We start from the raw sequence: 118,960 nt of genomic DNA, 5'->3' as shown, positions 1-118,960 counted from the left end.
TTCTGCCCTCTGGATAAATATTAGCATGTCCTGCTTTGTCAGGGTTTATTGGAACATATTCCTTATAGAAAACAGTCCATTAGAATGTAGCTTATCCTTTTCTGCATTTATGGTGACTGCAGATCCAGGCCAGTGATGCTGACCTTGTAATCTGTTTATGAGCATAATCATTAAGTCATAATCTGTCACCATGATAGCACATATATTCTAATTTAGGAAATTAAGCTCTATGTCATTTATCTTAATTCTTGGATGATATTCAATTAACCTTCTTATATGATTATACTTTTGTAATCTAAATTTATATAAACTTGCCTGATAATTTTTATAAACTGTAAATAATAAAAAGTTTCTCCCAAGTATATCAGTGTCTTCACTTAAGTTAGGAGAAGAAACATTTATATTTAAAATAGTAAACTTAACAAAAATCATATAACTTTACTGTTGACATACACATTTGATTATATATCAATATAATCAAATATATTATTTGATTAAATAATACTGCTATAATATACCCATACAATCAAATACACATACTCTATCTCAAGTTGTAGATTAATTTTCTAAAATATTCATTGGTAATTTTAAGAGTGTTTATAGACAGAGCAACAAGAACGCCAACAGCATTTTGTAATGATAATAGATTTTTTTAAATGTTTATTTATTTTTGAAAGAGAATGAGCAGAGAAGAGTCAGAGAGAGAGGAAGATAGAGGATCCAAAGCAGGCTCTGCACTGACAGCAGAGAGTGTGATGTGGGGCTTGAACTCACAAGTCATGAGATCATGACCTAAGCTGATGTCAGACACTTAACCAACTGAGCCACCCAGGTGCCCCTTTAGTGATAATAGATTTTTTATTTTTTTTTCAATGCTTATTATTTTTGAGAGAGACAGAGCATGAACAGGGGAGGGGCAGAGAGAGACACACACACACAGAAACAAGCATGCTCCAGGCTCTGAGCTGCCAGCACAGAGCCTGACAGAGGGCTCAAATCCACAAACTGAGATCATCACCTGAACTGAAGTCAGACACTTAACCAACTGAGCCACCCAGGTGCCCCAGTGATAACAGATTTTATGATTAGGATAATCTTTCATTCTCCAAACCCTACAAATCAAAGTAATTCCAGGATTTTTGTTTTGTTGTTTCATAGAAATAATGTGAAGTATAGCAAATAAAGGAAACTACCATCAGTTATTTGAAAATTAAGGATGACCATATACCTGGATATTATACACCTTTAAGACTCTTGAGAATCTGAGTTTTCATAATATATACCCAGAAGCCTCATTCATATTCCAACAATGTTTGTAATAAAGAATATTTTGAATTTCTTTGGAAACCTCATAGATCATCTTTCTTGACGTACAATTTAATTTTGTTAATGTTTATTTTTTGAGAAAGAGACAGAGCATGAACGGGGGCGGGGCAGAGAGAGAGGGAGACACAGAATCTGAAGCAGGCTTCGGGCTCTGAGCTGTCAGCACAGAGCCCGACATGGGGCTCGAACTCATGAACTGTGAGATCATGACCGGAGCCAAAGTTGAAGGCTTAACCAACTGAACCACACAGGTGCCCCTCTTGACATGCAATTTAAGTAGTATTGAATATAATCACTGTTTATACAGAGTAGTGTATATGAGAAGGAAAAAAAAGTCTCGTAAATGAACACAAGTCCGAATAGAAAAGACACATGAGAAAGGAATTCCAATAAATTCATATCTTCCATAAAATATACAGCAAAAATCTTACTCAAATAAAGTCTAATCCATTGCCACAAAACAGACATAAGCAATACTTTTTAACATACCCATTTAAACTGCTAGTTGCGGGGCGCCTGGGTGGCGCAGTCGGTTAAGCGTCCGACTTCAGCCAGGTCACGATCTCGCGGTCCGTGAGTTCGAGCCCCGCGTCAGGCTCTGGGCTGATGGCTTGGAGCCTGGAGCCTGTTTCCGATTCTGTGTCTCCCTCTCTCTCTGCCCCTCCCCCGTTCATGCTCTGTATCACTCTGTCCCAAAAATAAATAAAAAACGTTGAAATAAACTGCTAGTTGCTATAGAAAGAGCTACTCTTTGCTTTGAGACAAATAAGGTCAAGTGCTTCGGGCTCTCCATTTAAAACTATTACACCTGGAGGGGCACCTGGGTGGCTCAGTCAGCTAAGCGTCCAACTTCAACTTTGGCTCAGGTAATGATCTCACGGTTTGATTCGTGGGTTTGAGCCCCACGTCAGGCTCTGTGTTGACAGCTCAGAGCCTGGAGCCTGCTTTGGATTCTGTGTCTCCCTCTCTCTCTGCACCTCCCCTGCTAATGCTCTGTCTCAATATCTCTCTCTCTCTCTGTCTGTCTCTCTCTCTCTCAAAGATAAACATTAAAAAAAAATTTTAATATTATACCTGGTTTGATGTCTTTATATAAATATTATCATTAGCTCTGGGATGTGGTAAGCATTGTAACTGGTAAAGTAAATACAGTAGATCACTAATAGCTCGGATTCCCTAGACATTTTTTAGAAAATGTTTAGTTTCAGTGGGATTTGCAAAACTTAACATTACTGTATGTTGAAACTCACTACTCTCAGTACTATAAAAAAGAAAAAAGAAATTCACTACTGTAGTTGACTTTCACTGCTTTCCCTTCTTCTACCATGTGTGCATGATCTAAATCTGATCATGAGAGCACATCAGACAAACCAAAATTGAGAAACTGACCAGGATTCATCAACAGTGTCAAGGTCATGAAAGACAAGGGAAGATTGAGGAACTGTCACAGATTGGAGAGAACTAAAACTGCATAGTAACTAAATGCAATGTGTGATCCTGGACAGAAAAAGGAAACATTAGACATTAGAAGGAAAATGGGTAAAATTTGAATAAGGTCCGTACTTTAGTAAATAGTAGCATAGCATAGTATCCTGGTTTTGATCATTTTATTTATTTTTTTTTTTTTTAAATTTTTTTTTTTTCAACGTTTTTTTATTTATTTTTGGGACAGACAGAGACAGAGCATGAACGGGGGAGGGGCAGAGAGAGAGGGAGACACAGAATCAGAAACAGGCTCCAGGCTCCGAGCCATCAGCCCAGAGCCTGACGCGGGGCTCGAACTCACGGACCGCGAGATCGTGACCTGGCTGAAGTCGGACGCTTAACCGACTGCGCCACCCAGGCGCCCCTGGTTTTGATCATTTTAAATGATTATGTAAGTTAACATGAAGCAAAACTGAGTGAAGGATATGTGTGAGCTCTACTGTTTTTGCAATGATGGATGCTTGTGGTCGAACAAATGGGATTGGAAGTAGGGAACAAGAATTTGTTTGGGGGCATGTTATGTCTGAGATGTTTACTAGACTTGGGATGAAAGAAATAGTTATGAGCAATTAAATCAGAAAAATTTTTATGTCTGGATAATATATAACATGGCTGTGAAGCTTAATGAAAAAATTTTTAAGCTTAATGAAATTTTAAGAAGGATTCTTTGCTTGAAAAAAATTGAAGATAGGGGCACCTGGTTGGCTCAGTCAGTTGAGCATCCGACTCTTGATTTCCCAGGGTCATGGAACCAAGCCCTTCCTTGGGCTCCATGCTGAGCGTGGAGCCTACATAAGACTCTCTCTCTCTCTCTCTCTCTCTCTCTCTCTCCTCTCTCTCTCTCTCTCCCTCCCTCCCTCTCTCTTTCTCTCTTTCTATCTCTCCTCTCCCCAACACATCACCCACACACACATTCAAGCCATCTGTAAATTCTATTGGCTCTACCTTCAAAATATAACCAGAACCCACCAAATCTCATTACATCTACCACTACCATGCAGGTCTAAGCTACCGTCTCATCTCCCCTGGTTATCATCTCTTGACTGATCGCCCTGATTCTACTTTTGTTCCACCTATGGTACAGTCTGAACACAGAATCCAGAGAGATTCTTTTCAGGTGTATGATAGATCATGTCACTCTGAGCTGAAAGCTTTCCAGTGCTCCTCTTCTCAGTAAGAATATAAAACAAATTCCTCTCTATTCCCCTGCACCATGTGGTGCCATTACCTCTGTACTTACCGCCTCCTATTTGCAGTCATTCCACTTCAGCCACAGCTCTTCATTATTTCTTGAAGGTTCCAGACAATTCTGTTTCAAGGACTTTTCACTCACTACTCATGATGTACCTGGAATGCTCTTCCCCCAATAGCTGTATGGATCACCCTCTCACCACCACAGTCTCTACTCACAGTCAAAGGTGACTAAGCACCAGCACCATGAGTGAAAGATCAGCAGAAAAAAAAAAAAAAAAAACAGATTTCAATTTCAGGTAATTAGCAATTCAAAATATAGAACAGCTGTGTATGGAGTATCTGCCAACATAATCGCAAAGAGTAACATTGTGTGTGTTGCACTTCAGTGTAGGAAACAGAAATCATTCCAGATATTTCTTCCAGAAAAGGGTTTCGTTGTTGTTGTTGTTGTTGTTGTTGTTGTTGTTGTTGTTGTTTTAGCAGGGAATTAATTTGGTACTTTATATGTTGGAGGGGCAGGGGCCGAAGAAATGAAGCGAGACACCATCACTAGACTTTTGGCTTTAAGGTTACATTTGGAAACTACAACTGTTGTCACTGCTGTTACTACCACTGCCACTGCCACCGCCTTCCACCCTTACGAACTTGGAGCCAGTCCAGGGAGCATGGGGCTGGCGGCTACAAACACTCTGATGCTGGGAGGTGGTGCATCGGCTTCTACCACCTCTGTCTCCCTTCAACATTTTCTTAATTTTTTAACGTTTATTCATTTTTGAGAGACAAAGCACAAGCAGGGGAGGGGCAGAGAGAGAGGGAGACACAGAATCTGAAGCAGGCTCCAGGCTCTGAGCTGTCAGCACAGAGCCCGATGTGGGGCTTGAACCCACGAACCATGAAATCATGACCTGAGGCAAAGTCACATGCTCAACCAACTGAGCCCCCAGGTACCCCTCCCTTCAACATTTTGTATGAAAATGATCCCCAACCTAGAATTCTAAACCAAGCCAAGCAACGAAACAAATGTGTGGTGGGAAATGTGCTTCACTAAAAGAGAGAGAACAGAATTATGGTATACTACAATACCCCGCACTGGATAATATTTATGTAAAAAATAATGTAAAACCTAACTATCAATTTAACCAAAAAGGTAAATTTTTTTACCAACAGGAAATGATAATATAAGAAAGCTAAATCTTCATCTACCATAATAGCAAACCAATAGATGGTCTAAAATTAATGAATTGAAAGATAGCAATACCTGAATATTATGCAAAGTATAAATGTGGAGATGTACAAATTCTAGAAGAACAACTAAAAAGTGGAAAGAGAGGAAGGGGGATTGAGGGAAGTAATACCTTAATAAATAGGAAAATTAATTTTTAAAAGACCACACATGGAAAACAAAACTATAAAAGTCCTAAAGAGAAAATAAAGAGGGGCACCTGGGTGGCTCAGTTGGTTAAGCATCTGACTTCGGGTCATGATCTCACAGACCACACATGGAAAACAAAACTATAAAAGTCCTAAAAAGAAAATATAAGAGGGGCACCTGGGTGGCTCAGTTGGTTAAGCATCTGACTCAGGTCATGACCTCACAGTTCATGAGTTCAAGACCCACATCGGGCTCTGTGCTGACAGCTCCAAGCCTGGAGTCTGGTTCAAATTCTGTATCTGCCCCTCCCCTGCTCATGCTCTGTCTCTCTCAAAAGTAAATAAACATTTTTAAAAGTTTTTTTAAAAAGGAAAATATAAGAGAATATCTTTATATGATGGTTCTCATGCGCTAATGGTAGGGGCTTAAAAGTATCAATTGCCTTTCTGAAGGGCAGTAAGGAAATATCCATAAACATAGAAAATGGACATACCCCTTAACCCAGCAATTCCAGTTTTAGCAATTTCTTATATCTCTTACATAAGCAAAATTATTATTTCATGGTTGGTAATTGCTGAATTGTTTGTAATAGAAAAAATGGGAAAAAATAGGTTTCTGCAAGTAGATAAGTAGTCAAATAAATAAAAATATGGTGCACTAATACCATGGAATATTAGGCATCTATTTAGGAAGATTGAATTTAACATTCATACACTGACATTGAAAGATCTTCACAATATTATTAAGAGAATAAAGCATGTTGTAGAACACTGTATGGTGTGTGATTACATTTATGTTTTTTAAAAGTATGCAAAATTTGTGTGGAGTGTGTGTGTGTGTGTGTGTGTGTATAAGGATATACTCTAAATGTTAACTAGGGGAACCTCAACATTTTGCTCAATATTCTCTTATTTTTACTCTTTTAAAACCATCTCTTAATAATATCCAAAATACATAAAGAACTTATATAATCCATCACCAAAAAAAACCAAATAATTCAACCAAAATGGGCAGAAGACATGAACAGACATTTTCCAAAGAAGAAATAGACATGGCCAACAGATATGGAAAGATGCTCAACATCACTCATCATCAGGGAAATGCAAATCAAAGCCATAATGAAATATCACTTCATAACTGTCAGAATGGCTGAAATCAAAAACACAAGAAACAACAAGTGTTGGTGAGGATGTGGAGAAAAAGGAAAGCTCATGCATTGTTGGTGGGAATGTACATTGCTACAGCCACTGCAGAAAACAGCATGAAGTTTCTCAAAAAGTTAAAAACAGAATTACCATGTGATCCAGAAATTCCACTACTGGTGGAAAAGTATACAAAAACACAAATACAAAATACAAAACACTAATTCAAACGGCGCCTAGGTGGCTCAGTCAGCTGAGCGTCTGACTCTTGATTTCATCTCAGGTCATGATCCCAGGGTCTAGGGATCAAGTCTCGCATCGGGCTCCAAGATGAGCGTGGAGCCTGCTTAAGATTCTCTCTCTCTCTCCTTCTGCCCCACTCCTCCGCTCACACTATCTGTCTCTAAAATTAAAAAATAAACACTAATTTTAAAAGATATATGCACCCCTATGTTTATTGCAGCATTATTTATAATAGCCAAAATATGGGAGCATCCCAAGTGTCTATCTATAGATGAATGGATAAAGAAGATGTGGTACACACACACACACACACACTGGAATATTGCTCAGCCATAAAAAAAGAATGACTTAAAAAATTAAAAAGAAAAAAGAAAAAGAATGAGATACTGCACTTGCAATGACTTGAATGGATCCAGAGGGTAAACTGCTAATGAAATAACTCAGAGCAAAACAAATACCATATGATTCCTATCATATGTGGAATCAAAGAAGCAAAACAAATGAGCAAAGGAAAAAAGAGACAAATGAAAAACCAGACTCTTAACAGTAGAGAACAAACTGGTGGTTGCCAGAAGGAAGGTTGCAGGGGGGGTGGTGGTGAAATACGTGAAGGGGATTCAGACTGCACTTATCATGATGAGCACTGAGTAAGGTATAGAATTGTTGAATCATTCTATTGTACACCTGAAACTAATATAACCCCGTAGGTTAATTATGCTTGAATTTTTAAAGTAAATAAAGATTTTTTTAAAAACCACCTCTTAATAATTTGTTTCTAGTGTTTTTAAACCATGAATTCTAAACAGAAACAGAAGTCAGGTGTCTCCTCAGATCTACTAATCAGTCTCCAGAGGTGGAGACTGAGCATATGTATTTTTTAAAGCTCAAGAAGTGATTCTGATGCACAACAAAAATTGAGATTGTGGAAAATGGTGTGGCAATTCCTCAAAAAATTAAACATAGAATTACCATATGATCCAGCAGTTTCACTTTTGGGTATATACTCCAAAGAAGTGAAAGCAGGGGACTCCAGCTGATACTTACACACTTATGTTCATAGCAGCATTATTTATGTTAGCCAAAAGGTAGAATAAATGGATAAACAAATGGATAAACAAATGGATAAATGGATAAATGGATAAACAAAATATGGTATATACACGTTATGAAATATTATTCAGCCTTCAAAAGGAATTAAATTCTGACAGATGCCACAACATGGATGCACCTTGAAGACATTTCTGGAATTATGTACCTTACTTCCAGGCCAAAGCTTTCAGCGGATTTCCTCTCCAAATGCTGAGTGCAGGGGGGTGAGACTCCTGTGAGGCCTTAGGGGGTTGCAGAACTACAGACATAAGCACCCTAAATCTGTCAATCACTGTGGAGATGAGCCACCTAAAAACTGGGAACTCCTTCATCAGACAAATGTGTGACAAATGACCTTCTATTTAGGCCTTGACTTTGTATTTTGGAGTCTATTTGTACAGTATTACCCTAACTTACATACTTGCCTAACAGATTTTCAATGGCTGCTTATCTCTTTCAAAATGAAATCTAAATTCCAATAACATGGGGGGCCTGGGTGGCTCAGTCAGTTAAGGTTCCGACTCTTGATCTTAGTTCAGGTCTTGATCTCCGGGTTATTACAGAATAATAGTTTCATTGCCCTAAAAACACCTTGTGGTTCACTTATTCATCTTCCCTCAACCCAGTCCCACTAATCTTCTTATAGCTTCCCTTTTACTGTCTCCAGATTGTCATATAGTTGGAATCATACAGCATGTAGCCATTTCAGATTGTCTTCTTTCGTTTAGTAATATGCATTTAAGTCTTCTCCATGTCTTTTCCTGGCTTGATAGGTCACTTCTTTTTTATTGCTAAATAATATTTCATTGTATGGCTGTATCACATTTTTGTTTAGTTATTCACCTATTAAAGGACATGTTGGTTGCTTCCTAGTTTTGTCAATCATGAATAAAGGAGCTACAAACATTTATGTTCAGATTTTTGTAAGGACACAAGTTTTTAACTCATTTGGGGAAATACCACAGGTTGTAATTGCTAGACAGTGTAGTAAGAGTATGTTTTGTAAGAAACTGATAAGCAATTTTATAAGACACTTGCAATCTCTCTTCCAAAGTGTGTGTAACATTTTGCATTCCCACCAACAATAAATAAGAGTGCCTGTTGCTCACATCCTTACCAGCATTTGGTGTTGTCAGTGTTTTGGATTTTGACCATTCTAATAGGTACGTAATAGTATATCATTGTTGTTTTAATTTGCAATTTCCTAATGATATATGATGTGGAGTATCTTTTCAAATGCTTCTATCCTCTTTGCTGAGGTGTTTGTTCAGATATGTTGCCTATTTTCTAATTGCTTTGTTGTTGTTATTGTTTTAATATTTTTTAATGTTTATTTTTGAGAGAAAGAGAAACAGAGCGTCAGTGGGGGAGAGGCCAAGAGACAGGGAGACACAGAATACAAAACAGGCTCCAGGCCCTGAGTCCAACACCGGGCTCGAACTCACCAACTGCGAGATCATGACCTGAGCCAAAATTGGATGCTTAACTGACTGAGCCACCCAAACACCTCTGTTGTTGTTCTTGAGTTTTAAGAGTTCTTTGTACATCGTAGATACCAATCCTTTAGCTGATATGTATCTGTTTTGCAGGTATTTTCTCCTAGTCTGTGGCTTGTTTTTTCATTCTCTTAATAGTCTTTTGCAAGGCAGAATTTTTTTTTTTAATTTAAAAAAAAAATTTTTTTTAACGTTTTTTTATTTATTTTTGAGACAGAGAGAGACAGAGCATGAACAGGGGAGGGTCAGCGAGAGGGAGACACAGAATCTGAAACAGGCTCCAGGCTCTGAGCTGTCAGCACAGAGCCCGACGCGGGGCTCGAACACACTGACCGCGAGATCATGACCTGAGCTGAAGTCGGCCGCCCAACCGACTGAGCCACCCAGGCGCCCCTAGAATTTTTTTTAATTAAGTCCAACGTACCATTTTTTTTCCTTCTTTTTTTGGGTCGAGCTTTTGGCGTTGTATCTAAGACGTCATCCCCAAACCCAAGGTCTCTTAGATTTTCTTCTATGCTGTCTTCTGGAGTTTCATAGTTTTGCATTTTATGATCCACTATGAGCTTAGGTCTATGATTCACCTTAAGTTAATTTTTGTGTAGTGTATATAGTCTGTTCCATGTGAGTGTGAATTTTGAATGTGAATGTCCAATTGTTCCAGCACCATTTGTTGGAAAGGCTATCTTTTCTCCATTGAATTGCCTTTGCTCCATTGTCAAAGATCAGTTGAGTATATTTATGCAGGTGCACTTCTGGGCTTTCTAGTCTGTTCTGTTGTTCTATGTGTCTGCTCTTTTGCCAATACCACACTGTCTTGACTATAGTAGCTTTACAGTCTTGAGGTCAGGTAACTTCAGTCCTTAGATTATCAGTCCTTCAATACCATGTTGGCTTTTCTGGGTCTTTTGCCTTTCCATATAAAACTTAGAATCAATTTCTCAATATCTAGAAAATAACTAGCTGAGATTTTTATCGGGATTATATTGAATCTATAGATCACATTACAGAGAATTCACATCCTGATAATATTTAATTTTCCTGTCCATGTATATGGAATATTTCTCCATTTATTCAGATTTTCTTTTATGTCTTTCATCAGAGTTTTATAGTTTTCCTCATATAGATCTTGTACATATTTTGTTAGATTTATCTAAGTATGTAATTTTTTTGGTACTAACGTAAATAGTATTTTTTATTTTTGCGTTTTCTTTTTTTAACTTTTTATGTGTATTTTTGAGAGGGAGAGAGACAGAGCGCAAGCAGGGGAGGGACAGAGAGAGAAGGAGATACAGAATCTGAAGCAGTCTCCAGGCTCTGAACTGTCAGCACAGAGCCCAAAGCAGGGCTCAAACCCATGAACTGTGAGATTATGACCTGAGCCAAAGTCAGACATGTGACCAACTGAGCCTCCCAGGTGCCCCAGTAGTATTGTCTTTTTAATTTCAAATTCCAATTGTTCACTTCCGGTAAATAATAAAGCAATTGACTTTTAGATATTAACCTCTACTCAATTATAGAGAACAATCTGATGGTTACCAGAAGGGAGGTGAGCGAAGGGATGGGTTAAATAGGTGATGGGGATTAAGGAGTACACTTGTTGTGATGAACACAGAGTGATGTATGAAACTGTTGAATTACTACATTCTACACCTGAAACTAATATAACACTGTATGTTAACTAACTAGAATGAAAATAAAACTTTAAAAAACAAATAACATAAAGTTTAAATATATATATATTAAGTTTAAATATATATATGTTAAGTTTAAATATATATATTGTATATATATATAAGTGTATATATATACATATCTGCGACCTTGCTATAGTTGCTTCCTATTTCCAGGATTGATTCTTTGGGATTTTCTATATAGACAATAATCATCACTTATGAACAGAGACTTTTATTTTTTACTTCCCGATTTTTATACTTTTTCTCTCCACTTCTTGTCTTATTGCATTAGCTAGGACTCCTAGTATGATGTTGGATAGAAGTGTTGAGAGTAGACATCCTTGCCTTGTTCCTAATCTTTGCAGGAAAGTATGGTTTCTCATCAATAAACTTTTATATCTAATATTGACTAATTTTTCATTTTATCCTTTTATGTTTTTTTAATTAAAAATAAAAAATTAAGGGGCACCTGGTTGGCTCAGTTGGTAAAGCATGCGACTTTTTTTTTATGTTTTTATTTAAAAAACATAAAAAACATTGAGACAGAGAGAGACAGAGCATGAGCGGGGAAGGGGCAGAGAGAGACGGAGACACAGAATCTGAAGCAGGTACCAGGCTCTGAGCTGTCAGCACAGAGCCTGACGTGGGGCTCAAACTCACAGACTGTGAGATCGTGACCTGAGCTGAAGTCGGACACTTAACTGACTGAGCCACCCAGGCGCCCCAAGCATGAGACTTTTAATCTCAGAGTCATGAGTTCAAGCCCCACATTGGACATAAAGCTTACTTTTTTTAAAATTTTTTAAATGTTTATTTATTTTTGAGAGAGAGAGAGCCAGAGCGTGAGTGGGGGTGGAGCAGAGAGAGAGGGACTCACAGGATTGGAAGCAGGTTCCAGGCTCTGAGCTGTCAGCACAGAGCCCAACATGGGGCTCAAACTCACAGACCACAAGATCATGACCTGAGCCAAAGTCCGACGCCCAACCGACTGAGCTACCCAGGCACCCCATCATAGAGCTTACTTTTAAAAAAATCATTGAATATACCTCAACATTTTAAAAGCCATATATGAAAAACCCACAACTAATATCATCCTCAGTAGGGAAAAGCTGAGAGCTTTTCCTCTATAGTCTGGAGCAAGACAGGGATGTCTACTCTCACCATTACTATTTAACATACTACTGGAAGTCTTAGCCTCAGAAATCAGACAACAAAAAGAAATAAAAGGTATCCAAATCAGCAAGAAAGAAGTCAAACGATTTGTAGCCAACATGATACTTTATGTAGAAAACCCAAAAGACTACACCAAAAAATTGGTAGAACTAATACATGAACTCATCAAAGTCACAGGATATAAAATCAACATACAGAAATTCTGTTGCATTTCTATACACCAATAATGAAGCAGCAGAAAAAGAAATCAAGGAATTGATCCCATTTGCAATTGCGCCAAAAACAATTAGATATCTAGGAACAAAACTAATCAAAGAGGTAAACAATCTGTACTCTGAAAACTATAGAACGCTTATGGAAGAAATTGAAGAAGACACAAAGAAATGGAAAAGCATTCCATGCTCATGGATTGGAAGAACAAACATTGTTAAAATGTCTGTATTGGGGCACCTGGGTGGCGCAGTCGGTTAAGCGTCCGACTTCAGCCAGGTCACGATCTCGCGGTCCGTGAGTTCGAGCCCCGCGTCAGGCTCTGGGCTGATGGCTCAGAGCCTGGAGCCTGTTTCCGCTTCTGTGCCTCCCTCTCTCTCTGCCCCTCCCCCGTTCATGCTCTGTCTCTCTCTGTCCCAAAAATAAAAAAAAAAAAAAAAAAAAAAAAAAAGTTGAAAAAAAATAAAATGTCTGTACTACCGAAAGCAATGTACATATTTAATGCAATCCCTATCAAAATACCAATAGCATTTTTCACAGAGTTAGAACAAACAATACTTAAATGTGTACGGAACCACAAAAGACCCCAAATAGCCAAAGCAATCCTGAAAAATAAAAGCAAAACTGGAGACATCACAATTCCTGATGTCAAGCTATATTACAAAGCTGTAGTCATCAAGACAGTATGGTACAGGCACAAAAACAGACACATAGATTAGTGAAACAGAATAGAAAACCCAGAAATGGGCCTGCAGCTATATGGCCAACTAATCTTTGACAAAGTAGGAAAGAATATCCAGTGGAAAAAAGACAGTCTCTTTCACAAATGGTGCTGGGGAAACTGGACAGCAACATGCAGAAGAATTCACTGCACAGAGAAGGAAACAATCAGCAAAACTAAAAGGCAGCCTATGGATGGGAGAAGATATTTGCAAATGACATATCTGATAAAGGGTTAGTATCCAAAATCTATAAAGAATTCATCAAACTCAACACCCAAAATACAAATAATCTAGTTAAAAAAATGGGAAGAATACATGAATAGACATTTTCCCAAAAAAGACATACAGATGGCTAACAGGCACATGAAAAAATGCTCAGGGAAATACAAATCAAAACCAGAATGAAACACCACCTCACACCTGTCAGAATGGCTGAAATGAACAACACAGGAAGCAACAGATGTTGGCAAGGATGCAGAGGGGAACCCTCTTACACTGTTGGTGAGAATGCAAACTGGTGCAGCCACTCTGGAAAACACTATGGAGGGTCCTCAAAAAGTTAAAAATAGAATTACCTTATGACACAGCAATTTGCGTGACTAGGTATTTACCCAAAGAATACAAAAATACAGATTCAAAGGGGTACATGTACCCAGAAGTTTAAAGCAGCCTTGTCAATAATAGCCAAACTATGGGAAAAGCCCAAATGTTCGTCAACTGATGAATGGATAAAGAAGATGTGGCATATATATACCATGAAATATTACTCAGCCATCAAAAAGAATGAAACCCTGCCATTTGTGATGACATGGATGGAGCTAGAGTGTATTATGCTATGTGAAATAAATCAGTCAGAGAAAGACAAATATCATATGACTTAAATACATATATGGAATTTAAGAAACAAAACAGATGAACATACAGGAAGGGTGGAAAAAGGAGAGAGAGAAGAAAGCAAACCATAAGAGACTCTTTTTTTTAAAGATTATGTATTTTGAGAGAGAATGCATGTGTGCACAAGCATAAATAACACTGCTATAAAATATTTGCATATACAGTATTTTATGTATTTAGAATTAATTTATTATGATAAATTTCTGATGTTATTGAATTTAAAAATATGAAAATATCTAAGGTTAATTATATATTAAAAAATTGTTTTGGGGTTGCCTGGGTGGCTCAGTGAGTTAAGCGTCCAACTTTTAGTTTTGGCTTAAGTCATTATCTCATGGTTTCTGGTAAGTTCAAACCCCATGTCAGGCTCCATGCTGACAGTGCAGAGCCTGTTTGGGATTCTCTCTCTCCCTCTCTCTGCCCCTCCCCCACTTGCACTATCTCGGTCTCTCTCAAAATAAATAAATAAACTTAAAAAAAATTGTTTTCCATTTGTATTGTACAAATTCACATTCTAATCAGAAATCTTACAATCTGTAAGACATTGAGTCTTACAATCTCATTAACTTAGTTTTATTTTTGCTAATTTAATAAGAGAAAATATTATGGAGTTCTGTCTTGTTTAAAGATTTTTTTAAAAATTTTTTTAACTTAAAAAAACCCAACTTAACTGACTGAGCCATCCAGGCACCCTAAAGATTTTATTTTACTTTATTTTTTTTTTAATTTTTTTTTTTTTTAACGTTTATTTATTTTTGAGACAGAGAGAGACAGAGCATGAACGGGGGAGGGGCAGAGAGAGAGGGAGACACAGAACTGGAAGCAGGCTCCAGGCTCTGAGCCATCAGCCCAGAGCCCGACGCGGGGCTCAAACTCACGGGACCGCGAGATCGTGACCTGAGCTGAAGTCGGACGCTCAACCGACTGAGCCACCCAGGCGCCCCTTTTTTTTTTTTTTTTTTAATAAATTTTTTTTTTTTACTTTATTTTTTAATGTTTATTTATTTTTGAAAGAGGGGGAGAGAGGGACCTTGGGGGAGGGACAGGGAGGGAGAGACAGGGGTTCCAAGCACTAACCTCGAGGTCATGACCTGAGCTGAAGTCAGATGCTTAACTGACTGAGCCACCCAGGTTCCCCTAAAGATTTTATTTTTAAGTAATCTCTACACCCAACAAGGGGCTTGAACCTATAATCCCGAGATCAAGAGTCTCATGCTCTTCCAACTGAGCCAGCCAGGCTCTCCTGGAGTTACTTTTATATGTGTTTTTAATTACTGGTTATTTAATTTGTTTTCATTAGCTATACAGTTGCATTTCCTCTTTTGCATATTTTTTATTCATGTTGTTTGGCCATTTATCTAATTTAGAGTGTTTTCCTTAATGATTTTGCCTGAATTATTTATATAATAAAAAGTTGGCCATTTGCCTTCTAGGTTTACTCTAATATTTCCAAGTTTGTTATTTGCCTTTCAATTTTTTTCATTTATTTTAATTATAGTTAAATTATTTCTATAAGTTCATATATAAGTATATAAATATCATTATATAAACTATATATTTATGTAATTTAACATTTACTTCCATTTTCTTCTAGATTTCTGTAGCTATATATTTTTTAATCAAATATATTTGTGAGGGTATAAATAACCACGCTTAAAAATTTTATTTTTAGTAATTAGTTCACAATACAGACATAAATCATTATGCTGTACATATTAAACTAATACGATGTTTTATGTCAGTTGTATCTCAATAAATCTGGAAAAAATATTTTAGAAATAGTGAATTGATTCCATCAATTCCATTCATTCCATATACAATGATTAAGCATTTACTTAGATAAGTGATGATAAAAATTTAGATAAGAGATACTCTTACTGTCTGGGAGAGGAGACAAACCATCCCAGGATCATGTGATAAATGCAGTGATAGACATATGCATACTCTACTATAGGCACGTTCATTCAAGTCTAGTGACTAATAGGCCCCAAATATTCTATTGGGACCAAACAGTTATGGTCCTTGTTTTTAAAAAAGAGAGACTGAGAGAGAAATTAAAGTCAAAAAGAGGTTATAGATAAATTTATTGTGTGATAAATGTCATAACAGAGAAAGTATGGATTGCAATGGGAACACGGAACAAAGAGATACATCTATATCAAATCAAACTGTCTTATTTCCTCTCTGGCTGCCTGAGGATCAACCACCATCATGAGCAACATGGTAAACATTCAGACCAGGAAGTTCATGACCAACTGACTACTTTACCTGAGAATGCAACAGTACCTAAGACAGAAATTCACAAAAAACCACCCAAAATGCACAGGACCAGATGACACCAGATATTATATTTGTACTTGGATCCAGAGCCTATTTCGGTGATGGCAAGACAACTGGCTTCAGCATGATTTATGATTTCTTGGATTACACTTCCAAAAATGAACCCAGGCAGACTTGCAAGACATGGCCTCTATGAGAAGAAACAGACGTCAAGGAAACAGTGAAAGGAACACAAGAATAGAATGAAGAAAGTCAGGTGGACTGCAAAGGCCGGTGTTGGTGCTGACAAAAGTGAGCTGGAGATCAGACCCAGGAGTAAAGATTCTGCAGTGACTTTATCTGCAGCGATTGTGCAAGAGGACTTTTTTCACAAGAGGACTAATAAACGGTACATTTTTAAAATTTAAATAAATAAATAAGTCAAAACAAACTGGGAAGCCAGAAAGACTTGCCAGAAAAGGTGCTGCAGTTTTGAAGAACATGTTGACATGAGCTAGATGAAGGGGGAAACACATCCTATGCAGAGAGCATGCGTACCAAGGCACAGGATATGAGGGCTTAATGTGTGTCCAACTTAGTAATATTATTTGTTATGGCTGAAGGGCAGGGTACTACATGTAGTTAACTGAAGAGAAATGAAGTTTAAAATGTGGGCAGGAGCCAGAACATAGTGTCTATTATGCTAAATCTTAGCATCACTTTCTGAATAATCCTTCCTTTTCACAAAGAAATAAGAATAATGTTTATTGAGCACTTACTAAGTGTCAGTGTCTCTTCTAAGTGCTTTACATGTATTAACTCATTTAATTCTCACAATTATCCATGCAGTAGATACTAGTATTGTGCCTTTTCTTACGTAACAAGAAACTGGGGTGCAGAAAGGTTAAATAATTTGTTTCTAGTCACACAGCTATAATTAAACTCAGGCAGTCTGATTCCAGAGGCCAAACTGTTAACCACTCTATCTTTCATTATTATGGGATATCTCAAATATTTAAAAGAATACATTTTTTAAAAAGTTTTATCTGGAGACTATAGATTCTGTACAGTATTTTCTTTCTATTTATTCCTATACCAGATTCATGTTATTTAAGTTATGCTTTTTTTTAAATGTTTTCATATGTAAAGGTAGTCTATGCCTTCGCTATTTTCTTTTTCTTTTCTTTATTTGTAATTATTGCCTATTTATTCTTCAAGCAAACTTTCATATAATTTTGTTGAAGTAAAATTTGGGGTTTAGAGGATATTGGTTGAAAGTACATCTAAATTTATAAATTAAGTTGGAAAGTATTCAGTGTTTCCATCTAGAAAGAGCTATATATTTCTTCATTCGTTTTCTTTCAAATGTATTGATACATTTTTATAATTTTCTTAAAATAGGTAGCACTTGATAAGGTTATTCTTCAATGTGTTATAATTTTGGTAGAAGTGTGATATCTTATTTTATTTTCTAGTTCCGCATTATAAGCTTATAGGAATGCTCCTTATTTGTATTGCTTCTCCTGAAACGCGAAAAAATAAAATTACCACTCAAAAAATATAAAACTAGAAAAGGTATATATTTTTTTCAGTAATGTTCAAAACATTCAGAAAAGATTTGGGTCAATATGAAAGGCTACAAAGAGAATATGGCATTTTTATTCATTGCTTATACATGTTTTCGTTACGCAAACTACGGTCAGTGATGTGTTTTCATATAATCTTTCCCATAGTAAGAGAGAATGAAATGTGTTGGGGAGCGTAGGAGAGCCACCTCCCTCAAATTACGTTGCTCTCCGTGGCCCCTCCTAAGTCGCACAGTTCAAGCTAATCATTGACAGAGGTTTACAATCACAAGCTTTTACTGAAGCGTTGATAAGACAGGCGAGCAGTTAGTGGCAAATGAAGTCCGGCTGTGCGGCTGGATCTCCAGGGAATGAATGGATTTTTTTTTTTTTTTTTTTTTTTTTTTCTTCAGCACCGATGAAAGAAACATACACTATCGGGAAACAATGTGCAACCGGGGACTGCAAAGATCTGCTATCCTGTCAGCATTTATTCTCCTGCGAGCTGTTACTGGATTCTCTGGAGACGGCAGAGCTGTGTGGTCTAAAAATCCTCATTTTAGCCCGGTAAATGAAAGTCAGCTGTTTCTCTATGACACTTTTCCTAAAAACTTTTTTTGGGGTGTTGGGACTGGAGCATTTCAAGTGGAAGGGAATTGGAAGACAGATGGGAAAGGACCCTCTATATGGGATCATTTCATTCAAACACACCTTAAAAATGTCAACGACACGAACAGTTCCAGTGACAGTTACATTTTTCTGGAAAAAGACTTATCAGCCCTGGATTTTATTGGAGTTTCTTTTTATCAATTTTCAATTTCCTGGCCAAGGCTTTTCCCCGATGGAATAGCAGCAGTTGCCAATGCGAAAGGTCTCCAGTATTACAATGCTCTTCTCGATGCTCTAGTACTTAGAAACATTCAACCGATAGTTACTTTGTATCATTGGGATTTGCCTTTGGCCCTACAAGAAAAATATGGGGGGTGGAAAAATGAAACCATAATAGATATTTTCAATGACTATGCCACCTACTGTTTCCAGACGTTTGGGGACCGTGTCAAATATTGGATTACAATTCATAATCCATATCTAGTTGCTTGGCATGGGTATGGGACAGGTCTGCATGCGCCTGGAGAGAAGGGAAACTTAGCAGCTGTCTACTCTGTGGGACACAACCTCATCAAGGTACTGTACGGCTGGCTTCATGTTATAGCTTCAGAATGTTAAGGAGCAGGAGTTAAAGAGAATCACTAAGAAATGTATCTCCTGTTTAATTCTTTTCATTAATATCAATTCAACTAATTTCAGCCTAACTCACAAGTTCTATCCTCAAATTTCATATTTAAGGTCGTGTTTTATTTATTTAGGCTCTTAGTAATGGATTAAGCTGATTATTTTCCCTAAATGTTGCCCTTTAAAAACGTTTTAACTCAAAATCTGCAAGTATACAGTGTGAGAATATGAGTTCACTTTCATTCTATGAAAAACCAGTACTTTTAGAAATCTAAATGCTGAAACCTTTTCTGAAAATATGCAACCATTTCAGGATTCTTTTAAGGCATGACCATTTCCAATAAATATTTGTTGTTAGTATTGCTATTCTTAGTGATACCTAGCAATAATAAGCTAAATACAGGTTAGCTAACTGACACATATTAAATACAGGAATTGAGACAAATGCACTTCACAGTGGTTTTATCTGTGTTACAGAAAAGATGAGGTTAACTGTTCTAAGAGTTAAAATTAAACTAGTAATATAAAAACTGGGAAGACTATGCTCTACTCAGTATGTTTTAAAAGCTACAGTTAACGTTGGGAAATCTGAAAATTACTAAAGCAATGCTGAAAATGTAAGCAAAAAAATAGCAAATATTGGTTGGATGCTTACTCTGTACCACAGACCATATTAAGCATTCTGCATGCATTATCACATTTAATCCTTGTGATAACTTCATGAACAAGGTCCTATTAGTATTCACATTTTAAAGATGAGGAAACTGAGGCTTAGTGGGATTAAATGAATTAATTTATAAATGACAACATAATTAAACACGAAATGTTTTCATTAAGAATGTTTTTAAAAGAGCAATCTTTCGGAGATTTTGAAGAGACTTCACCTCACATTGAGGCTAACATCTAGAATCAGGTTTAACTTTTTGAGTCAAATGGGTTCCTTGGGAAAAATAAATTACTCTGGACACCTGTTACATTTTAAAAATGAAAACAACTTTGTTAATAGTGTTTAATAATGTGCTAGGAGAAGTATTTTGATTTTTAACAATCAAATGTGAAATGTATAGAAGTAGAAAAATATTTAGGAACATAAAATTACTCTGTGTCTAAATTTGCGCTTACAAAAATATCTGCCCACCCTTCTTATCTTTTTGAACTTTCTGGGCTATTATATATGTGTGTCATACTATAGTTCTGTTGCATCTGCCTTGGCAGTAAACTGATTGCATTATGATTTCAAGATCATTTACAGATCTTTGGTTAGGGTTGTATATAGAACATTACTGTGAGGCTATACTGTGATTTGGCAAATAAGACCTTAAAGGGGAGAAGACTTACAGCTATTAACTATGAAGATTATGCATATATAAGTTAGAAAAGTATTCCTTTTATCTAGTTCTTTAAATTATTAAAATTTAAGCATTCATGTATACTATATGCTTGTGAAGATTAAGAAACATCAGATTGTACCAAAGTTTATAAAGTGAAAAAAGTTAAATTCATCTCTCCCTCTCCACCTGGCAATCTAAACCTTGAGGAAGCTACTGTTGATGGTTTCTTATATAGTCTTTTTAAAGTTTTCTACACAAATACATGCACACATATGATTATTTAACTTGTTTATAAAGAAAAATGTTCTCAGTTGTTTAAAAGTTTTCGGTTTGCCTGGAAAATGTTAACAATTGGAATTTTCATGAAAAATCTGTTTGGGTGGTTAATTTAAGGCCTTAAAAACTGGCTATCTGATAAAAAATACACAGGAAGGGGCGCCTGGGTGGCGCAGTCGGTTAAGCGTCCGACTTCAGCCAGGTCACGATCTCGCGGTCCGTGAGTTCGAGCCCCGCGTCAGGCTCTGGGCCGATGGCTCGGAGCCTGGAGCCTGTTTCCCATTCTGTGTCTCCCTCTCTCTCTGCCCCTCCCCCGTTCATGCTCTGTCTCTCTCTGTCCCAAAAAATAAATAAAAAACATTAAAAAAAAAAATACACAGGAAAAGTTGTAACTAACAAACAGGCATTGCTTACAAACTTAGCATATAAAATGCTGTATTTTCAGATGTTTTTCATTTTCCCCTAATTTGAGACAAAGTCTGCCTTAAACACAAAATCAGCACTCTCTGGTAGTGAAATAAATTTCATTGTTTTAAATTGAGGGATTACATTTTTTAATTATTGTGTTTTCCAAATAATTTCTTCTATCTCCTTAAAATTTCTAAATCACTGACTTAAATAAGGAGGGTAAGAGGTCCTTTGAAATCAGTCAGAAAGTGAAATATGCTTCATAACCCAGTGACATATAGCTCCAGAGAGAAATCTTGCAATGGTTTGGTAGCCTGAGGTGAACTCATTTTTTCCACTGTTCCTTCTCTGTTCTTCCTTTAACGTGAAAAAGATTAATTTGATATTTTATGTTGCAATGAAGTATTTCTTCCTTACTCAGCCATCTGTGACCCAGAAGTATTCCTGAGGATTAGTTTTTAGTCCAAGTTAACACATCTCACTGAGTTTTTAAAAAGCCTAATATGAAAGTAAATTCATGGGTGGTTATACATCGTTTTATTTCCTACTCTTCAGACTTTGAAAAGATTTCACTGTGGCCGTTGGGGTTTTCTGGTCCCAGAATAACCTTGGAAACTCCATTTCAGTCTGCATTGTCCTGGTTTAGAGGGAACCTGAATGGCCTAGTCAGTCCTGAGACTGACCTGGAATTTAAATTCCAACTTCATTGCAGATTTGGTGATTACCTTAGAGTGAGCCTAAGCCTTGGGTAAAAATCTGTCATAATCACACCTACTAATGGACGCTCCATTCTGAGTTTTGGACAATATTTGGAAAAGAAAGAGAGTACGTCTTTTGACTGACCATCTCTAAGCATGGTAGTCATGGCTTTAAATATTATGTATAACTTCGGCAGCAACCTTGCCAGATACCTGTTATTATCCCTGTTTTACCACAGAGTGATTATTTCCAACATGCATCATGCTGCACCCCTGCATAAAATCTAGGAAGTGGCTCCCCAAAGCTTTTAGGATTAACGTCCTGATTTTCCACCAAGACATCCAACCCCTGGCCTGCATTCCCGCGTCCTTCCTGGCCACTCTCCCATCTCCATCACTAACGCCAACCCCTCCCACCCCATGCTCCACGATAATACACTAGGAGTGTTTTGATTGTACCTTACTAGTCCTCCCCATTCAGCCTTTACTAGCATTCTATCCAGTGAGAATGCCCTTTGTACTCTCTACTTTACCCATCAAATGTCCTTCAAGACTCAGTTTAGGCAGTCACCACCTCTAAGTTATTCTTGACCTGCTAAGGTTGTTGTCCCTTCTAAGGGCTCCCATAGTAAGATGTGCTTGCTGCTACCGTGGCACTCATACCATGTGGTACTCTTCTGTCTCCCCAAGGAGCCTGAGAGCTCCTTGAAAGGAGAGGCTATTCTTTATTTTCTTTGTGTTTCTAGCACCCAACACAGAATATTAGGATTAGGTACATGCGAGGTAGAAATGTTTTTTGAGTGAGTAGTTTAGGATTTCTTTCTTAAACCTTGTAATCAAAGAGCCAATGTCAAGTTCAAAACTCATATTTTGTTGCATTATTACTAATTCTTGAAATATTGCCTATGTTAATCCACTGGTATATCAGTCAGGACTTTTTGGTTGTGAGTGACAGAAACCTAATTCAAGTTGACTTAAGCAAAAATGAGCAATTTCCTGGCCCAGTAACCAAATCACAGGGATGAATGGATCCAGTAATGAGGACACTGTCAGAAGCCCTTTGTCTCGGATCTCTCACAACCTTCTCTTCTTGGGGTTCGGCATCATTCTCTCCTTTGTAGAGGAAAGATTTCTCTCTTTCAAGTTCAATTTTTAAAGTCCCAGAGACGGATCCCAGCCTGTGTGGCCTATTGCTCTCATCCCTCAGATCAGCAAAGCTTCAAGGTTTCACATTAGTAAAGATGGTTAAGGTGTCTGTTTTCTTTCTACTTTTAAGTCAATAAATATGCATAATAATTTAAATTTGTAAGTCCCTCTCCCCCTTAAAAGGGAACATCTAGAACCTCTGAGTAAACATGCCCAGAGGTTGGGGAAGATGACTTTGCTCATAAGATGGCAAGTCATTCAGTTTACTACTCCACAAAATAGCTTCCATGATAGTTTTGACTTCATTGCCTTAAATTTTTATCTTTCAATTTCTCAACCTCAGTGCTATTGACATTTGGGGCCAAATAATTCTTTTTGTGGTGGGCTTTCGTGTGCTTTGTAGAATGTTTAGCAGTATCCCTGGCCTCTACCCACTAGAGAGATGACAGTAGTACCCTTGTCCTCAGGGTTGTGACACCAAATTTGTCTCCAGACATTTAGTCCCCAACATGTGGGAGGCAAAATTCTCCTTTCCTTCTACCGTAAACCTGTAATAGACAATTGGTTAAAAACATGAAGCAGAAAGAGCAAGGACGTTGAAATATAATTAGTATGAGGGACATAAAATCGCTTCATGATTTTCACCAGAACTGTAAGTTGCACACATACACTCTATATTAATTTATGTCTAGTTTGGCTTTTCACACATTGAGAATAGAGACTATCTCTACTAGCTTTGCATTACTTGCGAAATACTTGTAAAAACTGCCCCAGACCATTTCTCTTACATAGTTATTTACAAACAAAACATTAAATGTACTTTTTGAAAAGCAAAATTCAAGAATTCAAACAAACGTTACGTAAGCAACTTTCATCCACTTTTGATGCCACAACATCTTGTTTCACAAAGTTTGTTTTTTTGTGTATCACTTCATGTTGGCTTTTTTTTTTTTTTGCTTGTTTTTTGTTTGTTTGCATATCCAAGTGCCACATGTACTATTATTTACTAAAATGTTTTTCCTTAAAATGCTTATTTTGAAAGAAAAATTTATTCTTACTATACATGAGATAAGTATTTTCAAATACCCTTCAAATAAATATGTAACATTGAAAACAAAAAACTTTCTTCTTTGTTACACCTAATGTCACCTCCCATACAAAAAGAGGTAGGTGTACCAGACTTGGAAAATACCACTGTAATACATTTGGTCCTAAAACCAAACAGAGTGTGCCATTTAAAAATGTGACATAAAATGCTTTTTCTTATTCAAAATAATTTGAATAATGTATGATTATTAAATGGGAAAATGCCAAAATTTATGTTTATGTACATGAGCATCTTAAATATTTGTAATTTATTTTTGAATATTTTCAATTTATTTAAAATAAACTTTCTTTTTTTATGTTATTGCTTTAAGAAAAAGCTCCAACCAATACAGCTTTTATTGCATCTTTAAAATACTACAAATAAGTCTGAAAAATCATCCGACATCTTGCTATTTCTGTAGCTGGACAACTTAGATCTTATTCATCAGTCTGCTGAACTGTTCCTTTTTCAGAAACATAGATACTATCCCCAGATTTTCTGATATCTTTTTTTTTTAACTGTTGTGGCTTGCTGAATCAAAGCAGCTGAGTTTGATACAAGTTCAATGTAATTTCCTTCAAGAATTAACTCAACTTTGGCCTTGAGATACAGAATTGAGATACTTTCCAACACAATTTTTAATAAAATAGGCTTATATAAAATAAAATGTATGTCAACACTTTTTTGTATATTACACAGAAATGATGAAATTATTTTTTAAAATCCTCAGGGGTTCAAGAGATTGCTTAATACTATGAAAGAGGCTTTCAGGACAAGAAATGTTGGGAAACTCTGCTCGAGGTCAAGGCCTCACCTACTTGTTTCTGAGCCTGGGATAAGATTTGATTTAGTCCCTATTTTTCTACCTCTTTGAGGAACATTGTCTTAGCATTTCTTGGCCATTGTTCCCTCAGAGAAGTTCATACAAGGCTGGGTATGCATTAGGTATCAATAAATAATTCAACTGATTATTTTCTATTTAAGGAAGATCTACCTTGTTCCAGAAAGGATTTTTTTTTCCCAGAAAGGATTTAAAATTGCAGTTGAATAAAAGTTGATTTCAGACACACAAACACACCACACACACACACACACACACACACATACACACACAACAATACGGATTCTGGCATAAATACATAGTCTTTTCAGAATATGCAAATCAATTATCTATGCTTGTTTCTATTAAAAATTTTACATCAAGGGAGCCTGGGTGGCTCAGTTGGTTAAGTCTCTGACTCTTGGTTTGGGCTCAGGTCATGATCTCACAACTCGTGAGTTCGAGCCCCACATCAGGCTCTGTGCTGACAGTGTGGATACTACTTGGGATTCTCTGTCTCCATCTCTCTCCGCCCCTGCCCTGCTCTCTCTGTATCTCTCAAAAATAAATAAATGAACATCAAAAAAATTTTACATTAAAAGCCCACCTTGAAACAAGCTGCAGAATATTGATGACACTTAAAGCTGAGTGATGTGCTCATGAGGGTTCACTATATTCTTCTATTTTTATATGTTATGAAATTTCCACTATTAGTAAAGAGATTATTTTATATTTTAAAAGACAACAATTATCTTTATATAATACACTTCTTAACCAAAATTTAGTGTTAAAACTCAAAAAACAGCTATGAAAGGCCACCATTCACACGATTAATAACTAAGCCTTCTTTCCAACAGAACACGGCAACTACTTTCTTGAACAAGAAAGCTGCAGTGTTTCACAGGCACATTTAAACAGATAAAAATGTCACTTTTAAGCCTCTTCTGCCCAAAACCCCACCAATATCTTGAAGGCTAAGTGTGATATTTTGAAATGGAAATACTAGCAGGAGCCTTCTTTAGCTTATGTTGGTCAGATAGAAACAAAATCTCTAATGATCATCTGAAATGATTTATTTCCATGAGAAAAATAAAGGAATGTTTAAAAACTCCCTTGTTAAAGTTGGGTTACAAGACAACAAAATACCAAAAGTAATTTTGGGGGCGCCTGGGTGGCTCAGTCCATTAAGCATCCAACTTCAGCTCAGGGCATGATCTCATAGCTCATGAGTTCGAGCCCCAACTCTGGCTCTGTGCTGACAGCTCGGAACCTGGAGCCTGCTTCAGATTCTGTGTCTCCCTCTCTCTCTCTGCCCCTCCCCCACTCGCCCTCTATCTCTCTCTCTCTCAAAAGTAAATAAACATTAAAAAAAAATTTTTAATTAATTTTTGCTAAATCTATGGTTAAAAAACCAGCCCAAAGTTTTCTGTCAATGAAGGACAGAAAAAAAGGTTAAAAAGAAAAAAGCCTTGTTACTTGCTACCTTCCACCACTTTCCTGTCCCACACAAAATGAACAAAAAAAGGACACAGGAATGGGGGAAGAGGTTGGTCTTAATTCTTACAGTAAAGTGGAGAATTAAGACAATTATTGCAGATAAGTTTTTGACATTCTATCTTACTATTTTTTTTAAGTTTATTTATTTATTTTGAGAGACAGGGAGAGAGAGAATCCCAAGCAGGCTTCTCACTGTCAGCGCAGAGCCCAACGTGGGGCTCAAATTCACGAACCATGAGATCATGACCTGAGCTGAATTTGGATGTTTGACTGACTGAACCACCCAGGTGCCCCTCTATCATACTATTCTTTTTTTTCTTTTTAAGTTTGTTAATTTATTTTGAGAGAGAGTGGGTGAGGAGCAGAGAGACGGGGGGGGGGGGGGGGGGAGAGGGAGAGAGAAAGAGAGAGGGAGAGAGAGAGAGAGAGAGAGAGAGAGAGAGAATCCCAAGCAGGCTCCATACTGTCAGCACAGAGTCCCATGTAGGGCTCAAACCCATGAACCGTGAGATCACGACCTGAGCCAAAACCAAGAGTCAGGTATTTAACTGACTGAGCCACCCAGGCACTGCTCTATCATACTATTCTTAATCATTATTATAAGAAGAATACCACATACCTACCGTAGTGTCTGAAACTATACTAGGTACTTTTCATACATTGTCTCATTTGATTTGTACGTCAACTCTGCCAGGTAGGTACTCTTATAGTCATTTTACAGTTGATGACGTGGAAGCCCAGAGAAGTTTCTCTGAGGTTGTATGTGATTTTTACTCCGTAATAATTGACAGAACCAAAATTCAAATCTTATCCATCTGAATCCAAGCTAACAAGGTTTAATGACATGGATCAGCTACCTGGCTTCAATGGAAAAGAACAATTTATAGTCTTAAAACCCATGGCAGTCACTTGCGTTGATGCTGACTCACAGATATTTAACTTCACTTTGCCTTTTTAAAGACCAGAACCATCCATCCACATATTTTATTTGTCCACAAAATCTATGAACAATTTATCCCTGATTCATACATTAACCATAAGGTTTTCCATGTGTTTCCATGATTTTAATGTTTTATTTGCTCAAAACTTTAGTGTCCCATTGAAGTAATGTTAAATCACATGTGTGTGCCCTTGGCAAAACCATTTGAAGTTTAATAAAAAATTTTTTTAATGTTTATTCATTTTTGAGAGAGACAGAGAGACAGAGTACGAGCAGGGGAGGGGCAGAGAGGCAGACATACACAGAACCCCAAGCAGGCTCCAGGCTCTGAGCTGTCAGCACAGTCACGGGGCTCGAACTCATGAGCTGTGAGATCATGACCTGGGCCAAAGTTGGACACTTAACCGTCTGAGCCTCCCAGGCACCTCGTACAGTTTAATACATTTTAACACAATTATTCATTTAATTAGCTAATGCATAGTGCCTATATGATAATCCCAATTCATCTCCATTAGCGTCTAAGACACTTCTAACAAAATAGAGGAAATAATGATCAAACAAGTTAAGACTGGCATTCTTACAGGCATTTCTAATCAAATTTGAATACAAACATGAAAACTGCTTGCCAAAGACAGCTTCTATACTCAAAATACCATTGTCAGATAGGAGTCATGTAAAAAAACCTATTTGTAGAAGACAATTGGTATTCTAAAATCTTCAAGAGAGCAATATTTACTTTTTCTTTTAAATGTTTATTTTTATTTTTGAAAGAAAAAGAGAGAGACAGAGTGTGAGCAGAGGAGGGGCACAGAGAGAGGGAGACACAGAATCCGAAGCAGGCTCCAGGCTGTCAACACAGAACCTGACGCGGGGCTCGAACTCACAGACCACAAGATCATGACCTGAGCCGAAGTCGGTCGCTTAACTGACTGAGCCACCCAGGCGCCCCAATATTTACTTTCTCTAATCGTTCAGTAGAAAAAGTTATAGTTCAGTGAATGATTAACAAGAGTTTAAGTAAATGTAATCATAAATGTTCAGAGAATAACATTGTGATCATATTTAAACAGCTTGGTTTGATGTGAACACTCTCATACATGGAAAAGGAAGCCAGAGATCAGAAAATACTGTAAGCGATCGAAACAGTGCTGGATATGATGGAAAAAATGAACCGAGGAAAGCTTTGCATTAGTGTAAAAAATCTTACTGAGAAAACTGACAAGTCATTTAGTCTATGTTAAAAGAAAAGAGGGTCATTAAACAGACATTAGCGATTCCGTCGCTGAAAAGCAGTAGGAATGCTAAGAATAGATCAGAACTCCCAAACGTACTAACCAGTCAAGAGTGAATCACAGAAGTAATTAAAGTGGTTTCTGGGTGATCTGCCTGAAAATGTTTGGGGGAAGTCTTGAGGCTGGGGAAAACCAAATCTTTTAGTATTTTGGAGAGTATATTGATGGGTTCTTCATAGTGTCATATCTTGATTATGTGACTGAGTCTTAAAAAAAAGGGGGCTGAGGTTTACTGCTCTCAGTTCTTCTTTCATGTTAATCACGTATATATTGTATGTCTTCTGCTCTTACCTTTGAATATCAACATTTATTATTATGGAGTAAAAAGGCATTATTTAATAGATAATAAAATCCAGAATAACTGAACTTTTTATAAGTTTCGGTTTTTCCCATGAGAGTTTTGGAACTTTGGAGAAACTAGAGTGATAGCTTAGAGCAATTAAATACACTGACAGAAACCATTTGTTTCAACCAATTCTCTTGACTTTTTAAATGACTTTTAAAGTCTCTTGACTTTAGAAATATAATGCATTTTTACTTCAAAACATTCAAACAATACAGAAAGACAGAAGTCAAAGTCAAAAATGGAAAGTCTCCTCTTATACCCTAAACCCCCACCCCCCAGAAGTAACAACTGCTAGCAGCTCGCTCATTATCCACACACTTTTCTAGGTGTATATAAACACATATGTAAAGTCACATTTTTTTTTACAAAATTGGAATCATATTATTATACTAAGTTTCAGTTATCATTTCTGATTAATTGAAATGCAAAAGTATACTGCTTTCTTTTAATGTTTATTTACTTTTGAGAGAGAGAGAGAGAGAGCAACAGAGCACGAGTAGGGGAGGGATAGTGAGAGAGGGAGACACAGAACCTGAAGCAGGCTCTAGGCTCTGAGTCGTCAGCACAGAGCCGGATTCAGGGCTCAAACCCACTAACCGTGAGATCATGACCTGAGCCTAAGTTGGATGCCCAACCAACTATGCCACCCAGGCACCCCAAAAGTATACTGCTTTTATCTACTTATTTCAGTACTTCTCTTTCCTGTTAGAAGTTATACTTCAGGGCACCTGGGTGGCTCAGTCCGTTGAGCGTCTGACTTCTGCTCAGGTCGTGATCTCATGGTTAGTGAGTTCAAGCCCCACATCAGGCTCACTGCTGTCAGCACAGAGCCCGCTTCTGATCCTCTGTCTTTCTCTCTCTGCCCCTCCCCTGCTTGCACTCTCTCAAAAATAAATAAAACATAAAAAAAAAAGAAGTTATACTTCATCTGAAGGCAGGAGTTATCTTGTTAATGTTTTTTCTAAATGCCCACCAAGGTGCTTTGTATTTGTTAAATAAATATTTGTAGACTTGAATTTAAGCAATTAATCAATGTGAATGAATGGAGAGTGAAGAAAAAGATAAAATAGCCGTAGGTTAAAGGAAAAAGATAAAATGATTTATTGAAATTTGCTTTTGCTAACGTGTATGATTTCTCTAAGGGAAAAAAAAAATAAATAAACAGAAGGTAATGCTAATGAATTCACTGTTTGATTAGGTACTGATATGGTGCCCCGGCTGGTGAGGCTGGATGAGGGTATAATCAAAACCATGACTCCCAGTTTGCCTCTTTCCTTACAGTGTTACTGGCACCCAAAAACTGTCCCATGGGTTTCACAGTGTACTGGTCCTTGTTTTTGTGCCTTGTCTGTTACATACCCCTAGCATTGTCTCAGCCTGTTCAATCACCTTTGGGTCTAAGGCATAAAAGTATGCTTCAAAGGCATATAATTTAATGCATGTAATGTCCTGGAAATGACAGTGATGGAGAAAGCTGAAAGACTCAGTTCCAATCCTAGCTTTGCCACTGAGACATTGGGCAAGTCACTTACATCTTGGGCTTCAGCATCTCATCTATATAGAAGATATTTGCAGATTGGATCAAGTGACCTGTAAGGTCCATCCCCTACCTCTAGTTAGCAGGCAAGAGCCCAGAACTTGGAGAAACACAGTGTGGGCTTGACTTGGTTTCTGAAACTAGACAAGTCATTTAACCTCCCCATCCATTGGTCTCCTCGCCTCTAAAGTGGGAATGCTAATTGTTACCTACCTTAATTCTCCTAAATAAAGATTAAATGAGATAGTACATGGGAAGCACTTAGAACAGTGCTCAGCATATCTGGCCCTGGATACATGTTGGTTCTTATTACTATTTACACTATTAATTTTCTATGGTTCTGTAATTTAATCACTGTTTATTTGATCATGAAAATCACTAATCTTTAATGACCATTTAATTATGATTTGTTTGAAAATGGTGCTGCGCTGAATGCTATACAACCACAGCATCCCTGCCCTCTTGGTCTAACATTCACAATGGTGTAAAGATCTCAATCCTCAATCAAGACGGTCAAGTGTAGAAGTGGTCCCTCAGGATTCATTTAGCTTCTGACACCAATGAGGACAATATCTAATGCCAACTTTGCTGGTTCTAGGAAAGGAGCCCAGGGAATTATACAGACGTGTTCCATGCTGGGCCAGGCACTTGGACAGCTACATGGTTTTCTGAAAACTCCAAATTTTTTCCATGACCTTTCTAGGTGATACTGAATTTCACACACATAGATATTTTCCTCTCAGCATGGAAGAGTGGGATACAATACCTTCATTCTATGACCGTTCAGTTCTTTTAATCAATTATAATCAAGTACAGCAGGAAGAAAATATAATTTTAAAACAGTATGTTGTGGTTCATGTCAGATGGTCCCCAAGTGCTTCAAAATTTAGAACTAGTCGGACATATAGAAAGCAGGATGGTTTAGTAAAGAGACCAGAAAGGCCTGGGTTCAAATCCTAGCTTCACCAATGTCCAGCCTCTGTGAACCTCAGTTTCTTCTCTAAAATGGTAAAAATTAAATCTGCCTTGTAGGGGCTGTACTATCGACAATGTGTGTCAGGTGACCAGCTGACTAGCTGACCCATACTGGGCACTCATTCAGCAAGTATTCTGTGTCAGGCTTTTCTCTGGGCATCTATAGGTACCACTGGAAACAAAATAGGTACAGTCTCTGCATTCAAGATGCTTGGAGGCCAGGCATGGTTCTATACTATATGGGCCTGAAATGTACAATCTGGGGGACCGTCTGTAAGAAAAAAAATTATGGACATGAAAGTTGGTACAAGAGTGAACATTTATTTGGAATGAGAAAAATATGACAACAGGTTACTGTGGGCTTGATTCAGATTCCTTTTTTTCCAAGGTCTCTTCAGGGAATTCATAAGGAATACTTACCTAGAAATGCTTCTAAATACAACCTGGCTTCCAACCCACCTAGCACATTCTATAGGGAGGGACCCATATAACTGAGTGGCCCTAAAACTTCAGCTTCCTTTAGTTCATGGGAAATCTGCCTTTGTTGCAGGGCCCAAAAGGTCTTGTCTTATTTTTGTTATTGTAATAATTGTATTATTTGTAATTTCCAGAGTGTTTTCTATGTTGACTGTCTTTAAGTCTTCATTCCTAAATCCTGAGGAAAGGCCTCAGGTCATCCACTCAGACCATTTTAGCTTCAATTATACTCTGAGATATGGTCCTTTTGCATGAAAAAATTACTAACAAGATCACGATTGTTAATGTAATAATAACAGGAAGCTTAAAATATCATTCCAACCTCTGCAGACTTGGCATGCAAATGTTCTCCTTGGGCAAGGAAATTGAACTTCAGTTAAGCATCAATTTACTAATATTGATTTCTTCTAAGGCCCCTTCTAATATCTGGGGAAACCCACAGATGCTTCGCTTAATTAATTATAAGGTTTATTCTAGACCTTTTTCCTTTTATGTCGCCAGGTTTAGATCCTGACTCAAACATTAGTTGAATTTAGTAATATTATCATTGAAATTAGAATTCTATAACAATATTAAAACCATTTTTTTGAAGGAACAAATATAGTAGAGTTTAGCTTTTACATGATTTCTACGGGGAAATCCTGAAACTATACAAACTGATAACGAACAAAGATTTGTCAGAATCATTTGAAAACATAACAATTGGAAAGAAAATAGGAAAATTCATTAAAACAAATTTTAATATTATCATTACTGAGCTATTCCAACTATAGAAAACATGAATTTGAACCATTAAAAATAGGATAGGTAAAAATTTTCTTTATGAAAGGTGGGAACTTTTGTTAATATTGAAATTCTCACCTAAGATTAATGAGGGATATCATTTCCCAGAGTTTCAAGATTCAAAAAAAAATTAAAGAAGTAGCAGTCACATAATAAACTTTAATGAAATAATAGTTACATATTTTTTTTAGCAATGAACAGTAAAGTTTGCATATCTTAAACACCCAATAAATATTCGTGGAAAATGAATGAATGTTAAATAAGCTGGAAGGACAGTAATTATAATTAGCAGAAAACCGGATGCTAACATAAAGAAGTGTTGAGTAGATGAAACAAATGAATCAATGAATCAAACCGAAATTATTATTATCATCATTATTATTATTATTATTATTATTTTGGTTTCAGGAATAGAATTTAGTGATTCATCACTTAACATACAACACCCAGTGCTCATCCCAACAAGTGCCCTCCTTAGTGCCCATCACCCATTTAGCCCAATCCCCCCTCCCCTCCAGCAACCCTCAGTTTGTTCTCTACAGTTGAGAGTCTCTTCTGGTTTGCCTCCCCCTCTCTTTTTTTTTCTCCTTCCCCTATGTTCATCTGTTTTGTTTCTTAAATTCCACATATGAGTGAAATCGTATGGTATTTGTTATTTCTCTGACTGACTTATTTTGCTGAGCATAATACCTTCTAGCTCCATCCAATCAAGCTGAAATTAATCCCAATCCAAATGGACAATGACTAAAACTCAATCAGCTGCAAAAAAATAAATGAGAACACACATGTCTAGCCATGAAACTCGAGAGGTAAGGGAGAGCTGGCTGCAGAACACTCTTCCTGCCCACGTAGACTTCCTACCATTGTTTTCCACAGCAAGTTAAAGTTATCTTCAGCTTCCTTTTTTAAAGTACAGTACTTCAAATTTACATTTGTGTAGTCTTCACAGTCTTCACATGTTTTACCTCATTCGATCTTCACTACAATTGTCTAGCGTGTTTCTTTTTAGCTTAGGATAACAGAGGGAGAGGGAAAACTGAGGCTATCGGAGGGAATGATTTACCCAAGACGAAAAAGCCAGTTAGCAGTAGGGCCAGTACTAGAGCCTAGGTCTCTTGCTTTCGGAACCTGGGTCCTTTCCCCTATGATACCATGTAGGTAAGTAGCAGTTTCCTGTTGCTCTTGATAACCATGTATCCCCAAATACAGCAATGTTTTGAAGGACATGGTCAAAGAATACTCACACCAATGGACAAAATGTGTGAAGAGTAATTTGGAAATATGTAAAACAATTTTAAAAATAGGTAGCCCATTTGTGGGATTAATAGAAGGAAATAAATCAAGCACATTAAAAGCTATATGCCCAAAGTTAGTTATTGCAACGTTATTTATGACAGGAAAAAAAAAATGAGAGGAAGGAAGGAAGGAAGGAAGGGAAGAAGAAAGGAAGGGGGGGGGGGACCAAGCTAATTCCTATCAAAAGAGAGAGATGACTAAGTAAGCCATATTTCATCAAATTGGTGAATGGTTATGAAGATTAAAAAGATGGAAAGTGTTCAAAGGGATATTAGCTGGGAAATATATTTGGGAAAGCTGGATGGGATCACAGAAATATGAAAACAGTTTGCTATGATTGTAGGGTTTTAAATAAATTTTCTTTAACAGTGTTTACTTAATACTTTATGAAATAGCTTTAACAATAAACAAGTTTATAGTTCACATGAAGATATTTCAACCAAAGTGTGACTAAAATCATGCACATATTTGGAAATTTAGCTTTTGACAAATGATTGCGGGTTCCTGAAATACAGACATGGGTGATATGCTACGTTTGCTCATCTGTCTTCAGCCCGTACCCTCCACAGCCTTCCCTTCCACCAGCGTCCCGCCATGTCTTCCTGATCTCTGACCCCGTCTTCATCTTGTTTCTGAAATTGTGCCGGTATCTTATTTGCTTCCTATCGTTCATAGAACTTATCTGAATCTGCTCTTCTAGGGGCATCAAAGAAAGCTGCTATGTTAGACTAGAGGAGGGAACAGAAGAAGATATTTGGCCCCTGGCTGTCTCTCAGTGACATCAGGCTCTGATAGCTGGCTCAAAAGGAAAAAGCTGCTGACTTCCCCTTTAAGCCACTGAATCTGAAGAACAAAGGTTGAAGCTCCCTTAAATCAATCATTCCAAAGGTAGACGGCCTTGTACAAGATAGAGGGTAACCTTGGGAAATCGCACAAGGAGTGTTGTGCAAGGCTGCAGGGCCAGGCCACACTCCTAAACCCCATTTCGGTTTTCCCAACAGACCTCCTTTATGAGTGCCAGACCAAAGGACATGCATGGATATCCCCATTTCATTAAGATTTATGTCAAACTCACTATGTTGGAGCAATACTTTTTACCTTGTTATTTGCCAAACAGGATCAAGTTATAACCATAAGTACCACACAAAGAACCTCCCCCACATTCTCCACATGAGAATGGAGAGGCTGTCTTCAGTCCTGAGCAAAGATAACCCTGGATACCTTGATAGCCTATGCAAATAGCAGCAAAGGTGAAAGAGACACTGGGGAATACGAAGGTCACCTTGGGGCATGACAATACGTGTGTGTGTGTGTGTGTGTGTGTGTGTGTATCTCCAGAAAACTTGCTTGGAAGGGAGTTGCCAATGTACGTGTCTGTTGTCTTCTAAGCTGTTCTATTTCTCATTAAAATGCTGATACAACCAAGATTTTATCACAGCTTAGGTCATCTTTCATATAATCACTGAAATCTGCAATAGAACATCTCTATCTTAAAGAAATTCCCCTCTCCTTTTTTTGCTCCCATTAGGACTGTTTTAATGAATGTATACTGATTCCATCTCACTCTTCCTCTAGTGTCTGATAACATCATATTTGCAAGGCAGTTAGTTTATGACTTGGAATCTTACATGTTCAGGGCTTTACACATCACAGGTGCACAACAGCCCTGAAGAGATGTACTGATGATCACTGCGGCTTTTGTGAATGAAACTACTGAGGATACCGAGGGATTAAGTGACAGATCAGAATAAAGCAAAGAATGCTTCCTTTCCACTCATGCATGATTGCTTTCATATCGAATCAGAAAAAAACAAAAAACAGTTTTCAAGTCTTTCTGTTGTGATTCCAGCCCCAGAAAATCCCAGAAAGAGTGAATAAGACCACTTCAGGTGAAGTCTGTCCCAGGCTCTCCTGTGATTCTTTCCAGGAACTTTCCAGGTTCCAGGTAGGGGAGAAGGCCACAGCCTGAATATTTCTTTAGGAGGAGAGCATTCTTAAGTATCCTTGGGAATGTCTGGGTGCTAAATGATTCCAGGATCTTCCAGTGAAAACTGATCAAGGACAGGTAGAATGGAGGTAATACTTCAAGGCAAATACTCCTTCAGAAAATCTTTCAAGGAATTATTTAAATTAGCTATTATTGCATAAAGCAAGGAGGCATCAGTTCTAGAATCCTTACCTCTTAGGGTAACACCTATCTTTCCTCACCTTAACACGATTTATGGACCATTTTCAGTGTCCACAGGATCTATTAAGTTCAAACCATTGCTCATATTTGATTGTTTTTGGCTTCTAAAAGGGCATTTCACATAATTCAACCCAATATAAAATACCTCTAATGAGTGAAAGAGAAGCTAAGGAATAAAATGGAAAGCAGATATTGTGGGTTAAAAATAGTAAGGTTTTGTGCACTTGTTTTAGAAACACCCAAACAGAGGAGAAATTGAGACATCTGGGAAGAGACATCAGAAAGCAAGCAAATCAATTGCCCCGGGAAGAGGTGGCTGTCACACAGATAACAGACAATTCTAAGTCTAGCCAGGACACGAAGTGGCCCTTGAGCATTAACTGGCCTGGAGTCCTTAACTGTAGTCCTTGACATTTGCTCCTGCTGATATAGCTCATGACTCTTTACCAAGCTTCTAATTACTTTTCCACTTAATGACCTATTTTATGCCATTTTACATGTTTTCTTTCATAAATTCAGTATTTTTAAAAATTTTATTTATTTATTTATTTATTTTATTTTATTTTTTAAATTTACATCCAAGTTAGCATATAGTGCAACAATGATTTCAGGGGTAGATTCCTTAATGCCCTTTACCCATTTAGCCCATCCCCCCTCCCACTACCCCCCCCCCCAGGAATCCTCTGTCTGTTCTCCATATTTAAGAGTCTCTTATGTTTTGTCCCCCTCCCTGTCTTTATATTATTTTTGCTACCCTTCCCTTATATTCATCTGTTCTGTGTCTTAAAGACCTCATATGAATGAAGTCATATATTTGTCTTTCTCTGACTCCTTTCGCTTAGCATAACACACTCTAGTTCCATCCACTTTGTTGCAAATGGCAAGATTTCATTCTTTTTGATTGCCGAATAATAATCCATTGTATATATACCACATCTTCCTTATCCATTCATCCATCGATGGACATTTGGGCTCTTTCCATACTTTGGCTATTGTTGATAGTGCTGCTATAAACATGGGGGGTGCATGTGTCCCTTTGAAACAGCACACCTGTATCCCTTGGATAAATACCTAGTAGTGCAATTGCTGTGTCGTAGGGTAGTTCTATTTTTAATTTTCATAAATTCAATCTTATTTTCCCAATAATATTATTGGCTCCTGAGGGCACATTCCTGTGCCATACATTTCAGCCTCTCCGGGGGGGACAATCCAGGCATTAAGTAATTGCTAAGTAAGTACCTATTAAACAAGTGGAGGAGCACCTGGGTGCCTCAGTCAGTTGAGCATCTGACTCTTAATTTCTGATCAGGTCATGATCTCACAGTTTGTGAGTTCGAGCCCTGCATTGGGCTCTTGGCTGACTGCATGGAGCCTGCTTGGGATTCTCTCCCCCTCTCTCTCTCTGCCCCTCCACCACCTCCCGACTCTCAAAATGAATAAATAAACTTAAAAAAAAAACAAAACAAGGGGCGCCTGGGTGGCGCAGTCGGTTAAGCGTCCGACTTCAGCCAGGTCACGATCTCGCGGTCCGTGAGTTCGAGCCCCGCGTCAGGCTCTGGGCTGATGGCTCGGAGCCTGGAGCCTGTTTCCGATTCTGTGTCTCCCTCTCTCTGCCCCTCCCCCGTTCATGCTCTGTCTCTCTCTGTCACAAAAATAAATAAAAAACGTTAAAAAAAAAAATTAAAAAAAAAAAAACAAACAAAACAAAACCCAGCCTGGAAACCTATCATGAGGCTCTGTTATAAGAAAGCTCAACTGGAAATGTAAACTGTGGGAGAAACAATAGTAACAACATGCATCTCTGGGCTGTACCTCCCAGATGCTCTATTCAATGCTACATATTTAATATATACATCAGCACAACATCTAACAGCTTTACAAAGGGTATTATTAGTATTAGTATTGTTATTAACTTCATTTTGCAGGTGAGGATACTAAGAGATTTCAGAAAGCTTAAGTGAATTATATAAAGCCACACAGTAAGTACCTAAACTTCAAGCCCAAGATGGCTGAGCCCAAAGCCCACATTCTTTCCACTGGTTTCCTGTTTTGTATAGTACCTATCACTCTTTAACAGTAACAGTAATAATAATAACTGTTATGTTATATTAATAATATTTTATAAAAGAATAGTTATGAAATAAAACTGTTATATTAATAATAATGTTATAAAAATAATAGTAATTATAATAATGGCTTATGTAGGGGTTACTCTGTGCCAGGCACTCTTCTAAAGTCCTTTACATATATTATTTCATTCAATCCCAACAACAAACCTAGGAGATGGGCTCTATTATTATCCATTTACAGAATTTTGAGAGTGCATTATCTTGGACTTATAAGTTAGGGCTAAAAGGAGATCTTGTAGAACGATGAAAGATCACTTGTCTTTGTCTTTTTATGTAGAGGAAGAAACCCTACAATCCACATAATATCTCACGTGCACCCAGCCCCAAGAGGGCCCACGAAAGGAGTCAGGGAGAGGAGGAGAACGATGGAGCTTGGACCAGAGCTCTCTGCCTGCCCTTGGTAATCCTATAGGAGAGGCTGTAGGTTGGAAGCACAGGAGAAGCAGAGAATAGACTTTGAGATCATCAGGGTTTCCTGACAGCTTTCCCCTACATCACCCTGTGCTGCACTAATTTGTCAATGAAAAGACCTTCTACCAGCCAAGTTACAATCCTTGTGAGTAAGGACAATAAAAATTAATAATATTTTCTTCTTATTAGGCTCATTCTAAAGTTTGGCATAACTACAACGTAAATTTCCGACCACATCAGAAAGGTTGGTTGTCAATCACGTTGGGATCCCATTGGATTGAACCAAACAGATCAGAAGACATGATGGATATACTCAAGTGTCAACAATCCATGGTTTCAGTGCTCGGATGGTTTGCCAATCCTATCCATGGGGATGGAGACTACCCAGAGGTGATGAAAAAGCTGCTGCTCTCCATTCTACCCCTTTTCTCTGAAGCAGAGAAGAGTGAAGTGAGGGGCACAGCTGACTTCTTTGCCTTTTCCTTTGGACCCAACAATTTCAAGCCCCAGAACACCATGGCTAAAATGGGACAAAATGTGTCACTCAATTTAAGAGAAGTGCTGAACTGGATTAAACTGGAATATGGCAACCCCCGAATCTTGATTGCTGAGAATGGCTGGTTCACAGACAGTCATGTGAAAACAGAAGATACCACAGCCATCTACATGATGAAGAATTTCCTCAACCAGGTTCTTCAAGGTTGGTTGTACATTAGCTCAATTTTTAAAACTTTTGAATACTAATCCTTACAGGATACTTAAAGTCATCTTCCAACATATGATTATTGTTGTTGGGCTTCCCCATTGTCTAATGTTGATAGAATTTTTAAATGTTACTCTCATGTCCTTTTTTAATAAAATTTTGAGAACAAAATAGTTTTAGACTATAGATACATCCTAAATTGGTAACAAGGTGCTGTATCATTCTTTGTAAAAGAAGGCATGCTAGGGGCGCCTGGGTGGCGCAGTCGGTTAAGCGTCCGACTTCAGCCAGGTCACGATCTCGCGCTCCGTGAGTTCGAGCCCCGCGTCAGGCTCTGGGCTGATGGCTCGGAGCCTGGAGCCTGTTTCCGATTCTGTGTCTCCCTCTCTCTCTGCCCCTCCCCCGTTCATGCTCTGTCTCTCTCTGTCCCAAAAATAAATTAAAAATGTTGAAAAAAAATTAAAAAAAAAAAAAAGAAGGCATACTATAAGAGATACATCCCAAAGTTTTTTGACAGTAGTAACTTGGTTTAAGATGTTGAAAGCTTTTCTTGAAACTGTGCTGTTTTTATTCTATTACATGACTAAATAGTAAAAAGGCCTGGAGACAAAGAATGAGCCATGAATGGCAAAGCTGAGTAATTTCTATGGCTCCTAGATAGTTCTCTGACCCCTAGTGACCCCTCATACCTTTTCCACTACTCAAGTAGTGACATCTACAGGTGACTATTGAAATAATGGAGCAGAAGATAAGCTCAAATTATGGTGGGTTTGTCCCCTTCAAAATTGGGCTCCATTTCACCCAAATACAAAGAAATTCTTGGGGCGCCTGGGTGGCTCAGTCAGTCAAGCATCCGACTTCAGCTCAGGTCATGATGTCACAGCTCGTGGCTTCAAGCCCCACATCGGGCTCTGTATTGACAGTTCAGAGCCTGGAGCCTGCTTCAGATTCTGTGTCTCTGTCTCTCTGCCTCTCTCCCAGTCGCTCTCTGTTTTCTCTCTCAAAAATAAATAAACATTAAAAAAAAAAAAAAAAAGAAATTCTTAGTGGATCTTTCTAAAAGTCTGTAGCTCTCTTTAGAAGTCATAAGCCTAAGGGTGCCTGGTTGGCTCAGTAGAGTGTGTGACTCTGGATCTCAGGGTCATAAGTTCCAGTGCCACGTTGGGGATAGAGTTAATAAACAAACAAACAAACAAACAAACAAGAAGTCACAAGCCCAGAGGAAAATCCCAGGTTCTGCAAGAGAGTCTTCAGGGAGGGTCCTCTGGGAGAGCAAGACCTTGTTTCCCCAACCTGTGGGAAGGAGCAGCATGGAACAGAGCCATGCCCAGTCACAGGAATGTGCATATGGGGACCGCCAGAACACAGGACTCTGCCTACAGGGCCTGAGCCAAATACCTATGGTCGGGCAGAAGGGCTATACATTCCCTACATGTTACGATTCCATTTCCCCTGAGGACTGTACAACACCAAAGGGACTAGCACCAGGGCCTACCGAAATATATTTATCTCACTAGAATCTCTTGGCATGGATTTTCCACCTTTTAGGAAAAGAACATCAGTGACAAAAACCCAACAATGCAGAAATGAGGGCTCTTAGGAAAAAAAAATTTCATGATTGACTTGGGCATTTGTTGCTTTTATTGCTGCTGTTGATTTCCATATTTCATTTTTGCCCAATTCCTAGAAGTTATTGAATCAGTTTCTTTTATTTTTTTTTTTTAATTTTTAAGGGTTTTATGTTTGAGTAATCTCTACACCCACCGTGGGGCTTGAACTCAACAACCCCAAGATCCAGAGTCGCACACTCCACTGACTGAGCCAGCCAGATGCTCCTGAATCAGAGTTTTTAAAGCTAGAAACGTCCTGAGAGATCATCTTTTCCCATCTTTTTTAACAAATGAGGAAACTGAGGTCAACAAACTTGCCCCAGAGCACCCTTGCACCTCCTGCCCCTTGGCTGGTCAGTCCTTCTCTTACACCACTGTACTTGTTTTCTTCCTTAGATGCTCATTCACTTATGTTTATTCTCAAAGCTGATTTTTCAGTCCTTAAAGGGTAGCTACTTAGGAGATAGTTTCTCCACAAATGGGAACCAACCCAAGCTTGAAATGCGAAACTCTTGGTCACAAGCAGACATCTGCATTGGTCCCAAAGGGTTCTGGAAATTTCTATGCCTTCTGACACAGATTTGCATACTAAGTCTCAGGAATATTTTAAATTTGATTATTTCACTGTATCTTTCACTTCTTGTGGGTAGGGGGAGGACCATTCTGGATGAAAATAACTGCCACTTTTCCAGTATAAACACAAATTTTCTATTTTCTATAATGAGCCTTTAAATTAGGGGGAAAAGTTGGTTTCACAATATGCTCCTGGCAACATGTCCCCCAGCATACTGTTAGTGAATCATAACCGTGAACCAGAGTGAACATCTCTGCTTTTCTTTCTCTGTGCAGCAATAAGGTTTGATGAAATACGAGTGTTTGGCTACACTGCCTGGTCTCTCCTGGATGGCTTCGAATGGCAGGATGCTTACACCACTCGCCGAGGATTATTTTATGTGGATTTTAATAGTAAACAAAAAGAAAGAAGGCCCAAGTCTTCGGCACATTACTATAAACAGATAGTACAAGAAAATGGTTTTACCTTAAAAGAGTCTACGTCAGATGTGCAGGGTCAGTTTCCCTGCGACTTTTCCTGGGGTGTCACTGAATCTGTCCTTAAGGTAAGCGGCTACTTACAAATTAACTATGAACTGGTGCAAACAGTACACAGTATTTTATTTCATTTACTCAGTGACAACTATCAGACAATATCAGATATGATTACTTGGAGGTGATGGAGGGGAGTTGCGGAAAGAGGAAGGAAAATGAGGAGAATTGATGCTTACTGAGAGCCTCTCATGTGCCAGAACTTCTCCTTGGTGATGGAGATGAAAAGGCTGCCCTCAAGGAGTATACAGTCTAGAGGGAATTTACAGTTGCTTTTGAAGGAGGCATTGGTCAGTAGTGTCAAAGTTATAAGAAAAAGCTTTTTATAGATTTTGTTTGCCAAAAGCAAATTATTAGTGGCTCTTTATTCAAGTGGTTCCTGTTATCTGATAGATTTGAATAATTTGCCTTATGAGGTCTCTGTATCCCAGTGGAGCCTCTCATGTCTCATTCTTCACCTTCATCAGATTATTTGCTTAAATGCCACCTTCTCAATAAGGCTTTGCTCCACTCCAAAAAGTCACTATCTCCTCAATTCCCCTTCTTTTTCTTCTGTGAATCCTATTCATCACTAACATACCACTATGTACTTTACACATTTTTATTTTTACCCCTAGCTTTATTGAGATACAATTGACATACAACATTGTGTAAGTGTAAGGTGTACAACATGTTGATTTGATACATTTATATATTGCAAAATGCTACCATAACAAAATTCCCATTTCTTTTTGTGGGGAGAACATTTAAGATCTATTCTCTAAGCAACTTTAAAGTATATATAATATAGTATCATTAGCTACAATCACTATGCTGTACATCAGATCCTCAGAACTTGTTAATATTATCACTGGAAGTTTGTGTCCTTTGACCAGTATCTCTCCATTTATCCCACCCCCTAGCAACTACTTTATGCATTTTTCTAATTTTTAAAATTTTTTTAGTTTATTTATGTTTATTTTTGAGAGAGAAAGAGAGAGAGAGTGAGCAAGGGAGGGAGGGTAGGAAGAGGGAAACAGAGAACCCAAAGCAGGTTCTAGGCTCTGAGCTGTCAGCACAGAGCCAGATGCGGGGCTTGAACTCACAAACCGTGAGATCATGACCCAAGCTGAAGTCAGACGCTTAACCGACTGAGCCACCAGGAGCCCCTAGTTTATTTTTTTTGAGAGAGAGCATGCACAAGAAGCGGGAGGGCAGAGAGAGAGGATGAGAGAATCCCAAGCAAGCTCCAGGCTGTCAGCACAGAGCCTAATGAGGGGCTCGATCCCATGAACCATGAGATCATGACGTGATCGGAAATTAAGAGTCAGATGCTTAACTGACTGAGCCCCTATACATTTTTCTTATTTACCACGTCTTCCCCCTACTGGAATGCAAGCTTTCTCCACACAAGGGTGGAGATGTTTGAGGCTTTGCTGCCTGCTGTGTGCCTTACTAGGGCAGTGTCAGGTACATGGCCAGTGCTCAATGCAAGGTCAACTTTTAGAGCGAGATGAGACCTTAGAGACCTATTCCAAATCCTTCATTTTACGGATTAAGAAAGTGAGACCCATCAGTTCATAACTGAGACCTAAGTGACTTGCCCAAGGTAACACAAATAGGCAGAACTATAACAGGCAACTCTCAAGCACCCATATTTGCAGTGCTCTTTTCAAAATAATAGCAACTATTTTTTAAACACTTATTATGTGCCAAGCATGTAGCTGTTGTATGTATGCACGTTCTCTCTATTAAATCTTAAAAACTCTCATTTTACAAGCAAGGAAACTGGGGCTTAGGGAGGTTATGTAACTCATTCAGGTTACAAAGATCTGTTTCATGACACCACGATATAAGATCTCACAATACCACACTATGGCCTGTATTCTAGAAGCATATGGAAAGACAACAAGATGTACAAGGGATGGGACCAGACAAAATGGCTCAAACCATGAGTGAACAAAGTCCACAGGTCATGAATATCAACCCCTGTTGATACTTAAACATGACTTAGTAAATGCTCAGAGATAATAAAGGGGGGGAAAGATATAGAGTAACTTAAATACAGGACTGACTTATCTTCCACTTGTGTCCCCTATGGAGCCAACTACTTACCCAGTTCCTATTTCCTACACATGGCAAAGGCACGCCATCTTTTCCCTACAATTTCAAATGGGTTTATATTTTCTATAATTCCACACCCGCAAAGAAAGATCCCAAGAGACAAGAGTTCCTGCCTGCACATGACTCAACCTGTAAGTTTCTGTTTCATCTGAAGACCCACCTATACCCCTGTGATTGACACTGTGAATGTCTACCCCATCTGGGGACCCTACTCCTACTCCTAGGAGCGAAAGTGAGTCACTTAGGTCAGGGGAAAGCAATTCTGGGATCAACCATGTCTGGGTTTCATGCTTACCCCTGGAGCCTGGTAGACATCGATCTTCCTTGAACTTGGACTAAGAATGAGGATAAATTGTTTGCCAAGGAAAATTAGGGTGCTTTTTGAAAAATCAGCCAGAGGATTATGAATAGATGCCAAAAAAAAAAAAAAACCCTAAATGTCCTCTATACAAAGACTGACAAAATGAAAGTAACATTTTAAAAATATTAGTAGGCCTACCTACAAATATCCCTATCTTACTTTCCCCCTGCCTCTCAGCATTCTTTTCTCCTCCAACATATTTTTTTAAGTTTCTTTATTTTGAGAGAGAGAGAAAGAGAAAGCATGCATAGGGGCATGGGGAGGGGCAGAGAGAGAATCCCAAGCAGGATCTGCACTGTCAGCCCAGAGCCCATGAACCATGAGACCATGACATGAGCTGAAACCGAGTTGGATGCTCAACTGACTGAGCTACCCAGGCACCCCCTCCACCAACATTTTGTTCTGAAATATTTCAAACTAGTACAATAAACACCCATATTCCCTTCATCGAAATTGACCAATTGTTAAGATTTTGCCACATTTGCTTTATGCTTTATAAAGTGTTTATGTTTGATAAACAAAGTGAAAAGTTTCAGATGTCATTACAATTCACCCCAAAATATATCTATTCAAATGTGTCTCCTAAAAATAAGAACATTCTCCTATATTATTATATTATCATACCTATAAGATTTAATATTGATTCAATATCATCACATTCCATATTCAAATTATCCTAAATCTTCCAAAAATGTCCTTTTTGGTTTAAAAAATGTTTTTGGATCAAGAATACAAACAAGGATGTCATTCATCTTTAGCCTCCTTTAATTCAGAATAATTCCCCCAAGTTCATGGTATTGGCAGTTTTGAAGAGTCCAGACCAATTGATTGTAGAATGTCTCATGTTCTGGTTTTCTTTGATTGTTTCTTTGTTGGATTCAATAAACTTCTGGAATGATACTATGTAGATGAGGTTCAATATATATCACATCAGGAAGCACATGATGTCATTGTCTCATTATGAAAGATGTTAATGTGTGGAAGTAGCAGTTACCAGATTTCTTGATTAAGGTAGCATTTGCCAGATCTCTTAATTGAAAGGTAACTTTTCCATTTGTAATTAGAAAGTAATCTGCTGATGACACTTTGAGACTGTATACATATCCTGCTTCCTAACAATATGTCACTAATGGTCTTAATATTGATTCATAAACTTCACCTGAATTATTACCTTGTAGATTGCAAAATGGCAAATTTTTAATTATATTATTCCTTCAACATATATTGGGTAGTCCTCTTAACTTCAGTGCATTATAATTCATTACTGCCATTGTTTCATTACTCATTTTGATGCTCAAATTATCTCACTCAAAGTAGCCAATAGGACTCCTTCAAACCGCTCCTGTGTCTTTTTGACATTTCCCTTTCAGTTTTTAAGCACATCCTTATTTTTCTGGCATTAGATGTACCAGCATCACCTCATTCTTTTCCTACCCCAGACTGGAAGAAGCCATTCTCCAAGGAGCCCAGTATCCTTTTAGTGGAGAACAGAATTTTAGAAACAAGCTCTTGGGAGCTAGGGTTGAAATCAGGGTTCACCATCTCTAATGAGATCTCTTAGCAGATTAATCACACCCACTTGCTAAAACTAATGCTTTTTGGAGATTTTTAAAAGACACATTCTCATTGGCTCTTGCCTTATTTCACAGCAAGATTGCTCTTTGTAAACACCTTTTCAATATTGATGCTCTGAGGTTTCAAAACACTGAGACTGTCAATCTAAGCTAGAAGGATTGTACTCAAATAATTATATACACATTTAACTTCATGCTCACATGGTCAATGTTCTCTCAGTTTAATGTTCTAGATAACTGGTTGACAGATGGTAAGTGGGCAGTGTTATGGTTTTGTAATTAGACTATGAAGGATGACACACAAGAAAACAATTAGAGGGAAAATATTTACCAAAGGTTATCATTTTTTTTCTGGGTGCATTTAAACTCAGCTAAAGGAAGAAAAGGTATTTTAACACAAATGAAGAACTTTTATTTTTCCTATTAATTCTGAATTTGGAGATGTTTTTCTTAAGCATTTTTATTTTTAATTTATACTCAAGGGCCTAGCAGGCAATTATTGCAACCATGGAAAACTAAACCCAAGTCATGACTACCTTAGGTTTATAGATTGCTTTAGAGTTGACAGAGTGCTTTGCCAGAGTCATTGGCTCATTACGGCACATCTGTGGGGTGGGTGACATTGCTCTGTCACTATCCAGAGTTGCCAAGCCCAAGTTTCAAAGAGGGAGAATGAGGACAGGCGTCCAGGACTATCTCCTTGGTGGAGGGGCAGGGTATGACACACCAGATCCAAGAGTCAATTTGGGAGTTTCTGGGGGATATTTTCCTGTTTTCCCCAGTCATAATCCAAGTATCTTGCATTAAGAGGGTGTTCAGTATTCTCCTGTTGGATGAATAAATGCCGTGTTCTCATAGACACATGGGTAGGGACAACATAATGATGCATATGTGATATCACCTGGACTTTTCAAATATAAGGTGCTAGAAAATTGCATTCAGTAAATGCAAGGGCCATTCCCTATGCCATCCCACTAGCCTCTTGTAGGAACTATGGCTGGGTTAACCAGCCACCGTTGACTCCCAAGTGCCGAACTCAGTGAAATCCTCTACGACTGGAATTTTAACTTTGCCGTCAACTTATGGCAGGGTTTGGAAGGTCCATCTTTCATGATTCCTTTTAACTGAAGGTACCAACCCAAATTTCCCAATGCATTTGAACAGAATCATGAGAGACCCCACTGTATAACTTGAGTTTTTAGGACAAAAAAAGGAGTTTCTCAGTATTTTCTGAAAAGCAACTTGTTATCCAAGCCAAGCCCTGGGTGTGTTTCTTTCCCTGTTTTCTGGTCTCCCTGGGAGATTTCAAGAGCTAGAAGAGAGGATGATCCATCCAGGCCTCTTCTATGACATCACCAGGAGAACTAGAAGAACATTCAGATCGTTATGAAGAGGCTACATGCTTCGTTTATGTTCTTTGTTGTCAGTGAGAGGCAGAAGAAGACCCCCCCCCCCTTCTTCCTCTTAAACGATGTATGCTAAGAGCCTATCTGCCAGGGTGTGCCTTACTTCGATGTGCTTGTTTTCACAGCCCAAGGCAGTGGCTTCCTCCCCACAGTTCAGCGACCCTCACCTGTATGTGTGGAATGTGACAGGCAACAGACTGTTGCACCGTGTGGAAGGGGTGAGGCTGAAAACACGGCCAGCCCAATGCACAGATTTTGTCAGCATCAAAAGACAACTCGAGATGTTGGCAAGAATGAAGGTCACTCACTACAGGTTTGCTCTGGACTGGCCCTCAATCCTTCCCGCTGGCAACCTGTCCGTGGTTAACCGACAAGCTCTGAGGTACTACAGGTGCGTGGTCAGTGAGGGGCTGAAGCTCAACATCTCCCCAATGGTCACGTTGTACTATCCGACTCACGCCCACCTGGGTCTCCCCACACCCCTGCTGCACAGCGGGGGATGGCTGAACCCATCCACAGTCCAGGCCTTCCAGGACTACGCCGGACTGTGCTTCCAGGAGCTGGGGGACCTGGTGAGGCTCTGGATCACCATCAACGAGCCCAACAGGCTGAGTGACATCTACAGCCACACTAGTAACGACACCTACCGGGCAGCCCACAACCTGCTGATTGCCCACGCCCTGGTCTGGCACCTCTACGACCGGCGGTACAGGTCTGCGCAGCACGGGGCCGTGTCGCTGTCTCTGCACTCGGATTGGGCGGAGCCCGCCAACCCCTACGCCGACTCGCACTGGCAGGCTGCCGAGCGCTTCCTGCAGTTCGAAATCGCCTGGTTCGCAGAACCCCTCTTCAAGACCGGGGACTACCCGCTGGCCATGAGGGAGTACATCGCCTTCAAGAACAGGCAGGGGCTCTCGCGCTCCGCGTTGCCTCGGTTCACGGAGGAGGAGAGGAGGCTGGTCAAGGGCGCCGCGGACTTCTATGCGCTGAACCACTTCACCACCTGGTTCGTGATGCACGCGCGCCAGAACGGCAGCCGCTACGACGCGGACAGGGACGTCCAGTTTCTGCAGGACATCACCTGCCTGAGCTCGCCCAGCCGCCTGGCTGTCCTGCCCTGGGGGGAGCGCAAGGTGCTGAGGTGGATCCAGAAGAACTATGGAGACGTGGATGTTTACATCACGGCCAATGGCATCGATGACCAGTCTCTGGAGAATGATGAACTCCGAAAATACTACTTAGAGAAGTACATTCAGGAGGCTTTGAAAGGTGAGGTGAGGGGCCATATCAGATACAGTGAAATAGGACATTACCAGCTAATGTGAACCAAAAAATGAGGGGAGAAGGCGCATTAATGACAATGCCAGCTCATTAGGGAAAGTTTGGCAAGGATAGAAAAGCATTTTTTTAAAAATCAAAAACAATGACAACCCATAGGGGCGCCTGGGTGCCTCAGTTGGTTATACGTCTGACTTTGGCTCAGGTCATGATCTCACTTTGGTGAGTTCGAGCCCCACATGCGGGACTCCAGAGGAACAGAGAGAGAATCTTAAGCAGACTCCATGCTCAAGCTTGCCACCACCCTGAGATCACCACCTCAGCAGAAATCCAGAGTCTGATGCTCTGGATCAGACAGCCACCCAGGCAGCCCTGTGGGTTTTTCTTCTTCTTTTTTTTTAATACTAAAAAGTAGGTATCTTTGAATACAAACCTGTGTCTTCATTCCTAATTATCTCCCTAAGGACTGCCCACTATGGAATTATTGGGTCAAATGTTATAAAGGCATTTTCTATCCCCCCTCCCCTAGTAAGCTATTTTTTTAATACTGTAAAAAATTTTCCTCAATTTTATCTATTTTGATAGGACCAAACAGCAGTGTTTGAGAGTCTTTATCTCCTACTCTTTCCAGCATTTGCTACTATCATTTTTAAATATTAATTTTAAATATTCATAATAGATTTGTTGAAGCAGCAAAAACATCCCAGAAATAGGTTTACTGAGCACCGAATATGGGCAGAAACTGTTCTAGGCACCATATCAGCACTCACCAAAATAAAGACTACTGTCCTCATGAAGGCTGTATTTTTGTGGGATGAGAATCAGCAGGTAAGATACAGAGTGTCAGAAGCAAAAAGTTCTATGAGAAAACACAGCAGGGAAGAGGGAAGAGGGTGCCCAGGAGTGGGGTTTAGGAGTGGTTACAATTCTAAAGCGTAGTTAGGGAAGTCTTCAAAGACCTGGAGGAACAAGGCAGCAAACCTGTGCAGTTATCTGTGAAGTGTTCCAGGTGAGAGAACAGCAAATGCAAAAATCCCAATGTGGGAGCATGCCTGGCCTGTTTGAGGTTCAGGAAGGTTGAAGAATGAGTAAGGGAGTAAAGCAATCAAAGATGAGGTCAAGGAAGTAGAAGAGGCATTAGTAAACCATCGTTAAGAACGCAGCTCTTACTGTGAGAGACAGGCTATTTAAGGTTTTAAACAGCAGGGGAACATGATCTAACTCACAGTCTTTAAAAAACACTCTGGCTACTCTTTTTTACAGTGAATACACTATAAAGGAGCAACAACAGAATCAGGGAGGGTTGGAGTCTAAGTAAGAAATAATGGGGGGTTGGATTAGGTTATAGAGTAGAGATAGTGAGAAGTGGCTAGCTTCTGGACTGATTTGGAAGGTAAAGTCATCAGGCTTGGATGGAGAGTTGTTAGAAGAGTGAAGAATGAAATCTGTTTTGGTTTGAGCAACTAAAGCGTGAGCGGCCATTTACCAGGTCAGGGAGACTGACAACAGGTTTTTGGAGAGTTGTTTGGTGTTGCACAGGTTAAAGTTTGAGACATCTATTAATCAATCAATTAGAGATGTTACATAGGCTAACTGGAGTCTCAGGTTCAGGTCTGGGGCTGAGATACAAACTTGGGAGTTAAGACCAAGAATGGGATTTAGAAACAGTAAGGCTGGATGGTATCACTAAGGGAGCAAGCGTAGAGGACTGAGCCCTGGGACACTTCAATATTCAGACGTCAGAGAGATGAGAAACCAATGAGTAGGGTGAGTAGGAGCCAGTGCTTTTCACTAGAGGGTGTGCAATCAAGGATATTTTTGCATAAGATACTAAAAGTTATAGCATGTTTATATGGAAATGAACCAATAGTGAGGGGAAATGTGAGAGGAGAACAGATGGAGAGAGGTCCTTGAGTAAATCAGAGAATAAACAGTGTATAAGAGTCAGCCTCTTCCAGGAGCATGGACAGGACATCCACAGCAACAGCAGTATGGTAGTAGGTGGATAGATAGGATTGTGGGAGTTTGAAGAATTCTCCTGTATGTTTTTCAGTAAAATAGGAAGGAAGATAGTTATCCCTTCAAAGCAAGGACAGAGGTGCTATGTTTGAGGAGGGAGAGGTGTTAAACAGCCAAGCAAGTGACTAGGGGAAACCAAGTATGGTTATTGGGCCGCACCAAGGACATATTGGAGACCTGAAACCAGCCAAATAGGTAAGACTTTTGTGCTTATGATCAACTGAACAGTGTAAGTCCTTTTCCACCTTCATGGCTCCAATTCATAAATGCACTTCTGTGCTCTGCTCCCAGTTTTTATATTATGGATCAAAGTTTTACTTCAAATGTTTAAAAACTTAATTACACATATTTTTAAAATTACACATATTTTCACTTTTACCAATCATGAAAGAATGTCAAAAAACCCTTTAAGGACAATCACTACTTTTTTATAGGTATGACTTTATTTCAATGGAAACTAAATTCTTATAGTCCATGTGATTAATGTTCATTTCTGATATTTTTCAGCACAACTGATTGATAAAGTCAAAATCAAAGGCTATTATGCATTCAAACTGACTGAAGAAAAATCTAAACCCAGATTTGGATTCTTCACATCTGAATTCAAAGCTAAATCCTCAGTTCAGCTTTACAACAAACTGATCAGCAACAGTGGCTTCCCTTCTGACATCACTAGTCCTAGATGCAGTCAGACTCCAAGAAACACAGAGTGCATTGTCTGCTTATTTCTTGTGCAAAAGAAACCACTGATATTCTTTGGTTGTTGCTTCTTCTCCACCCTGGTTCTACTTTTATCAATTACTATTTTTCATAAGCGGAAGAGAAAAAAAATTTGGAAAGCAAAGAACCTACAGCACATACCACTAAAGTAAGGACACAGACAGGTCTAAGTGAAACTGATCCTATTTCTGTATGAAAGAAAGTTTAAAAAATTCACTCCGGTTCCATATACTGGTAACTTACAGAAGAATTACCTATATTGTAGAAAGACAATTTGAAATACTAGTGTTAACCAAGTGATGACAATCAAGGTCTCTGTTGTGTGGTTCAAATGAATTTTCCCTTAAGGTGTGGACATCAGTGAATTCAGTTCTTGGATCTGAAGGTAAAGGCTTTACCCAGACAGTAAGCTAGGATTATCTGATACACTGCTTCATTAAGTTTGATGAGCTGTTTTCTATCATTCTTCTCTAAATACCAATAGCTACATTTAACAAATTATATTGAAAAAAGTGCAACTTTGGTTAGACTCCACAACAGAAAATTTAAAACTCTTAACACTGGATAGTCAGTGATTATTCTGTCACTTCTAAGGAGGTGCTTTTCCCCTTTAGAAAACACACAATAGGATTAGTGTTCATTTATCATCAGCTACAGCATAGACTGTTAAGCCCACTGATCCTAGTTTTCAATATAAGTTATCATTTATAAAATATAGGATTTTGTGGTCTCTCCTTGCACAAGATCCAAGTTTTAAAAAACAAATAACTTCCATAACTCATCTCATGGAAAGGTCACAGGACTAAGATAAAGGACAGCTAGACTCACCGGCCTGCTCAACCTCACAACACTGCAAACTCCTTTAGACAAATTGACAGCATTTTCCTCACTTGATTTTTGTGATGCAACAAACGAGATCTTACATACTTGGGAAAGCTAAACATTCTAAAAAGATGTCAAGTTTTATTATCAAGTCATCAGAGGACCCTATTAGTCTGTAAGACTGGGTTCTCTCCTGAGCTCCACTGTTCTGATACCATGTGAATACAGGGACCTCTCAGATGTAGAATGCAGGTGTATTTTGACCTTGCACCTTGCAACTGTGCTTTTTGTGTACATGTTGATGGTCTGAAGGAGTTAAAACTTTTCATTGTACCTTTTGAAGCTGGGATTAAGTAACTTAAATCTGAACCAGGAGTTTGACTTTCTTAAAACTCCATGCTTAAGACTTGTTGTGTATGCTAAACTCGAAATGTAAACCCATTCATTTCAATCACCACCCCATTACACATAGTAGCTAATCACTGTCCCCCGCTCTCCAGGAACCTGAGTCAAAGCGGAGTTTTTTTTGTTCAAAAACGCTTGGTAGGAAATCACCCTAAGTTAAGGCAATTGTGATTGTTTTCCAGGTCCACCTATGTCAGAAGCCAAATTTTATATTGAACAGAGGTTCTAATTGAAAATAGCAGTGTTTCAAAGATAACTGTAATGAGAGAACACAATTGGTCAAATAAATGCACAAGTGATTGATGGGAAATAAATTTGCTTTTCGGCTGGCCAAATTCAAACAGTAAAATTTTTTATTTTTCTTGATCCCTCTGCACCCACTCTTCCACCTTTGGGAATTTTTAGATTATGCTTTTTGTTTTCAAATAATTTTTTTAATTTCTTCTTTGAAAAGTAAGTGGACCTAAGGCTATCCACAATTACAACTGGTTGTTCTAATGTTCACTATGTGTAAAGAATGTCATTTAAAAGAATCACTTGGCTGGTTCCCCCTCCCCTTTGTGCCACATGGCTTCACTGACCCCACAGTTCCAGTGAATATTCTAATTATCAGTTGAACAACTTACCAACTTTTAAACCTCTCTTAACATCCAACATCTTGAAAAAAATGCACATTCAGTATTAGGAACAACAAAGATTTAAGAATTAAATTTAGGTTTTCCTTTCCTGGGGTCTACTTTGTGCTCTTTGATCCAAAAGTACCTTGAAAACTATTTGGCTCTATCGATCTTAGGGTTCATGAGAGTCAGGCTCTGTGCTCTCAGTGGGGAGCCTGCTTGGGATTCTCGCCTCTCCCATCTTGCTTGGGCCCTCTCTCAAAATAAACATTAAAAAGATACCTTGTATTTATAATCTTCACTACTTCAGGTCTTTACATTTACACCTTAAAACTTGTGTCCTTCTGCATATTTGTTGCCTTGCCATACATAACCACCAACCCCTGCCCCCCCCAGCCCCAGTCAAGTCCTTAAACCAATGCTTACAGCAGTCCTAACACCTAGGAATCATCTTACAAGTTTTTAAGCCACAATCATATAAGAATCCTTAGATAGGTATTTAAATCATTTTTTTTTTTTCAACGTTTTTTATTTATTTTTGGGACAGAGAGAGACAGAGCATGAACGGGGGAGGGGCAGAGAGAGAGGGAGACACAGAATCGGAAACAGGCTCCAGGCTCCGAGCCATCAGCCCAGAGCCTGACGCGGGGCTCGAACTCACGGACCGCGAGATCGTGACCTGGCTGAAGTCGGACGCTTAACCGACTGCGCCACCCAGGCGCCCCGATAGGTATTTAATCTAAATCATGACCAATTATACTTTTCAGATTTATCCCAGACTCAAATATTTAAGAATTGTCAAGTTATCATTTGAAACTGCTGGTAGCTTTTGACAAGATCTTCAGAATTTAAGCCTGAGACTTGCTGGGGGGCAGGGGGAATCATCTTAAAATCTAAACTTGTGCTAAATTTTGTGCGTGCTAGTAGTTTGTGTATTCAATGTGACAAACTGTCTCTCAAGTCTGGTTTATCTGGAAAATATTACAACATAACCATATTTAAAGATCCTCTGTAGATCTCTTTTGCTTTGTTGGTGGCAATGCAAGCTGGCGCAGCCACTCTGGAAAAGTATGGAGGTTCCTCAAAAAACTAAAAATAGAACTACCCTATGATCCAGCAATTGCACTACTAGGCATTTATCCACGGGATACAGATGTGCTGTTTCAAAGGGACACATGCACCCCCATGTTTATAGCAGCACTATCGATAATAGCCAAAGTATGGAAAGAGCCCAAATGTCCATCAATGGACGAATGGATAAAGAAGATGTGGCGTATATATATATACAATGGAGGATTACTCGGCAATCAAAAAGAATGAAATCTTGCCATTTGCAACTACATGGATGGAACTGGAGGGTATCATGCTAAGTGAAATTAGTCAGAGAAACACAAAAATCATGACTTCACTCATATGAGGACTTTACGAGACAAAACAGATGAACATAAGGAAAGGGAAGCAAAAATAATATAAAAACAGGGAGGGGGAAAAACAGAAGAGACTCATAAATATGGAAAACTGAGGGTTACTGGAAGGGTTGTGGGAAGGGGGATGGGCTAAATGGGTAAGGGGCATTAAGGAATCTACTCCTGAAATCATTGTTGCACTATATGCTAATTTGGATGTAAATTTTTAAAAATAAAAAAGATCCTCTGTAAAAAGGTGGTCAGTACATTTTGACTAATTGTTTAATTCTCAATGTAATTTATTTCAAATAAACAGTTTATGCTAACAGCCTGATCAATTTTAAGAACTATAGATTATGAATGGGTCTGGTGTATAATTGGGTTCTGCCTAACACTGCCCCTGCCCATCCTCCCAAGCTGTGTGCATACTGGTGAACCTTCCTCAGAGTTTTGTTTTCTCCTTATAAAATGTGGGCACCTAATCCTCAAAGTTGGGAAAGTAACACACAAGTCCTTTTATCTACTGTAGGCACAGAAGACAAGGAAGCCTTCCTGGGGAGAGAACTAGACTTTCCTTTACCAACAAAACAACTTACTAAGTGAAAATCACTTCTTAGCTACAACCAGCCTCCAATTGTTCCCCTGGTCTCACCCCTATCAATTCACTTCATTTTGTGAGAAATTACACTTACTCCCATTGCGGCTACCACTGCCTATACACAGACACTCTCAATATAAACACCTCTATCCCTCTAAAATACAGCCATTTGGAAACTTCTTCCTCAAACTTCAAAGTAAGTTTTAAGATCCTCAGTACCTTCCAAAACATTGCTTTCCAATCCCGTTTGGATTACTGTGTCTGTAACTTTAATCTCCCTGGCAACCTAGATACCATGTACTTAGCAAATAGCAATCTGCCAGGCATTATTATTCCAGGTGCTTGGAATATCCCAGGGAGAAAAGATCCATCTTCACAAAGGTTACATTCTAACAGGAAAAAAAAGTGTACAATCCATAATAAATGCTATGAACAAAAACAAGTGAAGCAGAGGTACGTATAAGATGGAGATGAGGAGTGAGCACAACAGGTTATCAAGGCAGGCTTCACTGAAAACACTGGATTATAAAAAAAAATTTTTAATGTTTATTTTTCAAAGAGAGACTGTGAGCTGGGGAAGGCAGAGAGAGAGAGAGAGAGAGACAGAGAGGCAAAGAACCCGAAGAAGGCTCCAGGTTCTGAGCTGTCAGCACAGAACCCAACATGGGGCTCTAAATCACAAACCATGAGATCATGACCTGAGCGAAGGTCGGACTCTTAACCAACTGAGCCACCCAGGTGCCCTGGAAACATTTTGACTATAGTCTTGAAGGCTAAGTTGTCACTCCAAAGGGAAAGAACTTCCAGGGGGAAAGACAACTTGAAAGTTTTAAGGCAGTGGTACTGAGAAACAGGAAGGTCAGTTCAGCCAGTGTATCAGGTTAAGAGGAAGTTGAACTTGAAAAAAGGATTCTGATTACTGCTGAAAAGATGAGAGGAGCAAAGCTCACCAGTTAAGACTATTATACTAACCTCCCCAAAAATGTACAGGGCTTTTTATTCTCTACATTATAAAAAATTTCAAACTTTATGTAAGTAAACACAATGAATCCCCATTGTTCAGTTTTGACAAGTATCAATTTATAGGCATTCTGTTTCACTTCGAATCTCATCCAATGCTCTCCCCAACCCCACTTTAAGTATTTCAAAGCAAACTACAGTTTAACATTTCACTTACATTTCTTAACAACTTAGCACCAAACTAAAGATTAACTTAAAATAAAAAATCCAGTTGGCTCATTTAAAATCAAGATCTTGGGGCGCCTGGGTGGCGCAGTCGGTTAAGCGTCCGACTTCAGCCAGGTCACGATCTCGCGGTCCGTGAGTTCGAGCCCCGCGTCAGGCTCTGGTCTGAGGGCTCGGAGCCTGGAGCCTGTTTCCGATTCTGTGTCTCCCTCTCTCTCTGCCCCTCCCCCGTTCATGCTGTCTCTCTCTGTCCCAAAAATAAAAACGTTGAAAAAAAAAATTTTTTTAAATAAATAAATAAATAAATAAAATCAAGATCTCAGGGCTCCTGGGTGGCTTAGTTGTTGCGCGGTCAACTTCAGCTCAGGTCATGATTTCACAGCTAGAGTTGGAGCTCCGAATCGGGCTCTGTGCTGACAGCTCAGAGCCTGGAGCCTGCTTCGGATTCTGTGCCTCCCTCTCTCTGTCCCTCCCCCACTCCCATTCTCTCAAAAATAAAATAAAATCAAGATCTCAGTACAGCGCCGAGATGGCTCAGTCGGTTGAGTGTCTGACTTCGGCTCACGTCATGTCGTCACACTTTTGAATTCAAGCTGTGTCGGGCTGTGGACAGCTCAGAGGCCACAGCCTGCTTAGAATTCTATGTCTCCCCTCTGCGCCTCCCCTGCTCGCGCTCTCAAAAATAAGCAAAACATTTAATAAAATAAAGATCTCAGTAAGACCCATACATTCCAAATGGTTACCTTTTCTTAACGTCTCTTTAAACATTTTAAGTAATCTGTATACCCAGCATGAGGCTCAAAATCACAACCCCAAGATCAAGAGTTGCATGTTCTACCAACTCAGCCAGGTGCCCCTCTTAAAGTCCTTGAACATACCTTACTTTGAAGGCAGAGTCTACACTTTTCTGATGGATTTAACGTGTAGTTGGGAAGAGGAATCAAAGTTGAATGCTGTTATTTTGCCTGAGAAATCAAAAGGTTGGAGTTTCTATCAAATGAAATGGGGAAGACAGCAGGAAGAGGCTGGGGGCAACCCTGCTAAATTAGTCTAATATGGTAACATATTTAAAGCATGACATAACAGTAATTAGATTATGGATGGGTTATCAGTTTCTAAAAACCTCAAGGACTAACATATGGGAGTAAATGGGTGAGGTAGGACAGAGAGTTAAGAGTGAGGATCTTGGACACAACCACCATATTTATCATGAACACAAAGTAACCTCACTAAGGCGTATCACTGTTCCATTCTTCAGCTGCTTTTTCACATGAAGTTACTGGTATAAATGACTCAAGCACATTTACCTCACAATATTCAAATTTATGCCTCTGCAAAATTAGATACCTTCAGGACCCCTCCCCACCCCACCCCCCCCCGGAAAGTTCTACATCCAATGATGAACAAATGGTGTTGCCTGTTACTGGTACCGTTTTTCTTCCCTGAAATATCCTCACTAATCCTTCAAAAAACCAAATTCAAGCCAATTCTCCCATTAAATATTACTAGAAAAAAACCCCATCCTATTCCTTGTTATTGTTCTTAGCACACTACAATTACTTCTGGATGGTTTAATTGCCAAATAGTAGAAAAGGATTGTCGGTTTAAGAAAAAGCCCAAATAGGGGTGGACAGGGGGGCTCAGTTGGTTAAGTGCCTGACTTCTGCTCAGGTCATGATCTCACAGCTCTGGAGTTCGAGCCCCATGTCAAGTTCTGTGCTGACAGCTCAGAGCCTGGAGCCTGCTTCAGATTCTGTGCCTCTGTCTCTCTGCCCCTCCCCCTGCTCACGCACTGTCTCTCTCAAAAATAAAAAATAAACATTAAAAAAAATTAAGAAGGAAAAAAAGAAAAAGCCCCAAATCAGTACAGTTTTATTGCATCTTTAAAGTATCACAAGTAAGTCTGAAAAATCATCCGGCCTCTTGCTGTTTCTGTAGCTGGACAACTGTAAAAAGAAATGAAAAAAATCTGTCGATTACCATCAATACCTTTGCCCAAACAAGTTCTACTCTAAATAATCCGAAACATTTAAAATTATGATTTACTAGTTCATAGTAAAAATGTATGTCAAAATTCTTATTCTGCCAAATTCACGGTGTTCCGGTAAACTTGTGTTGTCATTACAACTCCAGTTTCAGATTCTAGTAAATTAAGACCTCTAAACTAAAGCAGTAAGGAAACTTATAAACATAAGAACCTACCGTAGGTTTTATTCATCAGCCTGCTGAACAGTTCCTTTTTCAGAAACATAGATACCGTCCAAAAATTTCCTGATATCCTTGTTTTTAACTGTTGTGGCTTGCTGAATCAAAGCAGCTATTAACAGTAAGAAAGATAAAGACAATTACACCACCAGCCAGCCAGACCCATCGTAAAAAAGTATTTTATCATATACTATACTTAAACCTATGTATCTTTGAGACAGCTTTTTATTCAACTTCTGCAAATGAAAAAGCTCACCAACTGAACAGAATTATCATGTATTAAACTAGAAGATTTAAACCAAATTCTGTAGGCATAATTAGGCATAGTAAAACATACAAACCTGAGTTTGATACAAGTTCAATGTCATTTCCTTCAAGAATTAACTCATCTTTCTGGGCTTGAGATACGGAACAAGCAACACCTGAAAAAGAAGGCGTTCACATAGTGTCAACATGATATGAAATCTTTACAATATTTACTTTCAAAATATTTACAGTAGCAACTTATTCCATTTAAAATTCCAAACTTCCAAATCACACTTGAGATTCTGATTTATAGGACCTGACTTTTACCGAGGCAAAATCTGGTTTGTGTTCCTGCTTGAATGAACCTGTTCCAGAGTAGTTAGATTTTCAGTGATTCGGTCAAGGAGTAGAAGACGGTATGCACCTAGTGCAATTTAGCTGTGCAAAGCTGTGTTATCAAGTCTTAATTCTACTGTATATATTTGATATCGCCAAATTTATTTTTTACTTAACAGTTCCCATTAAATGTGTTGACCATGTAATGTTTTTGTAGACCCATTAAACTGGTATTTAGAATCCCTTCTTCCCACCCCAATGAAATCAAGAAGCATCAAGAAAGCACTAATTTTAAAATTTTCTAACATTGGGGTGGCACCTGGCTGGCTCAGTCAGTAAAGTATGTTACTCTTGATCTCGGGGCTGCGGGTTCCAGCCCCATGTTTGGTGTAGTTACTTAAAACTAAAATCTTTAATGTAAAAAAAAAAAAAAAAAATTTATTTAAATGCTTTTATGTTTACCATGTATCAAGCCAAAACTATTCCACATGTATTTCAATTTTAACTCATTTAACCATGAGATGGTTCCAATTTTACAGATGAGTAAAATGAGCTGCACAGAGGCAGGTAATTCGCCCAAGGTTGACAAACTTAAACCTAGGCAGTGTATGCTATTAACCACTATTCAAACATTTTTTATTTTTAAAGATTTCAGTTTGCAAAGACTGAACACAGCTACACATCCTGAAACTACTCTAATGCGTAAGCCTTTAGGAATCACAATCAATAGGAGTATGGTATCAAGCCTTAACTAACACCAAGAGTTATCACAAGCATAATCAAAATGGACAATTCTGAAATAAATCTGTATTTATAGCCAACCCCAAACACCAGTCTTCACAAGTAAAACAAAACATTTCTGAACCATATCTAAAAGTATGCACATACCTGGCCTCATCCGAACCCTGCGAATGTATTTCTCACCCAAGAAATTTCGGATTTCAACAAGAGAGCCATTCTCCTGAATAACAACGTTGATGGGGAAGTGGGCATACACAGACCTCATCTTGTAACGGAAGCCCTGTTAGAACAAACTATTAGCAAAGCTGAGCAATTTGAAAGACAAGAAATTCAGTTTTTAAATTTTGTAGGATGCTTACATTACACTAGAATGTAAAAATGCAACAATCCTCCCATAACACTCATTTTCAAGATTTTGTAACAAGTCACCTGTACCAAAGCCTTACAAACTGTATACATCAACATGTTTTCTCTCTTCAATGGACTGTAAAGCTCTTTAAGGAAGCATGTATTTACTGCTTCCTATACCCACAGTAAACAATGCCAGCTTCTTATTTTTTACTTATTTTTTTAATGTTTTTATTTATTTTTGAAGGAGAGAAACAGAGCATGAGCGGGGGGAGGAGCAGAGAGAGGGAGACCCAGAATCCGAAGCAATCTGAGCTGTCAGCACAGAGCCCAACGCGGGGCTCTAACTCATGGAACCGCAACATCATGACCTGAGCCAAAGTTGGATGCTTAATCAACTGAGCCACCCAGGCCCCCCAACAATGCCAGCTTTTTAAAATGAGAACCCCAAAGTCCTTCCTTCATCTTTGGCACTAGATTTTTACTGAGTTACTAAAGTATGCCAGATGACAACAAGGATTAAGACAGGCTCTCAAAGAACTTAGCCTGGTACCAAGAGGAAATATGTGAAACATGACCCAATAAGGGGTGTGATGGAGTTGAAGGACAGGATGCCATTTAAAAAGGCTGAGTTTTAATGCAGAGAAAAGCATTTCAGCAAAGACATGAAATTTATCTTAAAGGCTGAGAGAGGGAGTTAGAGAATAGTGACATCAAACACACTTGTAGGAAGCTCAGAAATTAGATCCATCCACCTTTTTTCTATCCCTTCAAGGGATCCTGGTGGTAAGAGGCATACCAAGAAATCAAAGCCTACCTTACAGGATACATTCCCTACAAAAAAACCACAACCCTGAAGGTTTGACTTTTGTTTGTGTGGGGGAAAAAAACCACCATCAACCTACTTTAAGACCATCTGGTCTTCACCCACATTTATCACTTAATCTTAGGGGCGCCTGGGTGGCGCAGTCGGTTAAGCGTCCGACTTCAGCCAGGTCACGATCTCGCGGTCCGTGAGTTCGAGCCCCGCGTCGGGCTCTGGGCTGATGGCTCGGAGCCTGGAGCCTGTTTCCGATTCTGTGTCTCCCTCTCTCTCTGCCCCTCCCCCGTTCATGCTCTGTCTCTGTCTGTCCCAAAAATAAAAAATAAAAAACATTAAAAAAAAAAAAAAAAAAATTTTATCACTTAATCTTAAAGACCTGCAGAAGCCTATTAAAAACTGCCAAGATGGGGCACCTGGGTGGCTCAGGCATTGAGCCTCTAACTCTTGATTCTGGCTCATGCCATGATCTCACACTTCGTGGGATCGAGCCTCTGTGCTGACTGCATGAGGCCTGCTTTGGATTCTCTTTCCCCTCCCTACTAACAGCACACTTGCTCTCTCAAAAGAAGTAATTTTTTTTTTTTCCAAAATCACCTTTCCCAAGTACCGCAATAAATTACATAATAGATGCTCTGCAGCATTTATGCTGCATGCATAAAGTACAGCTGAGAAACTTCCCCTTCCAAAACAAAGCAGTCTGATCAATCTACTTACCAATGTAACACCCTTGATCATGTTCTGTACATGACTACAGATAGTACGGACAGTAGCCAGTTCTTTTCTATTTCCCCACCATTTGTCAACACGGAGCTGTAACAGAACAAAAACTTTAGAAGATTCTTTCCAGTAGTAAGTCGGCTTGAAGAAAATCCATTTATTCACGAGACTCTAGTATTAGCCCTAATTAAAGCACCCACACAGAAAGCCCTCAATAATTTAACTTTTTTACCACTACGTATCACAAAAATACTAATTTTCAATTTGCATCATACTTCATTCCTAGAAAGCTAAAATACCAGGCTCACAAGAGCTGCCTGGTTCCTAAAATTTCTACAAAATAATCACAAGGAAAATAAACCTAACTTGTAACAGTATTAAAACCTCGACGCTCGTGATAACTATGATAGTAGGTACTAGTATTGAGTTTTATAATCAGAATTTCCTTTCCCAACTTCACTAACGCAGTAACACTGCAACTAGCTACACTTGTGGACACCAAATTTTAAGCTATAACATTGAACCTGCATTCCGTAACTTACAGCAACCAAATTCGGTACTATTACATCACTGCCTTCCAAACAAGCAATTGATGTGCAAAAAAAAAAAAAAAAAAAGCCTCACCCTCTTCTTTTTCTTTCCAAGAAGACTGAGTTCTACATTGATGTGATTGAAGTCCCTTCGCAGGGTTCCTCTGGGTCCCTTCACAATAACGGTACGTCCCTTGAGAGTGATGTCGACTAAGAAGAAAACAGGTTTGTGAGTCCCCCGAAGAAGATACAAGGCAGGCAATAAAAGACGTTAAAAAAATACAAACATCAGGTCTCATACCATTTTCCGGAATGTCGACAGTTTGATTGCTGAGAATGGTCTTCATTCTGAAACACAAACACCTGGGGTTATGAGGCCGGTTCAGGCCTGTTTGTGATCAAACTACCCAGCGCGGAGCTCCACTCCTACCTGAGACTGGCAAGCTGAACCCCCGGAGAGGACACAGGAGGACCAACCAGGAGAGCAGCCCAATGCTGCGGCCTGGCCAGGAAAGAGCAGCTCCCAAACGGATATTACAAGCACAGGGGGCGAATTCCCGCTCAGAGCAACCCAAGGAGCCCTATTAAGGCGGCGCCATCCCGGCAAGGCTGAGTGGGGGGGGTAGGCCTCTGAGTCCAGTACAGGGCTCGAATCCCAGCGCCACCAGATCCATATGGCGCTCGTCGCGCGGGTAAACAACCAGCATAGAGGCTCCGAGCGCCAGATTCGGGCCCCTGGCTTTCCCAGAGCCGATGGCTTCAGATTCCCCAAACCCACAAAACTCGGATACATCCTCACCTCGCAGTAGATGCGGCAAAGAGAGAGCGTCTTTCGTCATCACGTTCTTGTAGCCCGTAAGGGCTCTGCGTATGGCGTCATGAGAGCGCGACGCTATCAGGCTAAAGCAGCCAATCGCGGAGCAGGTCAAGTCCCCCGGGTCAGTGGTAGCTCAGATTTTGTGTCATAAACCGAGCGACGGTTTGTCGATCTGTCTTTCCCGGGAATTAGTGATCCTTCGACTCTGCTAGAAAAAAAAAAGAGAGGGATGTCTCTTCGCTGCTGGGGCGCCGCCTGCACCCTGGGGCCCCGGGTGAGCGGCAGGGCGAGCAGGATGCGACCCTGGGGTGGAGGGGCTCCCATCTCTTCAGAGCGCCCAATTATAAGGCCCGCACTTACTGAGCGTTTACTTTTAGCCGGGCGCTGTGCTATCATTTTTCCTGTAGTATTCCATTTAATTCTCCCGACACACCGTCAGGTTGAGTCTCTGGTACTGGTTTGTTTGTAGGTCTCTCTCGCAGGCGCTGAGGGCTTTCTTTCTGCTTAGCACAGTGATCTGTAACCCTGTATTGGTTGGAGCATTATAGGAGCACTGCGATGAGCACCCCCAAATTCCTACTTTGTGTTGGGCTCTTGTTAGTAGACACCAGGTCTGGGTGATGAGAACACAAGCCTATGCTCTAACTTTAGCAGGGGAGTGGTCGTGGAGTGAAGTAGCAATCTCACAGCACTCCAACAGCACTCATTTTAAATTGTTGAAGGTTGCATGTACTCGTGAATTTAGTGTTTGGGCTATCTTGCACACGTTCGTGTTCAGATCTAGAAGTAAGTGTTTTGTTGTTGTTGTTGTTTTAATTTTTTTTTCAATTTTGGGACAGAGAGAGAGACAGAGCATGAACGGGGGAGGGGCAGAGACAGAGAGAGGGAGACACAGAATCGGGAAACAGGCTCCAGGCTCCGAGCCATCAGCCCAGAGCCTGACGCAGGGCTCGAACTCACGGACCGCGAGATCGTGACCTGGCTGAAGTCGGACGCTTAACCGACTGCGCCACCCAGGCGCCCCTGTTGTTGTTGTTTTTTATGGTCAGCAAATGTATATTGAGTGACTACCGTGAATTAAAACGTTAGGTTCGGTTTCTCGCCTTTCAGTTCTCTGAAACCAACTAAACATTATCTCTGCATTTTAACACCAATGCTTATCCAAAGCCCAAATAAGAGAGACTTCTTGCAAATTTCCTTTTAAACGTCTTTAACTCAACTCAGGAGTAGAAAATTCAAAGCTATGGCATCTCCAGTTATTGCAGTTTAAACTTTTGAAAGAGAATTTTAGCACTTAGGTGGGCTACTTGAAATAGTGACATATGTTAGCCAGTTCCAAAAGTTTCCAAATCTATTGTACATCTAGTAGTAAGTGGTTAGCTCTCATTGTCTTTCAGGTTTCATCTGTTCTCCTTGAGGCTTCTTTAATCCTAGATTTTAAGATCCTATATAGCGCCTGTAAATTGTTTGACTAATTTCTGTATCAGTTGTCTGGCTTTACCCCTTCTTTTAGGTATTGAAATAGGTTAAAACTAAATTATTTCAAACCCCACCAAGTACGTGTGATAATGAACTCTTTCTTTAGGTATTTGGAAGATACAGTCCAATCAGAGCAGTAAGTTCCTTGCCAGAGGAAAAAAAGGAATTCTTACAGAATGGACCAGACCTTCAAGATTTTGTAACTGGTGATCTTGCAGACAAGAGCAAGTGGGATGAGTATAAAGGAAACTTAAAACGCCAGAAAGGAGAAAGGTAATTGAAATTCTGAGATAAATTCCTTCATTGTGCATTATTTTCAGATATGACCAATCCTTAGATATAATTTTAATGACACTTGGTATATTTAACTAAAAATCATTAGAAAGAAGTGATAACAGACCTGGAACAGGTAAATAAGTGAAATTGTTGGAATCCTTTTCTTTGTGTCCTTTGACAGTTTTTCTTCTGTTCTTCTAGGACTTAGCCATCTTAAACCACCATCTCCCATTTTGTATTCAGCATCAAATTTCTTCAGACAACAAACATTATCACCTTGCTACTAGTCGGTTTGACCTTGATAAATTTTTCATTGTTACTGGGTGTTGACCTAACTTGTTGCTTCTCCTATTCAACATACATATGACCTGTGAATACCTTGCTTTAATTTAAAATAATGGTAAGGGAATTTTGTACAGAGTGCAGATTGTTTTGGGACATACCTTACACAACATCTTCTAGTTCACAAGTGGTTATAAGTCTAAGGGAACCTCAGGATATGTAGTCTTCACTCCAAATTTTAGACTTTTTTCCATTTAATAACGATCATAAATTTGGAATGTAGAGCAGAAAGTACACTTGTGGGATCTCTCCTTACTCTGAACAAATACTGAATTTTTGTCAGTGTTATTCAGTGAGGAATGAGATGTTCAACAACTTCCTCATTTTTTATTAGGACGATTTGCCTTTGCAAAAGGTAGACATGAGCATAGTGCTCTGTTAGACAGTTATGAGTGTTTTCTGAAGCAGTTTGAGCAAGTCTAAATTTGATTCTATGTTCTTACTCTTCTGGCAGAAATTATAAGAATTAACCCAAGATTGTGGGGGGGAGAAAAAAAAACCTCTTCACCAAGAATTGTAATAAAGCAAAGTTAACTTCAAAGCTGTGTGATTATTTGGGAACATATTTGTTAACGGATAGTTATGTTTGGCTTTCCTCAGGTTAAGACTACCTCCATGGCTAAAGACTGAGATTCCCATGGGGAAAAATTACAATAAGTTGAAAAATACATTGCGGAATTTGAATCTTCATACAGTAAGTTTCAGTGTTAAATGTCCCTCTTAAGTAAAAGTCATAATGTTTCTACATATGTGTAACTTAAAAATATGGAGCACCTGGGTGGTTCAGTCATTTAAGCATCCAACTTGGCTCAGGTCATGATCTCATGGTTTATGAGTTCGAGTCCTGCATCAGGCTCTGTGCCGACAGGTTGGAGCCTGGAGGTTGCCTTGAATTCTGTGTGTGTGTGTCTCTCTCTCTGCCCGTCCCTCATGCTCTGTCTCTCTCTCTCAAAAATAAATAGGGGCGCCTGGGTGGCTCAGTTGGCTAAGCGACCAACTTCGGCTCAGGTCATGACCTCACGATTTGTGAGTTGCAGCCCTGCATCAGGCTCTGTGCTGACTTCTTGGAGCCTGGAGCCTGCTTCAGATTCTTGTGTCTCCCTCTCTGACCATTCTCTACTCTCTTTCTCTCTCTCTCTCTTTCTCGTTCTCTCTCAAAAATAAATAAAAACATTAAATACATACATACATACATATATAACACAAACAGCAAAGAAAGTGAATAAAGATGTTTAGGGATGCATCATGATCGGTAATGGAAATACATATAAAAATCATTTTCCCTGCTTGGGGCGCCTGGGTGGCTCAGTTGGTTGAGCGTCTGACTTCAGCTCAGGTCATGATCTCACACTTCGTGGGTTTGAGCCCTATGTCAGGCTCTGTGCTGACAGATCACAGTCTGGAGCCTGCTTCGGATCCTGTGTCTCTCTTTCTGCCTCTCCCCTGGTCATGCTCCTCCTTCTCTCAAGAATAAATAAACATTAAAAATTTTTCAAAAAACATAGCTTATAAAAATCATTTTCCCTGCAAAAGAGACAAAAAGTAATTGTATTTCTTAATTTCTCATTAATAGTACAAAAAAGATTTTTTTTCCTTCAACCTAGGAAATTAGGTGTTTTTTTTTGTTTTATATTACCAATTAAGTACATGCTTACTAGACAGAGTATAATATTAAATATGAGATGTCATATATGCAATTCCAAATGTTAACTATACCACTTTAATTTTTTAGCATATATCCAACCAGACCTTTTCTTTGCACATATAAAATGTATACATTTATATCGTTTTTAATTTAAAAACGGGATCCTTATATATATATATATGTATATACACACACACACATATATACACGTATATATGTATGTATACACGTACACATACAGTTTGTGAGTTTAACAGCATTTTTGAATAGTGAATTTCTTCATAAATACATTGAAAAGAACAGACCGTTTAAAATGCTTGATCACTAATTTGTTCAATTGGTTAATATTTTCAGTTGATTGTATTCCATTCCCTTTTACTCACAGGTGTGTGAGGAAGCTCGCTGTCCCAACATTGGAGAGTGTTGGGGAGGTGGAGAATATGCCACAGCCACAGCCACAATCATGGTAAGAACACCTCAGACTATAAAGTTTTTGTCTGGAAACCGAAAGGAATATTTTATCTTTCTCCTAAAAATGTGCATGATGAATCTCTGACCAGATTTTGTGTTACATGTGAATTTATGAAAAATATGAGGAAAAAAAACCTGACAGAATAATCTAGGCTGATATGCTCTCACCCTTCGCTGAATAAATCTATTATTGATTTTTCCATGTATGTAATAGCTAATCATATGGTGCTTTGAAATATCTCTTCTGTTAACTTTTGGAAATGTTATTCATGATTGCTTAACTTTTCCTCCCCTAAACAATAATAAGCATGTATTTTTGTCTCCCATGTCCCTTCAGTTGCCTGGGGGTACAACTGCTCTTGACTGGGCTAAATTGGACTGCAGGCAATACATTGAGGTCTCAGGGTTCAGGTCCGCTCCACAGAGCTTTATTCTCTTTAGACCAGCAGCTCTCTAAGACATATTCTTTTTTTTTTTTTCAACGTTTTTTTATTTATTTTTGGAACAGAGAGAGACAGAGCATGAACGGGGGAGGGGCAGAGAGAGAGGGAGACACAGAATCGGAAACAGGCTCCAGGCTCCGAGCCATCAGCCCAGAGCCTGACGCGGGGCTCGAACTCACGGACCGCGAGATCGTGACCTGGCTGAAGTCGGACGCTTAACCGACTGCGCCACCCAGGCGCCCCATCTAAGACATATTCTTATCATGAAGCATGGAAGAGCACCAGAGGGCAAGCCAACCATCCATGCCCATTTGAGGCTTCTGCTTGGTCATGCCTGCTATTATTCTCTTGGCCAAAGTAAGTCACACATAGCCAAGCAGACAGCAATGGAGGCAGAGACATAAGACCCCTGCCCAGTTGGAGGCCCTGCAGGTTACATCGCAAAGGGTAAAATATATAATCTTAATATGGTAGAGTAAGAATTGGTATTAACTGTGTAACCTACCATATTTATCCAGAGGGGTTTGGAGGTTGAGATGCTAGGGTTAAATCTAAATTGTGTGCAACTGGAAGTTCATACTTACTGGGAATGTCTAAGTTGGACCGGCAGGAGGCTATTTATGTGAGGAACCAAGGCTTATGAAATAAAGTTGACCATGGAGGTTATTCAGGTTACAGTTCTTGAAGGAAGGAGTGATTTTGAACACTCCATTATGGAAATCTCTTGTTTCATCCCTTGCCTGGCTCCTTTCCCCACTGACTCATGACTGGTTTCCGGAAAGAGGTCAGTGTTTCAATAAATCCGTTTGAGACGTTGGGACCACAGCTATGAGTCCCCTGTGAGAAAATTAAACATAAAGAGAAGAGGATCTTTCTCTTCCAAATCTCAATCCATTACTGTGCAGCTTTGAAACTCCAGTGGCCCCAAAACATCCACAATGGCTGTGCTTGGCATGTCAGAACATGGTAGTGACCTGTAGCAGCAGGAGCAGTGTCCTGAACAGTAGCAGTACCCACAGGAAGCAGATTGTTAACTTTATGTGTTTTCTCTTTCATCTATTTAACAAGAAGGAGCTATGCCTTCCATTTAATTCCCACAGAGACCTGCATGTTGATATGTTAATTGAATGTTTTATTCCCTTTAAATAATTTTTATTAATATTAAATAAGTACAGGGGCATCTGGGTGGCTCAGTCATTTAACTGTCCCGACTTCAGCTCAGGTCATGATCTCACGGTCCGTGAGTTTGAGCCCCATGTCGAGCTCTCTGCTGTTGCTGAGAGCTCAGAGCCTGCTTTGGATCCTCTGTCTCCCTCTCTCTCTGCCCCTCCCCCACTCATGCTCTCTTGTGCCCTGTCTCTCAAAAAGTTTAAATAGGTACAAAAGAATCTTTATAGACTATATGTAAGTCACAAAGAATAACAATAGACAGCCTGATACCTCTAGTTTAAGAGTAGAGCATTAGCATTATCTTTGAACCCTACTGTACATCCTTTCCTGCTCCTGTCACCTTTTTAACTTTAATGCTATTTTTAATTCTGAGCTTATTCCCTTTTCTTTCCAGTTTTACTACATGTATTTGTATTCCTTAACTGTATTTTGTTTACGTATTCCTTAACTGTATTTTGTTTACTTTGAATGTTTCAAATTTCCTATAAGCACTATTAAACTGTATTCATTTTTTGTAACTTGCTTTATTCTCTCAACATATGTTCTTCAGGGTCATCCTTCTATTTGATTTAAATTGTATCATCTCTGTTCTAGTTGATGGGTGATACGTGTACAAGAGGTTGCAGATTCTGTTCTGTTAAGACTGCAAGAAATCCAGGTCCGCTTGATGCCAATGAGCCCTACAATACTGCAAAGGCAATTGCAGAGTGGGGTCTGGATTATGTTGTCCTGACGTCTGTGGATCGAGATGGTTAGTGTGTCATCATTGGCTCTTCCAGAAATTGGCTCTTACTAAGTTGTGACATCATCTTGAGCAGTGGACTCTTTTGTTTCTAGATATGCCTGATGGAGGAGCTGAGCATTTTGCAAAGACTGTATCATACTTAAAGGAAAGGTACTTGTTTTTGCATTTGCTTGTGTAAACTTAATTTTTTTTAAGTTTATTAATTTGAGACAAAGAGAACGTGCATGTGTACATGCACAGGTGAGGGGCAGAGAGCAAGGGAGAGAGAGAATCCCAAGCAGGCTCCTCACAGTCAGTGCAGAGTCTGATGCAGGGCTTGAACCCATGAATCGTGAGGTCATGACCTGAGCCAAAGTCAAGAGTCGGACGCTTAACTGACTGAGCTACCCAGCCACCCCAAACTTTGAGTAATTCTTTTTAACTTTCTTTTTTTTTTAAGATTATTTATTTATTTATTTGGAGGGGGGCGGAGAGACAGAGAGAGAGAGAATGAGAATCGGTGGGGGAGGGGCAGAGAAAGAGGGGGACAGAGAATCCGAATTGGGCTTTGCACTGACAGCAGAGAGCCCAATGTTGGCTCAGGCTCACGAACCATGAGATCACGACCTGAGCTGAAGTCAGACACTTAACTGACCAAGCCACCCAGATGCTCCTTGAGTAATTTTTTTTTTAAATTTATTTTTATTTAAAAAAATTTTTTTGAAGTTTTTATTTATCTTTGAGAGACAGAGACAGAGCACAAGTGGGGGAGGGGCAGAGAGAGAGAGGGAGACACAGAATCTGAAACAGGCTCCAGGCTCTGAGCTGACAGCACAGATCCTGACACGGGGCTTAAACCCATGAACCACGAGATCATGACCTGAGCTGAAGTCAGACACTTAACTGACTGAGCCACCCAGGCGCCCCGAGTAATTTTTTTAAAAAGCATAAAACTGCAGTCTTCCCAACACTAATTTTGAATAAATCATCATCTAGAAGTATATGGATGAGATAAACTCCAACGTTGTTAAAATGCAAGCATACAGATTTTATCCATGTTTATATGCCCTGGGAAATTTACCCATAATCTACATTTTTATTAATATTTTAATCCCATCTATTTAAAAAGAATTAAAAAAGGAGTTATGTTGGGGCACCTGGGTGTTTGTTTCATTTGGTCTGATGCTTGATTTTGGCTCAGGTCATGATCTCGTGGTTTGTAGGATCAAGCCCCATATCCATGCTGACAGCACCGAGCCTGCTTGGCATTCTCTCTCCCTCTCTCTCTGCCCTTCCCCGCTCATACTTCCTGTCTCTCTCCCAAAATAAATAAATAAATAAAGGTAAAAAAAAAAAAAAAAAACCTTAAAAAAAAGGAGTTATGCTTACTTCCTACAGCTTAGTGCGAGTTGAGTACCTAGCATTTAGTAAATGTTTCTTCAGTGATTTCCCCTGTGTTTTCTGGGTTTTTTTAATAGTTTACTTTAAAAAATTCTGTTTGCAACCCACTAAATTGATTTCACAAACTACTAATGGGTCTCAACTTTACAATTAAAAATAAAAACAGGGGCGCCTGGGGTGCCTGGGTGGCGCAGTCGGTTAAGCGTCCGACTTCAGCCAGGTCACGATCTCTTGGTCTGTGAGTTCGAGCCCCGCGTCAGGCTCTGGGCTGATGGCTTGGAGCCTGGAGCCTGTTTCCGATTCTGTGTCTCCCTCTCTCTCTGCCCCTCCCCCGTTCATGCTCTGTCTCTCTCTGTCCCAAAAATAAAAAAAATAAATAAATAAAAAAAAAGGGGCGCCTGGGTGGCTCAGTCGGTTAAGCGGCCGACTTCGGCTCAGGTCACGATCTCACAGTATGTGAGTTCGAGCCCTGCGTCGGGCTCTGTGCTGATTGCTCAGAGCCTGGAGCCTGTTTCAGATTCTGTGTCTCCCTCTCTCTGACCCTCCCCTGTTCATGCTTTGTCTCTCTCTGTCTCAAAAATAAATAAGCGTAAAAAAAATAAAAATAAAAATAAAAACAGTAAGTTATAGGCTGTGTTCTTTCAACATCACTTATATGCATGAGAGGGCCTTTCCACATCTGTTCTCTCAGGAAATAGCTCCAGAAACTGCCACTGGGTTTGTGAAAAAATTTATCAGCTGTCCTAGTCATTTCTACTGCTGTCAAAGGGAACAGCACTATGACCTAGTTCATATTTTAATGCTTGAATGCATAGATAGAGTCAGAATATAAATAGGAGATTAACGTTTAACTTGTATTTCATTTAAGCAAAGCTCATGCATGACTCAGCAATTCAGAAAATAGTTTTTAAAACTCACAGCACTTGTGAAATATTTGCCTAGAGGAAGAGAGGATGGCACTATCTGATGAATTTTTAAAGAAATCAAAATTAAAGCAATCAAATAATATTTGCATTCATGTAAGAAATGTCCCAATTTACTTTCCAAAAAATAAAAAGATATTATATATTTAATGTTTTAGTATTTATATTTTAATTCCTTTAAGCAACTTTATTTTCTTAATACCTGCTCAATAAAGTATGTCTGTTAATCTCAAAATTTATTCTGAACATTTTCCTGCAGTTGTGTTTTAACCACTATGTACATAATATTTGATGTTCAGGGTGTTTTTTCCTATAACAGTTTATTTATGAACATTTGTATATTCATGCTTTCCTTGGCAAGATTCTAAAGATTACACTGTTGAATGAAACTGATCCTGAATGAGTACTGGTAATTTCTGTTTTAAGCAATAGATGTCAGTTTTTTCCCTCAGTTTGATACTTACTTTTTTTTTCCCTATAGGAATCCAAAAATTCTTGTGGAATGTCTCACCCCTGATTTCCGAGGAGATCTTAAAGCAATAGAAAAAGTTGCTTTGTCGGGATTAGATGTGTATGCTCATAACGTAGAGACAGTTCCAGAATTGCAGAGGTGATTACATGTACAGAGTAATGTTGGCAAATTTAGGGGCCAGAATCTGCTATATTTTCTCTTTTTTCAGGAGAGAACTTTGTATTGGACTTTTACGAAGTGAGCTCTTTCTTTTCTTAACAAAAGCAACATATATCTATCACAGGAAAAAGAAAATATAGCCAACAAAAACAGCATAAACATCACCCATATTATTTCTACCCAGTAATATTGATTACTATAACCTATACATATGGGCATATATTTATATGCATGTATGTATGTTTTGGTGCACGCACACATAATGGTCATCTTTTTGATTTAAAATAGTATCATATTGGGGTGCCTGGGTGGCTCAGTCGGTTAAGCTTCCGACTTCAGCTCAGGTCATGATCTCGCAGTTTGTGGGGTCGAGCCCCGCGTCAGGCTCTGTGCTGACAGCTCAGAGCCTGGAGCCTGCTTCGGATTCTGTGTCTCCCTCTCTCTGCCCCTTCCTTCCTCATGCTCTGTCTCCCTCTGTCTCTCAAAAATGAATAAATGTTAAAAAAAAAAATTTTTTTTAATAGTATCATATTGCCAGTGCCGATTTTTTTTCAAAAAATAGTTTTCAAAAAGAAAAAAATTATATAAAAGCAAATTACTTTGTAATTCTAAAAAAAAAAAAGACTTTAAAATACTTTTGGCACTAATATATGCAATAAATGATACAAAAGAAATACTCAGATGTATTATTCAGAAGTAGTTTAAATCTCTTTTAAAAAGTGGGTACTGTGCTCGCTTCGGCAGCACATATACTAAAAAAAAAAAGTGGGTACTATTCTTTCTACTAATGTTAGCAGATAGAAGTATTTACAGATTGTTATCCCACATTAACGACCATATTCATATTTCAGAATGATGAAAATTATTTTAACCTTCAGGCAAGATTAATATGTTTATTTAATTTTAGTAAAGTATTTGGCAGTGATCTTATTAGCTTCTACACATCACATGTATCAAAGAACTTGAAAAAAGTATGGTGGACAACCAGCATTTCCACTACAGCATAAATAAATATTAGGGAGCATAACTTAAATTCACTGGAGAAATACTTTCAAAAGTAATTATGTTTGGTATTGTCAGTTTTGTGGTTATTTTTAAATCCACAAATTGGTTTCCTTTCTTCCCTGTGTATTGGTCCCTGATGAAAAATAATGACTACAGCAAGTCAGTTACACACAAAAAAAGTGCATTAGAATTCAAGTGAATGCTGGATTAACATCAGCAACTCTCTGTCCTTTTGGCCTTGTCGCCATTTAAAGCATGGTTTGGCTGCTGTTGAAGTCTAGCACACAGCCTGTTCCAACCCTGTCATTTCTCATGATACCACCACAAGTGGGTGCCAGTTTCCCTGGTTTCACTTAAGAAACATTATCCTTGCCAGTGAAAATTCCAGAATCATGCCTTTTTACCTAAGAGATGTCAATGTCGTGTACTCACCAGCAGAGGGCAGCTTGGGCTTTAGAAAAGAAACGAACTTAAAAGTTTTCAGACCTGAAATGTGGGTTCAGGTTAAATAGCTTTTCCTTTGTTCACTTCAGAGATTTTCTTACTCCCACTCATTTCCCCTCTCTCTTGACTTACCCTCCCTTGCGGTCACTCATTTTCAGCTTCAAATTCTGGTTTCTCAATGAGTAATTCCTAAACTGAATTATTACATTCTAGTTTTCTCTGCCACAGGTTTGAAAGGCCTTAAAAGTAGATAGAACTAGAGGGCCTGATGAAACCTGATACTCATTACAAAAGTAACAGCGAGATATTTGTGCACAAATGGTAGTATGGAACCATATGATTTAACGTAATGTTCAGAATGTACTTTTCTGGTCTTTTAGATAGCTTGCATAACTATGTACTTAGTTGAGCTTGTGGTTATTCTTGCTAACAACAGCCCTGCTGTTTTCAAGGAAAGTTCGTGATCCCCGGGCCAATTTCAACCAGTCTCTGCGCGTACTGCAACATGCCAAGGAGGTTCGGCCTGATGTGATTTCTAAAACCTCCATAATGTTGGGTTTAGGCGAAAATGATGAGCAAGTATACTCAACAATGAAAGGTAAAGAAGTTGGAAAATGAAAACTCTTTTTCATTTAATTTGAGTAATAGCAGGAACCCTCTTTTGAAGGCCCTCTTATGCCTCCTCCGTAGTCTCAGTGAAAGTGCCAGTAAGAACAAAGTACAGGATATGATTATAAACAGCAGCATGAAAAGGAAAGGAAGTATGTTTCTTAGAACCTTATGGAATGATATGCAGAAAGCTCAGGATATGAAATTTATATCCCATTTTATTCCCTACTCTTTCATCAAGTAAAAATATGATTTTATCCACTTTCTTGTTTAATCATTGAATAGTTTTTAAGAGCCAGACAGCTACTAGGAGCTCTGACAGGCAGTGACAATTCAAAGATGAATAAGATGAAGCCAGGTCTTTGAGGAAGAGCTTGTTGGTAACATTGTCACATAACATCATGTGCTTTGGACTCTGCTGATTCTTAGTTTTATTAGCCCATTTGCTTTGTGATTCTTGGGCTTTATAAATTGTAAGAAAAAAAAAACCCTCTTATTTACATGAGGATCCTTTGCCTACTTGCAGTTATGTATCGATTCTAAAGGTAACAAATCCAAATAGTAATTAAAAGCTTCTCTTTGGGGCACCTGGGTGGTTCAGTTGGTTAAGCATCACTTCGGCTCAGGTCATGATCTCACGTTCGTGGGTTCAAGCCCCGCCTTGGGCTCTGTGCTGACAGCAAGCTCAAAGCCTGGAGCCTGCTCCGGATTCTGTGTCTCCCTCTCTCTCTTCCCCTCCCTCCCTCTCTTTCTCAAAAATAAACATTAAAAAAAATTTTTTTAGAAAAAAATTTTTTAAAAACTTCTCTTTACTAGAGTAAAACTATAGTTTTACTAGAAAGATTTCAATATGTAAGTGGTTAAATCACATCCCCTAGAGCACATCTTGCACATTTGGTAAAACTTAATACAGTGCATCTGGTCTGTAATATGTGACTTCAGGACTTTCATATACTGTTCCCTTCATCTCTTCTGTCTAACAGACTCCTGCTCAAAACACCCTTCACCCATATTTTAGCATTTATTCAGTGGTATTCGAGTTATTTGTCCTTTCTGTTAGCCCCTCATGATTGTCTTAATCATTTCTGTGTTTTCAGTCCTTTCATATTCCGTGGCACTTTTGAATGGATAGATCTAGTCTTACTCCCAACATCAGGATTATAGGCCAGCATAAAGTTCACACCGTTCCAAAGTCAAATTATGCTCAGGGAAATTATGCTTACATCTACAGTTTTAGCACCATAAAAACATCTGCTAATGGGGCACCTGGCTGGCTCAGTCGGTGGAGCATGGTTATGAGTTTGAGCCCTACGTGGGGCCCAAAAAAATCTTGGGGCACCTGGCTGGCTCAGTAGAGCATGTGACTCGATGTTGGGGTTGTAAGTTCGATTCCCATTTTGAGCATAGAAACTATTTAAAAATAAGATATATATATTTTTTAATTTTTAAAAGGGCCTGGCTGGTTCAGGGTTGTGAGTTTGAGCTCGCATTGGGTGTAAAGGTTACTAGAAAAATAAACTAAATAAATAATAAAATTTTTTAGAAAAATGAGTCTTTTTAAAAAATCTGCTAATGTAACGTGTGCCCTTTTTCTGTAGCACTTCGTGAAGCAGATGTGGACTGTTTGACTTTAGGACAATATATGCAGCCAACAAAGCGCCACCTGAAGGTATCATTATCTTGAATTGCCAGATGTTCGCTGGTAATTTGAATTAAATCTTTGCTGTCCATAGGTACAGTTAAGAAGCTGCTAGCTTTTTAGTGTAATGTTCCATGTATATTTCCAAGTCCCAGTTTCCATGTTATTGTCTGCATAAAGCCAGCAGATACACTGGCACTTTTTTGCTGCCCTCAAATTGTACAACTTAAATGAATGTACAGAAAAAGAATTTAGTTGTTGGGAAATTGCATTCATCCACACTTGGGATTTGTTTTTAGAGTTACATGAGAGCCAGAGGAGAAATAAGAAGGAAAAGTCAGTCTTCCTCTTTCTGCATTGGACATTCATTCATTCAAGAAAGTTTTATCAGGTAGTGACTGTGTGCCAGACGCAGTGCTAAGCAGAAGATACAAGACAAGTAAGGCAGTCTGGTCCTCAAGAATCTTCTAGGGGTGATTAATTCTTGCTTATACCTGTTAGGGAAGGAGTAATACAGATACAGAATCTCTATAGATAATCTCATTTTTTTTAGCCTTCGGAATAGTTAATGTAATACAGAGTTGATGTTTCCCCTCCTCTCTAATGAAGTCCTGATAGAATGGCCAAGGAACCAGTAGACAGGTAGTCTGTGAGGAAGGTGAGGAGGAAAGCCTCTGGGCAACTGGATACATTTGAAGTGAAAGCCATCCTGAATGCGTGGGCATAGATTTTCTATAGAATCAAAATGATTTAGGGAAATTCTAATCTATTAGAATTAATGCTTTCAATGTAGGTTGAAGAATACATTACTCCTGAAAAGTTCAAATACTGGGAAAAAGTAGGAAATGAACTTGGATTTCATTATACTGCAAGTGGCCCTCTGGTGCGTTCTTCATATAAAGCAGGTAAGTTACACCACAGGGGATGTTTTTATTTAGACCATAACTTTCATGTTAAAATTATAATAGCTGTGGTTATCTTTTGTAGGAAAAATCATTTTTTTCTGGAACGTCCTTGGGAACTTTGCTCCATAGCGGTCCTATTAAGGAAAATTTTCTCTTAAGCTTGGTTTTTTCCTTAAGTAAAGAATCCCCTGCCCCTTTATGACATGGCTAATGCGAATGAAAGCAGAAGTAATCGGCTTACTCTTTGTGTGGATTTCAATAGTAGCTTATTCAGAAATGACAGATACCAGTCAAGTACATAACATGGTTTTCTGAAAAATGTATATTCATTTGACAGTGATGCCAGCCGCATCTCCAAACTCCTAATTTCAGATCAATTTAAATCCTAAAAAGTGTCTGTTTGACTGCATTGCTGCTCATCGCATTATATCTTTGTGTTTTTCCTCCCAGAGGCAGCAGAAAAAAAATTTGTGAGATTATTTTCCATGTAGAAATCTTCAGTGTGTTTACTAGCTACAGTACAGTTCTTCGTCTTTGTAATGCAGCTCTTATTTTGATCAGCAGCTTGAGCCGACTTACAAAAATAAATGCCGTTTCTAAGAGATGAAAAGTCTATGAGAACGTATCTGAAGCCCGAATTTAATCCAAAAAATGTTTATAAAGTTTTCCCGTCAGTTGGACTTAACAATTACACTTTCTTGAAGAATAAACAGTTATTTTTTGGATAGGTCTAAACTACACTATTACTGTAAATGATCTTTTAGATGGTTGTGCTGACAGGCTGAAATATGTAAAGGATAGAACTAACATCAGCTTCTAGAATAGTTAAAGTAAAATTATTTGAGAGAAGTTTTTATTTTATTTTTTAAGGAAAATTTCTGGCATTAGTGAATTGTGAACTTTTTAATGCTTTTAAAGTGATCAGTAAAAGTTTGAATTCTGCTGTGTAGAGCATCAGACTCAGATGATGGGCTTGGGTCTGATAATGTTGGTTCTCCTCCTGCCACATTTAGGTAAGGTATGGAGGAGCGTGGATAACTCTCCATTACATGGCTGGGTTACGAACCTTGGGATTCCTGGTGATTGTGTACAGATATGGTCACTGCAGTTGTATATTGAGATGACAAAGCGAAGTTCATCAGGCTCCTCATAAAATCAGGCCTGCAGTGCTGGGCTCTGACAATAAAAACTGAGCTGCGCTATAACAGTCATAGACTAAGTGGAACCCTAATGACCTGAAAAGGGAATGTGCCCCCTCTAAGCAGCTAACTTAATGCACAGGCACAACTGAGGGGGTGGAGAGAAAGCCTATTATAAATGAAGAGCTCTTGCTTCCCTGGAGGGACATAAGCTAAATGGATTCCATCAGATAAGTCTGCTCAACTGCATGGAGATCCATTTTAGAAACATCAGATCCAGGCTAATAATGTAGCAGAATTGCTCTCTGAAATGAATTGTGCCAACAGCAATACTTTGTCAGTGATGAGGAATAGATCGTGCACGTAAAGTGGAATAGATGTTCTAAAGCAGACCCATAGGTACAGTAGGGTCACCCTTTATAATAGTAGGGTACTAGAATAATAGAGACTAGTGCTAAAAAAATTTTTGTAAGCATTGGGGGTAGAGTTTACTTAAAAACTCTACAGAAAAAAAAAAATGGTAAAGGTGATGGGACACCTGCCTGGCTCAGTTGATAGAACATGTGACTCTTGATCTTGGGGTCGTGAGTTCAAGCCCCCACGTTGGGTATAGAGCTTACATTAATTAATTAATTAATTAATTAAAGAATAAAAGGAAAACACTGAAGTGTAATTTTGAAATTTAATATTAATGTATTTTCATTTTCCCATTTTCATTTTCATGTAGGTGAATTTTTCCTGAAAAATCTAGTGGCTAAAAGAAAAAAGCCCTCTAAAACATAACAAGACCTTCAAGACCACAGGAATTTTTAATACCTGATTCCATTTGGTAATAGAAGTGGTACCAGAATGCCTGGACTTCAGTGGACATACCTCAGTCTCTTTGTCTTAAGAAACATGTCAATAGCTGTGCATATTTAATTAATTCACTTGTCTTTTTGCATGTCTTGTCCTATTAAACAATCGCTTGCTGTGATGTAATCATGAAACATCTTTTAAGGGTTACTATTACCAGTATAATTAAAAAATACATTAAAAACTTCTGGAAAAGGGGTGCCTGGGTAGTTCAGTCGGTTGAGCATCCAACTTCAGCTCAGGTGATGATCTTGCAGTTCATGAGTTTGAGCCCCACGTCAGGCTCTGTGCTGTCAGCCCAGAGCCTGCTTCAGATCCTGTCCCTCTCTCTCTCTGCCCCTCCACCATTCGTGCTTGCTCACTCTCTCACTCTCTTTCTAAAAAATAAATAAAATGCTAAAAAAAACTTTCAGAGAAGCTTTTAAGCCTGTTCCCTGTACATCGTGACTGCATTTCATTTCTGAGAAATGACATAGTGTGATGAAATGGTGAGTACAGGTTGAGACTACGATCTGTTTACAGTTGGCATGTGTCCTTTACAGAATTCCGCAGCATCACTGCAATAATTTAGAAAGGCTTAAGAGTTTGAATGTTGATTCTTTACATTGGTATGACTGCTTCAGACCTGCAAAATAGTTTTACATTTAATTGCTTGTTTAGGACTTCTTTGTTTTTTTTTTTTTTTAATTTTTTTAACATACATTTATTTTTGAGACAGAGAGAGCATGAACAGGGGAGGGTCAGAGAAAGAGGGAGACACAGAATCTGAAACAGGCTCCAGGCTCTGAGCTGTCAGCACAGAGCCTGACGCAGGGCTCGAACCCACGGACCGCGAGATCATGACCTGAGCTGAAGTCGGATGCTTAACCGACTGAGCCACCCAGGTGTCCCTGTTTAGGACTTCTTTGAAACCAAGATCATGATGTTATCGAAGACAGGGAAATAGAACCTAAGAAAAAGAATATTAACCCTCATTTTGCAGTAGTTTGCTACATCTACATGCACTATCCCATTTGTTCCTTTTATTTTTCACACCACTGTGGTTGTATATGACGGTAATGACATGAAGGAGGATTTTCTTTCCTGGGTACCAAAACTCAACCTCATCTTTTTTTGTTTTTAAAGTTTATTTATTTAATCTCTACACCCAGTGTGGGGCTCGAACTCATGACCCAGAGATCAAGAGTCACATGCTCCACTGACTGAGCCAGCCAGGCACCCTCAACTTCATCTTTTGACCTTAAATCTTGTTTTTCTACTACATTCTTTTTTTTTTTTTTTTATTTATTTATTTATTTATTTATTTATTTATTTTCGAGAGAGAGAAAGAACAAGCAGGGGAGGGGCAGAGAGAGAGAGGGAGACACAGAATCCCAAGCAGTCTCCAGGCTCTGAGCTGTCAGCACAGAGCCTGACGCAGGGCTCGAACTCACAAATGGTGAGATCATGACCTGAGCTGAGGTCGGATGCTTAACTGAGCCAACCAGGTGCCCCTACTACATTCTTGCAAAGGGTTCTTAGATGGCTATATTGTGAAATATGTAATGTAGAAGACTAATTCTGAGTTTTTAAATAGGTGAATTGTTTATAAAAGGAATGCATAACTTTGAAAATTAGTTACATTTTAATTTAACTCATGGAAGCCATATATACTTTGGCTTAGTTTCTTTATAGATCCTAATAAATTTTGCTGTGTAAAATTAACCCAACTTTAAGCATCTCAGGCAACCAGCATCCTTAAAATCTGTTATTTCACAGGAAACCTGGATTACTTTTAAGACCCTGATTCTATGATGTAATCTGGATGTTTCCTAATTTTGCACAATATAGGTGAATGATAGTAAAACATTCTAGCAGAAGAATAATTTTGTCAAATGAAATTATCATAGGATTCAATATAAAATAACTAAAATAGTATTTTATTAGTACATATGTATGTTACAGTTCCAGATTTGGAACCATGTATAAAAACAGCAAATGATATAATGAAGCTATTTTGATACAAATGTGGGATTGGGGCTTATGGATGACATTTGCAGGTTTTTGGCAGCCTCAGCAGCACAGTAGTCAAAACCCGACAAACAGCAAAATAATAGTGAATTATAAAAAATTGTAAGGGGCACCTGGGTGGTTCAGTCAGTTAAGCATCCAACTCTTGGTTTCAGCTCAGATCATGATCTCAAGGTTCATGGGTTTGAGCCCCACATTGAGCTCTGCACTGACAGTGTGGAGCCTGCTTGGAATTCTGTCTCTCTCCCTGTCTCACTCCGCTTTCTCTGCTCTTGTTCTCGTTCTCTCTCTCTCTCTTTCTCTCTCAGAATAAAAAATAAAAAAAAAAAATTTTAAGTTAAAACACCTACCCTTGGCAATCTCAGGATACTCTCCAGTTAAACTTAAACCCAAAACTTGAAAGAGTAGCAGGAAATGTTTGTTTCAAAGTGGAATCACAAATAGTAGCTTCTGGGGTTGTTTCTTCACTCCTTATTGCATAACCGACCATTCTACCATGACTAACATGTGACCTAATACCTGGATCTTGCTGGACATTTGAGTGTGGTTAACGTGTGTAGAGATATACTGCCTTGCACAACTGCAAGAATGGACAGGCTTGAATCTTAAAAGGCCAGGACAGAGCTTTGACCTTCCTAAACAATGATGCATTAATAAACGCATTTATATGCACAGACATGACGGGAGGTCTGTATAAAAATTTTCGATTGAGCAGCACAAAATGCATCAGTGGTCTCCAATGTGTCAAAATTCAGTACATGCCCATTTCAGCATATCTGATCTTTTTCTTTGTGTAGCACAAATGGCATTTTTCAGAAAATGAAAGTGATAAATGCGCATGGTTTTTAAGATACCAACTAGTACAAGTGTCCTAGCCCCTTTTCCAGCCACTGAATCAGCCAACCCCCAAACCCACTTCCTGTTTGGTGAGGTAATAAATGCATTAAACCAGTTTGAATAGGAGTTTCTCTTACTTGAAAGCATCTAACCTCAGAGGTTTTATCAATATTACTACATTCAGAAACGTGAGCACCAGTGGCCTTAGGCGGAAAAATGGGAATAACATCACAAAGAAGGGTTCAGAATATAAGTTGAGCAAAATAGCAGGAGCAGCCGTGAGAGCGGTGTGAGCACATGCCCTTCATGTCCCTGAGGATCCAGCCACACACGCTTTAACATACATTTGTGTTAATAAAAATACCATTTTAATCTATTTTACGTTGGGCTTCCATGAAAATTTCCTTTGACAACGATTCCCTTGCTAAGATTTTGGCCACTGCATTGTAACTTCCAAGAGTTCTTTGATGATTCCTTTCTTTTTCCTTTTTCAAAATACATCCTGTTCTTGTTTCCTAGCTGCGATTTCTTCTATTTTGCTCTCTGTGGATAGTCTTTTGACATTGTGGTTCACCACATTGAGCACTGTCTCTATTTCCTTTGTTTTAGTCTCTACTTTTTTTTTTTTTTAATGTTTATTATTTATGAGAGAAAGAGAGAGGGAGGGGCAGAGAGAGGAAAGAGAATCCCAAGCAGCGTCCACACTGTCAGCACAGAGCCCAAAGTAAGGCTCAAATCCACAAACCATGAGATCATGACCTGAGCCGAAATCAAGAGCTGGATGCTTAACCGACTGAGCCACCCAGGCATTCCTTTGCCCTTTGTCTTGAAGGCTGTCCTCAAATGTCTGCTGATCGTTGGCTGTACATGCATACTGAGTGATGAGCCAGTCTAAAGCTGATGGTGGGGCCACCTGGGTGGTTCAGTCGGTTAAGTGCCCAGACTCCTGGTCTTGGCTCAGGTCATGATCTCATGGTTCCTGAGTTCGAGACCCACATCAAGATCTGCACTGATGGTGTGGGGCCTGCTTGGGATTCACTCTCTGCCCCTCCTTCACTCTCTCTCTCACTCTCTCTCAAAATAAATAAACTTAAAAAAAAAGTAAAGCTGATGAGAAGCAGGAGTGGGGGGAGTCATCTAACTGATGGAGCTTCACTGTAGTGTTTGGGGGGTGAGCTGGATTTCTTAGTGACAGACTCCCAAATGTTAGGATTATTTCTCTAAAGCCATCTAAGCTTTAAAAAGATAGTAATCCTCAAGTCTCTTCCTTGAAGGTTATAAACCTGACTGCTGACCTTCTCAGAACCAGGTGAGAAAAAGCAAGCAGGACAGGGGAGTGCAGGTTTTTATTTAGTTCCCTTGTTTCCAGTCTGGCATCTCACTGACACCCTCCCTAAGTCTGAAACTTTCTGATTCTATTCTTCCTAAAAATAAACCTCTACTATCCTGAGAGTGAGGGGTGGGGAAGGTAGTTTCTTCTCATGAGGTAAGACAGAGACTGGGTGCACCTAACTTCCTTATATGTACCATCTTCCATAGAAGTCCTCTGTTTTCAGCCCCCCACTGCAACCCCAATTTTTGTGATATCCGGTGCTTCCAATTCTTGAGATCTAAGGAGACAATTACACCAAGAAACAGTCTTTTATATGGGCATTGAAGTTTCTGCTTGCTCTTTTTAAGTTACTTAGCGTCCCCTTGCTTTCTACCTTCTAAGAGTTGGTTCACGTCTCTTATCCATCCATGCCTCCTTTCCCACTCTCTTTGTCTATATCTTTCTCATTCCTTTACTGCCATTTTAGTAAGTAAGCTCAAGTAAGGGCTCATTCTCTCAGGAGAGAATGAAAATAGTACATATGTTTAATTCAACCCAGGCACCTGGAAGTCCAGTCTTTTTTTTTTTTTTTTAGGCTTATTTTATTTTATTTTATTATTTTATTTTTTGAGAGAGGGTGCAAGTCAGCAAGAGGAAGAGAGAGAGAATCCCACAAGGGGCAGAGAGAGAGAGGGAGAAAGAGAAAGAAAATCCCACGGAGCTCGAAGCAGGGCTGGAGCTCACAAACCTGGGTCGAAGTCAGATGCTTAACGACTGAGCCACCCAGATGCCCTGAGATAGTCTTTTGACTTGATGGCTTTACCTTATGGCAAAGGTGATGTTGAACTTAAAACATAGAAGGAAGGCATAGTTCTGGTGCAGGACGATACTCATTGCTCTAGTTCTCCCCAACACTTTAATCATTTTCTTTACAGAAGAACCCTATCCCTAACCCCTCCTGGTTGTTTTAGGGGGCTTGTTTTTGACCCTGGGACTGAGAGATGTAGTCACATGGGGGTAAATGCCAGGCTGCCTGTCATTCTGCTTATAGAGGGAAGACTGGACGAGAAGGTTGACTGTTGAAGTTAAAGACCTTCAGTTAAGCCCCAGGTGTGTGTTCCTCTTTTTCCCGTATCCTTTTGGGCAGAGCTTCTGCTGTTCTGCTGCATAGACCCACTCCTCTGCCAGTACTCCAGGAAGCAGCCCTTCTCTGTCAGTACACATCCATCTACTCAGTGCTTTCCAGAAATTTCTTTAAATCTCTTGACCACGGATGGCCCCTTCCTATTCCCTTTGTTGTATTGGATTATGCCTTTTCCCCCTCTTGCTATAATAGGGTCCTAAGAAGGGAGAGGATGTGTGTGCTCAGTATACCATGCTGACGGAGAGCTCTGCTTTTTGTCTTTTTAATAATGGTTTTGTAGGGGCACCTGGGTGGCTTAGTCAGTTAAACATCTGAGGATATTACCCTAAGTGAAATAGTCCAGTCATAAAAAGACAAATGTGGGGTGCCTGGGTGGCTCAGTTGGTTAAGAGACAGACTCTTTTTTTTAAGTGTTATTTCTTTTTAAGAGAGAGAGTGCGAGCAGGGGCAGGGCAGAGACAGAGGGAGACCCAGATTCTGAAGTAGGCTCCAGGTTCTGAGCTGTCAGCACAGAGCCTGACGTGGGGCTCAAACCCATCAACTGTGGGATCATAACCTGAGCTGAAGTCTGATGAATAAGCTCATTTTCACTTCAGGATCTTAAGAGTAAGGAATCATTTTATGTTCAATCACTCTGGTGTTTGTCTCTTTCTGGAGTTTTGGTTTTTTCACTCTTATCTGCAAACATTTTCTTAAAGAGCTGGATAGCAAATATTTTAGGCTATTCAGGCCAAGGGGCAAAATTGGGGACTTACATAACCATTTCAAATATAATCATATTGGGGCGCCCGGGTGATTCAGTTGGTTAAGTGTCTGACTTTGGCTCAGGTCACCATCTCTTAGTTTGTGAGTTTGAGCCTCACATCAGGCTGTCTGCTGTCAGCACGGACCCCACTTCAGATCTTCTGCCTCTCTCTCTTTCTGCCCCTTCCCTGCTTGTGTTCTCTCTCTCAAAAGTAAACATTAAAAAAATCTTTTTAAATATAATCATGGAGGGGCACCTCGCTGGCTCAGTCAGAAGAGCAAGCAAGTCTTGAGCTCAGGGTTGTGAGTTTGAGCCCTGCATTAGGTGTAGAGATTACTTAAAAATAAAATCTTAAATTAAAAAATATATATATAATCATATAAAATTATAAAACCATTCTTAGCTTATTTGTAGGTGGCTGGCCAGATTTGGCCCATGAGCTTTGATTTGCAGGCACCAGATCTATTTGCTAAATTCCCTTCCGTTCTTACATCATTTGAAAGAATGATGTAATGTCCTTTTCTCAAAAAAGTAAGGAGCAATATTTTTCTTTTTTTTTTAACTTTTTAAATATTTATTTATTTTGGAGAGAGAGAGACAGAGACAGAGCATAAGCAGGGGAGGGGCAGAGAGAGAGACATAGAATCCGAAACAGGCTCCAGGCTCCAAGCTGTCAGCACAGAGCCTGACGTGGGGCTCAAACTCACGAACCACGAGATCATAACCTGAGCGGAAGTCAGACAGCCAACTGACTGAGCCACCCAGGCGCCCCAGGAGTAATATTTTTCTAATGTCAGACTGTCATGACTCATTTGTTACTTGTACTATGACAGAAAGTACACTCACACAATTGTTGATACAGAATATTTTATTTATGTGTTTGCTATCTGTACAGATGTCTCTCATCTTTGTATTTGTTTCTGTATTCTAACTGAACCTCAAAATTCCTAAAGGATGAGGCTTGTATCTGTTTAACTTGATTTGTATACTCTCAGCAGAGCAGAGCATCAGATGGACATCTGGCATATTTCAATAATGATAAAGCATAAGACAAAATCAAAGTCAATAAGATACGTAATAAAAAAGCACATAGAAACATACAAAAATTCTTACTTTAGAATAATGCTATACGTAATTTGTAAAATCTACTTTTTTAAGTTCATACATGAGATTATATTGATTTTCTTATTTAAAGAAAAAGGGGAACTTTAATGAGTTATAGAACTAAAAATGCAAAATGAAGGTAACAAATATTTTTGGCTCTTGAACTAAAAAAATAATGATCAGTGAGAAAAAATGAGACATGAAGAAGAATAAACTAGACCAATACTGATATTTTCTTCATGTTAAAAAAAAAATTGCCTTTTAGTCTTATTTGGATCGATTGGAAATGAGCAGTGATGACATTCTTGGGCTAAAAAACCAACAACGCAGCTCGTTCAAACATAAGGAGCAAAGGAACATTACCCAAACCAAACTTATAGGGTCACTTGTAACATGGAAGCATAGGAAAAATGTTCTAAGCACATCCAAAAAAGAAAGAAAAGGGAAGGAAGGAAGGAAGGAAGGAAGGAAGGAAGGAAGGAAGGAAGGAAAGAAAGAAAGAAAGAAAGAAAGAAAGAAAGAAAGAAAGAAAGAAAGAAAGAAAGAAAGAAAGAAAGAAAGAAAGAAAAAGAAAGGAAAGGAGAAAGGAAGAAAGGAAGGAAGAAAAGAAAAGAAAAAAGCACAAGGCCCCATTCTATCCACTGAATTTTCCCTGTCTGTTCAGAGAGACAAGAAATGGCTTGGGAAACACCTTACCCAATTAAGCCAGAAACCTCTAAGTCTCCAGGACACTTTATGAAAGGTTAACAGGTTTAGCCCAGTGTTTAGGACAGCAATTTCACGGTTTAAAATACATATATTTAATAACAAGTAAATAAACCAATGATCAGAAAAACTGAAGAGTGTACATGTGATATTAAAGTGCTGCCTATGGACATTTTATAAAGTAAAAAGTGTTTTAGGTTTAATCTGTATTTTACAAAGATTGACACCATTAAAACCAACATGATTATTTACCACTCATCCAATCACTGCGGTAACAAAATTACAAAAATATGTAAAAAATATTCTAGATTCATAATACCAGATATGCTAATTCCCATATAGCTAGTATAAATTTGATTAAAAAAATAGTTTTGTTTCCTTAAAAACACTTGGTTCATTTACCATTTAATATCAGATAGATAGCTGCTATCCTAAAGTACCAAAAAATTTACAAATAAAAATGGCAATGACTATACTCTGGGTTTCTTGTTCGGTGGATCCTGAAGGCTAAACTTTGGAATTTCCCCCGAAGGCGCATATGGAATTCTCTTTGAAGACACCTTTTTTCCAATTGTTTCAATCTAGGGGGGAAAAGAAAGATTTTAGAAAGAAAACCTATTTTTTCCTTTTAAAATCAAAAGAGGGTCTCAAGTTTTCTGGGTTGCTATGAAAGATTTTTGGTTCCTTCTGTATTTTTCATGTTTCTAGAGTCAATCTACTCTCCACTCTCCAAATTTACAGCTAGACACTCTTACTCTTGCCATTCCCAACACCAGACCCCCTCAGACTGAGGACAGACTCACATGCCACCACTGTGTCAGCAACATGGATGAAAGCAACTAACAGACAAGATTCCAGTGCAATCAAATTCTCTCTCAAACTCTATTCTCACATCTGTTCCCTTATTCTAAAAAAATTTACATCAGCTTGAGGGACCTGGGTGGTTCAGTCAGTTGAGCAGCTGGCTTTGGCTCAGGTCATGATCTCACGGTTTGTGAGTTTGGGCCCCGCATTGGGCCCTGTTCGTGCCCTGTCTCTCTCTGTCTCTCAAAACTAAATAAGTGTTAAATAAGAATTGTTTTTTGTTTTTTTTTTTTTAATTTACATCAGCTGTAATAGCATAGATTTCAGGAGTTCAGGCTTCAGAGTCTAAAAGGCCCCAGCTGGATTCCTGATTGATAATTGTTGTGTCAACTAAGCTCTCTAGATCTTTCTTCCTCATTTGTAAACAGTGTTACTACCACTTACTTCAACAGGTTGTGTTATGGATTAAATTAGATAAAGTGCCCAGTGCAGTGGCCGGCATACAAGTCAGCCTTCAATAAATAAGTGGTAGTCTATTTTTATTTTGCATATTACCTTTTAAACTTTTCCTCATATATCTAAAATCATTAATTTTATCTTTAAAGACACTGCTTCTTTAACAATCATAAATTTAGCTCTTCTCTATAGCAAAAATATACTATACAATTTTCACAAATGTCTTTTGAATTAAAAATTAAGAGCACCTGAGTGGCTCAGTCAGTTAAGCGTCCGACTCTTGATTTTGGCTCAGGTCAAAATCTCATGGTTTGTGAGTTCGAGCCCTCCGTCGGGCTCTGTGCTGACAGTGTAGAGCCTGCTTGGGATTCTCCTCTCCCTCTCTATCTGCCTCTCCCCTGCTCATGCTCTCTCCTTCTCAAAATAAAGTAAAAAAAACTTTTTAAAATTAACTATATAATTCTGACTCAAAGGGTTTTTGCTTTGTATTAATCATTTTAGTGACTTACAAATTCCCTTTATTTAGTGATTCCATTCCTCACTTTTTCCCCATTTTTTAAAAATCCGTACTCAGAAAAGTTAACTTTTATAAGAATCCAAACTTATATTACCTATCTTCTCCCTTAAATGAGTAACACAAGAATGCAAGAAAATGTGTTTACGCCTTGGAAGTAATCTTTTAAAAATAACATTGCTTCAGTTTAAGTCATGACTGGGAAAAGCAGTCATGCTGTTACTCACTAAGGAGGGGTGCAGTAGAAGAATCCCCAAGGTCCCTGATGGAATGTTAACAGACAAGGACGTCATCTGATTCTTGCTGCAAGTGAATCTCTCACGAATGAGAAATGAGCACTGAATTCTATAAGAAGGATCTTTAACAAGTCGGTGACAGGTTAAGAGAACCAGATCCAATATTCTGAACAGCAGATAAAGCCTTCTGGGTACCTTTCCAAGAATGCTGGTGCCGAGCAAATGCACAAGAGCCAGCTCTCAACACTCCCCCCTCCCTGCTCTGCCCAGGGACTATGGGACTATGCTGACTACAATCTCCTGGCGTAATTCTTCACCCTCCCAACCTCCCCTCAAGCCTCCCACCCCCACGTACACACTGCTCCGAGGAAATGGAAAGTACCTCCTTATTAATACTCTTGGGACCCTTGGTAAAACTGAAATAGATGCAACATAAAGGTACTGTTCAGGTTTCTGTCAGCTCTCTAAACACTCCATTTAGGTAGCAAACTTTGAATTAAAAAAGGGCCAGTCCCACTAAAGCTCCCATACTTCTCGCTCAGACCTCTCAGGCGCTAGAACAGTGCTGAGCACTCAAAAGGTATAGGATCCTATGCAATATGTGACAACTACACTGCATTTTGCAGTTTTCAAAACATTCAGATAGGAATAAGTGGCCTGGCCCCTGAGGGTGTCAGTGTGGTACAGATAGTTCATCAGAGCAGCGTGGGTGGCTCTGGGAAGAAAAAAAAATTCTTTTAAATTGTATATTTTCTTACTTGATCTTTATATGAAGTAAGACAAGGTACATTCTATCCCTATGTAATAGATAACTACTGACTCCTAGATACCATGTAAGGAAGACCAATACTGAATGATCCTTGAGATTACAAATTAAGGAGGGAGTGGAGTAATTACACAAATCGCATAGAGATTTTCCAGAGAACTGACATGTTGCCCCCATGTTATGTTATTGCTAAAGAAGGGAATATTAAAATTCTACAACTCAAACCCACTAAAAAGCAAATGACCAAACAAACAAAACAAAACTGGTCCAGGATCATAATTAATTACCTGGAAGCCAATGGTTTGTAGTTCGTTGTGGAGCCCATCCAAGACACGTCGTCCATCAAAGATAAAGGCTGGCTTCAGCATTTTTTTATGAATGCGTTCATAATCCAATTCCTATAAAGACAGAAATGAAACAATTAGAACATATACATGAACACACACTTAACCCCTACTGATACCAGAATACTTCTAAAATTTTCTTTCATAGTACTTGTCACCTCACCTTAAACATGTCCCACTCAGTGCAAATAACCACAGCATGGGCACCATCACATGCTTCATATGGATCCTTGGAAATGGTCACGAGCCGGGACACTATAACAACAGCAACAAAAAATTGGCAATAAGAAGGGAATTATTTGAAATTACGCATTTTAATACTAGGGTTAGTAGGAAGGTCTGACAGAAGTGAAATAGTCTGGTTGAAGTGAGAATGAGAGTAATGGGGGGGGGGGTGCGGGCGGCGCCTGGAGCACCTGAACCTTACCCTAGAAGCATCTCCTTGGAACATCTGGGGCTTCTTAGGGTATGTTGGAAAAATCATCAGACCAACCCACAGCTAATAAAATCAAAGTTGATAGAACAATGTCTAAGAGTTTAATTTTAGAGAAATGAGGCAGAAAAGAAGGGCTACCAATGATAAAAACAGAACAACCATGGAAGCAGCACAAATGTCCATCAACAGATGAATAGATAAGGAAGCTGTACCGTACACACACACGCACGCACACACACATATATACACATACACACATACATATGCATACAGCAGAATATTACTCAGCCATCAAAAAGAATGGAATCTTGCCATCTGCAATGACATGGATGGAGCTAGGGAGTACAATGCTAAGTAAAGTAAGTCAGTCAGAGAAAGACAAATACCATATGACTTCACTCATATGCGTAATTTAAGAAACCAAACAAGTAAAGGAAAAAAAGGGAGAGAGAGAGAAAGACAAACTAAGAAACAGTCTTAACTATAGAGAACAAACCAGAGGGGCAGGTGGGGGGAATGGGTGAAATAGATAAAGGGGATTTAGACTGCACTTTATCACAAAGAGCACTGAGTAATGTATGGAATTGTTGACACTATATTGTACATATGAAACTAATACAACATTGTATGTTAACCATACTGGAATTTTTTTTTAAGTTTATTTATTTATTTTGAGAGAGAGAGAGAGAGAGAGAGAGAGAGAGCGAGCCAGGGGGAGGGACAGAGAAACAGGGAGAGAGAGAATCCCGAGCAGGCTCTGTACTGTCAGCATGGAGCCTGATGCAAGGCTTGATCCCATGAACTGTTGAGGCCATGACCTGAATCAAAATCAAGAGTTGGATGCCTAACTGAGCCACCCAGGCACCCCTAAAAAAATTTTTTTAATGCAGCATTTCATTAAGAAACAAAAACAAAAACAGAACCACCAAAGGTTTCTAGAGAACAAACAAGTTTTAGGCCCATATTCAGTGATTCATAAGACTCAAAGCCTTACCTTGGTCATCCTCTGAAACTCCTGGGTGAGAAAGATCCACAACTATTTGTTCCCTTGGTACTTTTGGATCATATATATGGAGATGTGCGCCTTCATCCATCAAATATTTGCTGATATATATGCTAGAAGATTCTCTAAAGGAAAAAACATCAGTATTGCTAGGGAGTATAATGAAACAAAATGGCATATATTCTAATACCTAAGGAGTTTGTAGAGGGAAAATTCTATTTCTTGTGAGGATACAGATGTTCACTTTACTTTTATTCTTTATACTATATATATGCACATATATTTCACACACACACATCCACTATCAAAAATCAAAATAAGATGAGCAGTTAGTACTCTCAAAGGGGTTGAAATATTTTTAAGGACTGGTACCTCGTATCACCGGTGTCCTTTTTGAATGCAAATCCCAAAATAGCTATCTTCTTATCAGTTACTGTATTAAACAGACTGTCTATAATCCGGGAAGCAAATCTCCTTCTCTGGTAGTCATTCATATCTATGACCTGAAATTACATGTACAATTATACAATGTAAACATGTACAATTAGTGCAGTTAAAAGAGGTGAAGCCTATGCCACACACTGCTCACAGTTTTATAGTACTATTGTATGAATACCAGCCTCATAAAGTAACAGGAGGCAAAGATTAAACAACCTCTTCAGTATCTATTAAAACTTAAAAAAAAAAAAAGAATTACGATCCCACACTTAAAGTCATCCTGAAAATTTTCAGGATTGGCTTCCATGCACCAACCTCAGATGGGATGGATGTAAAGATGAGGAGCAGAGTTAAGTTTCAACCCCACTTGAGATCCAGCTATAATAGCTGAAAAAAGGCACAGAGAAAACAGAGTTCTCCTTTGCCAACTTCTCCAAACCCTATGGAAGCAAGGCTGTAAGCAATCAAATCCCAAAGCCCCCCCACCACCCTTGCCATATACGCTTACCCCTCACCGAAACTGAGTGGAAGTAGAAAGTGAGCAGAAAACAGTTGAACAATGCAGAGTTATAGCTTCCTCTTGATAAAGCATGGCACTCCTAACCCTTGGCTAAGTTTTTAACTAAATATTGTAAGAATAAAAGTCTCTGCTCGCCTAACCCTTTACTCTCCTAAGAGTCTATAAACAAGACTTCAGGAGCACCTGGGTGGCTCAGTGGGTTGAGTGTCTGACTTCGGTTCATATCGTGATCTCACGGTTCATGGGTTCGAGCCCCATACGGGCTCTCTGCATCAGCACAGAGCCCGCTTTGGATCTTTTGTCTCCCTCTCTCTCTGCCCTCCCCTGCTCACACTCGCTCTCTCCATCTCTCAAAAAAAAAAATAAAATAAACATTTTTTAAAAAGTAAAAATAAATAAATAAACAAGACTTCCTATTGGTGGCCAGTATATAAGGAAAGAGACTAGTTTTTATGTGTTTGTTTTTTTTTTTTAAGGCACTGAATTTCTAGGGGCTGTCTCAAAACCTGAGAGCTCGTGAAATGAGCCCAGAGTGTTGGAAAATCAAGACTTTATCTGCATTTCGCCATGATGGACAGGAAGCTAAAGTCATCATGCTGGATTGAATGAAACAAACTTTTACATTGTACATTTTCCTTAAAAATGTACATTTCCTTATACTGTCACCCAGTATGCTGAAATCTAAAAAACTACAGAGTTGCAGAAAAAATATTTGGGAAAGATATGTATACCGGCTGGTATCTTGGACATATTACTTAACGTCTCTAAGCCTCAGTTTCCTCACCTAGAAATGGGGAATATTAGTGATGAGGACTAAATGAAATATGCAAAGTACCTAAGAAAGTGCCTGGCACAGGAAAAGCACTCAATTAATGTGAACTCTATTTTCAGTTTGGGAAGGGTCTTTAATTTTAGCTCTGTGAATCTCAAAGGGACAAAACAAATATCAACACACACAAACCACCTTGAAAGCATTACAATACAGGTTCTTCCTTTGTTATGATTGTCTGCCTTTTAGGATAGAGAAGAGTTGTAATTAATAGTTCTTGCTTTACCCTGAGAGCAAATGTGTTATAAAACTAGAAGACAGATAGTTTATCAGAAATTTCCATCAGAGTTGATTAGCAAAAAAGACAAAAACACAGAAGCCCAATAAGTAAACCTAAAAATAAAGAAACTGAATATAATGTTTGAGTTCCTGGAATAAATAAATTCTGTCAAAAACATCTCACAAAGGGTGACATGTTTTAATCAGAAGTTAAGCAAAAGTTGTGACTAGAAAGATTGATACCTGCTGCCAATACCGAGCTACTTCAGGCAAATTCAGAGCCTCACAGAGATAAACCAAATTCAGAACATCTTTCTGAAAGCAGCTTCCACCAAAACCTGAAGAAAAAAGTGACAGTATTTTTATTTAAGAACCACAACTGAATCATGTGACAAATCTGTCACACTAAATCAGAGGGCCTAAGCTAGAATTTTTTTTTTCTTTAAGTAAACTCCACCCCACACATGGGGCTCAAACTCACAACCCCGAGATCAAGAGTTGCATGCTCTACTGTATTAGAGTTGCATGCTCTACTGTGCCAGTCAGGTGACCCTATGCTAGGATTTCTAATAATAAAATTTAGATGTTGGAAAGTTATTGGGTTTAAATAATGTGTGAAATTTGCAAGCAACTAATCAACTCTATAAATAATTTCTAGATAATCTTCTAGTAAATGTTTTATTATGGCTACATTTTCTATTTTATTCCTTATTCATCTGGTATCACTGCCCCACCTCTCTTAGTTTAGCACTTAGTTTAGCACAGGGCTGGTAAAGTTTTATGGGACAAATTGTAAATATTTTAGCCTTTGTGGGCCACATAATCTCTGGCACAAATATTCAACTCTGCCTTTGTAGCTCAAAAGCAGTCACAGACAATATGTAATAAAATTGGCATGGCTGTGTTCCAATACAACTTTATTTATAAAACAAGCTGAGGACCAATTTTAGCCTGAAGACAATAGTTTGCCCACCCTGTTCTAATACAATTCAATATACAGTAAGGATTGGCATGTGCTTTGGAGCCCAAAACACCTAGCCACTCACTAGTTGTGTGACTTACAGCAAGTCGTGAACATTTCCCTGATCCCTAACCATCTCTATAAAGGACATACCAGCACCTTCTTAACAGGCTATAAGGATTAATAAATGAGATATATAAAGTACTAGTTCAGAACTTGTTGCATAATAGACCTTCAATAAATAGTAGCTATTTTTTTTTAAACGGTAGCTTAAAGAAAATACTAAAAAGATAGAAAAGGACAGGGAAACGAGAATTGGGAAATGGCATTAGGCCCCAGAAACACACGAAGGGCTGCCTATGGCCTAATCTATAAAACTCTATTTACCCTTAGATCAACCATGTTAACTTATATCCAAAAACACAACCAATTCTCATTATCTACTACATTCTACAAAAATGCCACAAATGTGGAATTAATGAATACTAAAGCATTGTTCCTAGGCGAAATAAAGAGTTAGGCTCCTGTGAGCTTATGGTCACATTTCACCAACAAATTGATACATAATCATTTTACTTTTATTAAAAATTTATTTTATTTTATTATACTTAGACTTTTTAATGTTTTTATTTTTTTTGATTTTCAATTTTAATTCCAGCATAGTATATATACAGTGTTATGTTAGTTTCAGGTCTACAATACAGTGATTCAACAATTCTACACATTACTCACTGTCCATCATGGTAAGTGTAGTCTTAATCCCCTTCATCTATTTCACCCCATCCACTTCCCCTCTGGCAGCCATAAGTATGTTCTCTATAGTTACGAGTCTGTTTCTTGGTTTGTCTCTTTTCTCTTTTGTTTGTTTTATTTCTTAAATTCCACATATGAGTGAAATCTTATGGTATTTATCTTTCCTTAACTGACTTATTTCACTTAGCATAATACTCTCTAGATTCATTCATGTTGTTGCAAATAGCAAGAGTTCATTCTTTTCTATGGCTGAGTAATATTCCACTGTGTATATGTATATATATGTATGTGTGTGTATATATATATATGTGTGTGTGTATATATGTATATACATATATATGTACGTACATATATATATATGTACGTACATATATATACATATATATATGTACATACATATATATGTATGTATATATATGTATATGTATATATATGTATATACATACACACACACATATATGTATATTTCCATTGATAGATTAATGGATAAGGAAGATGTGGTATGTATATGTATATATACACATATATATATATGGGTTGCCGCCATATCTTGCCTAGTGTAAATAATGCTGCAATAAACAATAGGGGTCGATATATCTTTTTGAATTAGTGTTTTTGTATTCTTTGGGTAAATACCCAATAGTGGAATTACTGGATCACATGATAATTCTATTTTTAATTTTTGAGGAATCTCCATATATTGTTTTCCACACTGGCTGCAATAGTTTTTATTCCCCCCAACAGTGCACGAGTGTTCCTTTTCCTCTGTATCATTGCCAACATTTGTTGTTTCTTGTATTTTTTAGTTTAGCTATTCTGACAGGTGTGAGGTGATATGTCATTACGGTTTTGATTTGCATTTCTCTGATAATGAGTGATACGGGGCATCTTTCCATGTGTCTGTTTGCCATCTGTATGTCTTCTTTGGAGAAATGTCTGCTCATGTCTTCTGCCTCCCCCTTTTAAGTAAGCTCTATACCCAAAATGGGGCTCAAACTCATTACCTTGAGATCAAGAGTTGCATGCTCTACCAACTGAGCCAGCCCAGTGTCCCTGTTCTTGCCCTTATGAGTTTAAAGACACTTTATTTAATATATATTATTGATTCATTAATATTAAATTCATAGCCAACAGCACTATAACTCATGCCTGAATAAAGCTTATCTAACCACAGTATTTTCTCTGTGAGGTACATCAGAGTCTCCTGGCACTTCAAAACACTAGGCAGCACTTTGCAATATGCCTGAGGGCCATTTAGAAAAGTGAAACCACCAATAAAAAGCACAAAAATGTAAAAAATGTGACACTAAATAGACCACAAAAAAAGCACTTGTTTACAGAATGGGAGCTGAAACAAGAGCATTGCCTTATGCAACTTCAGCTGGAAATGTCTGTGTTGGGTGACTCAAATTTTTTGCTGCTGTGTTGTGTCTGCAAACGACCATGAAAGCACTAGGAGCACTGATTTTGGGATTAAAAATAAATTTTAGCAAATAGGATAATTCAGAAGTACAGAACTGGCAACTAATAAGGACCGACTTACTTCACCCAGGCCACATTTCCAAAAGTATATTAGTGGGCAAAGTAAATGATAGGAAATTTGTTTCCTGTTTGCGTCAGTAAGGTATTGAGTTATTTCCTATGTGGTCTCTGGAACTTACTCTTCCTAAATGTTCGAACTGAATACCAATTAATGCTCCTATAACAGTGAACTCTGTTTATCCTCCTAATCAATCAGTAATTATTAAACAATATAAGTTAAATTATTGCTGCACTTGGGAAGTTCCAGATAGGTTGAAGATGTCACATGAATAACAGAATCATTATTTTGAGGGCATCAAGTTAAACAAAGATTTCTTTGGGGCGCCCGGGTGGCTCAGTTGGTTAAATGTCCAACTTCGGCTCAGATCACGATCTCACAGTCTGTGAGTCTGAGTCCCTCCTTGATCTCTGTGCTGTCAGCGCACAGCCTGCTTCTGATCCTCTGTCTCCCTCTCTCTCTACCCCTCCCCACACACTCTCTCTCTCTCTCTCTCTCAAAAATAAATAAATATTAAAAAAAAAAAAAAGACTTCCTTAAAGTTAGAGACCCAGCTAAATGAACCTATTTTATGTACAGAAAAATTTTCAATTTACCAACACTGGCTTTCAGAAACTTATTTCCAATTCTCTGGTCCATTCCAATGGCTGTTGCCACCTCTTCTACATCAGCCCCTGTTGCTTCACAGAGGGCACTTATAGAGTTAATACTGCTGATCCTCTGGGCAAGAAAAGCATTTGCTGCCTTCGGGAGGGAAAAAAAGGAAAAGTACAATGAGTTAAAATGGCAATTTTAAATGTCTGGATTATATTTCACTGAGTTGATACAAACTACTGAGGGAGATATAAAAGTTACTGATGGCCTCAATTTGAGGAGGCTATGAATGGGTTGGTAAAGGAAAATGTTTTAAATTCGAGAAGAAAGATGATTAAGAACGGGAGTAAAAAAGGGAAAGAGTGATTTTTAAGACTACAATTTTAATGAACCCTTCATTTTATGTTATATTTTATTAAAATTTAGCACTTTCCAAAATATTTTATACCCCAATATTTGATTTCCCTTGTGAAAATTATTTCATAATGGACAAGAATATTGTCTTCAAAAGCATACCTTTTATTTAATATTAAGAAAGTACCTGTGTGGCTTATCAGGCTTAAGAGAAATAAGTCCTTGGTTTTAAATTAAATGGAGAATTGAATGCTCTATACCAACCAGTTTGGAAAGTTCTGAAGACCAAGTATTAGTGGTGAGGATCTTTTCTCTGGGAACCCAGTGCTCATACACAGCACACAGTGCCTGCACAGCTCTCTGGCCCTCTGGCGTTTCATCCCCTCCAATCAGTACTCTGTCTGGGTTCTTCAGGTCCTTGATGGCTGTTCCTTCCGCCAAGAACTCAGGGTTGGACAGTACCTAGAATCCCAATGCAAAGCAAAGTTGTAAGCCTAGAATTAACCATGGGCAACTATAAGCAGCAATATTTACATAGTATCAGGTTCTAACGCTTCCTTTTTTTATACCTGTAAATTCAAGTTGGGTTTTGTGTTTGCATCAAATATTCGACGAATACTTTCTGCTGCCCTCACTGGAACTGTGCTTTTCTCAGTCACAATTTTGTACCCATGTGAGTTTTGCACAATGCGTCTGGCACAAGCCTCAATATACTTCAGATCTGCCGCACGGCCTTTCCCCATTCCATAGGTTTTGGTTGGAGTGTTCACCTGATGAAAGCATATGGGATTAAGAACAAAGTATCTGTGAGATATTCACTGATTTCAAGATAAACCCTGAGTCATCAATTAACTAGTTAAATGCGAAGTTAACTATCATCATTAGCTTTAATTTAACCCTCTATTAATTCCATAGGAATAATACATTTTATAAATATAATCACCAGACAGAACAGCCTGAAGCATCAACTCATTCAATAAATTTTTGTTGATAAGCTACTATATAGTGACAGATATCAGGGAAGGCAGGTTGCAAGCTAAGCCCTGGAGACATAAAGATGAATGAGACTGTTCTTGTCCTAAAGGAGTTCCCAATCTGAAATGAAATGTAAGTTTTCTTTCCTCTCTTTATTGTACGTAATAAATTATTATCCTGGTCTTTATTTTATTTTATTTTATTTTATTTTATTTTATTTTATTTTTAATGCTTTGTTTTAAATTTATTTTTGAGAGAGAGAGAGAGAGAGAAAGAGCACGCAAGTTGGGGAGGGGCAGAGACAGAGGGAGAACAGAGGATCTCAAGCAGGCTCTGCGCTGCCCAGCAGAGAGCCTGATTGTGGGGCTTGAACTCACAAACTATGAGATCATGACCAGAGCTGAAGTCAGACGCCCAACCGACTGAGCCACTAGGCACCACTATTATCCTGGTCTTTGTTTTTTAATTTAAAAAATTTTATTATTTATTTTTATAATTTACATCCAAGTTAGTTAACATATAGTGTAATAATGATTTCAGGAATAGAATTTAGTGATTCATCATGTACATACAATACCCAGTTCTCATCCCAACAAATATCCTCCTCAATGTCCCTTGCCCGTTTAGCCCATCTCCCCCCCAACAACCTGCCAGCAACCCTCAGTTTGTTCTCTGTATTTAAGTCTCTTACGTTTTGTTCCCCTCCCTGTTTTTATATTATTTTTGCTTCCCTTCCCTTATGTTCATCTGTTTTGTGTCTTAAATTCCACATATGAGTGAAGTCATATGATATTTGTCTTTCTCTGACTCCTTTCGCTTAGCATAATACACTCTAGTTCCATCCACATAGTTGCAAATGACAAGATTTCATTCTTTTTTATTGCTGAGTAAAATTCCATTGTATATATATACCACATCTTCTTTATCCATTCATCCATCGATAGACATTTGGGCTCCTTCCATACTTTGGCTATTGTTGATAGTGCTGCTATAAACATTGGGGTGCATATGCCCCTTTGAAACAGCACTCCTGTATCCTTTGTATAAATACCCAACAGTGCAATTGCTGGGTCACAGGGTAATTCTATTTTTAGTTTTTTGAGGAACCTCCATACTGTTTTCCAGAGTGGCTGTACCAGTTTGCATTCACACCAGCAGTGCAAAAGGGTTCCTCTCTCTCTGCATCCTTGCCAACATCTGTTGTTGCCTGTTAATTTTAGCCATTCTGACAGGTGTGAGGTGGTGGTATCTCACCGTGGTTTTAATATGTATTTTCCTGATGATGAGTAATTTTGAAAAATTTTTCATGTGCCTGTTAGCCATCTGAATGTCTTCTTTGGAAAAGTGCCTATTCATATCTTTTGCCCATTTCTTCACTGGATTATTTGTTTTTTGGGTGTTGAGTTTGATAAGTTCTTTATAGATTTTGAATACCATTTTCCTAGTCTTTTAAACCAAATTTTATTTTTAATTAAAAAAATTTTAAAGTTTATTCATTCATTTTCACAGAGAGAGAGCACAAGCAGGGGAGTGGCAGAAGGAGAGAGAGATTCCCAAGCAGGCCCTACATTGCCAGCATAGAGCCTGACTTGCGGCAGAAGCCACGAACTGCAAGTTCATGATCTGAACTGAAATCAAGAATTGGTTGCTCAACCAACTAAGCCACCCAGGTGCCCCAAAACCAAATTTTAAGTTCCTTTTCTATCCTCCTTGTTTATAAACCTATATCCATAGCTTTTTACAAATATTTGCAATATCATTCACAAATGTTTTCTTGGCTCATTAAAGCTAGACATTATCTAGCATCTTTAGGATTTCCAATACTATAATAGAAAGAAAAATAAACCATGTGACTGGGAGTCTAGGCATTTACTTTTGGCTTAGCTATACCATGTAACCTTAGAGACATGTGGCTGCCTTTACTTCAATTACCTCATTGGAAAATGAAGATACTATGCTCTCTCTAAAATCTAGCAAGTGGGTTTTTATAATGCTTTGGTAAAAATCAAAGCACTCTGAAAAGGCTAAAATTCTATATAGGAATAGTTTTTGAACCAGTAGTAAGTATACCAATTCTTTTCTCTTGACAAGCTTATAACCTAATGGGAGACTAAATAAAGGAAGCAAGCCAAAACAAAAACTTGAAAGTTGCGTGGAGGTGTGAAAAGCAGGAGAACGAAAGTTGTTTATATGCATGGAATGACTTAGGAAAAGCCTGAGACGTGGAAGTCAGGGTGCACCAGAGTATGGAAGAGCCAAGACAGCTAACAGGATAAGATGGAACATGCTAAAGATGAGAGAAGATCAAACAGCTTTCCCTGGCAAGGTGCTCTGGAGATGACAACTGAAAACTGATTCATATGAAACTATTCCTACCTGGAATCTGTCTAAAAATAACACGGGGTAGGAGGCAAAGGAGAGAAGTAGCAAACAAAACAAGATCAGCCATGGTAACTGCTGACAATGGGCAAAGGGTAAATAGGGGTTCATAATATTATTGTCTTCATCTTTTGTATAAATTTGATGTTTTCTACAATGAAAAGTATACAACAAATAAATTTTTAAAAGCTGATCCAGAGAATGATGGGAACTCAATGTGAGTTATACAGTAATAAATTACCATAATGGGTATACACAGTAACAGCTTGCAAAGATTCAGGACAGCTCAGGCTAGATCTGCAGAGGCAAGTATAAATTAGCTATCTGGCCAGACTACCCCCTAAGGTGGATTCTATTGCTTGAGAATATTCTTTCTGAATATTTTTTACAGAAAATTCCCCTACTCTCACTCGAGGCTCTAGTTTTCCTAAAGTTGGACTAACATAACTTCTTTTTTAAAAAGATTTTTTTAATGTTTATTTATTTGAGAGAGAGGGAGGGAGGGAGGGAGCAGGGGAGGGGAAGAGAGAAGGAGACACAGAATCTGAAGCAGGACCCAGGCTCTGAGCTGTCAGCACAGAGCCCAACACAGGGCTCAAACTCACTAACCATGAGATCATGACTTGAGCTGAAGTCGGATACTTAACTGACTAGCCACCCAGGTGCCCCAAGGATAACTTCTTAATTTTATCCAAGTACCTAGCTACTCCAAAATCTTTTCTCATTTTCTATGCCTCTACCCTAACCTTCTGTAAGCTTAAGTAGTAGATAGGTAGGCAAGTCACAGAAGGTGACACCAATTTCTCTGAAGTAATTAATGCCAAAAGAGAGATTTAATTCATAACAGTTTTACCACAGGCTTCATTACTACTTTCTTCTGGAGTTAACATATCTTAATAGTATTTCTTTTGTCTCATCAGTCATAAAACTCTTAATTCAACAACTTATAATCATTAACAATATGCATAATCAATTCGACAACATCTACCCTCTATGGACCCCATGATATTTCTTTCCCTTAGTTCATGGAGCTCAGTCAAAGCTTACAACACTGGCTTTCCCTTTATTCTCTAAGGCCCTAAAGGTCTTGAGTCATATAACACCCTAGCTCAGCCACAAATTGGTGATTACTATACCATCAGCCACAGAATATTTGAGTAAATGGCTACCAGGACAGCAAGAAGTAAAATACTTGGTTCAAATATTACATTACCGGAATTTACTCCTAAGCATTGATTCTATTTTTTCATTACAAAGATACAACAGGCTAGTCGTATCATGAGCTAAGATACCTGTGGACTAGCCTGTAACCTAACCAACCCAAGCCAAGTTCCAAAAAGTTAATTAAAAATGACTTCTGGTAGGGTGCATGGCTGGCTCAATTGGTAGAGCATGCAACTCCTGACCTCAGGGTTGTTAAGTTCAAGCCCCACACTGGGTATAGAGATTACTTAAAAATAAAATCTTAGGGGGACCTGGGTGGCTCAGTCGGTTAAGCATCCAACTCTTGATTTTCGCTCAGGTCAAGATCTTACTGTTCGTGAATCAAGCCCTGCACTAATTGGACTCTGCACTGATTAGCATGGAGCCTGACTGGGATTCTTTCTCCTCTCTCTGCCCCTCCCCAGCGCACGCTCATGCGCTCTTTTTCGTTCTCAAAATAAATAAATATAAACTTAAATGCACACATTCTCTCTCTCTTTAAAATAAAAAATAATAATAAAATGACTTCTGGAACAATTATAAGTCATCTAGAAAGGAGAGTCCCATAAGTTTGCACACACACTTTACCTGGTTCTCTTTACCTCACCTCTACCAAGCAGTGGTTCAAACAAGAAATGATGACATACATACACTATTACCACATGGGCTCATACGTTACCAACACTTCCTAACTCTAGATCCCAGACTAGAACTTTCTCCAACTATTTGTTCAGTGATTGGAAGTGATGCATTTGACCAGATGATTATGGGGTATGGTGAAGTGTTGGACAGAATGACAACCTAAATTCAACTGGACTCTATACTAAGCAATGATGTGGATTAATACCAACGGATTACTATTAAAACACAATAAAACTTCTATGTAGACAATAATGCATTAAAACTCACATAGCAAGGGGCGTCTGGGTGGCTCAGTCGGTTCAGTGTCCCACTCTGGCTCAGGTTGTGATCTAATGGCTTGTGGGGTTTGAGCCCGTGTTGGGCTCTGTGCAGACAGCTCAGAGCATGGAGCCTGCTTCAGATTCTGTGTGTCTCTCTCTCTCTGCCCCTTCCCCACTCACACTCTGTCTCTCTGTCTCTCTCTCTCTCAAAAATAAATAAACATTAAAAAGAAATTTTTAAAAAACCTCACACAGCAAAAGAAAATACTTACAGAAATAAATACAAGATCAGCTTCTTTAATGGCATCATCAATATCGGTAGAAAAAAATAGATTTTTTCCTCGGCAGGATTCTACCACTTCTTTTAGCCCTGGCTAAAAAGAAAAAAGAAGGAGTTGTACACACAGTTTACCAGTCATATGAGATAATCTAAGTGTACAGAATTACATTACAACACATATTTGAACTGCACCGGTCTGCTTATATGTGAATTTTTTTTCAATGAATATAGTACCATATTGTCAATGTATTTCCTCTTATGATTTTTTTTAATATTTATTTATTTATTTTGAGAGAGAGAGAGAGAGAGAGAGTGAGCAGGGGAGGCACAGAGAGAAAGACAGAGAATCCCAAGCAGGCTCCACATTTGTCAGCGCAGAGCCCAACACAGGGACTGAACACAGGAACCATGAGATCAGGTCATGCTGAGCCCAAGAGTCGGACATTTAACCGAATGAGCCACCCACGTGCCCCTTTTATGATTTTCTTAATAACACTTTCTTTTCTGTAGTTTACTTTAAGAATGCAGTATACAAAATAGGGTCAACGCCCCACACCCCCACAGGGTCAACTGTACATCTTTATAGGGGCTTGCACTACTAAAACTCTTCTGATTTTGGTTCACCTTCGATGAACTACTCTTCATTGCTTCTCTATGGCATTTTCTTCTCCACCTACCATCAAACATTACCGTTTTCCTGGGTTCTGTCCTTGACTAAGGCTCTGTTCTCTCTACAGACTCTTCTTGGGAGAGTTCAATTACTCTGATTTCAACTACTACCTGTACATTCCTAACTTTACACTTCCAGCCCTGAATCATTTGCCTAAACTTCTGATACATATCCAACTGCCTCCTGAACATCTCTACTTGGATTTCCCAAAGCCTCTATAACTAAGTAGGACAAAACAGAACTTGCCATTTTATCTCCCACTATACTCCGCAACATCCTGCATTCTTGAACTCAATTAGTAGCACAATCATGCACCTGTCATCCAAATTGGAAACCTGGATATTATTCTTGATTCCTTCCTCTCCTTCACCTTTCTTTAAGAAAGTATTTTTAAGGCTTTTTATTTATTTTTTTTGGGGGGGGGAGAGAGAGAGAGAGAGAGAGAGAGAGAGAGAGAGAGAGAGAAGGGGAGAGAATCCCAAGCAGGCTCCATGCCAACCCCATAAACCGTGAGATCATGATCTGAGCCAAAATCAAGAGTCAGACCTTAACCAACTGAGCCACCCACGTGTCCCCTTCATCCTTCTTTTATGATCAACAATCAAGTCCTATCATTTTTCCTTCTAAATATTTCTCTAATTAGTTAGTCTCAGAGTAGATGGAGTGATGGCAGAACAACTCTCAAGGAGACTGGGTACTCAAAGGGGCATATTAAATGCTATAATTACATATTGTAGTATTTCTCTATCAGTGACCATGAGTTAAACATTAGTCACAATTAGAGACTTCTGACCTGAAAACATAGTATTTACAATGAAAAATCAATGCCACAGATTTTTATAATTATCCTTGAAAACAAGTATTTATTTGGTCATTGGTTTTTAAATGCATTATAGGATAAAGATTTACAACAGCAAGGTGATTACAAAGGTGTTCAAGGCTGCTCTGGACATAAAAGTATTCTTTTGCCTTGTCCAAGGTAGGTAAGTATAAAGTTACAACTAGTAACAACAAATATAAGCTACTCAATAAAGCAATTCAGAGAGCATTGTGAATTCCAGTTAAACCCGCCATTTGTTTTTTCTTCTTTTATAATTCTTCCTGTTTGACATTTCACGTAACATTTTACATCTCCAATATGGCCAAGAAAATGTATAGGAATACATAATTTTACAACATAAAATAAAGAAATAAAAACAGAACAAAGGCCTAATATATCTTTGAAAATGGAAAATTGGGTCACACAATTCATTCCCCAAGTTGTTGTTGCTTTTTTTTAAACACAACTTACAGAAATCACCTTTATTTTCTGATTTATAAATTCCTTAAGTGAGCATCTTTTAACTGATGTCTAAGAAAGCCTGAAGTCATTCACTTGCTAAGAGGAAAATCATTCTACTTGCTGAGACAATTCCTTCTAGAATTTTAAAGTAGCAGTGTCATGTTTTTAACCTCCAAAACCAGTGGATTTTGGAAAAAGATTTCATTTCTTTTGTAGGCTACACTAAATAGCACAGAACTAAAATAGCTGCTTATGGTATCATCTAATTTTCCGGAATAGACATATTAAAATGACATAAAAAAGGCACCTGGGTAGCTCAGTTGGTTAAGCGTCTGATTCTTGGTTTCAGCTCAGGTCATGATCTCACAGTTTGTGAGATCGAGCCTGGTGTGGGGCTCTGCACTGACAGCACGGAGCCTGCTTAGGAATCTCTCTCTCCCTCTCTGTCTATCCCTCCCCCACGCACATGCGTGCTCTCTTTCTCTCAAAATAAATAAATGGATTTTTTAGAAAATGACATAAAAATAAAACTTAAGCCAATACAATTATGAGATTTCAAGGTTTTGAGAACTCAGACATTGCTTCTAATGAGTTTCTAATGAGCACCTCTAGCTAGACTTTCAAATCCTTTATATTCTTTTTAAAGAGATTTAAAGAAGAAAAACTTTATCTACAAAATAAAAGCACAAAAATAATAAATGCTTGTTTCTTTGTTTATAAAAGGTTATTGAGAACAAACAAGTATGATATGGAAAAGAAATAATTTTAGATCTTAACTCTCTCAATCTAACTATATATCCCAACTGGATTCAGTGTCAATGTACAACATACTTTTTTTTTTTTTTTTTTTAAGAAGGCTTATGCTCAACATGGGGCTCAAACTCCTGACCTCAAGATGAGAAGTCAGATGCTCTACCAACTGAGCCAGTCAAGTGCCCCTATTTTAAATTTCAAGCACTGAAGTCTTAGGAAGAAGAGTTTCAGATTTCAATTAATATAAATAGTAACATCTACAATAAGAATCTGGCCATGAAATATGCCTGGCCAACTGATTTTTTTGTTTTCTCCAAGAAAAATTTCAAATTCCAATACATTATAGATAGCTTATATTTTTTCTAATTCAGGATACCTTTTTTTTGTTTTTAAATAAAATTTGTATTGAAGTAAAACAAAATACATAAAAATGCACATATATTAGTATAGAAAAGTATATAGCTCAATTTTCACAACTGAACACACTTGTGTAACCACTATTTATAATGAGAATTATAACATTAACTGTAAATCAGAACCTGCAGTATGCCTGTGCCCTCTTCTAGTCACTACCACTGCTCAAATTATAATCATGCTGAATTCTATAATCAGAGATTAATTTGCTTATATTTAAATTTTATGCAAATGAAATTATACAGTATGTACTACTTTGTGTCTGGCAACACAACACTTTGGGAGAAGTTAACCATATCCTTTCTTAAATTTTTTAAAGTTTATTTATTTTGAGAGAGAGGGAGAGAGCACGTGTGAGTGAGACAGGGTCAGAGAGAGATGGGAGAGAGAATCCCAAGCAGGCTCTGCACTGGCAGCACAGAGCCCAGTGCAGGGCTCGATCTCAAAAACCAGGAGACAATGACCCAAGCCAAAACCAAGAGTCGGATGCTTAACTGACTGGGCCACCCAGGTACCTCAAACCATATTCCTGCATGTAGGAGTAGTTTCATTGATTTTCAGTGCAGTATAGTATTTTATTGCAGGATTATGCTATAATTTGTGTATCCATTCCAACACTGATTAACATTTAGGCTGCTTCCCATTTGGGGCTATTATGAATAGCACTGTTAATATCTGTCTTTTGGCCACACATATGTACGCATTTCTATTGGATATACACCAACAAGTGGATTTGCTGGGTCAGACTCTGCATATTTTCAGTTTTAGTAAATACTGCCAAGCAGTTTTGAAAGTGGCTATACCAGTCTACATTCTGACCAGCAATGTATAAACGTCCAATTGCTCTAAATCCTTGTTGACTCTTAGTATTGTCAGTAGTAGTAATTTTAGCCATTCTGACGGGTACCCTTTGTTTCTGAAAACTAGAGTACGCTGCTGGCAGAACTGATTACTGAATGATTGGGTACAAATATGGGTTTCAAATGATTTGCAGCCCTTTTATGGTTATCAGAATTCTAAAACTCTTATGTTTCCAAAATGTTTTTTAAAATTTTCCAAAGCCAAATATAGTAGTAATGTCATAACAGGGAAAGAAATGCTACAGCACTAAAGTACTTATAGAACTATTATGGGTAGTTCATTCGGTAGAAAAAGAAAGGGTAAAGCACAAACAGAAGGCACAATTCAGAGGTTTGCTTTTTTGTTCTAAGTGTGATTCCGATAGGATTAAATCCATGATGTTGGGTAGCTACTATTCTGTGGGTGCTTTTTCATGGATTTCTATATTTCATATGCCTATAAACCTGGTTGAGACTTCCCTTCCAAAGGACTAATACATTTAAAGACTATGGTTGATAACAATCTTACAAATAACAAAGTTTTCCCGAAGGAAAAAAGGAGAATATATTAATGTTGGGAAGAAAATGCTACCATCAAATTCTCAAATGCTTCTCTGCTGGGTTTCAAAAGCATAATATTCATGAACTCATTTTACAGTGAAATTTTAAAAAATGGGATCCACATAGCTTAATAAAATAGAAGCATATTTTCCTAACTATACACTATCTAAATTCACAGAAGTTTTGAAATTTCAATTAAACAAATTTGTGATACTAGGTACTAGATATAAAAGACATCATTTATCCACCCACGGTTTACCTAAGTACAATAACACCCAAATATAATAGACTTACATGAATTAATATTATAAACATCCACAGTTCTACCATTTTAATTTTATAGAATACCCTTTTAAAATTTTACTATTTACAATATGGTAACCATATTAACAGACAAAATGAGAAAAAAGACGAGAGAAAAAAATTACCCACATTCTCATTGCACTAATACAACCATTATTAATATTCTAATATATTTCCTCCCATTTTCCCTGGGCATACTTGACATAACTATAATTGTAATGTCCATAACACTGTGGACCTAGATTTCTCACTTAGTTTCTTATCAGCTGTAGTCATAGATTTCTACATTAATAGTAATTTATTTAACAAAAACAGTAAGAAAACAAAGAACATAAGAACAAAGAGTTGTTTAGTATGGTTTTACCTCATAAATAGGGAGAGTAGGAGAGTTCCATGCATTGATTCTTGATTCATTGACATCAACAACTGTTACCCTGATTTCAGGGCACATATGAGCAATGACACTACATGTAGGTCCTCCAACATAGCCCGCACCAATGCAACAAATCTTCTTAATTTCAAACATGATTGAACTAGAAGGAAAGCGGTAAGACTATTCTATTGAAAACAGAAAATTTAAAGAAATCACACTGCACATTTATCACACTTTATAAAAACTGTCAAGGTGACAAATATCTGGAAATATTTCCTGCATTCACACTCATTAAGCATTATTAAAACAGTGATAATACGTAACCTTCCAGTTGGATGACCTAGTTCGTTCTCGGCTGCATTAGCATCAAACATGGAAAAAAATATAACTGATATTACTGAAGTGCCACAAAGGTTATAATGATCTAATAATTAGAAATTCAAGAAGCAAAACAAAACCTTACTTAGACCTCTACTACACCAGGGGAACTTTGATTGCTGAGGGAAAATTCAAGGGTAAACACACCAATGCAATTCTCGCTTAAATAAATGCTGGTTTACAAAGGTCAGCCTTATGGCAGGTTTAGACTAACATGACAGATATTAAGAAACATGACAGATAATAAGATTAGTCTGAAAGTCCAGAATTGGTTTCTGTGGTCATATTCCCTATATATTTTGGCTTCAGCAGTTTATTTTTAGGTATTTGACAATGATCTTAAACTCCATTTCAACTTTAATCAGAAACTATGAGATGGTTAAAGGAAAGTAATTCTGTAGTTACCAAAGCTGTTACACAGACTTTGATGGGTTTTCAAAAGCCATTTAGGTGAATTGATTCACACTAATCAAAATGACAAAGGTACTGATTTACATATAAGAATGTCAGTTAATTCATTATAAAGAGAACAAGAACTGTCAAACTGATCAGATTCTTAGAATTTTAGTCCTTGCCAAGACCTCTGGCATCATCTAATCTAACCCATTCACCGATTCCAAGGAGAAGGAAAATGGTAATCAGAGAACTTAAGAATTTGTTAGTATACTCCTGCATGGATCAGAGAAGGTACTATGGAAGGCTGATCTCATTTTAATGATGGGCAAGTACAACCCTATCGTGAAAAAAGATACACAAACTACATAATTAAGATGATCCAACTCTCTTCAATCTAAATCTATAATCAAACAATGTTTTAATTGCTGGTTTTCTGGGTAGATTTCCTTATTGGAAGAGAATAAGCTGAATAACCAATACAAGTATCCTGAATGTTTATAGCAGCACTTTCAACAACAGCCAAATTATGGAAAAAGCCTAAATGTCCCTCAACTGATGAATGGATAAAGAAATTGTGGTTTATATATACAACGGAATACTACTTGGCAATGAGAACGAATGAAATATGGCCTTTTGTAGCAACATGAATGGAACTGGAGAGAGTTATGCTAAGTGAAATAAGGCATACAGAGAAAGACAAATACCATATATTTTCACTCTTATGTGGATCCTGAGAAACGTAACAGAAGACCCTGGGGGAGGGTAAGGGAAGGAAAAAAAAAAGGTGAGAGAGGGAGGGAGCCAAACCAGAAGAGACTCTTAAAAACTGAGAATAAACTGAGGGTTGATGGGAGGTGGGAGGGAGGGGAAAGTGGGTGATGGTCATTGAGGAGGGCACCTGTTGGGATGAGCACTGGGTGTTGTACAGAAACCAATTTGACCATAAATTTCGTATATAAAAAAAAACCAAAAACACAAAACAATTAAAGTTGAGCTTTGCAAATTGCCACAATATTAACATAAAAAAAAGAAACAATCTCGTTTATAAATCAATCTTCAGGGGCCATGTTTAGAAGATATCAACTCAGAGTCTATCTCTAATGACCTTTAAAAAACTTTATTTTTTAAAAAATGTTTATTTTGAGAGAGGGAGTGCACGAAGGCATGAGCAGAGGAGGGTCAGAGAGAGAGAATCCTAAGCAGGCTGCACACCTAGCATGGAGCTGGACGTGGGGCTCAGTCTATGAGATCACGAACTGAGCCAAAATCAAGAGTCGGACTCTTAACCAACTGAGCCACTTAAGTGGCCCTAAAAAACTTTAAAAAGAACAGAAATTTGGTAAAACAGTAAATATGAGCAAAACTTGGAATCTATTGATTCTACAAAAGAAAGCAATATTCTTAGTGATACACATACAAAAAACATTTTTAAGTTTATTTTTTGAATAGGTAATAAATACATATGGTTCAAATTAAATCTATATAACAAGGTATATAGTAAGAAGCCTCATGTCTACCTCATTCCTATCTACTTTGCTACCCACTACTTTGCTTCTACCAGCAACCCTTTTATTAGTTATTTGTGTCTCCTTCCAGTATTTCTTACACAGTACAAGTGAATACAAATATATATTCTAATAATCCCTTCTTGGGGCGCCTGGGTGGCTCAGTCAATTGAGAGTCTGACTTCGGCTCAGGTCATGATCTCATGGTTCGGGACACAGAATCTGAAGTAGGCTCCAGGCTCTGAGCTATCAGCACAGAGCCTGATGCAGGGCTCAAATCTACGAATGGTGAGATAATGACACAAGCCAAAGTTGGATGCCCAACCGACTGAGCCACCCAGGTGCCCCATATTTATTCATTATTTTTTAAGTAGGATCCATGCCCAACGTGGGTCTTGAACTCATGACCCTGAGATCAAGAGTCACATACTTTACCAACTGAGCTAGCCAGGTGCCCCTGGTAGATTTTCTCTTTTATAACCTAAATAAATGAGAGGGGGGTGGTACCTCGGTGGCTCAGTCATTAAGTGTCTGACTCTTTATTTCGGCTCAGGTCATGATCTCATAGTTTGTGAGTTTGAGCCCTGATTTGGGCTCTGTGCTGACAGTACAGAGGCTGCTTGGGATTCTCTCTCCCTCTCTCCCTCTCTCTCTGCCCCTTCCTCCCTCACTCACTCTCTCCCTCTTTCACAAATAAATAAACTGCTACCATACTATGTATACTGGTTTTTCAAAAAATAATCTAAATAAATGAGTTAAGAGTTCCCTACTATCACCTGTGAAGTCACACAAACATGATATTCCTATTAAACTTTCATGGTTCCAAAACTCACCCCAAGAAAAATACTAAGCCTGACAAGATTTACTTCTGGCAACCATTCATCTTTCATTTCTTCACCCTTCTTCTACTCTTCAGTTCTGCCTTTTACTACTCTCCAGGCCTCAAGTGCCCTGTACACAAGGAGACAGAGAAATTGCTAGGAGGAAAAGACTGCACTGGGACTGCCAAGTGGCTAAAGGTCAGGGGAATGTTCTGAAAAGCTCTCACCTGTGGGACAGCCGAGCCTGGAACAGGCTTACCAAAGATGTGTCTCTGGCATTCACTGCCACTGTCTGTACCCCTATAGTAGAAACGGCTTGGCATCCAGTTTCAGAAATATTGCTTCAACTTGCTTCAGGCCTAGTCCCTTGTTCTCCTTCATGAAAAATTCATATTCCCAATATAAGGGTCTACCGTGTGGGCACAGCAGAGAATCTGGCCACAGACACAGGTCCTGACATTCAAGAATTTAACAATTTATTTAGGGAAAAATTCAATTGAAAAACATTTATTAAACATCTTTCTATGTTACAGCCACTATTGTTCTATGTACTGTGGATACACTAGTGAACAGGACAGGTACAGTTCCTACTCTTACATAGTTACATTCTATAAAACAAAATAATGGCAGTTGTGATAATTCCATATAAAGGCAATAAACTGGTAGGCAAGAGACAGAGACACTATCTATGGGGAAAGAACTACTTTAGATAGGGTAAGTTAAGAAGGACTTGAGAAGATGACTTTTTTTTTTTAAGGTTTATTTGTTTTTTGTTTTTTTTAATTTTTTTTTTAACGTTTATTTATTTTTGAGACAGAGAGAGACAGAGCATGAACGGGGGAGGGGCAGAGAGAGAGGGAGACACAGAATCGGAAGCAGGCTCCAGGCTCTGAGCCATCAGCCCAGAGCCCGACGCGGGACTCGAACTCGCGGACCGCGAGATCGTGACCTGAGCTGAAGTCGGACGCTTAACCGACTGAGCCACCCAGGCGCCCCAAGGTTTATTTGTTTTTGAGAGACAGCATGTGCAACTGGAGGAGGGGTGGGGTGGGGACAGAGGATCTGAAGTGGGCTTTGTGCCGACCCCTATATAGGCCTCAAACCCAGGAACGGTGAGATCATGACCTCAGCTGAAGTCAGATGCTCAACCAACTGAGCCACCCAACTGCCCTTTTTTAATTTTGTTTTATTAATTTTTTAATGTGAGAAGGTGACTCTTAAGCTGACTTAAAAGATGAAAAGGAGTTAATAGCACCCAAGTAACATACAAGGCAGTATAATCAATTAAATGACAAAATGAATGCTAAAGTCCAAAGCAGGGGGGGCGCGCAGGGGAGAATCAAAATAAGAAGGTATCTACATCAGGGAAATGTAGAATCTAAGCTTGGCCTAAAGAGTAAGTAGGATATAGTGGGCACCAGGATGGCTCAGTCATTAAGTATCTGACTCTTTATTTTGGCTCAGGTCATGATCTCACAGTTTGTGAGTTCAAGCCCTGATCTGGGCTCTGTGCTGACAATGGAGTTAGTTGGCTTGGGTTTCTGTCTCCCTCTCTCTCTACGCCTACTCACACTCATGTGTGTGTGGGGGGGGAGGGTGTGTGTGTGTGTGTGTGTGTGTGCGTGTCCTCTCTCTCTCAAAAATGGATAAACATTTAAAAAACATTAAAAAACAAAAAAAAAGAGAGGGGTACCTGGGTAGCTCAGTCAGTTGGGCGTCTGGCTCTTGATTTCATGATCTCATGATCTTGATTTCATGATCTCATGGTTCATGAGTTCCAGCCCCACATCAGGCTCTGTGCTGATAGTGTAGAGCCTGCTTGGGATTCTCTCTCCCTCTCTCTGTCCCTCCCCTGCTTCCTCTCTCTCTCTCTCTCAACATAAATAAATAAAAACTTAAAAAAAAAAAAAAGAGTAAGTAGGATATAGAAAGAAATGGGAAGTGGGGGAGGGCATTCCAGATGAAAAAAAAAAAAGGAATAAATAAGGACTCATATACAGAAAGGAGTCCAGAGAAGTGAGATCTGCCTAGCTGGATAAAAATATGGGTATTAAGAAGTGGTAAGAGGTAATAACTGTCTCTTTAATTTTATTTATTTTTTATTATTTATTTTAGAGAGAGAAGCACGCACTGAGCAGGGCAGGGGCAGATAGGGAGGGAGACAGAGGATCCCAAGTGGGCTCTGTGCTGACAGCAAAGAGCCAGATGCATGGGCTCGAACTCATGAACCGTGAGATCACAACCTGAGCCAAAGTCAGATGCTTAACTGACTGAGCCATCCAGGCTCCCTAATTTTTTTTATCTTTAAGTAATCTCTACATTCAACATGGCCTTGAATTTACAACCCTGAGATCAAGAGTTGCGTGCTCTACCAACTAAGACAGCCAGGTCCCCAGAGGTAATAACTGTCTCATAGGGTAGAAATGAAAGTGGGTCTCAAGTGCCCCTTTCAGGGAAGCATGTCCATGACATTAAGGAGACTATAATTTAACAAGTTAAAGTAACATAGTTGAAAGTAGCCATGACAATCAATGGCATTAGTGCAGCTAAAATCTAATAAATTCCACTGAAGGAAAATAAAAAAGAAGATCAGCCTGTAGCCTGGAAAGAGGGAGTTAAGAACAAGAATGACGTGGTGTTTATTTCAACACTGTCTAGAGAAGAATGACACAGAATCTGGAAGTCAGAAGTGTTCTGGTTGCACAGAGGTGGGGCAAGAATAGGCTTTCCCAATGCCTGGATGGAATGTTCTCCTTAGATTCTTTGCTCTGATTCCACTCTCCCTTACGAATTCAGATTCCCAGGATAACACTAGCAAGGGATGACCCAGATTTGAGACATAAGAATTCCAGGCACTGTAATAAAATTTCCCCACTCTAATACCAAAGTTTCATTCTAGTGTATCCATTAGTCTTTTATGAGTTTAATCATTGTAAGTTAACATCTAAAGCCTCATTAACTCTGGGTCCATGGAGGAAAAAATAAATCTACCTTCCAGATATGCAAGGCAGAAGATCAAGTTCTGAACTGTGATGAACCTAAAGAACTATCACACTGTAACTCCCTTACTGAACAGCTAGCCAGCCTCTCTAATCACAACCGGTATATCTAGAATACACAAAAAAAATTTCAAAATATTTTTGGACCAGAGGATGTTTTGGGGTTACCATTTAATCCCATAGCCAACAGGTTATTAGGGCATCCTATGCCCTCAATCTCAACCAGAACAGGCTCTGTTAACATTATTATATAAACATAGATTGAATGTCTACATGATGCAACTCTTGGGTTCAAGGAGCTCACAGTTTAATAACACGCTCCTAGGCTAACAGTTCCTATCTGCTGCTGTTACCTCAGCACTTAGAACAGTAGGCTCTCAATAAATACTAACTGAATGAATGAGTAGCTCTCCATGAGAGCCTGTCTGAGATGAAGACTGTTAGCTGAATAGCTTTAGCTCAGATGGTTAATCATTGTATCTTTGCTGAAATTGTCCAAAATTCTATCATCCTCTTTTTTATGTAGAATTTCATGCCTTTCCAGAGTTACTTCTTATCCACCTTGATTGCCAGGCTGTATTCACCATGCCTTACATACAGCAGCTGGGGTAAACTATTGATGGGCCTATATTATAGAACTACATGTGTTTTGGGTAACCCTGCATTGCTATTTCATATGAAGCATGGCTTGTAGATGACAATGGGGAAATTACTAAAGAAGCTAGATGTAGAATCTGTGCAAGTCTCCATTAATGGTCACTTGAAAGTTTTAATAAAATCTTCAATAAACTTTATTATGGAGCTTGATACAGTGTTAGTGATATACTGTGGCTGACACAGATGTCTTCTGATTCCATATTCCATTTCTACTTTTGTGTACTTTCTGACCTTCTATTGTGCTGTCAGGGAAATGGGAATGTTTGCTTACTGAATGTATCAATTTGAAATGAGCTTTTACCTCTGTATTTTGGGAAAATCTCAATAAACTAGGCTGTTCCAAAACTACTCTTCACCTAAAATTTTATAAATTCAGATCAATACTTCAACCTAGAAGATGTGGCTAACAAATGTCGAAGGTCCTATTACAATCTAAGCTGAATATAATCGCTTCAGTATACCCTGCATAATTATCCAGTAGCTAAGGCAATGGACGTTATAGTTGGATACATCAACTTCACACACACACACACACACACACACACACACACACACACACACACACATCAACCTTAGTCATTTCCAAAAATTAAGTACTAACAGATGCCTGACCCAAGAAAAATATTTCTTCAGTGAGAAAGGCAATGTTAACATTGTATTTAAAGGGCATCATATAAAGCTATGAAAGTAATAAGAGGGAAGATGAAGTATGCTCATTAGTCACATTAGTCACAGATTTTATGTCCCAGAAAGGAGTACAGCAATGGGAGAAGAAATGAGATCCTTTCAATCAGGATTGTCTACCACTTACCTTAAACTAGATGCTAGGTACTAACAAGCACATCTCAGAACAGACAGTAAGCTCTTTCATTTCCAGAACCTCCCTGAAGAAACAGACCAGACTACTGTTCTCCATTTCTTAGGGGGTTTGAAGAAACTCAAAGACTCACTGTGTCTTTGAGGGCAGTCAATGGACAGCTACTCCTCTGTATATCCGTGAAAAGCTCCCTAGCAGTGAATCCCTCCTTTCTATATACCAGAATATTCAAGCCTAGTCAGCTATCTTCCTATATATAAGTATGATTTTTCAAGGTCTCACAAAAACATTATCTCCTGAAGCACCCAAGGAGGCCTTCCCCGACATGAAATAAAGCAAATATGCCAACAATGGATTCCAGGACAGCCCATGCAGATGTCACGATAGAATGTCTATCGTGGGATAGATAGGATTTCGCCCTCAAAAGGGCTTTCTAGCTTCGTTTTCGTTGTAGTTTCTTAAGGCTAGTGACAGAAGGAAAGCAAGCAGCTCCCCAGGTGAACAGACTAAACACAAACAAAAGACTATGACTCTGAGATCAAAATGGGGTCCCTAACCAGAGGACGACTTCCTTAGGTGGACGTTTGGCTTTCTGGGGAAATCTCATTTGTTTCAAGCCAGAAAGTGAGGAAAAGCAGAAAGAGAAGCGGCTGGAAGACTCGCGAGTGTGGAATAAAAAGCTCAAGCTATTCCATCCTCAGGGCAGAGGACCAAAAGGCGATTCCCACCCTGAGCCCAAAGGAGACCAGGGTCGTTGAGACTGGGGAGCCCTGGACCGAGCGCACAGCGCGACCGAGAGCAGCGCGCACTCCCCCGCCCCGCTCCCTGCACATCCCGCCGGGACCCGGGACTTTCCCGACGGGGCGGCGGGGCGAGCCCGGGCAAGGCGCTTACCCACTTCCAGACACCAAGCGCAGCGGCCCCTCCTATCCCGACGGCTCGGACAGCTCCTCGCTACCCGCCGCGCTGCCGCAGCTTCTTCACTCTCGCTCTGCTCCGCCTGACCTCCCCTCACCGCACGCCCCTCCCTCAGGCTGCCAAGCACTGCACCCAGAGTCCCGGGCCGAACCCGTATTTAAAAGCTTCTGCCCGAGAAGGCGGAGGCTTCATTCCCCCGCAGTCAGGCCCTCCCGGACTCTGCACTCCACCGCATCCCTGCTCCTCCTCCCGCCACTCTAGGCCCCGGGGCCCGCCCCTATTTCCTGCGGGCCCCAGGGGCGGGGAGACGGGGAGGGGCTAGTCGTAGCTAGGAGGGGAGGCTCCGCCCCCAGCCGAACCTGGGCGAATCCGCTCGGGCCAGCTCAGCTGTCCCGCCCCTACCGCGAGCGGCACTGGGCGGAGCTGCGTGCGCGTCAAGGCCGCTGAGGCCCGTGGGCTGCGGCTCCAGGTACCGCCGCGCCGGGCGCTAGTGTGCCAGGCCCGCTTCGCTTTCTGTGTCCTCGTCCCGGCTGACGGCCGGCGCTGAGGTGGCGCCGTGTGGGCGCCACGTCGGACATAATCTAGGGTTGCGGGGGTACTGAGCCAGCCGGCTGCGGCCCGGGGGGACCGGAAGGTCCCGGCCCCTTTCCGGTCTCAGCAGCAGCCCGAATGGGTGGCCTAGTCTTTCGACCCCCGAGATTTTGCGGGTCCCACTGAGCCGGGGCTTACTCCCCTCCCACGTACTCCGGGCCAGAGGCCCAAGGTTTAGTCAGATCTCTTGGGCTAGGATGCTGAGTCCTGTCATGACTGGACCAGTTAGTGCCTCCGCCTGATCCCTGGGAGGAAAAGCATGACACCCACGCCCTCCCAGCCATATTTTCCAGAGATACTCCTGCCGAATTCGGGATTTGGGATGTCTGTGCATGATACGTAGCAGATAATTTGCAACATGCAAGTTCCGTGCTATCAGGAAGACTAAAATTAATGTGTGGAGACTTCCCGTTTTTAATGAGGTTAGTTCTGTTCTCTTTCTCCCTTACAGAATCATCTTAAACCTCAAATCTAAGAAGAAAAGAAGTTATAACTTTTCTTGTGTGTTCCTCACTAAGAATTACATAAGGTGACATAATTTTTGTACTCGAAGTCAAAGGCGATTATTAAATACAACGTCATAAGGAATGTGTTTAGTTTATAAAGGCACATTAAAATACCTGAAAGATGATGTGGGTTTTAAGTTTTTTAAAAGTTTTATTCCTTTTTTTTTTTAATGTTTATTTATTGTTGAGAGAGAGAAACACAGAGTGTGAGCGGGGGAGGGGCTGAGAGAGAGGGAGACACAGAATCCAAGCAGGTTCCAGGCTCTGAGCTGTCAGCACAGAGCTCCATGCTTGGCTCAGACTCCTGAACCCAGAGATCATGACCT

The 118,960-nt window shown here is 39.0% G+C and overlaps 4 protein-coding genes across 8 annotated transcripts; 2 read left to right on the top strand and 2 right to left on the bottom strand.

The window, feature by feature from the left end:
- Positions 1–18,115: 18,115 nt before the first annotated feature.
- Positions 18,116–55,167, top strand: KLB (klotho beta). The gene is given in 7 exon segments (XM_058722806.1): positions 18,116–18,246; positions 18,249–19,028; positions 38,903–39,413; positions 41,876–42,144; positions 47,700–48,843; positions 51,379–53,930; positions 54,166–55,167. Coding segments are annotated over 6 exon segments (3,135 nt in total). The 5' UTR covers positions 18,116–18,180; the 3' UTR covers positions 51,744–53,930; positions 54,166–55,167.
- Positions 55,168–58,180: 3,013 nt separating this feature from the next.
- On the bottom strand, positions 58,181–63,138 carry RPL9 (ribosomal protein L9). 2 transcript variants are annotated; one of them, XM_058722814.1, is made up of 8 exons: positions 63,001–63,138; positions 62,872–62,918; positions 62,665–62,780; positions 62,038–62,133; positions 60,300–60,432; positions 59,171–59,251; positions 58,827–58,941; positions 58,181–58,593 (listed from the first exon to the last, which is right to left on the bottom strand). In XM_058722814.1, exons 2-7 carry the CDS (start codon positions 62,915–62,917, stop codon positions 58,835–58,837), a joined length of 579 nt encoding a protein of 192 aa, XP_058578797.1. In that variant the 5' UTR covers position 62,918; positions 63,001–63,138; the 3' UTR covers positions 58,181–58,593; positions 58,827–58,834. The 2 variants fall into 2 exon arrangements, with proteins under 2 accessions (XP_058578797.1, XP_058578796.1); XM_058722813.1 differs by having other exon boundaries at positions 58,181–58,570.
- Positions 63,139–63,369: 231 nt separating this feature from the next.
- Positions 63,370–79,614, top strand: LIAS (lipoic acid synthetase). Of its 3 annotated transcripts, none has more exons than XM_058722809.1 (11): positions 63,370–63,508; positions 64,973–65,139; positions 66,085–66,178; positions 67,515–67,595; positions 69,808–69,964; positions 70,051–70,108; positions 72,743–72,871; positions 74,794–74,939; positions 76,549–76,619; positions 77,383–77,494; positions 79,361–79,614. In XM_058722809.1, exons 1-11 carry the CDS (start codon positions 63,380–63,382, stop codon positions 79,414–79,416), a joined length of 1,200 nt encoding a protein of 399 aa, XP_058578792.1. In that variant the 5' UTR covers positions 63,370–63,379; the 3' UTR covers positions 79,417–79,614. The 3 variants fall into 3 exon arrangements, with proteins under 3 accessions (XP_058578792.1, XP_058578794.1, XP_058578793.1); XM_058722810.1 differs by lacking the exon at positions 63,370–63,508 and adding an exon at positions 63,524–63,661; XM_058722811.1 differs by lacking the exons at positions 63,370–63,508; positions 66,085–66,178; positions 69,808–69,964; positions 70,051–70,108 and adding an exon at positions 63,523–63,661.
- Positions 79,615–86,386: 6,772 nt separating this feature from the next.
- On the bottom strand, positions 86,387–117,801 carry UGDH (UDP-glucose 6-dehydrogenase). Of its 2 annotated transcripts, none has more exons than XM_058722807.1 (12): positions 117,514–117,801; positions 109,038–109,206; positions 103,844–103,945; positions 98,682–98,882; positions 98,377–98,574; positions 97,761–97,908; positions 94,154–94,248; positions 92,277–92,407; positions 91,896–92,029; positions 90,629–90,720; positions 90,409–90,519; positions 86,387–87,926 (listed from the first exon to the last, which is right to left on the bottom strand). In XM_058722807.1, exons 2-12 carry the CDS (start codon positions 109,197–109,199, stop codon positions 87,816–87,818), a joined length of 1,485 nt encoding a protein of 494 aa, XP_058578790.1. In that variant the 5' UTR covers positions 109,200–109,206; positions 117,514–117,801; the 3' UTR covers positions 86,387–87,815. The 2 variants fall into 2 exon arrangements, with proteins under 2 accessions (XP_058578790.1, XP_058578791.1); XM_058722808.1 differs by lacking the exon at positions 117,514–117,801 and adding an exon at positions 112,159–112,180.
- Positions 117,802–118,960: the final 1,159 nt, after the last annotated feature.

The sequence above is a fragment of the Neofelis nebulosa genome, chromosome 3 (genome assembly GCF_028018385.1).
Source record: "Neofelis nebulosa isolate mNeoNeb1 chromosome 3, mNeoNeb1.pri, whole genome shotgun sequence".
Taxonomy (NCBI): Eukaryota; Metazoa; Chordata; class Mammalia; order Carnivora; family Felidae; genus Neofelis; species Neofelis nebulosa.
Note: the sequence above shows the minus strand (reverse complement) of the source record. Positions and strands in the feature narration are given on the sequence as shown.

Coding starts and splice junctions, on each gene's coding strand:
- RPL9 (XM_058722814.1), bottom strand. CDS start 62,917: ATGAAGACCATTCTCAGCAATCAAACTGTCGACATTCCGGAAAATG. Junction 59,252..60,299: donor CAGGGTTCGGATGAGGCCAG/GTATGTGCATAC, acceptor CTTCTTTTTCAG/GTGTTGCTTGTTCCGTATCT. Junction 58,942..59,170: donor TGAACTTGTATCAAACTCAG/GTTTGTATGTTT, acceptor TACTGTTAATAG/CTGCTTTGATTCAGCAAGCC.
- LIAS (XM_058722809.1), top strand. CDS start 63,380: ATGCGGCAAAGAGAGAGCGTCTTTCGTCATCACGTTCTTGTAGCCCGT. Junction 72,872..74,793: donor ACAGTTCCAGAATTGCAGAG/GTGATTACATGT, acceptor GCTGTTTTCAAG/GAAAGTTCGTGATCCCCGGG. Junction 77,495..79,360: donor GCGTTCTTCATATAAAGCAG/GTAAGTTACACC, acceptor ATTTTCATGTAG/GTGAATTTTTCCTGAAAAAT.
- UGDH (XM_058722807.1), bottom strand. CDS start 109,199: ATGTTTGAAATTAAGAAGATTTGTTGCATTGGTGCGGGCTATGTTGGA. Junction 103,946..109,037: donor CTACTCTCCCTATTTATGAG/GTAAAACCATAC, acceptor TTTTCTTTTTAG/CCAGGGCTAAAAGAAGTGGT. Junction 94,249..97,760: donor GTTTCTGAAAGCCAGTGTTG/GTAAATTGAAAA, acceptor TTTTTTCTTCAG/GTTTTGGTGGAAGCTGCTTT.